The 144,179-nt window shown below is 40.9% G+C and overlaps 4 protein-coding genes across 5 annotated transcripts in view; 1 reads left to right on the forward strand and 3 right to left on the reverse strand.

Moving 5' to 3' along the window:
- Positions 1-5,830: 5,830 nt before the first annotated feature.
- LOC126995427 (protein suppressor of white apricot-like) lies at positions 5,831-39,470 on the reverse strand. The gene is made up of 16 exons (XM_050854959.1): positions 39,252-39,470; positions 37,921-38,087; positions 33,249-33,517; positions 32,801-32,985; positions 28,019-28,575; positions 27,010-27,122; positions 23,641-24,088; positions 18,698-18,931; positions 16,179-16,461; positions 15,922-16,007; positions 14,564-14,648; positions 10,026-10,175; positions 7,919-8,095; positions 7,568-7,648; positions 6,726-6,960; positions 5,831-6,570 (listed from the first exon to the last, which is right to left on the reverse strand). Exons 1-16 carry the CDS (start codon positions 39,434-39,436, stop codon positions 6,520-6,522), a joined length of 3,306 nt encoding a protein of 1,101 aa, XP_050710916.1. The 5' UTR covers positions 39,437-39,470; the 3' UTR covers positions 5,831-6,519.
- A 3,691-nt stretch (positions 39,471-43,161) lies between these two features.
- LOC126995467 (aurora kinase A-like) lies at positions 43,162-74,390 on the forward strand. Of its 2 annotated transcripts, none has more exons than XM_050855040.1 (11): positions 43,162-43,318; positions 49,217-49,354; positions 53,724-53,909; positions 57,054-57,221; positions 65,820-66,534; positions 66,641-66,752; positions 66,979-67,058; positions 67,567-67,723; positions 67,970-68,106; positions 69,006-69,237; positions 72,978-74,390. In XM_050855040.1, the coding sequence occupies exons 2-11, from the start codon at positions 49,240-49,242 to the stop codon at positions 73,092-73,094; spliced, it is 2,019 nt and encodes a 672-aa protein (XP_050710997.1). In that variant the 5' UTR covers positions 43,162-43,318; positions 49,217-49,239; the 3' UTR covers positions 73,095-74,390. The 2 variants fall into 2 exon arrangements, with proteins under 2 accessions (XP_050710997.1, XP_050711005.1); XM_050855048.1 differs by having other exon boundaries at positions 57,057-57,221.
- LOC126995477 (beta-hexosaminidase subunit alpha-like) lies at positions 73,281-103,849 on the reverse strand. Its single transcript, XM_050855060.1, has 13 exons — positions 103,693-103,849; positions 90,585-90,729; positions 90,271-90,358; positions 89,968-90,093; positions 86,490-86,650; positions 86,024-86,179; positions 85,456-85,568; positions 79,769-79,820; positions 79,438-79,587; positions 78,735-78,860; positions 78,413-78,527; positions 77,686-77,797; positions 73,281-76,147 (listed from the first exon to the last, which is right to left on the reverse strand). Exons 1-13 carry the CDS (start codon positions 103,700-103,702, stop codon positions 75,882-75,884), a joined length of 1,620 nt encoding a protein of 539 aa, XP_050711017.1. The 5' UTR covers positions 103,703-103,849; the 3' UTR covers positions 73,281-75,881.
- Positions 103,850-125,042: 21,193 nt separating this feature from the next.
- Positions 125,043-144,179, reverse strand: part of LOC126995491 (putative tricarboxylate transport protein, mitochondrial) — a 19,552-nt gene continuing 415 nt past the window's right edge. The window contains exons 2-6 of the mRNA XM_050855077.1: positions 131,971-132,181; positions 131,351-131,574; positions 127,145-127,288; positions 125,704-125,854; positions 125,043-125,455 (exon numbers count right to left, since the gene is read on the reverse strand). Coding sequence (XP_050711034.1) covers positions 125,347-125,455; positions 125,704-125,854; positions 127,145-127,288; positions 131,351-131,574; positions 131,971-132,181 — 839 coding nt within the window. The 3' untranslated portion in view covers positions 125,043-125,346. The remainder of the gene's footprint in view (positions 125,456-125,703; positions 125,855-127,144; positions 127,289-131,350; positions 131,575-131,970; positions 132,182-144,179) is intronic.

A 144,179-nucleotide genomic window follows, 5' to 3' on the forward strand; every position in this document is an offset into this window, starting at 1 on the left:
GACAGCGACAGAGTCATAGTGACAGACACAGTGACAGACACAGCGACAGAGACACAGCGACAGAGACACAGCGACAGAGTCATAGTGACAGACACAGTGACAGACACAGTGACAGAGACACAGCGACAGAGACAGCGATAGAGTCATAGTGACAGACACAGCGACAGAGACACAGCGACAGAGACACAGGGACAGAGACACAGCGACAGAGACACAGTGACAGAGACACAGTGACAGACACAGTGACAGAGACATAGTGACAGACACAGTGACAGACACAGTGACAGAGACACAGTGACAGAGACACAGTGACAGACACAGTGACAGAGACATAGTGACAGACACAGCGACAGAGACACAGCGACAGAGACACAGTGACAGACACAGTGACAGAGACACAGTGACAGAGACACAGCGACAGAGACACAGCGACAGAGACACAGTGACAGACACAGCGACAGAGACACAGCGACAGAGACACAGTGACAGACACAGCGACAGAGACACAGCGACAGAGACACAGCGACAGAGACACAGTGACAGACACAGTGACAGAGACACAGTGACAGAGACACAATGACAGACACAGTGACAGAGACATAGTGACAGACACAGTGACAGACACAGTGACAGACACAGCGACAGAGACAGCGATAGTCATAGTGACAGACACAGCGACAGAGTCATAGTGACAGACACAGCGACAGAGTCATAGTGACAGACACAGCGACAGAGTCATAGTGACAGACACAGCGACAGAGTCATAGTGACAGACACAGTGACAGAGTCATAGTGACAGACACAGTGACAGAGTCATAGTGACAGACACAGCGACAGAGACACAGTGACAGACACAGTGACAGAGACACAGTGACAGAGACACAATGACAGACACAGTGACAGAGACATAGTGACAGACACAGTGACAGACACAGCGACAGAGACACAATGACAGACACAGTGACAGAGACATAGTGACAGACACAGTGACAGACACAGTGACAGAGACACAATGACAGACACAGTGACAGAGACATAGTGACAGACACAGTGACAGACACAGCGACAGAGACACAGCGACAGAGACACAGCGACAGAGACACAGTGACAGACACAGTGACAGAGACACAGTGACAGAGACACAATGACAGACACAGTGACAGAGACATAGTGACAGACACAGTGACAGACACAGTGACAGACACAGCGACAGAGACAGCGATAGTCATAGTGACAGACACAGCGACAGAGACACAGCGACAGAGACACCGCGACAGAGACACAGCGACAGAGACACAGCGACAGAGACACAGCGACAGAGACACAGTGACAGAGACATAGTGACAGACACAGTGACAGACACAGCGACAGAGACACAGCGACAGAGACACAGCGACAGAGACACAGCGACAGAGACACAGTGACAGAGACACAGTGACAGACACAGTGACAGACACAGCGACAGAGTCATAGTGACAGACACAGTGACAGACACAGCGACAGAGACGCAGCGACAGAGACGCAGTGACAAAGACAGCAACAGACACACAGCAACAGAGACACAGCAATAAATACAACGACAGAGACACAGTGACAGTGACTCAATGAGACAGTGACAGACACAGTTACAGAAACACAGTGACAGAAACACAGTGACAGAAACACAGTGAAAGAGACAAAGCGGGGTGTAATTTGTGCGGCACGACCTCACGACACGGCCGGATGGCCTTCTGTTTGTTTGAAATTCCATCCGGCGCGGCCCGCCGCCTCACAGTGTGTGTCACCTTACGGCGCGGCCTTGAGGCGGGAATATCTCAGAGCGACGCTGACAGCCGTTGTGTACACATTATCTACGCTCCAAGATGTCTGACGTCTGGATAAATAAAGACTTTTGGATCTGTTTTATTGATCTGTACAAGGGCCATCCATGTTTGTGGAACATAAAACATAAATTGTGCTGTTGTCGTCGCTGCAGCGGTGGGGCTCAGAGTGACGGCCGCCGCCTGGTATTCCGAGGTCGCCTCATAGTGTGTATGCTTCATCCGGGCGACGAGGCTCCGCCCACTTTCGGCCGCCGGACAGGCCGCATCGTATAGTGTGTCCGCCTTTATGGCTACTATGTCTGTCGTGTTTACATGTCACTGAGTCTCACCTCAGGATGGTCGGCAGCCTTATTCCAGGACGAAACTTTGCCTCGCTCTCCCTATCTTTCCTCGCAACCCTTGACCTAATAATTTTCTGGTTCTCTTTCCCTCTGATCTTTTGCCTTCCTTTGAAGAGCTATAGCCGAGTGAATAAGTAAAGTCGCGCCCCTCCCACCAACAGTATCAGCAGCATCCATACTTATTGATATATGGACTGTCTCTTAAAGAAACACCCCGGTGAGCAGGGTCGAATTTTGGGTAGCGTGCCACATCCCCTTATAACTTGAGTTGCCATTAACAAACTATGCAGGTAATAGGCCTCAAACGGTGACTACGCCGGAAATAATCGCCGATTTTACACAGTATTTCTAATAATATCCCACGACTATTCATGGGCGCTTATTACCAAAGGCATCAATCTGTCTCTTCAAGCAACTTTTCAATGTTCATGTCTCACAGCCAGCGAACACAAGCAACTTGAAGATGTGAATCTTTGTCCTTCTGCACAGGTATCAACAGTGCCATAATATTAACATGCTGAGGAAGTCCATAACACCATAGGCCAAGTCAATCCACCAATAGACTACTCGACAATATTCTTCCCCATGCTAATTCAAGGTATGTGAAATTTTCCAAGATATCAATGTCCTTCCCATACACATGAACAGACCGCACTGTTTCATCAAGAAAGGCTATAAACACTTGTACCTTGATCTTGACCTAGGAGACCTGTAATCCCAAAGGCTTCCCTCCCTCGAGGAATGCCTCGAGAACCATTATCAGAACCTCCAGTGATCGCAAAAATTACTGCACAATTGGTAAAAACAAGGTTAGTGACCTTGGTAATGGCATCAGATGCTCCACAATGACTGCCTAGTACCCAGTCCATGGAAGTGTTGAAAAGTGATGGGGCAATGACACAACCCTGCCTCACCTGGGTTTTCGGGGAAACTATAGACACAGCACCCCCCTCCAACACACACTTGAAAGCACTCTCGGTCCCAGAATACAGGCCAGTCAATAGACCAATGGTCCTTGCAGATCCCAGAGTGGCTAACGATGCACTGAATCAAACACCTTGGGATAACCCCAATTTTAAGGATAGAATGGGATACTGTTATAAGGTTCTCAAATTTGGTGAACCTAAATACCTTGTTGAGCTAGTAAAACATACACCAGCATGCTCTGGTGTAATTCTACATCATGATGATCCTCTGCATCTTGAGCCAGGCGGTGCCCATCAATTATCTTTTCTTGAGGTAATTTTCTTATATGGCTCCAAGGCTGTACAACAGACTACCACTGTCCATTAGGCAGCTAAATTATGTTGAATACATCGAGGCAACTAAATATAATTCTTTCCTAAGAGAAATCAAGATCTTGAGGGTGGTGTTGTGATGGATGATTAGTTTGGTTTATCACTAGCCAAAGTAGCTTTACACATAGTCTCCAGTAATCAACAATGGTACCCAGTCATCACAAAAGTAATTTACTGCTACTGCAAGAAACTAATTGATGTTTTAAGTTTGCTCTATTGAATCTCTTTGCATTGTGTTCCACCTCATGGCTGGAGGAGGGGGCTGGTCATCCCTATCTGGAAAGGGAATGGCCAAGACTGCATGCCCATCAATTGCTTACGCAGATTCACAACCAGCTGCTGAAGCTGTACAGATCTGACCACTCAAGGTTCACACCTAGGAAGTCAATAACCGACCGTATCCTAACGCTTCAAGTACTGGTGGAGCACTGAAGTGAGTTTTGACAAGATGCTTGTAGTCTGTGTAGATCTCAAGGCATTTCATTCAGTGTATTGCAAGGTACTCTGGGATCTTCTGCGAATTCACAGGATTCCTGTAAGGACCATTGGTAAACATTGTTATACACTGCTCTGCATTGCATTATGTGCCGGACATAAACAACGGAATGAGATATTGATACAACTTTTTGAGAACTTACTGAAGGTTTATTAGTCTCTTGATACACTCCTGCAGGCTTGAGGTAACTGATTCTGCAAGTTTGTGGTGATGGTGCTCGTGTCCCTCCCATGCAGACAACACTTGATAATACTTCACACATTTTCAATCAAGTTAAAATCCAGAGAATTGCTCGGCCAATCATCTATGAAGTCTACCTGGCAGTCTTGAAGCCACTCAATTACAGATTTTGCATGATGACGAGGAGCATCTTCAAACATAAACACATCTGCACAGCACTTTTCAGAACACAAATAATCACAAAATTGCATAAGAGCTCCAACTGTTCATACTGGTTCATCATCTCATTCCTGGGTAGCACAACAAGGTCACCACCAGTGCCAAAATACGAGAAGCTGCTCCACAGCATTAATGTTTCAGGGTGACTAGTGGCGTTGCAAGTGTACTTAGGATCAAGGGGATAACTTTCGGGGCGCCTGTACACACTAAATCCATGCTGTACACTGACAGAAAAGCAAGCCTCATCTGTCCACCATACACGCTGCCACTTTGTCATATCCCACTAAGCATGATTCTTGGCAATATCAACTCTACGCTTCATGTGGATAAGGTTGAGCAGCAACTTCTTCCTTGAGCAGTGGCTACGGAATTTCAAATTGTCATGGATGCGTCGATGCACAGTACTGACACATTGCCAAGAGTTATAAGGTTTTGTTCTTTTAATTCCCGTGCTGTTAGATGAGGATTGACCTCAAATTGTTTTCCACTGTCATCCCTAAACCACTGGATCCAAAGTTGAACTGTTCATTTACTCACACCAACAAAACTTAATATTTCTTTGATGGAGTGCTTGGTCTTATTTATGGCCCCTGTGAAAAAAAGAAAGGAAACACCAAGCGTAGGGGCCAAAAGTACAGCAATGTCAGGAGAGCGCAAAACTTTAAAATCTTTGCTCACTAATTATGCAGAGGCTACTGGTGATAGCTTTGACAGTTGACGCATCTATCACAAGTCACTCTTCACTGCCCAATGTAAGATGATTTCCTTAGAATCAGACGACTGGCGTGGAGGGGCAACATTTACTCACTGACAAATTGTGTGCTGTGACCTCCGTCGCACATAATACAATGCAGAGCAGCGTATTGACTGGCCTGTAATTTCGGACCGAGTGCTGTCAAGTGTTTGGGGACATGTACAGCTTCTTTCCCATGAACACAGGAGTGAAGCACAGCTGTGTCCTTGCTCCATTGCTTTTCAACACCTGTATGGATTGGGTACTAAGAGTTGTGGATCAGAGTCCTTGTGGTACATCTATTGCCAATACCAGGATTACTGACCTTGTTTTTGCCAATGATGCAGTAATTCTTGCAGTCACTGGAAATTCTGGTGATGGCTTAGGACGAGGTGGACACAATGCCGAGTACTCATTGACTGTACAGACATGCCCATGTAGGCTGTAGCACACCAAATCAGAAATGGTCAGACATTTCCCACATGGAAAAATATGCAGCTTTGGACTCCCCTTTCACATGGTGGTTTTAGGCTTAAAATGGATACCACGTTAATCCTGAAAATTGTAGGCCATCTTACTCAGTCGCATCCAGAATTTTATGGTTTTGCAGGCTACACCTCTGTAGCACCAGATACCTCATGTTTATGAATGCCAGTTATTAACTGCTGTATTTTCTGAAAATCATCTTATGTTTAATACCAACAAAAGTAAGTTTTGAATTACAATGGGAAAAAAGAAAGTCACATTCCATACACATATTTCTTTAAGTTATCAGAAAATTCAGACTGGAATATTACAAGAAATACTACCACAGACAGGCCCTCATAATACCATGAATGTCCAATGATTTTTAGGACTCCATACACTCAGATTCCACTTGGCAACACAATAATAATTACTTCTCCACACAGTACAAGCACTTACTTAAGTACAGTCTATCTTTCTGAGCACACAACCATTCTCAAAAGGAATTTCCCCACTAGTTTTAATCATCCATTTGAACAGTTTCCATGACCCTGCAATAAGTATCTTACTGAGCAAACTTCTCTTTCCTTTTGATCCATCATCAAGCACTCACACTAAAGCTTCTCACTCTGCAGTTGAGCATTGTGTGTATAAAATATGTAAGGAACATAACTACTGCTGTGAAAGGTGAATCTATTTAGTACACTTATGCATTGCTTACAAAACCCCAAGTTACAATAAGAAACTGCTAAATTTGTTACCCTAATTATTTGTTTGAATTTGTAAGAGCAACAATGCCTTGCATTGTGTGATGATAAATTTATAGTATATTTGTAAATTTGAATAATGCACTGTATAGTGTGGTAATATGATAAAAAGTTTGAAGGTTACCAAGAAATATCATAAAAATAAAATCTATCACATTGTGAAATCCCATTTAATGAGATGTGATGGATCTTTGCTTTCACAACTTACTCTCCTTGTTTAGCAGAGCATGAACCTTGGCACGCAGACCCTGAAAAGATGAGAAAATATTAAAAATACCTAGAGAACATTAAATTTTTACCAATGGACAACACTTATAACATATGGCCATTGAGTTCATCAATTGTAACTTTGAGAGAATTACTTTGGCATGAAAGTGTTCTCAAAATTATTAAGAATACCTACCATTGCTATTTTTGCCATTGCTGCACTGTTATGAGGGTCAAATGATGGCTTCTTCTCTTCCTTTTTTTCTTCTTTGCTTTCTTCTCCACTCCCAGGTGCCTCAAGAACACTGTCACCATTTCCTGCCTTTTCTTCCACTGTGGAGAGAAGACTGGCTGTCGCTGGACTTCGGGGTATAGGAGGAAGGGGAGGAGGAGGAGAAATACATTCCTCAGCAATTCTTCCAAGGGCTGAGCTGTAACACAAAGTGAGATTGATTACAATGCAGTGGTAATAAATGTAGATGATCTGGAATCTGTACACCAGTCTAATCTCTAGTGTTTATAATTAACACTCTGCTACATACTGAAACTCATTGCTATTTGTTACTTGATTTAGATGATCTCCACAATGACACATTCTTTTAGGCAAGTTTCAATTATGTACATTCTCCACATTATGTGACTGGTTATCTTTAGCACACCTTTGCTTTCATGAACATGAGGGATGAAGGTAGTCAATGCTGGGAAATTGTCAGCTAAAATATCATGCAACAAACCCTCCCAATGCATTAGTTTATTGGTACGTTCCACTTCACCATTAGAGGTAAATGAAGTCTTTAATTATTAATGTAGTTTTCTAATCAATCTTGTTTCCATTTTCTCTACACCTATGGTCAAACCATTTCAAATAGTCTGTTGAGTGAGGGATTGGATTCTGCGGGTTCTTTCCTCCCCTCTGCTCTGCCACACAATCCTAACACATTTTTTCCCTCTCATAGGTTACCTATAGGTAACATAACAGAAGAAGAGATAGGTGTTGGGTTTGACTATAATATTTACTCCCTTGTAGAACGTGCCTACCTTAAGTGAGAGAGGTCTGATGCTCCAACACTGACCACACTGGAAGCTCTTGACCCTCTCTTACTGGGCCCAGGAGACTCTCTGAAACATCAAGGAAAGTTTCCAAAGTGCAAATGGAATGGAATTTCTAACATCCTCTACACACATTGCTACAAAAATACAAGGAGTGCAACTGTTTAATTCACTAGCTAGAACAGTTTTCCTATGCTGTCTAGAGATGGCTTTGATATTTAAGTTTTCCAACCTCACTTCAGATTTCAATGATTACAGTACAGACTGTCACTGCAAATAACACACCTCCAAATGATCCCATGATTATATAAAAATGTAGTTATATATACATATACTTACATCACCTGAACATCATTGTCAGATGGTGATGTTGATCTGGATGAAGAGTATGAATGACTGGATGAGTCCGAGGAAGAGGATGAAACACTGCGTCTGCGCGATTTCTTGCTCTTGCGTTCTCTTGCCTCTCGCTCATGGCGAGAACTATGCTTCCTTCGCTTCTTCTTATGAGATGATCTGGAGAAATGACAGCAATTATTTATTAGGCTCTTGATTAGTTAATGGTTTACATCATATATGGTTCAATGGGAATGTTCATATGGAAGAAGTCACAGTAAATAAAGAGGAGATATATAAAATGATGGGGGAGCTGGAAGAGGGGAAAGCAGTAGGACCAGATGGAGTCTCAGGTTATATATTGAAAGAATGCAGAAATGAGCTGGTTGGACCGGTATATCATCATTTAATCGACGCCTGCTCCTAGGAGCTCCCACCAGGGGATGGCCACAGCAGAAGAGCTTCCAACTTTCTCTATCCAGACATTCCTTCCTTGCCTGCTCAAAGTTTCTCAAAGATCTTTCCCCCCTCTCCCTAACGTACTCTTGCACCCTATCCCTCCATTTCACTGGAGGTCGTCCTCTAGCATTCCCTCCCTCTTATCTCACTCACATACACCCTTCTGGTCATCTTACTCTCCTCCATGATATCATTAAATGCTCAATAACAACTGGTGTACAGTAATCCCTCGCGGATTTTTAAATTGTATCGTATCGCGGATTTTTCGCTATATCGCGGGATTTTGCGGTTTATAGATATTTTTATATATTTATTTCAAATATTTTTGCAGTAAAATAAGCATTTTCTAGCCTAAAAAAATTAAAACTAAAAAAAATTGAATTTAATGTGTTGTTAAAATTATGTTGGTTTAAAAGTGAAGAAAGTGGAAATCCTCTTCTAAACCTCTCAATCCTCCTCTAAATTCCTCTTAATCCTCTCTGATACCTAGGATACCTTTAAACATGAAACTTTCAAAGCTGCCAAGGAGTGCATTGGAGATTGCAGTTGCCTCAAGGGAGACACTGTAGAATATAGGAGTCATGCTGCCAGGGTGGCTGGGGATTTGAACCAATACTCCTCCCACACCATATATCCTCAGGATATCCTAAAACCCATCCTGTCAACCCTGGAACAGCCCTTCTCCAGTTCCATGAAAGCAGCAAACAACTTACCATCTACTTTTAAGTACTTTTCATCTATCATATACAGTACAACAATTTTGTATACACATCCCCTCCCTTCCCTAAAACTCCCTTGTTCATTGCCTACACTCTTAATACTTTCATCATTCTCTCATAAAAAAAAACATATAACTTTCCAGGCACATTGGTTGAGCTTATTCTCCTACAATCATCCCTACTCCACTTTCCTTTGTAGAGTGACACAATGATGGACTTTCCCAGTACTCTGGTGTGACTCACGCTTCTCCCATGCTAGATTGTATATCAACATTAACTCCACAACTACATCATCAATCATATCTCAGAAATTTTGTTGTTATGCAATCAATGCCAGTTTCCTTTACTACTTTTAATTTTTTTTAATGCCTACTTTATCTTACCCCTCTATACCTTCTCAAGTGGATGTGACCACCCTCTATTAATCTTTACTTCTATACTGGTCACTTCTGCTCTCCCTCTCACATCCATTGCAGATTCAAAATGTTTCTTCAATATCTCCTTTACTCCTGCCCTCCTTTTCACAAGTATGCAAGTGCTCCCCTTTATCCTTCAATTGTTACTTTCTTCCCTCCATTTATCCTTTTAACTTTTCCAGAAGAGCTTATTGTTCCTATATTTTGATGAATTTCTCTGTAGCACCTTATGGGTCCTTTTCTCCTCAACTACTCATCTATCCACCATGCACAACATTTTTTTTTTTCCTCCACACACATATCCAACCACTTCCTCAGTTATCCAACACGTGAACTATAAAAATCTCAAAAGCCTCACTCCAGAATTATATTTTTTCTCTTGTTCTTCCTTCAGATTCCTTTTATATACCTGCCTGAGCCACTATCCCGCAATCTGGTCAAGACTCTTCCCACACCATAGATAAATTTTAAATTTTCCCAATACAGTTAGCATAGCAATGAAAGCATATTTCTTACTTGTGAGGTTTGGGTGACCTCGAACGTGACCTGCGCTTCTTGTGCCTGCGGGACCTTGACCTAGACCTCTTTCGTTTCTTGCGTTCCCTTCGGCTACTTGGCGACCGGCTCTCTGAGCGTCCGTGGCGTTGCTTCTTGCGACTTCGAGTTCTGTAATTTAAGGAATAAAAGTATGCTATTTGTCATTACAGTCCTTGTTTTTGTAATAATGAAAGTCCTCATGCAATAGAGCTGGCAATTAGAAAGCTGTAACACAAGTCAGTTTAAAGCGGGTATTATACAGGAGCGATTTTGGTTGAGCAGGCCCTGTAAGGAAGCAAATGCTGCCAGATGGGGTTCTGCTCCACGAACGTGGGGGCTCTGGAGCTTTTTCTGCTTCTAAGGCGTCCTGGCCCACTCACGTTAACCTGCGCGCCTAACTTCTCCCTGATTTGCCAGCTGGTTCTCATGCTCCTCCCACCTCCATGACATCATCTGTCTCACACACTCGCTCTCTCTCCTCTCCTCTCTCTTTACTTTTTTGTACTATGAATTTTTATAGGTAGCTTTATAGATAGTTTATTTATAGTAGTCTCTCTCTCTCTCTCTCTCTCTCTCTCTCTCTCTCTCTCTCTCTCTCTCTCTCTCTCTCTCTCTCTCTCTCTCTCTCTCTCTCTCCTTTTTTTATACTACTTTGAATATTTATAGGTAGGGACTTTGCATACATCTTATTTATTCCTAGTTGGGTTCTGATTAAGTCTTTTGCAATCAAATATTTTCGATACACAGTACTACTCCTGAACACTTTTTACCCATTCACTTCATGCATTCGCTGTCTTTAAAACTGCTTAACATGACATTTAAACCTTAAACCGTATTTGTATCAACTGAGCAAATCTTAAATTCATCTCATTCATCCAGGAGAGGTGAGGAAGGGAGGGAGGAAGGGTGAGGAGAGTATTTATTGCAAATGTATTTTTGTTTTTCGGTATAAAAATAACTATATTAACGCATGAGTGACAGAAATTAATCAACATCTATTTCTACTTGAAAGTTGGTATACGGTCCCTGAAAGTTAAAATCAAGACCATCAAACGTAGTATCCCCATGTGATTAGTTCTATCACGGACCCTCAGCAGCTCCTCAAAAGTTGCCGCCCGAAGGTCTGGGTCCCGAGCAAATTTGTTCCCGTGTAATACCCACTTAAGTAAATGAATTAGGGTTTCATCACACTTTGCTGTGAATACTACTAGCTAAGTTTGACCATTGATGAATTGGAATATCATCCTGTGCCAGTAGCTAACTTGACATCATGGTCAAAGTTGTGGTCTTGAAAACAGGGTGTGTCGACAAACATTATGGCCTATTTCACTTAATAATTTTTTCCATTTTACATGACATCATAAATGCAGTAATTTTTCCATATTAAATAACATCATAAATTAATAAATCTGCTCACTGATGATAATCATAATTTTCATGTAAAAAATTAACACAGATTCTAGTCCCAAGAACCATCACCTACCTTCTGGCTGCCAACTTGAGAGGTGTCCTGATAACTCCTCGAACCTCCTCCTTATCAATTTCTGCAACATTCGCAGTCTTCATTCTAATTTCCATTCTGTGGAACACCATCTCTCCTCCTCTAAACCTCACCTTCTCTTCCTCACCGAAACACAGGTTTCTGAGGCTACTGACAGCAACCTCTACTCTGTTCCCTCCTTCTATCTCTATCCTAAATTTCAATCTAAAGCTGGATGTTGTGCCTACGTGCGCAACGACATCACTTGCTCACGTGCCCACGACCTTGACTCTTCTGAATTTTCCACCATCTGGCTAAGACTTCATTGTCATTCTATTACTAAATACATCTGTGCTGTTTATCTCTCGCCTAACTCTACTAACTGTGTAAAATTCTTTGACTATTTGAACTCTAAAGTGAAGCACATCTTGACTCACTCTCCCTTTGCTGAAATCTCCATCTCAGGAGATTTCAATGTTCACCACCAGCTTTGGCTTTCATCCTCTTTTACTGACCAGCCTGGTGAACAAGCCTACAACTTTGCTCTCCTCAACGACCTAGAGCATTGGTTCAGCACCCTACTCGTATTCCCGACCGTCTTGGAGACAGGCCCAACATTCTAACCTTATTTCTGTATCCTGTCCTATCGCTCCTGTACATCCTCTGGACCCACCGAAGAGGCGATGCTTCTGGCATTTTGCTTCAGCTCGGTGGGACGACCTGAGGATGTACTTTTCCGATTTCCCGTGGAATGATTACTGCTTCCAGGAAAGAGACCCCTCTGTGTGTGCTCAGCGCATCACAGAGGTGATTGTCTCTGGAATGGAGGCATACATTCCACGTACTTTCTCTACTCCTCATGCTAAAAAGCCTTGATTTACTCATGCTTGTTCTCGTGCTATTAAAGATAGAGAGGCAGCTCACAAAAGGTTCCAGAGCCTTCAAACTCCCGCTAACTTTGATCTTTACATTTCAGCCCAGAATCGTGCCAAATCTATTCTCCGACTTACCAAAACTTCTTTCATTAAGAGAAAATGTCAACACCTTGCTTCTTCTAATTCTTCCCGTGACTTCTGGCATCTAGCCAAAAAAATCTCCTCCAATTTCACTTTTTCCTCTTTCCCTCATCTCCTTAACCCTGACGGCAGCACTACCATCTCATTTGTCTCTAAAGCTGAACTCTTTGCTCAAACTTTCTGTAAGAACTTCACCCTGGATGATTCTGGGCATATTCCTCCAACTCATCCCCCCTCTGACTCCTTTATGCCTGTTATTAAGATTCTTCCAAATGATGTTTTCTATGCCCTCTCGGGCCTCAACTCTCAGAAGGCTTATGAAACTGATGGAGTGCCTCCTATTGTCCTTAAAAACTGTGCTTCTGTGCTGACACCCTGCCTGGTCAAACTCTTTCGTCTCTGCCTATCAACATCTATCTTTCCTTCCTACTGGAAGTATGCCTTTGTACAGCCTGTGCCTAAGAAGGGTGACCGTTCCAATCCCTCAAACTACCCCCCTATAGCTTTACTTTCCTGTCTATCTAAAGCTTTTGAATCAATCCTTAACCGGAAGATTCAAAAGCACCTTTCCACTTCTAACCTTCTATCTGATCGCCAGTATGGATTCCGCAAGGGGAGTTCTACTGGCGATCTTCTTGCTCTATTAACTGACTCTTGGTCATCCTCTCTTAGCCGTTTCGGTGAAACTTTCTCTGTTGCGCTAGACATATCGAAAGCTTTCGTCTGGCACCAGTCTTTGCTTTCTAAGCTGCCCTCTTTCAGATTCTATCCCTCTCTCTGTTCCTTCATCTCCAGTTTCCTTTCCAGCCGTTCTATCTCTGCGGTGGTAGACGGTCACTGCTCTTCCCCTAAACCTATCAACAGTGGCGTTTCACAGGGCTCTGTCCTATCACCCACTCTCTTCCTGCTATTCATCAATGATCTTCTTTCCATAACAAACTGTCCTGTCCACTCATACGCCGACGACTCCACTCTGCATTATTCAACTTCTTTCAATAGAAGACCCCCTCAACAGGAAGTACACGACTCCAGACTGGAGGCTGCAGAACGCTTAACCTCAGACCTTGCTATCATTTCCGATTGGGGCAGAAGGAACCTTGTGTCCTTCAATGCCTCAAAAACTCAATTTCTCCACCTATCAACTCGACACAATCTTCCAAACACCTATCCCCTATTCTTCAACAACACTCAGCTGTCACCGTCTTCAACACTAAACATCCTTGGTTTATCCTTAACTCAAAATCTCAACTGGAAACTTCATATCTCCTCTCTCGTTAAATCAGCTTCCTCGAGGTTGGGCGTTCTGTATCGTCTCCGCCAGTTCTTCTCCCCTGCGCAGTTGCTTTCCATATACAAGGGCCTTGTCCGCCCTCGTATGGAGTATGCATCTCGCATGTGGGGAGGCTCCACTCACACAGCTCTTCTGGACAGAGTGGAGTCTAAGGCTCTTCGTCTCATCAGCTCTCCTCCTCATACTGATAGTCTTCAACCTTTTAAATTCCACCGCGACGTTGCCTCTCTTTCTATCTTCTATCGATATTTCCACGCTGACTGCTCTTCTGAACTTGCTAACTGCATGCCTCCCCCCTCCCTCCCTTGAGGAACACGACTTTCTACTCATGCTCATCCCTATACTGTCCAAACCCCTTTTGCAAGAGTTAACCAGCATCTTCACTCTTTCATCCCTCACGCTGGTAAACTCTGGAACAATCTTCCTTCATCTGTATTTCCTCCTGCCTACGACTTGAACTCTTTCAAAAGGAGGGTATCAGGACACCTCTCCTCCCGATATTGACCTTTCTTTCGGCCACCTCTTTTAATTCTTTTTTGGGAGCAGCGAGTAGCGGCCTTTTTTTATTGTTTTCTTTTTTGTGTGCCCTTGAGCTGTCTCCTTTGTTGTAAAAAAAATAAAAATAAAAATAAAAATTGAACCTATTAAAAGGACCATAAATTTATGTTCCTTACTGCTATTTATGACAACTAAAGCCCTCTACTATCTGAAGCAGAATGAGGCAACTCACTTTTCCCGGAGAGGAACTTCTACTGGCCGGGATTTGCTTCTCCTGCTTTCCAGACTTTGGCTCCTGCAGCCATCCTCACTGGTTCCTGTGAACAGACAAGTAAATCAGCCTCACGGAGTCTTTCCCTGTATGTAGAGGATTAAGAAGAGAAATTGAAGCATTTTACATTCATCCCTTCCCATCTCCATTCAAACAGCATTGCACCAACTTTCACTCATTTAAAGTAACAAAACAATGGTAAGTAATTGCTTAAATCTTTACAATCATTCATTCATAACTAAGGTATATTCTCAAAAGACCTTCTTTGGTGTATATTTTAGTGGAATTCCATTAAAACTGACATGGGCTTAATTTGGTTATTTGTCAAAAATTGTAACCCATACAACTTGGTTGGTCTTTTGAGAGACAATACCATTGTAAAGTTTTAAAAGCTCCCATCCATCCTACCATACTTTGTGTATACTTACCTGCACTTACCAAGCCAGCTGAGAGTTTATGTAGACGACCCAAGGTACCTGAGTACTAACATGATAAAAAAGGAAGGTGTGGCAGGAATGGAAGAATGGGTTTGGGAGGGTTGGGGGTCAAATGCATGTTTCACCGCCTTTATAAATCATCACTGTCTGTTCACGTCCTTGGTGTCTTCCTCACATCACTGCCCCTCACTGTCACTGGCCCCTGGCCTCCCCATCACCACACTGTGCTAACACAATCCTCATGGCTCACAATCTAGAATCTTCTTTTACCTCTATTGGCCATCCCAGTATCCACGAAAACCTTTTAAAGTTTGTCATAAAATGAGGCCAAACGAAGATTAAAAACGGTATTACAGCAGGAAAATTCGGCCACACTAGTGACTGGAAGAATAAAAGTAGTTTTCTGTTGACGATCCGTACCTACACCTTCACGGCTGCCCTCGGCGAAATAACAGCAGAGAGCCACTGCAACACATCTGCAACAAGTCAAAAGACCATAGATAACTGCAATATATGTGGGACAACAGTCCCATGATCTGCCTACCTGCAGCAAATGACATTTAAATCTGCATAACATTGCTCCACAACTGTGAGCAGAATTTAGTATTTGACTTTCTTTGCTGCAGATAAACTCTTAAAACTTCAAAATCTCTAGAATCTTAATTGTTGAAATTGTTCATCAGCAAGACAATGAAGAATGTGATGCTGAGAGGAATGAAACCTTCCTGAACCACAAACTGTATCAGTGGGGTAATGAAATCACTGAGGTTCATCGTGCCAAGTTCAAGAAGGTTTTGCTCTCTCTTCTTGCTGAGTATAAATGACCCGAAGGCACACCACAGCGTGAGGGTTGTGTACGACTTCACAAGGCAAGACACATACCCGACACTACTGAAGATTCTTTAGATGCAGGCGGCTTGGTGTGCTCAATGGATTCTGTGTTGGCAGGAGGCTCTGGAATGGAGGTCCTGGAAAAAATTAAAAATTACTCTCCTTAAATGTTCACTATTAGTTTAATGAAATGTAAACAACTAAGCTATCTTCACATATGACTGGCATGTAAACATAATCTGAACATATTTAACTTCTCATCCCATTGTTATACTTGAATATATACGTAATACATTGTGGTGACTTACCAATCATTTTTAGATAGGATGTTTGTAACCGTCTCTGATTTGTTAGACTTGTAGGCTTCAATCATCTCTAGTCCACTTGGTGCTGGTGGTGACTGAGTGGGAGGTGGAGGGGGAGGAGGAGCAGGGGCCTCTTTGGGTGGCATGGGGACTCCTGGACCAGGACTGGCAGAGTGAGACCGAGACCTTGAGGGGGTAGAATGTCGTGTGCTGGCCATGGATGACCGTGGGGACTGTGATGCTGAATTGATGATTTGAACTGCTATCTCAGGTGGAAGCTGCGGACCTGAAGATTAGAGATGCTTGCTTCAATACTGATATGTGAAAACCATATAACTATGACACTTTTTCCCCTAGGTCTAAATAATTAGTCAAAATTCAAGAATTGATGGGAATTTAACCCCATTCAACTGCAAAAAAATTTCTCGAGAGATCCCCCCATAACTCAAAAGTCAACGGAAAATACACTTTGAAACTGAGAAAGTCATAAAAGATGTTTAATATAAAATTTTCTGGCGCACCCTGCTGTGAAATCGGTTTCTTTTTAGGTTGTCGCATTTGGCTGGAATTCCATGATTCCCCCAAAATTCCAACTTTTTACTGGAGCGACGTACAGGAAAATTTATTGAAGAAAAGTTGCTCATTTTATCATGATGGAGTCTGAAAAGTATAGTTATTATATATAATCTTTGACCTGGAAATTTACTGCCTACAGAGCCAAAGTTGTTGTGAAACTCAAAAAATAATTTTGGTAAATTTTTGTATTTTTTTTCATTCTGGAATGAATCTCATTGAATAAAAGTTGTAGAAAATCATCCGTATAACTCAACTGTGAAATCAATTATGGTTTGGACCGACCGTTTGGTTGGAATTCCATGATTCCCCAAAAATTTCAACTTTTTACTGGTGTGACGTACAGGAAAATTTAAAGAAGTTGCTCATTTTATCACGATGGAGTCTGAAAAATATAGTTTATAATCTTTGACCCAGAAATTTACTGCCTACAGAGAGCCAAAGATGCAGTGAAACTCTAGAAATAATTTTGATAAATTTTTGTAGTTTTTTCATTCTGGAATGAATCTCATTGAATAAAAGTTGTAGAAAATCATCCGTATAACTCAACTGTGAAATCAGATTATGATTTGGACTGACCGTTTGGCCAGAATTCCATGATTCCCCAAAAAATTCAAACTTTTTACTGGTGTGACATACAGGAAAATTTATCAAAGTTGCTCATTTTATCACAATGGAGTCAGAAATATATAGTTTATTATCTTTGACCCGCCAAAGTTGCCAAAGTTGCAGAGAAACTCGAAAAATAATTTTTGTAGCTTTTTCATTCTGGAATGAATCTCACTGAATAAAAGTTGTAGAAAATCATCCATATAACTCAACTGTGAAATCAATTATTATTTGGGCTGGAATTCCATGATTCCCAAAGTAATCCAACTTCCACTTCCCACTCCTCTGAACACTCCTGTGAACAAGGTATTGGTTCATTTAGATTCTAGAACATCACATATATAAGTGGAGGTGTCAAGACTACGCTCAGCATGCACACAACAAGCAGAAACTAAAGGAAGACCGCCGAAACAGATCGGCTGAGGGAACATAATCGCTCTGCAGACACCATGATGTGTAGCAGGAACTGTAGGCTATTTTTAGCACGAAGTGGTGGTAAGGGACAAAAGAGGTGCCAGTTAGCCACTTAGCATCGACAGAAACCTAGTTACGCGCAGCCTGCAAATTCCAGAGAGCTTCTCGCTCTCCGGCGCTGGCATCATGCTCGTTGCCCATGTCTGAAAGAACTATACAACGCCAGCGGCATCGTCATTAAGGGGTTAATTAACATATTTGCCAGCGCTGAAGAAGCATCCCATTTTCATCAACCTGACTTTTACCAATTTTACTAAGAAGTTTTGTTGGCTGTTTCCTGACATGTAGTGTATGTCTACCATATACAACTAAGTTAGCACCATCTTCACTGGACTAGTAGAGCCTGGCTGATGACCAAGACCAAGGCTTGGTCTGAGGAGTGTGTGGTTAAACCTCATATTACCATTGGAACATACTGTATGTTTTACCACTTTTACTGCAACTTTTTTTATTAAACATTAACATGACAAACCAAACATCACAATATGAACAAATGACTGGAGTTGGCGACTCCTACACCAAAACAACAACAATGGCTGCCCCACTTGTTGTCACAGGACAATCCCAGGGTGAGTAACATCTGCCAGACCATATCGCAGGCCTTGACAACATCTCACCTGTACACTTGCTATGGACCTAGGTTAGGCCAACAGGTAATGCAACATTCGATGTCAAAGACATGGAAATTTTTTGTCTTACTTTGAGGAAAAAAGCAGATTGCATTAATACTCTCCATTATTTATCCAATTGACATTAATCTAATTCTAAGATAACCCTCTGTGCATCTAATATTTTCAGCAATACCACACAGCATCTCATAACCCCATGAATTCTAGTGCTTGATACTAAAACCACTTTCCTCTTACCATAGACTAGCTGTGTAGAATTTTCCTCCTCCTTGCTTCCCTTTTTAAGTCGGGAGAGGAACATGGCTGCCTTTTTCCTCCGCTCCTGCTGCTTGTGTTCTGAGTGTGCTGTGGAGGCAAGGCTGCCAGATCCATCACCAGCCTGACGACCATTCTCCTTTCCTTGCTCCTCATTAGCCTCTTTGTCCTTACGACTGAGTTCTTCCGAGTCCACGTCTTTATCCATTTCTTGGGCTGCAGAAAAATTGATATGTTTATCCCACAATATCCTGTTCTTTTGTACGAATGTTAAAATGTAAACACTTAAATTATCACTATAGATCTGTACCTGTTGTTGATTATCAGCAGTACTGTTATTCTTGGTTAATAATTCAATGCTCTACAAATAGTGGATGTGTGGGAAACTTGAAAAGGTTTGATGGCCGGTAAACTGATAATCCATTTTTTTTTATTATAAGCTGTAAAATTAAATTAACCAACAGAGCTGCCACAATGATGCTAACAGTTTACTTGTCCAATATATATATATATATATATATATATATATATATATATATATATATATATATATATATATATATATATATATATATATATATATATACAGTACAGCCCCACTTAGTGCGAGAACAATTAGCGCGAGCCACCATCTACCAAGAAAAAAATTAATTAGCGCGAAAGCCTCAGTTAGCGCAAGAAACCACCACGACTGAATTTTGAAAATTGCGCCAAGCCGCCATGATGCGCGGTGGCTTGCTGCCTGCCTCACACCACAACACAGCCCCCCGCCACCACTTCCCACACGGTCCCAGTCTCTCATGCTCTCTAACGTCGTCCTGCCCCCCTGGCCCCCCTCGGAGGCTGCCCGCCTCCTGCTGGGGGCGGTGCACAGCTCGCCGCCCGTGTGGCGCTGCAGCAGCCACTGCCACTGTCCCGGCCCCGCCGCCACCTCCGCCGCCATCCTCGGGGCGTCGCCAAGGGGCGTGAGCTTCACCGTGTCGGCCCCGCGGGGCATCACTATTACCTGCCGAGGCGGGGCAGATGAGGCTCGGCGTCACTATTCATTGAGTGGCCACAGTCACCGTAACATGCTCAATAATAACGAGTGTGATGTCGGCCTGGCCGGGCACGACACCCACACACGACCACACCCTGCCCGCTGAACCTTTGCTGGGGCCGAACTCTTGTCACACCCACTTGCTGCCGCTGCAGACACCTTGGGCCGCAAGAGTCACCATCACGGCTCAATAACTGATGACTGCGTATTTTGAGTACTTATCAAACCCAAAAGTCAGACCCACATGTGCACCAAATAACTTTTTTCATATTGGTTACTTTATTCAATTAGTGCGAATTCAGTTAAAGCGACCGCGTTCATCCACCTAATTCTCACGCTAAATGGGGCTCTACTGTATGTATATACACTCAACCCTCGATTTGCCGGACTAAAAGGGGGGAAGGCTTGTCCGGGAATGGCAAATGTCCGGCAATGGAAAATGTCCGGGGGTCTACCCCCTTGCCGGACTTTACCCTATATATGTCCGGGAAACACAACCCACCCCCGGACTACACCTCGCATAGCTGTCCTATACTGTCCTGTAATATAATGTATTAACTTCTACAACATGCACTTTGGTGGGTTTTTGGGTGGCATCGTTGTGAAGAAGAGGTGTATCCACGACAAGCACGTAAGCACAACACTCGTGTGACGCGGCAGACTTGTGTACAGTCCAGTACTAGACGTGTATGTCCGCTGCCATCAAGTGCCCGATTTGCGAAATTTTTCTGGCGGGGTTTTTTTAAATCGACTTGTCCCGGATTTTTTTTTTTTTTTTACCCCACGGACTCTTGTCCGGCAAATCCGCAAATGGAGGTCCGGCAAATCGAGGTTGAGTATATATATATATATATATATATATATATATATATATATATATATATATATATATATATATATATATATATATCTGGTAGGCAGTGGCAAGTGGTAGCGCATTGACCCACATTCACCGCGTGATGGACGACGGGTTCAATCTCACGCTACCACTCGGATTTTTCAGTCACCGCCGAGGGCTTAAAACTACCCATATGCTGTCCTGAAGACCACCCATCAACCCGGACTCTAGAGGAAGCCGTCCAAGCGAATCAAGAACGAGTTCGGGGCAGCATGAGCCAATGCAAGATGGCGCCACTATAAACACTTCGCCCGCCAGAACGGGCTGGGCCGACCATCAGGCCCCACCTGAAGAAGCCTTGGGCGACCATCAGGCCCCACCAGGAAGATGCCTACTGCGCAACAGGCAGCAAAAAAAAAAAATATATATATATATATATATATATATATATATATATATATATATATATATATATATATATACAGGAAACTCGATTTACGGGAGTATTGTGTCCTTGAAGAGGTCGCGTAAATCAAAAGAGGTAGGTTTCCATCGAAAAATAAATATTCACTTCATTCAGTGGAGAGAGAGAGAGAAAGAGAATATCCATATCACCGAGATATCCACTCAGTCTCAGCCTCACTCATGTGAGGAAGAAATGAGGGACACCATGAGCGACTGGCAAGTATAGGTACCAGTACCGAGCAGTCTGGTACTGCACTGCATCACCGTATGGTTGGTACCATTAGTACTGGCTGGTACCGGTACCTGCCTACCCCAATTGTTGAGTAGCGTGTGGCAGCGTACTGTATTGTTGTTCATGGCGTGCGGGAAGAACTGAGCTCAGCTGTGTAGCAGCGTGCCGTGAGTCCAATTCATGGAGACATCTGGTGGTCACTCCATAAAATATCGCGTATAAGTGAAAAACGTAAATTAAACATCTATTTGGATTTTAGACGTTATTTCAAAAGCGTGTAAACCAAACTCGTAAATCGAAACCTGTATATATATATATATATATATATATATATATATATATATATATATATATATATATATATATATATATATATATATATATATATATATATATATATATATATATATATATATATATATATATATATATATATATATATATATAAAAACATGGCTGGCGAAACAGCTGATCCTGGAGGCAAGACTCGGGACTCCGGCGACCTGCGTGTTGTCGCTGCCGTGACTTCCCGTGTTTAGGGATGCGACCACAGGGGGTCCTCCTGCGCGTATGGTATGTCCAATAGATTTTAAATCTTAGTTAGTATGCTGTTTGTTGGTGTAAATGTATGATATTCTGTGAATTTCATGAAATTTGAGTGACGTTTAGTGGGGACTCAAACAAAGTGTACTTTTCTTTTCTTTTTTTGTTTCACACTTTATTTTTCAGTTAATCGTTTTGAAAAAAATACCATAGAAACTTTGTTTACAAATCTACATTTCCCAGAGAAAAAAAATTATTTTTTGTTTTGTCTTTGAAAAAAAAAATGCATTTTCACGCAATTTTCTCCATTCCCGTTTTTTGTTATTTATTTATTTTTTTTTTTTTATTATTTCTTGAAATTTTATCAATGGGAAAAATTGCCCTTTAGTTGTAGTTTTAACTGATACCTAACAAAAGTCAGTTAGACTTTTTACCGATTTTGTGAAATTTTTTGGAAGTGTAAAAACCACTTTTCAAAATATTGGCTCCTAAAGATTTTTTTCCATTTCATCCATCTTGCCATTTGTAAATATTTGACTGGCATGAAATTTTCACATATGATTGTGTATACCTTGTTGATTTACTGGAGAATGATAAGGCATCTGGTTCCCCTTTATAAAAAAAATATTAATCAATCAAAGGTGAGGGTGTCAGAAGATCAAGGTGTTCCTGCACGGCCGTACTGGGCAATTCTGTCTCTCGAACAGTGTTTGTAGCTGAGAAAGCAACACAGTGATGAAAGTTTTGCTTGTAATCAGGCTCAGGGTTCACACCTCTGTAAAGAATATGTCGTCAGAGCTGCAGTGATGTCTCATGTAGCAATGTAACTGATTCTGCTATTGGTGGTGATGTAGGTGGTGACGAAGCAGGTGGTGGTGGAGAAGGGTGTGATGAGATACTTGGTGGTGTAGGGAGTGGCGAAACAGATGGTGGTGGTGGTGGTGAGCGGGGCAGCATCACGACTCGCTCGCTTGATAAACTTCTACGCTGCTCTCTTGCTTGTTTTCTGAGTCTTGGCAAATCCATCTTGCTCCATAAGTCCTCTTGATGTTGATGACCCTTTTTCTGGTCACACTGCGCTTGTACATCATTTGTAAGGACATTTTTTTGGCCGGAGTGCAGAGAAAAATATTGAGCACCCTCCCTATCGATGTCTGGGTCGGGACTGGCGTCTGAGCGTCTCCTCAAGTGACTCACACTCTCCGGGACGAGAGAGATGACAGATGACAAAATATACAGAGAAAAAAAAATTCTAATGCGAATTTTACGTACATACAAGCATTGAATGATACCACGTGTGTTGACGCGCATGTCCGGCTATGACGCAACAGCGCGGGACCTTTAAATATGGCCTCCAGGGCGGAGTGATTTTAATTTTACGAAGACAAACCTCACCCCCTGGCAATTTAGGCTATCCCGGCCATGCTGAGCGAAAAACACGTACTCATCCGATTTTTCATAAATTCATCAAAAAATACCGTCTCCGCGCCCCTTAATTTCTTGCAAAACTGCAATATTTGGCAGACGGAATCACGCTCCCCCTTGTATCCAGCTCACACTCCCCCTGGGGGGCCATGCCCCCCAGTTTGGGAACCACTGGTCTACCCTATTTCCTGTGTCTAACAGTTTAGGAATATCACTCAAAGTATGAAAAAGAATCATGTATGAAACGGGTTAACCAACCTCAGCAATCAAATAACCACACATCCCAATGTAAGCAAAGCTCCAATTCATGCACATATACATGTCAGTATAAATTTTGTTGACTCAAATGTATTCCTGACTTAAAATATTTAACAAACACTCACCGTATTTGAAGATGTCATACATATCGTCATTATCCCCAGAGCCATCTGTTGACTCTTCCATCTTCTCTACTGCTTTTTCTTTCTCTTTCTCCTTTTCTTTTTCTTCTTTCTCCCTTCGTTCCTTCTCTTCCTTCTCACGTCTCTCCCTCTCCTCCTTTTCCTTTAACTTCCGCTTCCTTCTCCTTTCCTCACGTTCCAGTCTCTTCTTTTCTCTCTCCTCCTCATCCAAATCCTCATCATCTGAGGATGAGGACTCAACGGGGAAAGTAGAGCGACGGTCAATGTTAACATCTTGCTCCCTCGACTTGATTGAAAAACTTATAGTGGAGGTCTGCTTGTTGTTGTTATTATTACTGCTCTTACTACTACTACTGCTGCCTCCTCGCTTCTCCTTCCTCGCGGTGGAACCTCCTTCAATGAGACTACTCAGAGGAGACCCTTTGTCCTGCTGAAAAGTGGCATGACACATCACAAGGTTAACAGTTGCAAGCATAACAGATATCATGTATCCTTAAACACTTAATGGGACTTAGCTGTTCCATAGCTTTGTTTTTGAATTACCGATGTCAATTTTTATCCTTTTACCTTTACATTTTTACATAACTTAAAATAATTTCAAGTATCTTAAGACATACCTACTACTGCCCCCAAAGCAATTGCTTCCTACGGGCTGCCTATGTATATATTGCATCTGACGGCTGATACGACGCATCCCCCAATTTGGGAAAGCATTTGAAAAAAAATATAATAAATGGGTTTAACCCTTTCATTGCGCGTGGTGTGGGAGGCGACGATCCCTCCAGGCGCACAGCATCACAGCTAAAATACAAAAACACCATAAGATTCGGTTATGTATGCATCTCCTGCGAACATACAGGCTCATTCAGGGGTGTTGCCTGTGAACACTTATGTCTGTGCGCGCACGATGGCCAGCCATATTGAGGCAACTGAATAGATTTCTTGATGGGGTGCTGGCAGGGTAGTATTGCCAACTGCAAAATTTACAACTATTTGGTCAAAAAATTCAGTCAGGTGATAGGTGAAGCTATGCAAAAATGCCACTATATTGGACAACAACATCCACCAGTTACTCGCCCGTAGATTTTCCGCGCTAGGCTGATATGATTTTCCAACAAATTTAGTGGAAAACCCACTGAATTGGCAATGCTGTGGGGTGAGAAGAGGCTTGTAAAATAATGTTAGAACACGCTCATACGCGGGAAATTTAAGTGCGATTGGAGGTCGAAGCGAGCGTTTAGCACCACCAGCAAATGACACTACCACTCGCTGCGAGCATTTAGCAGTTTAAGGGTTAAACTACGAATGTCAGGTGACGTTTGTAACCCTAACCGCTAGCAGGTCATTTTCAAAGTTTCAAGTGTATTCAGATCCTTATTAAATCCCAATATTTTACATTTAACCCTTTCTTTGCGCGCACGACGGGACGCGACTATCCCCTCAGGCACAGTCAGGCAGCCCAATGGAGGGTCTCTTTTAACCTCTGTATCTCAAAAACTATTCATCACAACTAAAAACCAAAAACACCATTGGAAGGAGGAAGCCCAGATCTATAGGAGTCGGTTATGTATGCCGATCCTGTGTAATATATATATCGCCACACGTACAGCCACACATTCATATACATATGACGATATATATATTACACCTGCGAATGTACATGCATGTTCAGGGAGTGTTGAATGTGAACACTAACGTCAGTGCGTGAAGGATGATCAGCCATACTGAGGGAACTGCGGACATCTTTCCGTGAGATTCTGGCAAGGTTGTACTGCCAACTACAATATTTACAACTATTTGGTCAAAGAATCAGTCAGGTGATAGGTGAAGCTATGCAAAAATGCCACTATATTGGACAAGAACATCCACCAGTTACTCGTCCGTAGATTTGCCACGCTGGGCTGATATGATTTTCCACCACATTTAGTTAAGAACCCACTCAATTGGCAATACTGTGTTGTGAAAAATAGTGTTGGAACACTCATACGCGGGAGATTTGAGTGCGAGCGTTTAGCAATGAAAGGGTTAAAACCCTTAATATTTGCTGGGAATAACCAGAACTATTCCTTCTTAAAGACTCAAGAGTACTGCTTTGAGACAAAAACAAACATGGTGTAGACAGCGACGTTGTAAGAGGGGTAATAGGTATAAAGTTTTTACATCATATTTTTTGGGTTATTATTCTACATTATAATTCTAGTTCTTGTAATATTTTAGTACATTTTTAAAACCTTAGAAATTGTGAAAATAAATTATATTTATTCTCTATCGTATTTTTAGTTGAAATACTTTGTTGCCATAGTTGGTGTAGAAGCGATCGCCATCTTGTTTACGTTTGCAGAGAGGTTTGGGGTTTAAGCGCCACTGTAGCACTAAAACTTTACTAGCCAGTAACCCAAAGTTGAACCTTGACCTTATAAGATGAAGGGTGATTTTCTGGGACATTTTTTGGGAAAAAAGTGCATCCTATAAGCCGTCAAATACGGTACATAACACTATTTTACTGTACAGTACTTCTGCATTATTAAAAATGTATACAACAACCATCAAAAAGCAAATTATGAAAATGATCTGAAACCTTCTGAGTCCTCATCAAAATGTGAAATATAATAGATGGAACTGCAGGAATATGGTGATTACCCTTGAGCTGCCAAGTGGCTGGCTAGTGCATTGTCTCACCACCACCTCGGCTCTGGGACACAGTCTCACGTGGGAGCTGCGGCCTCCCCCTCCCTTCCTGCCCTTCACATCCATCCCGCTGTCTCTGTTATCTTTCTTTCTTTCTTCCTTCCTTCCTTCCTTATACCTCCTCCCTGCAATGTGTGTATGTGTGTGTGTGTGTGTGTGTGTGTGAGACCGAATCTTATAGATCTTGGCCTCCTCTTTCCAATGGTGTTTTCGTTTTTTTAGCTGTGATGAATAGTTTTAGAGATGCAGAGGTAATAAGAGCGAGCACTAGCGTGGTGGTGCTAAAAGCTCGCTGTGAGCGCCAGTCGCAATCACAGGCAACACCCCCTGAACGTGCCTATACGTTCGCAGGAGAGGCTTACATCACTGAATCTTATAGATCTTGGCCTCCTCTTTCCAATGGTGTTTTTGTTTTTAGCTGTGATGAATAGATTTTTAGATACAGCGGTTAAGAAACCCTCTCCTTCCGCTGGGCTGCCCGAGTGCACCTGGGGGGATAGTCTTGCTGTGAGCTATTAGCAATGAAAGGGTTAAAACCCATGAAGGAGTGGAAAAAAATTTAATAACTGAAATGAAATGTAGATACTCCAAATGAAAAAAAATTGCAAAATGAAAGAGAAGTAGCTTGTTTCTCCTGGCAAAAGGTTCTTATTGCCTGCTTACCTCAACTCCATCTTTAAAAATATCCCCATACACCTCATTGTACAGGCGAATCTTGCACCGGTAGTAAGGGTAGTACTCATGGTCCTTCTTCAGGAAGCTAAATCTTGGATCATCTGTGAAATAATGAAGATCCTTAATGCTCCTCCAAACAAAAATTGGAAACCAAGGGTATTGTGCAAATGTCATCACTTACTTTGTTACCAAAAATATTTCTGCAAATTATTAGTATTATTAATAAAAGACAAAACAGGGAGAGAGGGAGGAACGCAGACACTATAAGCTGCCTGTTCAGCAACCCCTAAACACACCGAGATGCTCAGAAAGAGAAAATAAAAGTGAAAGAAATGAGTGAAGGAGAAAGTGGATGAAAGGATATAGAAAAGTATAGGAATGAATGGACAGAAGGGTAGGGTAATAAATATCTTAACTCTTTCCATCCGTGACACAGACGTCGGCGTCACAATATGGAAAGGGTCAAGAGGAAATGGAAGAGGATTAATCCTCTTCTAAACCTCTCAATCCTCCTCTAAATTCCTCTTCCATTTCCTCTTAACCCCTTCACTCCGGTGATGCCGACGCAAGCGTCCAATGGCGTCGCCGTTAGTCCTCTTCTAAACCTCCTAATCCGTTTCCATTTCCTCTTAATCCTCTTCTAAACCTCTTAAGAGGAAATGAAAGAGGATTAAGAGGAATTTAGAGGAGGATTGAGAAGTTTAGAAGAGGATTAATCCTCTTCAATTTCCTTTTGACCCTTTCCATACTGTGACGCCGATGTCTGCGTCACGGATGGAAAGGGTTAAGAGGTTTAGAAGAGGATTAAGAGGAAATGGAAGAGAATTAAGAGGTTTAGAAGAGGACTAACGGTGACGGCGTCGGACGCCGACGTCGCCGGAGTGAAGGGGTTAAAATACACCCCAAAAAATTCAAAAAGTAGAAACAAAATATGAGCAACATATGAATAACAATGATAAAATACACTATCAAAAGCCACAATCCACAATCTTCTTACCTCTGCTTCGCACCATTGTCTCAAACTCGACCCCATTCTTAATGATGTAGCTGGCCATCTTGTCAATCACCATCTGGACATCTGGTGGAGGCCACTTGATGTTGCTGTACTCACTGGTGCCCTTGTTGGATGACGGAGAGGTTTCCGATCCCTCCTCTGAGTCGTATTCAGAGTCATACTCTTTGGTGCGGTTGAATGAAGGGTAATCCACTAGTTGCTTCACTTTAGGTGGTGTGGATGCCTTGCTCTCCACTTTTCTCTCTATCTTGGGTGTCTCTGAGGCCTCAGCAATGGGTGTGGAGGTGGCAACGACTCCAGGGGATGAGGGTGCCGGGGACTCACGGCTCTCAGCAGCAGCTGTGTTCTTCTGCTGCTCCTTAATCTTATGAATGAGTTTAAAGTAAGCACAATCAGATGAGGGCTTGAGGGCTGATGTAGGTGTTCCTGGTGCAAGGTCAGGCTTAATTCCAGCCGAGAGACTAGGGTGGAGGTACTGGTCACCATTGCCATCATTATCCTTCCTAGACTTGACTTCAAATTCATCAGCTGGAGTGTACCTAAGGAGAAATAACACCTTAATTAACCATACAAATGGGGAGAAAATATTACCAAAACTCAGTATCTTGATTGTTAAAATAAAAGTAGAAATTAGTCAAAACAGAGTATGAAAATCCAACTTCTGTTGTAAGTACAAAAATACAATGAACATCAGACATTCTCCTTATGATATGAGAAACCACTTGCAACACATTTTTTTAAGGTAAAGGAAGCAGCTGAAGGGAAAACAGAAGCCTGCTAAGTGCTGCTCCTGTATAAAGATAACAGGTGGAGTGGCAAAGAGATGGAATCTTAGTCCAAAAGGGCTGTGTGTGTGGAACTCCACACACATGAAATGCATACTCTATCCAAGGGCAGACCAAGATCCTTGTATAAGGATAGCATCTGGGAGAGGAGAAAAGAACTGGTTGAGACAATACAGAATGCCTAACCTCAAGGAAGCTGAATTGGCAAGAGATGAGATATGAAGTTTCCAGTTAGGATTTTGAGTTAAGGATGAACCAAGATTATTTAATGTAGAAGGGGTGTGTTATCAAAGAATAGAGGCGGTGGCTGAATGGTTAGTGTGCGGGCCCCGCATTCACTGCGTGCTGGACAACATGGGATCGAATCCACACGCTATCACCTGGGATTTTTCAGTCACCGCCGAGTGGCCTAAGACTACCCACATGCTGTCCTGAAGACCACCCATCAACCCGGAATCTAGAAGAAACTGTCCAAGTGAATCAAGAATGAGTTCTGGGGGGCAGCATGAGCCAAGAATAAATGGCACCACTATAAAAAAAATTGCCTGTGCCATGACGGGCTTGGGCCGACCATCAGACCCCTGAAGAAAGCCTACCGGTGTTATAGGCGAAGACGTACAAAAAAAAAAGGGAAAAAAAGGAGGATAGATGTTTTGAAGATTGTATCAAGCTGAGGTAAAAAAAAAATTGAGTCTTTGAGACATTAACCCTCTCGTGCACCGAAAGTTTCCAATAAGTTTTTGTTCCACTCACCATACATTTCTCAGGCCCGACCGGCCTTTTTTTTGCCGCCGCGATACTCTACATGCCCGGACATATTTTACCCTCACAGATATATCGTACCCCAATAAATTTGGTATCAATGGCTTCATAAAGACTTATACTAGAACATGAGCAAATAAAAATAGAAGAAAATAAATAATACAAACTCGTTTCAAGTCTCCGTATAGAGTATTGTAGACAATAAATCCTATGTACCAACTCTTCCCTTGCTAGCTAGCTCGAAATTTTGTGGGCCAACTTTTTTAGCCGAATACATGTTTTGAAGCAGAATTTAGTGAGGATTCTTATGTTATCCTCAAAATCCTCATACGCCTAATAGTTGCCAAGTTACACCAAGATTTTTTTTTTTTTTTTTTTTTTTGTGACCGACCCCTCTTCCCTCCTCCTCATCTACGCTCCTTAGAAAGGCTGCCGTGTGTTATCATTAAGAAATTTATCCTAACAATTGACGCTCCCAAATTTAACGCACTTTCACCGAAAACTTAATTTTTAATTATTTTTTAAAACTTTTATGACGCGTTTCGCATCATCGTGCGCCAGGACCTTTTTACCCTTGATGACGCGAAACGCGTCATCATGCACGAGAGGGTTAAAGAACACCAAGTTTGTTCTGCCCCATTCAGAAATTATAACAAGGTTAGAGGTTAAGAATTAGGTGAGATAAACAATACAGGCATACTTAGTGATAAAATGACAACTCTATCTTAGCTGGGTGGAAAATTCTGAATAATAATGTTATAGGCACGAGAGCAACTGATATTGCATACACACGCTGATGCAACATCCAGTTTTGGATTTAAATTTAAGATAGAGTTAGTAGGAGGGAACAGAATAGATACTGTCAGTAGTCCCAGAAACCTGTTTCAATTAGGATGAGAAGTGAGGTTTAGAGGAGAAATGGTGTTCTACAGAATGGAAATTAGAGCAAAGGCAGCAAATGTTGTAGAAGTTAACCCCCATGGCGTCGGAACATTTCCACATTGCGAAGCCCTAGCCTTTCTCAATTTTTTCTTTTTTTCCCATTATGTCAGAAATGCTGAAAAACATAGTGAAAAGTCATGAAAAGAAACAAAAAATGACGTCTGAGTCAATGTGTGGTATATTGTTGTATTTATGTAATGACGCCGACGCTGGGAAGGTGACTCAGCCTGTGTAGTACATGTACGACGCCGACGCTGTGAGGGTTAATGAAGAGAAAGTTGGAGGACCTATCGTGACACCTTTTCGGGCTGTTGCTAGATAAATAGCCCAGCCTGGAGATATTTCTGGTCCCTTTGCCAGATGGGGACTTCCAAGGCGGAGTTATTATTACTTATTATTTTTTTTATAAATTTCGAGAAAATGGTGTCATGTGTATTAACCCTTACGCTGCGATGTCACACATATGTAATGGAAACCCAGTGCTACGTAGGCTGTGGGTGTCGCATATAGATGCTCTGACTTTTGTGGCCTTGGTTTGCACTGGCCACGCGAAATTCTGGGATAAGTGATCTTCCGAGTCACACACAATATATCACAAAAACCTCTCTCTTGATCTCCATAGTTGTGGCTTCACGTGTAGTTTTAGATTCTCCTGCGTCTGATTCGCCGGCCAAAGAGTGGCAGTCTTTGACTTCGTGAGACCACAAAGTAGGTGCTATCAAGCGAGAGCGAGTGATGTCACTGGAGTACAGTGATGATAGCCATTTTGAACAAGTGCCTCACGATATAACGGGGCGTATTGATCCCGATAAAGTGCAACCTTCCTCTAGAGTCTAGAGCATACAAAGAGAAATAAACTGAAGGCACTCATGTTAGTCATGCATCGACAGTGCTTTGCAACAAACGTGGTGAAAAAGAATACAGTCGTCCCTCAAATAGTTCGGTTTCCAATAGTACAGTTTTGGTTTTATACGGATTGTCATGGAAGAATCTTTTTAGGATTTTTAAATTTCCCACTTGTCGTACCAAGTAGCCATGGCATGAGTGGCAACACTGTTCTACCAAAACACCTGCTGAAAGCACCCCAAAGCATTAGAGAAAGGTGTTCATCTTGTAGAAGAATTAAGATTTCAGAGAAGTTATGTTTTGGGATGAGTTATGTTGCGGTAGAGAGAGCATACCACGTGAATGAGAGCAGTGTTCGCTGTATCTATCATAGTGTAAAAGAAATTCTTGTCGCAAGAACTGCCAGTGCTCCAAGAGTGCTGCAAGAATGGAGATAAAGGCCGTCCTTTTACTAAGCCTCATCGTTGCTATGGTAATGGTGTCTCACTCGCAGCAAATTGGCGTACGCTGATCTTCCTGCCAGTGCGTTTGAGAGTGAGTCGGGACGTCTCGGGCGCCCAGACCACCCCTGGCGATGTTTAACATGCATTACAAGCTGTCCTGGCTGACGAACTCCTTACAACAGAAGATGAAAAGGAAGCTCCAGTGGTTATGGTGGTACAGAGGTGAAATGCAATGGAAACACTTATATGTGTTTATTTGGGCCGCCATGTTTGCTGATGACGTCATCACAGCATGAAGTCACTCCACCTCTCAAAGCCGGGAGCCAGTGGACATGCCGAGTTGACAACTCATGCTGCCGCGTCACGCATTTGAGAGCACTCGGGGCGTTCCGAGAGTCCCGATACCCTCTCTCTAATGCAGCCCATAGAGTGTTTTTATGGGGAGCACTAATTTTATACGGATTTTCGCGTCGTACAGGGGTCCTGTGTCCCATACCCCCATACTATTTGAGGGACGACTGTAATTGCAAGTACACAGAGGGAGAGAAAAGAGAGGATGAAGGAAGAGAGGGAGGATAACGAGGAGGGATGGAAGGGAGAGAAGGAATGGACGGAGGGAAGGAAGGAGTTGGGGAGGAAAAGAATGGAAGGGAGACAAGGAACTTGAGATAGGGAAACAAGTGCAGATAGATAGAGCAGCTGGGAAGCTACACCCACCCCACGGACACTGAGGCAGCTGTCAGAACACAGCGTGCTCTCGTGCTGAAAGTTACACCTCTTCCTTACATTGCCACAGATACATCTCAACCTAGAGTTTGGGTTTTGCTTAGATCTTAGTGGCCTATGCCTGTTTTGGCAGGTGCCTACTTGCCTATGCCCTACACTTAAAGGACTATGAAGAAAAAAGTTTGATTTCAGTGCCTATTAGGTACAATAATTGTAAGATCATGCAATAATTTAATTTTGTTACCATGAAGCTCCCTTACCTTCCACTCTTGATCATAGCCACCATGTGCTTGTAATATGCATTTAGTGGATTGTCAAAGGACAGAAAACCAAACATGGGATTGTCTGCCTGCTTTGTTTTAATTATGATCTCCATCTGGCCACCCTGTGCTACGATGAACTTTGAAGTCTTGACGATGATTTTGTTTTGCTTGACAGTTTCAGGCTGGAAAATTCAATACCGACTAAATTAAAGAAAAAACTAATAAATGTTCTATTCCTATTGATGATGATAATAAAATTAAATTCAAAGGATAAAAATTTCAAAGTATTTTTCATCTCTAGAGCATGACTGTTTTTAACATATAGTATGTAATATAGTTTGATCACACCTTGTCTTTGTTTTAATCTACGTAAGTGTACTGAAAATCATGAGCAATTATTAATGTTTTTTTACATATTTTATAAATAAAATTCATGAGCACTTACCACCACCATTCCTTGTGGAACATTGAGCTCAGGGGGAGGGACAAAGGTGTCCTCATCTGCCTCAGGAATGTAACCTTGCTGCTGCTGCTCCTGCTCTTGCTCCTGATCAACTTGCTGCAGGTGTTGATTGTCCAGATACATGGCAGCCTGATCACCACCCAAAGAACTCATGTCCCCCACAATTGACTGCCCATCATAGTTAAAGCCAACCTGACTGTAAGTGTAAGTGTCTGAGCCAAGTTCTGCCATCAGTCGCTTGGACTCCTCATCTGAAACACAGGGGTGGATAATAGTACTAGCACTGTCCTTTACTCAATATTAACTTCCAAGTAACTTTACATTTAAAATAACTTAATAATTTTCAGACCGACGGATGAAGAAAATTAAGTGTAACATTTAGGCTTTAATGTGCACATTCAAGGGTACTAAACACACACCACATGACCTTCCTTTGCTACTGACAGCTGCTTCTAAATGGTTTAGTTAAGAACTACTAAAAATAAGGAAAATATGCAGGTGAAGGATGAGAGACAGACAGAAAGGAACAGATGAAAGATAGCAAGTCAAAAATGAAGGAAGGAGTGGAAATGTTTTATGATTATCATTATTATTAACCCTTTCATTGCTAAACGCTTGCAGCGGGCATTAGGCGTATTTGCTGGTGGTGCTAAACGCTCGCTGCGAGCTCCAACCGCACTCAAATCTCCCGCGTATGAGTGTTTTCCAACACTAATTCTCACAACACAGGATTGCCAATTGAGTGTGTTCTTCACTAAATTTGGTGGAAAATCATATCAGCCCAGCGCGGCAAATCTACGGACGAGTAACTGGTGGATGTTCTTGCCCAATATAGCGGCATTTTTGCATAGCTTCATCTATCACCTGACTGATTCTTTGACCAAGTAGTTGTAAATATTGCAGTTGGCAATACTCCATTGCCAGTCTGAAAAAGAGATGTCAGCAGTTACCTCAATATGGCTGATCATCCCGCACGCACAGACGTAAGTGTTAACATTCAACACTCCCTGAACGTGCACGTACGTTCGCAAGAGAGGCATACATAACCAACTCCTATAGATCTGGACCTCCTCTTTCCAGTGGTGTTTTTGGTTTTTAGCTGTGATGAATAATTTTTGAGATACAGAGGTTAAAATAACCCCCCATTGGGCTCCCTGACTGCGCCTGAGGGGATAGTCGCGTCCAGACTGCACGCAAGGAAAGGGTTAAACAGAGTGCAATAGGTTGAACTGGAAGACTACAAATAATGTAAATTACAGTCTGTATAATATCAACACTTTAGACAGAAATTTAAGGATAAAAGGAATACAGAAGATAGGAAATTAAAATGAGGTCTGACAAACTAAGAGGATGAAGCAACCAGAAATCATTTTTAGAAAATGAAGTGGTTTAAATCCATAAAGAAGAGCAATTCAGACTGAGGACTTATTTTATATATATATATATATATATATATATATATATATATATATATATATATATATCTAGATCTATATATATATATATATATATATATATATATATATATATAACTTACTGTTGCAATAAAGAGGAATTCACTTTTGATTTAATGTGTTAGCATTCTCTGCAATGCATATTTTGAGGCACAGAGTTCCAGGCACAAACAGCTCTTAAGAAAAAAACATTTCTGGAATGGGGATATACATCTAAGGCTGCAGCAAAAACAAATGTAGTGCAATGGAATAACTCTTTGATCTAGAATATGAAAGGAATAAAGAGTGTTAAATTTGAAATCCGTTAAATTGAGGTCCATCAAATTGGGGGTAAAATGAATATGTAATGAACAGCAAAGGACCCAACATCCTCCCCAGAGGTACACTATAATGAACATCAAGCTTTCACCATCCACACTGACACAATGAGTGGGACTTCCCAAAGAGTGACTCATGACAGAAAAAGCAGGACTGTTCACTACTATGCTGCAAGATTTCAGGAAGCGGCCATTATGGTTGTCACAATCAAATGCCACAGAAAAGTCTAACTGAATTAGTTTAGCTTCAGATTCTGAAATTTATCACTTAGTGAAAAGTGCATAAATGGTGCTCAGTTTTTTCTGTAAGCAAACTGGCAAGGTGGAAACTAACTAAAGTCAGTTCCACCAGACCTGGCGAGCCTAAGCCTTCAAGGGTGGACTCGCGGACTTGGCATCATTGCTTGGATGATGGTACTGTGCGCTCACTGGCCAATTCATAACCCCTTCTTTACCGAGCGCCGCCGCGTATGTAAACAATGCGTTCCCCCGACATACCGACCTGACAGCTACACTTTCCCCGGTGTAGGGGGTTGTGTATATTTTATTGTAGTGACAAAACTATTCGCTCCTTACAATCTTTTTTATATACTGTGGGGTTCTCTCTAAAAAAAAAGTCCTCCATGAGTGTTTGTCCACGCACATAATGAGTATTCTACATCCTTTGTAATACACAACCGAAAAGTCAAGTGCAGTCATTGGATGTGATTCATGATGTGCAACTATTCCCGGATGCACATCAACAAAATCCTCTTCTACACTAGGCAGAACTCTAGGGCGAGCATCAGCAAATGGATCTGTCAGCAGCTCGAAACGTGTGGAAGCCCGTGATGAGGATGGCGAGCGAGAACCTCTTGCTGAAAGCGTAGCTTCGCTATCCACCAGGCATGGGGCAATTACTTATGTTATGTAATCGATCACGATTACTTCATATTTTCACGATTACGATTACAATTACAATTAAATTAGGTGTAACTGATTACGATTACATGATGTATCAATCGTGATTACAGGAAGGACTGAAAGGTAAACTTGCAAATTTTATACACATGTACCATACTAAATATTTAATTGGTTGAATTACTACATATATTTAGAGTACATACTTGCTGTACAAGAAACTACTAACTAAAACGTTGCTAATGTAGTCGTAAAAGTAATCACGATTACGACTACATTTTTAATGTATTCGATTACAATTACTTAAAAAAATAAGAAGGTAATTGATTATGATTATGATTACTTGAAAAACTGTAATCGATTGTAATCGATTACGATTACAGATTACAATTACCCCATGTCTGCTATCCACCCCCTCTGCCTCTCCGTCATCACTCATGTCAGCACTGTCAATGTCACTATCTTTCCCTGGGTCATAATCAGTGTCACTGTCATCCACTGATATATCAGACAATGTCTCATCATCGTCTGACATTTCTAAATCATTGTCATGAGGAATGAAATAGTCCGCATGGTAAGACTCTGCAGGCGACACCATGATGGAGAGGAAAATATCCTGGGCACTTCCTCCCATAGACAACCAAAGGCAACTGGCGTGTAAGTATTGCCATGTTTCTTCGGAGATTGTCATGCTATTTGTTTGAAATAATAATAAAGAATAATGATTAGTGTAAAAGAGGTTACGTCACAGATAGGGAGCAAGCCATTTGTGGTAGTGTTATGACGTATTACGTCACACACTCACTGCTTTGTTGGCAAAACACAGAGGAGTTGCCATCACGAAGACCACAAAAACAGTTACGGTACCAGCCTCCCCTGATCCCCAGATTCTGCCATTCATTATGTGGTATATGAGTATATATCACCAGCAGTTCCGGTGTGGCATGGCTGTTTTCATGTGATGTACGCTCGTACATCAAAACTTATATTCAGTAAAGAAGGGGTTAACTTGTTCCAAAGCGCATAAAATTGACTTTGTATTCCTACCAAAACCCTTTTTGAGCAGTAAGGCAACAGATTGCACCAGTAAAAACTAATGCAATAATATCTTTATTGATAAATATGTACCTTTTGAACTATTATAAATAAATCTGGTGACATTCAAAACAAAACTAAGTCAGAACTGCACGTAAACGGACAATATCTAGCAACTGAAGCGACTGTTAAGGCTAGACTTTTTTAATACTTTTTACTACTATATAGTGCTAGGCTACAGTCTACACAATGTCATTCATTAATTAACTCATTTACTGAAAGATTTCTTGGTATATTTTCAGGCCTGGCATAGTCATAATGTGTAGTGATGCTACGTAGCCATAACATATACATTGGTCTAAGGCAAGAACCTTCTCTTTTCTTTCATCGTCCGACCTATCATTAATCTTGAAATACGTTTCTATCATTTGTGGGTAATAAACTAATAAATAGCCATGAGGAAGAGCGATTAAAAGAATTAGCTACATTTATATACCAATAATGTTGATTTTAAGAGGTAACAGCGCAAAAGATACCAGGCTATGTCATGTCAAACGAAATTGCCGCAACTTGTACCTAGTAAACAACAGCCAATGAGTGGCGCAGACACCGTCACTCAAGCAATGATGCCAAGCCCCCAAGTCCACCCCTGAAGGAAAATCTCCGCCAGCTCTCGTGGAACAGACTATAGTCAAGAGATGGGTTAAGTGGAGGTTAGAACATGTAAAGGATAGGAAAGAACTAGTGGGCAACATATGAAAAGTAAAGAATGGATGATAAAGTTAAGGGTAGATGTTGTACATGTGAATGGCAGGGTGCCAAAAAAGAACTGTACAGATAAAGGATAACTGCACCCACAATGCAGAGGTGGAGGAGTGGTGCAAAACAGGTGAAAGATAGCTAAAGGGCAAGGGAGAGGTGTGATGTAAAAGATAAGCATCGTCTTACCCTGGAAAGCCTGGTACTGAAACTCATCCTGGTAGAGTGCGAGATAACGTTCATAGTCACATCTCTCTTCTTCAGCCCGCTCCTCTTCTGTCATGCCCTCCCAGCGGTCTCCTCCACCCCCTGCCTCAGCCTCAGACAGGTCATACAGTGCACCCCGCACATCATACCTGGTTTGGTAGAGAGTGAACAGGTTATTTCAAGTCATATATCTTCCCCCGGTTAAGATTCGTTTTAGGTCTGTGCCACTATCTCATTACCTACCTTATGAAACATCAGTATCTCTTCATATATCTTTTCTACAAACCTTCAACAGTCATGGAAACACTTTGAAAATCCAATTCAAGGACTTTTTTTTTACTCTTGAAAATAGGGGATAACATTTACGAAAGCATGTCGCCTACTCTGGCGACAGCCGCAGCGACACTGCAGCCGGTATTGCGAGAAATACCTCTTTGCTGAAATAAGTCACATATACATGGGGGGGGGGGGTCGAGGGGGGCGCAGCCCCCCCGTCATTAGGTCGTAAAGTTCGGTTGTAGTAGTTTAAACATTCTCCCCGACCCTAAACCCTCTGCGAGCTATTTTACAGCTGCGGCGGCTGCAGCGTCGCCGCGGCCGCCGCCAGAGGAGGCGACACGCTTTCGTAAACATTATCCCCTATTTTCAAGAGTAAAAAAAAGTCCTTGAATTGGATACTCAAAGCATTTCCATGACTGTTGAAGGTTTGTAGAAAAGATATATGAAGAGATAGTGATTTCATATAGATTATGAGATACTGGCAAGGACCTAAAACAAATCTTTACCCTTCCCCCCCTCGGGGAGTATTATTAGTTATAATTAGCAAGGGTTATGAATTTCAAGAAACCATCCTTCCCTTTTCATTTTCCTTTTTCTGGAGCTGCCCTGTGTAGGCCACCCGGCCTCTTGCAGTTTCCCTATGTTCTTAAGTTCTTATATAACAGCTATATTTATAACTAGGTGTTAATGAGAAATATTATTACTGAAAACAGCCAGAGCACCACTAACAATCACTGATGTCTATGCTTAGTGGCAGGAACATGCTTTTCAATGCCGGTCATAATTATTTTTAACAATTAATGCTGGTACTACTGATGACCCCTTCCGGCAGTTTATTCCAGGGGTTCACAACGCTTGGTGAAAAACGTATTCCTTGTGTGGGTAGTACGATGCTATGGACCACGTTACGCACACGGCCCCCTAACCCCCCCAGCCCAGGCATGTCCCCAGGTGTGTGCCAGGGCGCCGCCACAGCCAAGGGACGGGCGGAAGATAAGCCGAAGAGAGCACCAACACCTCGCCTGTTTACCCACCTGTCGACCATGACGTTGCTGTCGCCCATCCAGGGTATTAGGTGCTGCCCCTTTTCCAGGTACAGCGCCTTCTCATTGTCGCGGAACAGTTTGCACGAGTATCCAAACACCAGCAGGTCTTCGGGGCCATTATTCCCTTCTTTTTCCCGCGTTTCCCAAATGTTCCGCCCATACTCGGCCGCCATGGCTGCTGCTGGGGCCTCGCAGTGCTGCCAACCCGCCTCGGTGTTGCGATAAATACTTCCTTGCATAAATAAGTCGCTATGATGTATACCACGCATGCGCACTGGGAATACACAGCAGAGAAACGCTAATTAGTCACCCTATAAAAATAAGAAATAAAAATAGTCTGTCCTCTTGTGGTCTTTGTGATGGTTGACATTGCCCACGACAAAACAACACAACACGTTAACCTGTGGTACGCCTTTCTAAAATCTCCCCTTCATTTGTCATTCGTCTGTTATAACGCCTTCTCTTGATTAAAAGGGTATATCTGATGTTTGTGCCATGTATTAGAGACGAAACAGGGAAAGCAAATGATAGCGGTGAGTGAAACATATTAGAAAATGTAAGCAAGATGAACCTCTATCTGCGAGCTATTTTGCGGCTGCGAGCTAATTCCTACAACAGGGGCCTCCCAGTGGTGCCAACCCTTCTCCTGCTTCTTTTGACTTCCGCTTTGTTTCGCTTCTTCCTCCTTAAATGGTTCTTTTTCGCGCTTAGATACTTCACTACATACACTTGGTTGATTCTTTGCGCACGCTTATATACTTCACCCAGCACTGAGCTCTGTTTTCTATACATTAGCTTTGCTTTCACTGACTTTTGCTTTTCTATTTTCTTTTCCTTTATTTTCTTCACTTTAGCTTTTTGAATTTACCTTTTCTGTCCTTTTGTTTGTTTTCCACTGTTACACTTGTTCTTTTTTTATTTCTATTTCAGGCTACGGAACATCGATCATTATCATCATCAGACAGATTTATTATAAATTAAAGTCCACCGAAAAATGGCTAGTGAGATCCTCATAATCATCATCAGCCAGTCCCCCTAAAAGTTGTTATAGATTGATTGATTGATGGTTTATTGTAATTATACACACCAAAGATTGATTGATTGATATAGTTTATTGTTGCAAGTAAAACATACAACAAAGGAGAAGGGAGGAGCATGCCATCCCAACCCCCAGGCAGTACAAAGTGTGATTATACAACTAAGGATACATGTGTAAGTAGCACCAGGAAACTAAAAAGATACAATATGGTAGGGGACAAGTGCTAAAAAAAAAATAAAGGCCTTGATTTAGTCAAGGGAGCAGACATAAGGGACTGTACATATGATTGATTGATTGATATGGACTACAATATCTAGGGGCAAATGCAGGATACTCACTAAGCACAGCTGAAAGAACATTATTGAATCACCCCACCAGCCCAGGCAGGTCCCAGTGGCCCTGTGGGCGGTAGGCACTAATAGCAGAATATATTGCAGGACATATATATAGTGTTTGAGCGTGTGACCCCCTGGCCTGGCACACAAGCGGTAAGGTACAGGGTCAGCCCCACTGACCTCCCAGTAATATCTATAGCCCAGCCTCAGCCGCATCACCACCAGATCATAGGATGCACTAAGCCTACCATAAGTGTGGGTGCAGATACTTGATACCTGGGCATAGTGAATGTTGGAGGGACTACCATCCTGACACCTCAAGGCAATCTGATTGGTAACGGACTCACTAACAAGGGATCTAAGTCTATTCTTAACATAATTACAGGTGTATTCAACACCTGGATGTACATTGAGATCATCAGAGGCAGCACGAGCAAGTCCAACATGTGAGGGCACCCAGTTGAAGTGTGCAGTAGCACCACAGCGCTCCAGCAGGCTAAGGGCACTAAGGCACTTAGTGACACCAAAGGAAAAGGGAGGAATCATATAATTAACCTGGTAGCCCAACCCCCTGGCAATACTTTCAATACATACATATATAATAGTACTGAGATCTTCATTATCAGTCTTATTCTTCTTGATTGATTAATAGTTTATTGTTGCAGGTATAGTACAAAGGAGAAGGATCCGAGGAATTAACCTGCCATTCCAACCCCCAGGCAATACATATAGTGTGTGTGGCTGTATACATATATACGACGACTATACTCGTATATATAGCACTCGTATATATATATATATATATATATATATATATATATATGTATATATATATATATATATATATATACATATATATATATATACATATATATATATATACATATATATATATATGTATATATATATATATGTATATATATATATATATATATATATACATATATATATATATACATATATATATATATATATATATATATATATATATATATATATATATATATATATATATATATATATATATATATATATACACATATATATATATATACAAATATATATATATAAATATATATATATCTATATATATATATATGTCTATATATATATATATATGAATATAAAAAGGTATAATGGCCCATAATGGGTACGGAAGCAGGCGACGAAAAATCGCCGAATCTGATTCATTTCACGCGCCGCGACGAACAACTTTCCTGACGCCACAAAAATTAATATATCTGCATAAAAATTCATGTCATGAAAATTTTGTCTTTATTGCTACGTTTACAAAAGATCCGATGTAGGTTCTTCTGGATCTCTCCTGTCACTGGATCAAAGGAAATTGATAATCTCTTCGGACTGACGCGTTACGTAATTCCAAAAAAACTCAAATCGCCAGATAATTATTTTTTCTCTTCAACATTTAAGCAGATAGTTTGATGAAATTTCTATGACAGACGCAGCACCAATCCCTGCATACTATGTGAAAAAAGAATTGGCCTAGGTTAAAAACTAGGGTTAGGAAGACAGGAAATGTCATAGTGATCGAACTCTACAACTGCTCCCTTTGGTGCGAATCGCCATAACTCCCTTATTTCTGGGGCTACAGAAATGTTTTTGGTATCAATCGACGGCAAAATGAAAGGGCTATATTGTTTGAAAAGCCCTGTGTGACGTCAACTTTAATGATAAGGGCGCCGCAAAATCAAAAGAGTCCGCAGTCCATTACTTGAGATGTCACTGGCTAGTGTGATGCAGAATTTTCACAGGAAGATGATGGTGGTCTCAGTTTTTCTTAAAAACGAATGTTGGGGTCAGGAAACAGGGTGGGAGTGAGGTGTGTGAAGTCGTCGGTTTTGGATGAACTGGGCACACCCACGGCCCCAGGCCGGCTTCACTTGGAGGGCCTTGGCGAGCAGTCTATTTTTTTAGTATGTAAGTCTGTGGCCATTTCGCCACCTAATCAAAAAAATCTATATAAAAAATATATTTGTTTATTTATAAATATACGGCTTTGTCTAATAAGCTTAGTTTTACACGATTTTTTTTAGTGGTATAAATTAAGTTGATATGTCACCGAAAACCCCAATGCAAGCACCAATCAGCAGCGAGGGTCAGGGAGCACGGCGTGTAATGGACCAATCAAAGACGGGGAGGCGAGGACAGGCGGTTTTGCGAGAAATACCTCCTCGCAGAAATAAGTTGCCCTGCTGTCCACTATATATGCGCACGGCAGGAAAACACATCGATTTGCCTGCTTTTCTAGTTTGTATGTACACCTGTGATCTTTGTGATAGATGATATAGCCCGCAGAACAACAACACACTAGACCAACAGACCAAACGAGCAGGAATTGAGTGAACGTCAACGTGGGCTATTCATTTGTCAAAAAGCCTTCTCCTGATTCAAAGTGTTGCTTGATGTTTGTGCCATGTATTAGAGCTGAAACAGGACAAGTAACCGATGGCAGTGAGTGAATAGAAAAGAGTAAGCAAGTTGAATTTCTCTCTGCGAGGTATTTTGCGGTTGCGAGATGATTCCTACAACAGCGGCCAATCAGCGGCGGGGAGGCGAGAACGGGCAGCCAATCAGGAGGCGCGAGGCAGGCCGGGCAGAGGGATTTAAACACAGCAGGCAGACAGGGGACGTATTCAGTCCTCTTGTTTTTAAGGATTTTTGTGAGTATTTCTATCTTATATTGTAATCTCTCGTTGGTTTTAGAGAATTAAGTAGACCAGCAAGCCACCCGCTGAAGGTATATGCAGTAGTTAGTCTGGTTGTGTTGGAAAATAGGAGAAACAGCAGGCAGGTGAATGGGCAGTGCTCAGTCTTGTGTTTTATAAGGATTTTGTACGTATTTTATCTTTTATTGTAAGTTCTCGATGTTTTTAGAGAATCCAGTAAACCAGCGAGCCATGCGTTGAGGCTATAAACCTAGAATGGAGTGGCACAAGGGTAATTTCCGGGGAATTATTGACTGGGATTTATTATTTGCACATCTGTCAGTTGAGATGTATGTTGAGTTTACTAAGACTATAACCAATGCTACATTAGAACATATACCACATAAATGCCCATTAATTGGGCCACTTCAGTTAGGAGATGGGTCCACAGTTAGCGATCCCAGTGGCATGGCGGAGTGTCTTGCAAGCACTCTTAGCCATATATACACAGCCTCGCCCCCAACCCTTCCTGCAGCCCACATGTCTGATACCCAGTTTTCTTTTATTCCACCGTCTTTGGAAAGAGTCAAGTTGGCTATTGACAATTTGGATAAAGACACTAGTATGGGTCCTGATGGTATCCATTCACTGGTTCTGAAATCTTGTCAAAAACATCTGGCTTACCCTATATACCTTATTTTTACAAAATTGTTAAATACTGAACAAGTGCCCTCAGCATGGAAAAGTTCTAACATAGTCCCTATATTTAAGAAAGGTTTGCACTCGGACCCTTTGAATTACCGTCCTGTGAGTCTGTATGCTGCAAGATGCTTGAAAGAATTATTGTGGAACAAGTTAATCATTACAGCTACTTTATATGCGTGTTATGCACCATACAGGTGCCCTGCACATTATTATCCAGATCCAGATCCAGATTACTTGGAAAATAATTTTGTCTAACTCCCAGTTTGGCTTTAGAGCAGGAAGGAGTGTCAAGGATTAATTACTCTTGACATGATGAAATAAGTCAAAGTGTTGATGCAGGAGGTACAGTTGACCTAATCTTACTTGATTTCACAAAAGCCTTCGACACAGTTTGCCATTTCATTTTGATCACTAAGTTACATCATTTGGGTACGGTATTTCTAGTAACATATTGTCTTGGATCCACAACTTTCTTACCGGGAGGAAAATGTCAGTTGTTGTTGACGGTTATTCTAGTGCCTGCAAAAGTGTGATGAGTGGTGTTCCGCAAGGTTCAGTCCTGGGTCCCGTTCTTTTTCTTATTTACATTAACCATCTGGCCTTATCACTTAGCTGTCAATATAAGATCTTTGCTGACGACTTAAAAATTTATACGAAGGTTCAGAGTAATAATATTCCCTCTACAATCAACTGCATAGCTACTTTTCAGCAAGATATTGATGTACTGAATGGAATGGCAAAATCATGGGGTCTTAACCTTCATCCAGACAAATGTGTGGGTCTAAGATTTGGCAGAGATCTCCCTCCTGCTGGCCTTTATGACCAGTGCTTCATTAGTGATATTCCTATCCCATTCACCACTCTGAGCAGAGATTTAGGGGTAATGATTGATACTAAACTGAAATTTCATGACCATATCCATTTTGTGGCTTCCAAAGCAGGTGGTGTGGCTTCCAATATTTCATGATTTTATGATGGCACTGTACACTACTCATGTTCGTCCTCTACTTGAATTCAGCTCAGTTGTGTGGAACACTGGCTATATTGGTGACATTAAGCTACTAGAGTCAGTCCAGCAAAGGTGGACCAAAAACATAGATGGCCTAGAGAACTTGTCCTATGCAGACAGGCTTTCTGCTCTTGATCTTTTTTCTGTTTGTGGGAGGTTATTGAGAGCTGATTTGATTGAGTGTTGGAAGATCATGCATGGTGTTGCCCCCTTTGACTCGACTAGACTATTCCAGCTTGCTCCAGTTGTGGGTACAAGAGGTCATGTCTTCAAACTTGCTCATATTCGTTGTTCCCTTGAGTGTCGTCGTCGTTTCTTCCCAGTTCGTGTTGTTGGCTCTTGGAATTCTCTTCCCTCTGCAGTTGTTGAGCTGAGAGACCTTGGTGCTTTCAAAGCTGCTCTAAAAGATTTTCTTGGCCACAAGCTTTACAACTATTATCCCTGACCATATGGAATGAATTCCCAATGCACGTTCCAGCCTATGTCTTATTGGATTATGTTCTGTTGTTTGATGAGCTTGGATAGGCTGGCGCATTGGTTGGTGAGACCTTTCGGTTCTTTGCCTGATGGTTTACGCAAGCAGGGCTCGTAGGGAAAGGTCATTCAGGTAAGAAATATGCAGCATTTAGCATGGCGGAATAAGTAAATAGGAGTCAAAACAACTATTTCGTGAGACATAATTAGCCGCGATATACCACGACACCAAAACATTCCAAGCTGCAAATCACCTGTGAGTCGATACAACGAGGAAGGAAGACTAAGGTGTAAAGATCCAAGCCGCGATACAAAGTGTCAGAAGTTTAAATAAAAAGAAGAATCGATCCCAACGAAGAAATGAAGAAAGCCATCAGAGCAGGAATCGTAACTTGACGATTGTGGGAAGAGGGTGGATGAGAATCAGCATCCCTCCACCTGGTTAACACGTATGGTAGAGACATTTTTGATGGGCTTTGATGTGTTGTATGTAGTCCGTCTGTTTCCCGCTACCTAAGGTAACCTCTACCTCCCCACCTCCGGGGGCGAGGCTCCATCCCCTTTGACCCCCACCTACGTTTCAGAAGAAAAAAAATAAAAAAATATTACAGAAACAAGCAATTTGCAACTTGAACAGTACTAAGGAGTACTATCTTCACAAGCTGTTGCTCCTCCAGATGGAGGATTAAATATAAACCCAGTTATATGCAAGGGATATGATTACTGTCTGATTTTCTTTTAGATTGCTTAACAAAATATGTCAAAATATCAGTCTCATCCTTGAAATCTTTTGGGTCCAGCAGTGCTAGACATGCCAGGAGGGTGTTCATTTAAAAAAAAAATGCAATAAGGAAATTTGAAATTGTGAGCTGTCTATATAATTTTAATTTTACCTTCCAAGGAAAAAGGGCACCTCTGTGAGCAAGTGCATTTTTGCCTCGATAAATATAGTCAAACCTCAACATCTGCGGGGGTTAGGTAACAGATACCTGTGGATGTTGAGGATCAGTGGATATCTGCTGATAGATACTTACATACTTATAGTAACCACTAGTGTGATTGCTTCAAGTATGAAGGTATGTTGGGGTGGCAGCAGGATGTGTGGTGAGCCACAAGTCCTTTGGCTATATATATATATATATATATATATATATATATATATATATATATATATATATATATATATATATATATATATATATATACAAATATATATACTTATATATATATATATATATATATATATATATATATATATATATATTACATATACATAAGAACGTAAGGAGTCTGCAAGAGGCCTGTCGGCCTATACAAGGCAGCTCCTGTACATTCAACCCCACCTTACCTCACCATCCATGGCTTTATCTAACCTCTTTTTGAATGTATCTATACGGTATTGGCACCCACAACATGGCTCCCAAGCCTGTTCCATTCGTCTGCCACTCTATTGGTGAACCAATTCTTGCCTATGTCGTTGTTAAATCTGAATTTGTCTAACTTAAAACCATTGCTACGCATCCTACCTGGCTCTTTTACTATCAAAATCTTATTGACATCCCCTTTATTAAAGCCCTTCATCCATTTATAGACTTCGATCAAGTCTCGCAACCTTCGCCTTTCTAGGGAGTGTAGATTTAACTGCTTCAGCCTGTCTTCATAAGGCAAGTTTCTCACCCCCTGAATCATCTTTGTCATCCTCCTCTGTACAGATTCCAACATCTTGATATCCATTCTATATTAGGGGGACCAGAACTGAACTGCATAATCGAGATGAGGTCTAACTAGTGCTAACTAAAGTTTGAGGATGACTTCAGCGCTCCTATTGCTTACGCTCCTTGAGATGAAACCAAGTACTCTGTTTGCCCGATTTTTAACCTGATTGCATTGAGCCCTAGGACAGAGGTCAGCACTCACTAGGACTCCTAAGTCTCTATCACGCCCAGACCTGCTTAGAGGAGTGCCATTTAAGGAGTAATTGTGTGAGGGGCTATTCCTACCTACACTCAGAATGCTACACTTCCCGACATTGAATTCCATCTGCCACTTCCCCGCCCAATCATATAGTCTGTCAAGCTCATCCTGGAGAATGCTACCATCCCTGTCTGATTGGATTACTCTACTGATCTTGGTATCATCACTACTAATTCCTGTGTGCAAGTCATTGATGAAAATAATAAAAAGCAGAGGACCCAGCACCAACCCTTTTGGGACTCCACTCGTAACACTGCCCCATTCAGATTTTTTACCATTGATTTGCACTCTCTGCTTCCTATCACTAAGCCACGCCCTGATCCATTTCAAAACTTTCCCATCTATGCTGTGAGCCTGTAATTTTAGTAATAGCTGGTGATGGGGAACTTTGTCGAACGCTTTACTGAAATCTAGATACAATATGTCATGGTTTTCATCTCGGTCAACTGCCTCGATTACTTTAGTGTAGAAGGACAACAGGTTAGTAAGGCAAGACCTACCCTTTGTGAATCCATGCTGTGAATCATGAATTAAATTATGCTTTGCTAGATGGTCGCAACTGCTCCCGGCTATAATTGACTCCAACATCTTTCCTATAACTGATGTTAAGATATATATATATATTTATATATATATATATATATATATATATATATATATATATATATATATATATATATATATATATTTTTTTTACGTCGCTGCCTGTTGCGCGGTAGGCATCTTCCTGGTGGGGCCGGATTGTCGGCCCAACGCTTCATCCAGGTGGGGCCTGATGGTCGGCCCAGCCTGTTCTGGCGCAGCCGTGTGTTTATAGTGGCGCCATCTTGCATTGGCTCATGCTGCCCCGGAACTCGTTCTTGATTCGCTTGGACGGCTTCCTCTAGAGTCCGGGTTGATGGGTGGTCTTCAGGACAGCATGTGGGTAGTTTTAAGCCACTCGGCGGTGACTGAAAAATCCGATGGTAGCGTGGGGATTCGAACCCGCGTCGTCCATCACGCGGTGAATGTGGGCCCAGTACGCTACCAGTTCGCCACCGCCTATATATCTATATATATATATATATATATATATATATATATATATATATATATATATATATATATATATATATATATATATATATATATATATATATATATATATATATATATATATATATATATATATATATATATATATATATATATATATATATATATATATATATATATATATATATATATATATATATATATATATATATATATATATATATATATATTAGTTACAAATCACCTTTCAGTGTTACTAGTAAATGTGATTGTGATGTTGCTGCTGGGACAACAGTACATTTTTTGATGCTATAAAATGGGAGCAACACCAAAACTGTACCCAATAAGCAAAATGGAATCAATGAAACTAGTAAAGTCAGTATATACTTGTAGAATGCCATTGTCTGCTGCTGTTAAATCTTCAAAGGACTGTTTTAACAAATTGCATCCCAGCCAAACTGAGGAACATGCGACAGGTGTCTCCTGACAACTTTAAGAAAAATTTGGATAATTGGTTGGCTGCAATACCAGACCAACCACCAACACCAGGATACCCCAGCTCCAACCACAACGGACTAACTGATTGGAGCAAAGAAGAAAAGAAGCTGCCTGGTTACAGTGGATCACAGCTCAGCTGTGTCACTATATAACTGACGGAATTCAACTAAGTGTAAGTGTAACTAAGTGTAAGTACATCTTTATTTTAAACATTGCAGGTTGTTGAGGAGGGACTTGAGAAATGGATGAGCAGAAGGGCAAAGAGAACCATCTGCCCCAATCCAGGCTCTTCAGAACTGGACTGCTACATCCTAGGGGTCGTAGATCAGTGGAGCTTGGTAACCAGCCGGAGAAAGGTGTGTTGCTCTAACTTTAGCCAGCCCAAAGTAATCTTTTTTCTGTATCCTGTCCTGTTACTCTTGTAGAGCCTCTGGAACTTTTTAAGAAAGCATTGTTTCTGGTATTGTGCTTCAGCTGGTTGGGAAGACCTTAGAATATTTTTGTTTTCCATGGAATGATTACTGATCCCAGGTTAGAGACCCTTGTGTTTGTGGCCAGTGCTTTACAGAGGTCATTGTCTCTGGGATGGAGATCCACCTTCTGCATACTTTCTTCCATGCTAGAAAGTCCCTTATCCAGTTATATCTGTTCTCATATTATCAAAGATAGAGGGGCAGCTCAATAAAGGTAACCTGAGCCATTCAGCTCCTTACAATTATGCTCTCTATATATCTGACCCAATTCAAGCCTAATTTAATATTAACATAATAAACACTTATCAGTAGAATATGTCAAAGTCTTGCCTCCTCTGATTCTTCCTGAGACTTCTGGCATCTAGCCAGAAATATCTTGAACAGTTTTTCATCTTTCCCTCTCCTTAATCCTGATGGCACTACAGCTGTCATATATGCCTCCAAAGCTTAGCTCTTCACTTTCTCTGAAATTGAGTGGAGCAGCATCCACTATTTGCAACCCAGCAATGGTAACTGCCCCTTTGGATGGTGTACCGTGTACAACTTCTCAAGGTACTCTGCCCAAAAACCTCTCATCATCATCATCATTTCATCGACGCCTGCTCCTAGGAGCTCCCACCAGGGGATGGCCACGGCAGAAGAGCTTCCAACTTTCTCTATCCAGACACTCCCTCCTTGCCTGCTCAAAGTTTCTCAAAGATCTTTCCCCCCTCTCCCTAACGTACTCTTGCACCCTATCCCTCCATTTTACTGGAGGTCGTCCTCTAGCATTCCCTCCCTCTATCTCACTCACATACACCCTTCTGGTCATCTTACTCTCCTCCATTCGCTCCATGTGGCCAAACCACTTTAAGGTCTGTCACTTCACTTCTTCCACCACTCCACACTTCTTCCCTTCACCCCTGTGACACATTCCAAAATGCTCGTACACACTTTCATTACTCATTCCATCCATTCTACTCACACCACAAGCACTCTTCAAATAACTCATTTCCACTGCCTGCACTCTAGACCTCTGACTTTCATTCCAGGCCCACGTTTCACTTGCATAATATTATGTGAGGGTTGGTACTATTACTGTATTTCTCAAATCCCTCTTTACCTCCATGCTCACACTTCTGCCATTCATGATTCGTCCCAAAGACCCTACCACCCTTCTTCCTTGCAATGCCCTTTCTCTTATATCTCCCTCCATACCACCATGCTTACACATAACTGATCCAAGGTACTTAAACTCATTGACCTCCTCCATTTCTTCACCATTCAAAATTATTTTGCATTCTTTTTCACATTCAATTCCCACTCTATATGGGCATACAAAATCTACAACCTCACTTCTACTTCACTCACAAACCATCACTTTACTTTTGTTGACATTTACTTTCAGCTTTCTCCTATTACAGACACTATCAAAAACACTGACCAAATTTTGTAGGTCACTTTCATTTTCTACAATGAGCACTGTGTCATCAGCAAACAGTATCGAATTCAGTACCCACTTCCTTCCCTCATCGAACAGTCTTACTCCAACTTCTCCAACTTTGCCCTTCATTTCTCTAATGACACCATCCATATAAATATTGAATAACCATGGTGACATGACGCACCCTTGTCTTAAGCCCACTTTTATCTCAAAATGTTCACTTGTTTCTCCAGTAATTTTGACACATGCAGATGCATCCTCACAGAAAGACTATTGCACTAAGCAGTTTTCCTCCCACACTATAAATCTTTAAAACATCCCACAATGCAATCCAATCGACTCTGTCATCAGCTTTTTCCAAATCCATGAAGGCAGCGTATAATTTCTTTCCTTTTGCTATTATTTTTTCTACTACCATCCTGAAGGCAAATATCTGATCCACACATCCCCTTCACTTCCTGAAGCCTCCTTGTTCTTCACTGATTTTCTCTTCTGTAAGTCTTTACACCCTCTTTATTATGACTTTTCCATATACCTTTCCGGGTATACTCAGGAGACTTATACCTCTATAGCTCCCACATTCCCCTCTCCTGCCCTTCCCCTTGCAAACTGGGACAATGATGGCTTTCGTCCAGTCTGCTGCCCCCCCCCCCCATGCTACTTCATATATCTTGACCATCCATTTCACGACTTCATCTCCTCCACACTTCAACATTTCTGCTGTGATTCCATCAATTCCTGCTGCCTTTCCATTTTTTTATCTTTTTATTGCCTGATTTACTTCTTCATATGTTATACTTCTTTCTTTATATACTCCTCCTCTACCTCTACTCAAAACTGCTGCTGTTACAGCTGCTGGACGTCCACCCTCAAAATTCATTAAGTTTTTGAAATATTCTCTCCATCTCTCTTTCACAGCTTCCCCGTCTTTCAACATCTTTCCATTCTCATCCATAACTTCATTTATTTTACTTGAGGAGATATTTTCTGCATTTCTTTCGTTTTTTACTTCTTTCCAATATGATTTCCTGATCCCTTTATATTTTTCACTTAGTCTTTTTCCAAAGTCTTCATCAACTCTCTTCTTACTTTCTTTTATTGCTTGTTTTAATTTCATTTTGCATTCTCTATATTTCTTTTTCCTTTCCCTTTTTACTTGTTCAGACACATTTCTTTCTTGAGTTTTCTTAAAAAGTTCCCTTTTCTCTTTTACTATCCTCCTTATCTCTTCTGTCCACCATGAATTTCCTTTTCTTTTTCCATCTCTCACCACTTTCATCCCTAACACTTTTTGTTGTAGTTACCACCCACTTTTCTTTCATCTTTAACTTTGCCAGCACTGCAAAATGGTCAGATCCATCGAACATTCCTCTTACTACCTTTGCATCACGAATTTTTTTTCTAAGCCTTTCATCTACTGCCACATAATCAATCAATCCTTTTTGCTCATTATCTTCTCCCCTCCTCTGCCCATCAATATCTGATCTGACTGCCATTTGCTGTTTGGAAATCACTAACTTAGAGCAGAGCTTCTTTAATGCTTAGTAGGCAGGTCAAAATTCATTTGCAGTGAAATGTATCTTGACATCCTCATTGAAACTTTTGACATTGGTACTTTTCCTTGTCTTTCCTCAGGAGAGCTCTTGTCCTACATGATAAAGCCCTGTATTGGTCCCAGTTCCCAGCACTGCCATCCACTGAGTGTGATATGATATCAAAGGCCTCTACAAGTGCTTGGGGGAGGGGGTTGATGACAAAGATAGATCTTAATGTGGACAAAAAAACAAAGAATTTCATGTAGAGCACGGGTACGAAGTTGGAGTCACTGGAGTTGCCTGCTTTTGATCGGAGTCGGTAAAAATATCTCTGACTCCAACTCCTTTATGTTACGTGTGATGCTGTGTGGCTGGGTGTGGTGTGGTGTGGCTGCATGTTGTGTTTGATGTGGCTGGGTGTCATGTGCAATGTGTGGTGTGGTTTGTGGTGTGACTGGGTTTGATTTGCCCACCACTGTACTGCAGAAGAGGGGAATGGGGGTGGAGTCGGAGTCAAAGCCTTAAAATTTCCCGGAGTTGGAGTCAAATTTTTATATATTTGACTCCACACCCCTGATGTAGAGTGTCAAAGCAAAAGTATCATGTAGGAAAAAAAATCACCAAACACATAATACAAGATAAGGCCAATATATAATGAAGTTTTAAGCCACCAAATATGCTAAAAAGGTTGACTCTGAGGGCTCAGGTACCAATTAATGTTTTATCTATTGTACTAATCTTTTACATTTGGCAAATTCACAATAGATGAGCTTTCTGTGGCACCAGTTAGTCACCAAGTGTAAGACTTTGCCGTATATCTCATGTTCAGAATTTTGTTTGGGTCACTGATAAACACCAAGTCTAGTTTTCAGGGTTCTGTGTAGCTTATTCCTCCAAGATGAGTAAAATCACAAATCAAGATACCTATTTACAAGAGACATTAACCCGGTAGCAGCGGGGATCATGTTTCTTAAGGGTCCCTCTAAGCTAGAAAAATGAGAAAAAAACATCACTCACACAAACCATTTCATAATATATATCAAAGCATTTGTGATCAATTTATGTATCCTCTATTTCGAGGGGTCTGTATCATGGCACAAATTTGGCCCGTCGCTGCTACACAGTAAAGCCACAAATTTGGCCCGTTGGTGCTACCGGATTAATAAACTGTAAAAGACAGTGTGTGTAGGACAGTATTTTATTATTTCTTTTTACTTTAGATCACTTTTTATTTTGCGGCAGGCCAATATGATGATTATGATAATGCTGGTGATAACATTCTTTTCCTTGACAGGTCATAAAGAGAGTGTGAGTAGCACAAAATCTCTTGGGATTTCTCAAGATGGAAAAAATGAAACGTCTAAAGCCAGAGTATGTAGAAGCTCTAGCTTCACAAGTGGCAACCTCCCATCATCCCGCAAACCACTGTACGATGACACTAATCAGACATGGCTCAAGCAGAAGGCAGCACCAGACAAAGGTATTTTAGTAATTTCAGACAAGTGGATTGAATGAAGAATGGTAAACTGGAAATGAAGGAGAAATATTTGTGTTGGGAAATATGAATGAGAAAGGCATGGAGAGTGGGGGTGTGGTTGGGAAGTGTGGTGTTGATGGAGTGAATGAGAATGGGCAATTCCCTGTGGATAAATGTGCTGAGAGGGATCTGTTCCTGTCAAGTGTCTTTTTTCATCACAAGTTAATCCACAGGTATACTTGGGCAAGAGGGAATGAGAGGAGCTTGATATACTATATAGCTGTGGATAATAGGTTGAAGCAAGATGTATTATACTTAAAGGGTGTAAAAGGAATGTTTAATGGTTCTGACCACTTTGCGATATGGCTGAGGGAGAAATGTGAATTATAACAAAATGTGAGGAAGGAACTGGTAAGTGGGAGATGGTGTTATAGAGGTAGGTGCCTAGAAGGAAGGTAAAGGAAATACATCATCGTCATCATCATTTCATCGACGCCTGCTCCTAGGAGCTCCCACCAGGGGATGGCCATGGCAGAAGAGCTTCCAACTTTCTCTATCCAGACACTCCCTCCCTGCCTGCTCAAAGTTTCTCAAAGGTCTAACCCCCTCTCCCTAACATACTCTTGCACCCTATCCCTCCATTTCACTGGAGGTCATCCTCTAGCATTCCCTCCCTCTATCTCACTCACATACACCCTTCTGGTCATCTTACTCTCCTCCATTCGCTCCATGTGGGTCTGTCGCTACACTTCTTCCACCACTCCACACTTCTTCCCTTCACCCTCGTGACACATTCCAAAACATTCATACACACTTTCATTACTCATTCCATCTATTCTACTCACACCACAAGCACTCCTCAAATAACTCATTTCCACTGCCTGCACTCTAGACCTCCGACTTTCATTCTAGGCCCACGTTTCACTTGCATATGTGAGGGTTGGTACTATTAATGTATTTCTCAAATCCCTCTTTACCTCCATGCTCACACTTCTGCCATTCATGATTCATCCCAAAGACCCTACCACCCTTCTTCCTTGCAATGCCCTTTCTCTTTATCTCCCTCCATACCACCATGCTTACACAGAACTGATCCAAGGTACTTAAACTCATTGACCTCCTCCATTTCTTCACCATTCAAAATTATTTTGCATTCTTTTTCACATTCAATTCCCACTCTATATGGGCATACAAAATCTACAACCTCACTTCTACTTCGCTCACAAACCATCACTTTATTTTTGTTGACATTTACTTTCAGCTTTCTCCTATTACAAGCACTATCAAAAACACTGACCAAATTTTGTAGGTCACTTTCATTTTCTGCAATGAGCACCGTGTCATCAGCAAACAGTATCTAATTCAGTACCCACTTCCTTCCCTCATCGAACAGTCTTACTCCAACTTCTCCAACTTTGCCCTTCATTTCTCTAATGACACCATCCATATAAATATTGAATAACCATGGTGACATGACGCACCCTTGTCTTAAGCCCACTTTTATCTCAAAATGTTCACTTGTTTCTCCAGTAATTTTGACACATGCAGATGCATCCTCATAGAAGGACTTTATTGCACTAAGCAGTTTTCCTCCCACACCATAAATCTTTAAAACATCCCACAATGCAATCCAATCAACTCTTTCATAAGCTTTTTCCAAATCCATGAAGGCAGCGTATAATTTCTTTTCTTTTGCTATTATTTTTTTCTACTACCATCCTGAAGGCAAATATCTGATCCTCACATCCCCTTCCCTTCCTGAAGCCTCCTTCCTCCTCACTGATTTTCTCATATTGGTAAAAGCAAAAGTAGGAATAGAGTGCAGTGCTGGAGTAAGTGAGGTATTTAAGATTTTTAGGAGTTCAATGGATGGGGCAATTTAGGAAATAGTTAGATGTAAGGCGTGTGGAAGAGGAATAAAAGGGTGAACAAATGAGATGAAAGGGGCAGTTGAGAAAAAATGGCCTACAAAAAAAATTAGCAAAGAAATGTGCCGAAAGAGGGAGAACAAAAAGCTGCTATACATTGTGTAAGTCATGCTAGTGGGTGTGAAATGTAGCTAGGGTGTGAGCTACTGGCACAAAACACTGCTGTGGGCAGCTTGGGGTGGGCCTCTGCCCAGGACGCACAACATGTCGACACAGACTGGCCACGGTGACGGCATGCTTGACACTTCCTCCCTCTCATGATTGAATGTCAATGATATGAATTATTCTTTACACTGAAATAATGTAGACATCTACTTTACTCACTTACTTTTAGTCCTTCTCAGAACTGGGTGTTTCAGTCGGGGCAACCCCACCCTTACATGTACCCTTCTTACCCTTCACTGTTGTGATGGAAGCACTTGCATGGGTAGAGTGTGGTACAGATAGTGAAGTAACATCATCACTCTCACTACTGCTGTCACTGCTCACAATGTATTCATCACTTATCATTTAATTCAAAATAATCTTTACTTTCTATCCTGTCCCTTCCTCCTAGTGTGTCACTGTTTCTGTGTGTTTTCTTGATAGGTGCTGGGTGTGGGCTCCATGGCTGCCCAGTGAGGACTAATGATCTTATTTCATATCCACAAGGGTCAGATATACGTACTGGCAGACAGCTCGGCAAGTCAAAAAACCCGCAAAATTTGAGCTAAACATTCAAATTAGTGGCGCGCAAGAGTCTGGTGAAATAAACGATGGCCGTCAGTGTGGAGAGTGAATGAGTGAGGGTGTGGGTGTGGGTGGTTTGGTTGTTGAAGAATTGAGTGAGCTGATAGGGTTTGCCAGAACAGGGAAAGTTGGGGACACTTCCGCTGTGGTCATCTTTAGAGAAGTTCCTCTGTGACAAAATGGCATCAAAGATATAGATAGATAAATAGATTTATTGATAATGTCATATTGAAACACCTTATATATAAATCCTCTGAAATCGGTTATGTGAGTGCTAGCAGTTGAATAGTGTTTATATAAGAACATAGGGAAACTGCAAGAGGCCGAGTGACCTACACAGGGCAACTCCAGAATCCCCCCCACTACTCACGATGGGTGAGGTGTAGTTTCAGGGGTTACAGGTAGAGGCTTGATCCTTGTTTACCTTCGGTACGGGCGTACGCTCCAGTACCCTGTCTCTTTACCAACACTTGAAATTTGCTCTTATCAGCAGGTGACAAGCCTCCATCAGAGAGTCTCAAACCAAGAGCCAGGTTGGTGCCCGGCAGCACTGGACAGCCTCCAGCAGTCAGAGCAAAGCTTCTGTCAGAGCCACGCACAGGTGCAGGACCCCCCCGGGATGTGAAGGCAGCCCTGGCAAGAAAGGCCCCTCTGAAAGGTACTTGATCTCTGTCTTTTCTTGTGCTGGAATACTTACCCTCAACCTAGGTGTATGATAAAATAAATTTTAGAGAACAGATTTTATATTTGTGGACAGTGCTCCATGTTAGATTGACTGCATGAAATTCCTTTATATAGATGAAGCAAATGTGTAACCATTTGAGCTGCATGTTGGTACACTCATGTTTGGCAGGGAAAAATTTTCAGTATGTTTATTGTTGAGGTGTCCATGGACAGAAGCGTAAAGTGACAAATGCCTGTTTAGAAGAAGAATGCAATCAAAATTTGTTTGATTTATGCACTTACAGGGGTTGAAATTAGTGTATTCCCATTCACCTAAGGTGGCTTAAGTATCAGAAGGGCAATTATATCCTGGAGATTTACTGATTTCTAATTGCCTGCCAGACAAGAATGTAACACTCCCAGTATCTAAGATATGTAGCACCCTATAATTTGCTTGCAATTGCTATATAATTTTCCTTTTGCCAAGATAAGCAGCATTTTTTTTTCTTTTTTCTATTAATATGTTAAAGGAAGGGTCGACAAATTTACTCATGATGGTAACAACAGAATTCATCCCATGGTTTGTAGCTAATTTATGCAAGGCTCCTTTTGTAGAGAAGTGTGATTTCTGTACTTCCTGAGGGGAAAAAATGCAAATCCCTCTGATCATGACTCAGATAATACAGAAATCAAGGGATCATTTTATTTGAGGATCCAATGAACTTATATTTCAGAAGGGTTTGCTTTGTGTCTCATGAAGGGGTAACTATAGTAAAACATTTTCTATGAACTGAAATTTTCATACCTCTGCATCTCTCCATATTTAACCCTTTCAATATGGTGACGCAGACGTCGGCATCACAGTATGGAAAGTGTTAAGAGGAACTGGAAGAGGATTAATCCTCTTCTAAACCTCTTAACCTTCTCGCGCACCGTAAGTTTCCGATAAGTTTCTGTTCCACTCATCATGCATTTCTCAGGCCCGACCGGCCTTTTTTTGCTGCCGCGATACTCTACGTTCCCGGACGTATTTTACCCTCACAGATATTTTGTACCCCAATAAATTTGGTATCAGTGGCTTCATAAAGACTTGTACTAGAACATGTGCAAATAAAAATAGAGGAAAAAAAAAAATATATATATATATATATATATATATATATATATATAATATATATAATATATATATATATAATATATATAATATATATATATATATATATATATATATATATATATATATATATATATATATATATATATATATATATATATATATATATATATATATATATATATATATATATATATATATATATATATATATATGCATATTATATATATATATATATATATATATATATATATATATATATATATATATATATATATATATATATATATATATATATATATATATATATATATATATATATATATATATACACAATACAAACTTGTTTCAAGTCTCCGTATAGAATATTGTAGACAATAAATCCTAAGTACCAACTCTTCCCCACTCGCTAGCTCTAAATTTTGTTGGCCAACTTTTTTAGCCGAATATATGTTTTGAAGCGGAATTTAGTGAGGATTCTTATGATATCCTCAAAATCCTCATACGCCTATTAGTTCCCAAGTTACGCCGAAAAAATTATATTTTTCCTCTCCCGTCAGGGTAGGCTAACAAATAAAAGTCGCTCAAAGCTCCTCATCTACGCTCCTTAGAAAGGTTGCCATATGTTACCATTAAGAAACTTATCCCAACAAATGACGCTCCCAAATTTGATGCACTTTCACCGAAAACTTAATTTTTAATAAAACTTTTTAAAACTTTTATGACGTGTTCCACGTCATCGTGTGCCAGGACCTTTTACCCTTTGATGACGCTATACACGTTATCGTGCGCGAGAGGTTAATCCTCTTCCATTTCCTCTTAAGAGGTTTAGAAGAGGATTAAGAGGAAATGGAAGAGGATTAAGGGGACCAGCTGGTCAAAATTGGGAAAAAATGAAAAACTGAAAAAAATTATATATGCGTATGGCAATCGACAGTCTGTATGTGGAGTATTTAATCAAAATTTGCCTTATTTTCCTAGTTTTTGCAATAAACCCCTTCCCCCCACTCAACTCGGACCTATCTTGACGGCCCAATTCTCAAAACCTAAGTTTTATACCTTCAGACTTCTACTCCTCCATAACTTTTTAACCAGTGTCAATGAAAATTTACACATAACATGCCTATACCTGCATGATTGATGAAATGGTCGTGTTTATTATATACGTGAAAGGGTTGATTTTTGCCAAATATTTTTCCCTCATTTCAGGGGAGATGGGGTGACTAAAAATATGAAAATTCATATTCCACAAAATAATTATTTTATCTAAGATTTCTCACCATTTCTTTGAAGGTCTAGATGAGATTCTTCTGCCATATTAATTTCATTCATTTACAGCAATTATTATAGGAGGAGTAACCATTTCAAAATTATCATTTTTTCAAAAACATGAAAGGGTTGCAGATTTTTTTTGGGGGGGATAGGAAAGATTTACTATATATGTGCTGGCTGGCGTGATGAAGATAAGATTCAGACCATTTCTGTTCGAGCTGTGTAAATTCAGGTCACCACCATTTGTAAAATATTTATTTCAACATTTCTTGCGGAACCCCTGATGATGGTCAGCGGAACCCTGGTTGGGAATCATTTAGGTTAACCCATAGAATGCAAGTTGCAACTCAGGCTAAGTTCTAACATGTTTCACAGAAGTTTCTGCAACTGTAAGTAGCAGGTAGCGGGCTTTTTTTTATTATTGTTTTCTTTTTTTTGTGTGCCCTTGAGCTGTCTCCTTTGTTGTAAAAAAAAAAAAAAAAAAAATGACATTTCCTTATACCATCATACCCCCAATCTCAGTAGGCCCCTAGGCAATATAGATGATATCATCTGACATCGTACTTCTCCCTTTCTGCAGTCGTGGTGTGGGTAAACTTTACATTTCTGCCCGAAATCGTGCCAAATCTATTCTCCGACTAACCAAAAATTCTTTCATTAATAGAAAATGTCAAAACCTTGCTTTCTCTAACTCTTCCCGTGACTTCTGGCATCTAGCCAAAAACATCTCCTCCAACTTCACTTCTTCATCTTTCCTCCACTCAGTCCTGACGGCAACACTGCCGTCTCATCTATCTCTAAGGCTGAACTCTTCTCTCAAACTTTTTCTAAAAACTCCACTCTGGACGATTCTGGGCATATTCCTCCTACTCATCCCCCCTCTGACTCCATTATGCCTGTTATAAAGATTCTTCAAAATGATGTTTTCTATGCCCTCTCTGGCCTCAATCCTCAGAAGGCTTATGGACCTGATGGAGTGCCTCCTATTGTCCTTAAAAACTGTGCCTCCGTGCTGTCACCCTGCCTGGTCAAACTCTTTCGCCTCTGCCTGTCAACATCTACCTTTCCTTCTTGCTGGAAGTATGCCTTCATACAGCCTGTACCTAAGAAGGGTGACCGCCCAATCCCTCAAACTACCGTCCTATTGCTTTACTTTCTTATCTATCTAAAGCTTTTGAATCAATCTAACCGGAAGATTCAAAAGCACCTTTCCACTTCTGACCTTCTATCTGATAGCCAGTATGGGTTACGCAAGGGGCGTTCTACTGGTGATCTCCTAGCCTTCTTAACTGACTCTTGGTCATCCTTTCTTGGCCGTTTCGGTGAAACTTTTGCTATTGCGCTGGACATATCAAAAGCTTTTGATAGGGTCTGGCACAAATCTTTGCTTTCTAAACTACCCTCCTACGGTTTCTATCCTTCTCTCTGTACCTTTATCTCCAGTTTCCTCTCTGACCGTTCTATTTCTGCCGTGGTAGACGGTCACTGTTCTTCCCCTAAATCTATTAACAGTGGTGTCCCACAGGGTTCTGTCCTATCTCCCACTCTTTTCTGTTGTTCACTGATAATCTTCTTTCCAAAACGAACTGTCCTATCCATTCCTACGATGATTCCACTCTGCATTATTCAACTTCTTTTAATAGAAGACCCACCCTTCAGGAACTTAACGACTCAAGGCTGGAGACTGCAGAACGCTTAGCCTCAGACCTTACTATTATTTCCGATTGGGGCAAGAGGAACCTGGTGTCCTTCAACGCCTCAAAAACACAGTTTCTCCACCTATCCACTCGACACAATCTTCCAAACAACTATCCCCTATTCTTTGACAACACCCAGCTATCACCTTCCTCAACACTAAACATTCTCGGTCTATCCTTAACTCAAAATCTCAACTGGAAACTTCATATCGCATCTCTTACTAAATCAGCTTCCTCGAGGCTGGGCGTTCTGTACCGTCTCCGCCAGTTCTTCTCCCCTGCACAGTTGCTGTCCATATACAGGGGCCTTGTCCGCCTCATGGAGTATGCATCTCGTGGGGGGCTCCACTCACACAGCTCTTCTGGACAGAGTGGAGGCTAAGGCTCTTCGTCTCATCAGCTCTCCTCCTCATACTGATAGTCTTCTACCTCTTAAATTCCGCTGCAATGTTGCCTCTCTTTCTATCTTCTATCGATATTTCCACGCTGACTGCACTTCTGAACTTGCTAACTGCATGCCTCCCCCCCTCCCGCGGCCCCGCTGCACTTGACTTTCTACTCATGCTCATCCCTATACTGTCCAAACCCCTTATGCAAGAGTTAACCAGCATCTTTACTCTTTCATCCCTCGCGCTGGTAAACTCTGGAACACTCTTCCTTCATCTGTATTTCCTCCTGCCTACGACTTAAACTCTTTCAAGAGGAGGGTATCAGGACACCTCTCCTCCCGAAACGGACCTATCTTTCGGCCACCTCTTTGGATTCTTTTTGGGAGCAGTGAGTAGCGGGCTTTTTTTTTTATTAATGTTTGCTTTTTGTGTGCCCTTGAACTGTCTCCTTTGCTGTAAAAAAAAAAAGAAAAAATAGTAAAGTGATACTTCCTTCCTTGATTTATATCCTATTAAAATGTGTATTCTATAATTACATACATAAAAACACTGCTTTTCTATTTATGCATAGCTATACCTGGGGAAACCTGAAAAAGGTATGTTACCCAGTTTCCTGGGATAATGGGTTCTTACCACATGTCCAAGGGCCAATGATATGATTACATTGGGTTACAAAATAAAAAAATTGCAAGTTGTCTTCATTTTTTTTCAACTGATTTAGGATAAATTTGCACTACTGAATCTGAAAATGACACCTGTTTCTTTCGATCAGGTCAGGTTTTTGTGCTAAGTCAATTTCTTAAAAATTCGATCTTATAACTCAGTCGAGTCGCGTATGTCGCGGTTAATTGGTTCTGAGCAACGACTGTGCCATAGGAAACTGCGTCATAGGAATAATTAAACCTATAGAGAAAATACAATTTGGTTCTGGCCCTTGCCATTTTGCCCCACCCACATTTTTTTTAATTTTTTAATTTTAATTTTTATTTTTTTTCCTAGCCCGAGTTCACCAGTAGGCATTATCTGCCTATTGATGTTGTTCAGTCCGACCCCACGCTCACCACCTTATCCACTCGGCCACCGCCAACACCCACTTTTTCACTCGGTTCATATGGGGAAGATACAATTTGTTAGTGGCTAGCCGCCATTTTATCCCACCTGCGCTCACATACGGGGAAAATTCATTGTTTCCCGCCTATCACTGCCCGTGGGTTTCCCAGCAGGCTTGCAAGCCATTGTGCAGCACGTGCGTGGTAAGCGAGCGACTCTTTGCCGTGCAGGGGGCTGCTTTCACAGTAATTTTGTTTGTTTTGATCGTTACCAATGGAGGTGATCACCGCTATAGTATTTCCACATAAACCTGGCCAATGGGATAGTGACGGCTGCGGGGTTAGCCTAGCCCCACACCTTGCCATGCGCACACTCAACATCTCTCGCTTCTTCTGCAGCCACCACTAACTCATAGGCCAGTTTCACGTGGAAAACTATAGCGTCGATCGCCGCCATTGGTAACGATCAAAACAAAGTGACTGTGAAAGCGGCCCCTAGACATGTACTCGTCAGGCTGGGACCCGCCACACCACCACATTCCACCCAATCCCGCCCAACCATTTACTTTCCCCGCCAACCCGAAATCGACAAAAATATTATTTGGCATGCATATAAATGCAATAATTAGTGGTGACCAAGCACTTTCAAAGATTCTCTCTCTCTCTCTCTCTCTCTCTCTCTCTCTCTCACTCGTTAGTTTCTTTATACACCGTGTCTCTGATTTCTTCCCTTTTGGACTGGGCAGTGAGAATAAGTAATGCATTTTGATGCTCATGTTGCATCTGAGGTTTCTGAAAGCAGTCAGCTTATTGGTGACAAGTTCTGCGTAGTTCCTGGCCTTCTTGTTGCCAATAAAGTTCTTCATGACAGGAACAAAAGACTTCCACGCTTCCAGTTCCACTTCGTTCATTGAGTTTTCAAACACTGGATCTCTGATGAGCTAAAGGAGTTGAGGACCGGCAAAGATGCCAGCTTTCAACTTCTCCATGGTCATTCCTGGAAAAGCGTGGCACAAGTAAGTGAAGCAGCCACATTCCTTGTCCAGAGCTTTGGTGAACTGTTTGATCAAGCTGGGCTGGGCGGTGGGAAGAGTATCCTGTCTCTGTCCACCAGAGGGTTGTTTATGACGTTCTCTGCTCTGCAAGCCACCAATTCCTCCCGTACAGGCCAGTCCTTCTTCGTGTAATGCTGAGCATTGTCCCTACTATTCTACATGCACAGAAAGCACGGGTACACTCGGCCCTCAGTTTAACAGATTAAAAGGGAGGAAGGGTGGTCTGTTGCTTGAAAATACTTACATACGATAAATACCGGTATACAATAAAATTACTGTTAAAAAAAAGGTTAATATTTGTTTTAGTACTGTGCCAGTATTTCATTACCTACCTTATGAAACATCACTAGCTCTTCATATATCTTTTCTACAAATGTTCAACAATCATGGAAATGCTTTCAAAATCCAATTCAAGGACTATTTATTGTTGAAAATAGGGTATAATATTCAAGGAAGCGTATAGCCTCCTTTGGCGGCGGTGACGGTGCAGCCGGTGTTGTGAGAAATACCTCCTCACAGAAATAAATACGCATATGGGTAAAATTCTACAAGTGTGTTAGTCTCGCATGGGCAGACGAAACATTTTTCAGCTTTTATTGTGTTATGAAATAATGTTATAATTGTTTCTGTCACAAATCATTAAATGACTGACTTTTCAATGGCTGTTGCACCCGCCGCCGCCGCAGCCACAAAGCAACTCACATAGAGAGGTTCAACATGTATACTGTCCATTCATTTCACTCACCGCTCACACTCGGAAGTGGACACACTAATTGAACAAAACCAGGTAAATTAATGTTTTTCCTGCTGTGTATTCCCCCGTACGCATGCGTGGTGGACAGCAACGCGACTTGTTTTTGCAAGGAAGTATTTCTCGCAACACAGGCCCACTAATTGGACCACACATGCCGCCGCCATGTCCCGTCCCACGCTTCGTATTTCTGCCGCCCCAAACTGCGAGCCATATAAATTTAACCTAACCTACCTAATGGGAGGGGGGAGGGGGGCTTCACCCTCCTCGACCTCTTTAAGGGAAGCAATGCAAGCAGTTTTGATGAAAAATATCTCTTATTGTTATTATTTTAGGGTTTTGACGTTTCTAAAACCGGTGTCACACTGGACAAATCTACCCAGGAACGGACAGAATGTCCGTTGAGATTTTGTGGTCCGTTAAATCCGAAATCCGTTAAATCGGGGTCCGTTAAATCGATGGCCGAGTGTACTTGGTGAACCCGGATTGTTGTCCCAACAAAAAGTTCACCGTCTTCAGGTCAACACAAATCAACCACTCATGGTGATCATAACGAATTTTCTCCAGCACGTACTTCACCGCTTCATACTTCTCCTTCAGTGTAGTCAAGTGAGCGAGGGGTACAGAGGCAAACTGGTTACTGTTGTGCAGCAGAACACATTTCAGCGATCGCTTGCTGCTGTCAGTGAACAGTCTCCAATCTTCGGGTTGGTACTGTGGCATTCCAAGCTTGTGCAGAAGCTGCACAATATCTGTACAGTACACCAAGTCCTTCTCTTCAGAGAAAAAACGGAGGTACTCATGATGTCTGTTGCAGTAGGTGATACGAGCACTGTCAGAGAGGAATTTTCTTTCCTTCAATCTCGATGCCAACAGAGGACTTTGACAGTCAAAAATTGGCGCACGTAAACTCTTCAGAATTCGTTTATTTAAATAAATAAGAAATAATTTTGCCTCATATACTGTAAGTAGAAAATACCTGTATGTGTAAAAAAAAAAAAAAAAAAAAAAAAAAATCATGTGGCAATAGATAAAAAAAAGTTGACCTGATTGAGCAAAACCAATGTGATTTTTGGATTCAGCACATCAAAATTGTCCTAAATCAGCTAAAAAAAACTTAAACGATAAATTTGTTGTTGACCAGTGTTATAATTATAGAAGGTAGGGATGTGCTTCCCATGTGTAATTTATAAGTTCTTGATGTATTTGACACAAATCATTATTGCTACCACTAAACTAATTTTTCCTTATTGATTCTGTTCATAGGCACAAGTTATCCACACCAGAGTGCAAAACCTACTATGGCCTCTATTGGGTTGTCCCTTAAGTCAAAGACTTCTGCTGGCTCATCTCATCAGTCATCAAAGGCGTCTGCTTCCACTGTATCATCCCAACAGTCAAAGGCTTCAGCCACCAGTGAAACATCTGCAAAGTCAAAGGCTTCATCCTCTACTAAGTTATCCATTCAGTCTACGAGTTCTCAGATATCTACTGTAAATAAAGATGCAGTTTCAGTATCTTTGGAAAATAGCAAAGATTCATCTAGTCAATCACAGGTTAAAAATTCAATGGAAGCAAGTTCCATGGTGAATGTTGAAAGTAATCCTGAATCTAGGAACGAAAACCCAGTAACTGTACCTTCATCATCTGTTGTGACTCAAGATAAACCATGTGAAAAGCTGCAAGGCACAAGTGAAGTCAAGGGATGTACAAATACAGATATAGCACGTAACGTTGCAGGAACATCCACAGAAAAGAAATGTGACCAAACTGCAATTTCCAAAGAATCAACTAAGTGTGAAAAACTGCAAGACACAAATGGAGTCAAGGGACATACAAATACAGAATTAACACCTAACATTGCAGAAACATCCACAGAAAAGAAATGTGACCAAACTGCAATTTCCAAAGAATCAGCTAAGTTAGAGGCATTTAGCACTAACAAAAAGGAATCTGGAAATAAAGGAAGTGACAATTCTGGGTATGTCCAAAGTGATATCTAATTTTTTTTTGTTAAGATGTTATAAATCAATCATAAATCCTGCTTTCAGTTGTGCACACACACATTTTTTTGTATCTTTTTACAGGAAATTTTGGCAATTGGATGATTTTGAGATAGGCCGACCACTGGGCAAGGGGAAGTTTGGAAATGTTTATTTGGCAAGAGAAAAGTCATCCCACATGGTGCTTGCTCTGAAGGTAAGTTTATGATATGCATCCATTTTGACATTGTATCCCTCCTACATAGGTGTTAAAGAACTTTGTGAAACAGGAAATCGCTTACCAGGTGAAGTGGGGCACAGAAGGTATCATAGGAAGAATAAGTGGTGTAAGTCTTTCTTTATGTTTACCTATTTCATTGTAATTAATTTGAAAAATTAAAGTTGTTATCTTTGTATTCCTGAAATTACTGTTTGTATTACAGGTTTTGTTCAAGACTGATCTGTTTAAAGCTGGCATCAATCATCAAGTGCAAAGGGAGGTTGAGATTCAGACTCGCTTAAGGTAAGCTTTGACTGGTTGCTTGTAGGATATTACAGAGAAGTGTTGCTGATTTTACATACACCATTACAATGTGTATTTCTAGGCATGAAATGAAAAAGCTAATTCCAAACTGGACTTCTAAAAGAAATCTGACCATACCCCAAAAGAAAGAAAATAGGGAATTGATATGGATTGTTCTAGCAAGGAAATTTATGTTAATTATTACAGTTTGTGAAATACTACTATGTGAGAACTGGAAATGTTCATGTATTCATGGATGCTGGAAGTTGCTGCCCAACAAAATATGCTTCATAAGTCAGTCTCAAATCAACCAAGACCCATAGCCATTACATTCAGGACAATGCTGCTAGAATGATTCACATAGGCCACTGTATATTTATGTGGTTCTTTCAGCTACAAATATGTCTCAAGTTTCAGAGGATGAGATTAACTATCACGGTGATTTATGCTACCACTGTTATTTACACAGTTCATAGCTGGTAAATAATGCTTCTGATATCAATTTCAGACACCCCAATGTCCTCCGCATGTATGGCTACTTCCACTGTGAGAAGCGAGTATACCTCCTCCTTGAGTACGCCCGTCATGGTGAACTGTACAAGGTGTTGCGCTCTCAGCCTGATCAACACTTCACAGAGTACCATTCCGCCAACTATATTGCCCAGGTAATTTGTTATGTTTTGGTTGTTTATAATAATGTGTTCATATCTTTTAAATTCACTCAAGAGGTGGTTGGCCATGGCAAGGGTCTGCACTTGCTTGTGCCAATGATAAGTTTTAGTTCCCTGCTCCCTCCATTTGAGAAATTTGGAGCCATTTTAGAAAAACATAAGAAGTTAGATACACATTGTACTACACTCAAAATCCTATAATAAATTTCATGCACTTTATGTTTAATAAATTTTTTACAGCTGGTGAGTGCACTTCAGTATCTCCATAGCAGAAATGTAATCCATCGTGACCTGAAACCTGAGAACATACTGATTGTAGCAAATGGCCAACTCAAAATTGCAGATTTTGGTTGGTCTGTATGGTCTCCAAATGAAAGGTTAGTCAACTGAAAGATCTTTTTGAGATCTTGGACTTCGTTTTCAGGCATTGCTTAAGGAAATGCTAATTTATTTTTTTCATAAAGGTTCACACATTTGAAGGATTCCTTGATATAACAGCGGCCATATGTTTTTGAGGTTACTCCGGTTATTATTCCAAATGTAAATCTCCAAGCTGCAAAGGAGTGCATTGGAGAGCTCCTGAGGTCAAGGAGTGGTTTTGCCTTTGGGGAGATGAAAATATTGAGAAATGTTGCACTGCTCGGCTTCCTGGAAATTAGAACCATTATGGCTCTGTCAATTAAATCATAGATGTGGCTGTAAATTAAGGCTAAGGGGATCATAAAATATACAAATATTTTTTCAGATTGAGCAAAAAAGGGGTAATACAGGTGGATGGGGGGAAAATTGAAGTCCTGGAACCATCCTGCGTTTAACCCATGCTTTGATGGCTTCACATGACAAAATTTTACTTAGTGAATAGTTTCTCATAAACTTTCCCCATTCTTAAAGCAATCCTGTGTGTAGGTGGCCAAGGGGGTGCCCACTAAGCTTGTGACTGGAGCAAATCAATGAATTATTTGGGATGGGAAGGTGGCTTTCATGGAGACTTGCTTGGGGTAATCCCCTAGGGATGGAATTGTAGGATGGGCGAGGCAATAGTCTTTCTGGCTTATGCCCCTGTTGATTTGATTGACTGATTGTTACTGTGGTAGAATCTAGATGTATAGTCAGTTGAAGTTGAGATTGCAATGATGTACATCTGTTATTAGTATAATCTTACTTCACTGAAAGGTCATTTTCTCCATCCTGTTAAGTTTCTATCCTTATTCCTTCGCATACTATAAGTGATATTTGTATGAGCCTGTCCAATATATTTTCATTTTCTGCTTTTAAGGAGGACTACTTTATGTGGCACCCTGGATTACTTGGCACCCGAGATGATTGAAGGACGCAAGTATGATGAGAAAGTTGACATATGGTCCCTCGGCGTCCTCTGCTATGAATTCGTGTGTGGCAAACCCTCCTTTGAAGCAGCCCAGAGATCCGAAACTTTCAAAAGGATTGCTCGAGTTGACATTCGATTCCCTCAGTTTTTATCAGATGAAGTTGTTGACTTGATTTGCAAGGTAAGGATCTCTATCCCAGACATGGGGTATATTACAGTTTTTATATTAACCCTTAACTCGTAAAGTGTCAGCAAATATAACACCTTGTGATTTCACCAGTGTCGGCCACATCTTGGAATTTTTTCTTGGCAAAACCAGTCTTAAATGATGTGAAAGGAATGGAAATGACAGTCATTGCACCCAGAACTGACTGAGAGTGGTATTATGGCGCACAAGATATTCCACGCTAGAGTTAGCGACTTAGTGAAACCTTATGTACACTCGGCCCTTATTTAACGGATTAAAAGGGGGGAAGGGTGGTCCGTTTCTTGAAAAAGTCTGTTGCTTGAAAATACATACGTTAATACCGGTATACAATTAGTCATCCACGGATATCCGTTCTTTCCAACATGTACCACAGAAAGTGTCAGCTGACTGGGCCGCTGCACAGCAGAAATACCCCCAGACTAATCCGCCCATGTCCGCCCCACGTCCTGCTCCACCAATACTGTTCCCGAGTAATAGCCGCTTTAACCATCACCGCCGAGGTGTCCGGCACACTGGTGACTGGTGTGCTGTGGCGGTGTGTCTTGTGTGTTGTGTTTGGTGTTCATGCCGCGCCACGTGGCCGCGTCTTCTTCTTCTTGTGACCTGTACGGTTTTATTGCTGCACGTTTCCTCCTCCTCTCTTCTGCTTAATCACACTTTTCTTACCGAGAGAGCCTGGATTCAATTCCCGGGCGGGGTGGAAAAAACTGAACTAATTCCAATAGTTAAACTTAGCTTAATTAAGTATAAATCTTCGAAGACATTATCGTTGCCATGTATTGCCATTATACTTCTGTGTATCCTGGTACTTTTTCTTGAATCGTATTGTCCGTTCCACTTAGACATCATGGCGAGTTCAGAAGCACTTGGCCAACAGAGTGTACTGAGTAGTGACTACTGACGGGCTTGTGACTTGCGAGAGCCCGAGAATACCAGAGCCGTACGCATATTGTATACATATCGAAGGCATGGGTTTGGTTGTTTGTCGAGAATAATATTTCATTAAGCAATGCTAACCAAAATTCCATCACTCTGTTTCTTGACTGCCAAATTTAGAAATTTTTAATCCCAAAATGCCAAATTATCGTAGTTCACTGCCAAACACATGCTACACTGCCAAAAATGGCTAAATTTGACAGTGAAAAATGCCAGTTGGCAACCCCGGTGGCGGGACCAGTGTTAACATGGTATAATCTACTGCTCCGAGGGGCAGTAGATTGCACCATGTTAACACATATTATGTCAGCCTCTATACCTGCCTCCCTTCAAGCTCGGAACAATTTTTCTTTGTGTAAGGGTTCAGTAATCTCAAATGAGCAGGAAAACAGGCTCCAAATGATGACACTCACAGTAAGGTTTTATATCAATATGTATTTGGTTTAATTTTTAAAGGTTAGCGGAGTACTAAAACAAACCACGAATGACTGACAGGCTGTATGCCTCTAATCTAACTAGCTACCTGCACAAGGGAGATTTGGGGGGAATACTCATAATGCTTAGCTCTGGTTGCTGGAGGAGGAGAGGCAGGAGCTGGCGTGAGCGTCGGGCTCGGCAGGGGACGTCCATGATGTGATGGGCGGTCCTGGTGATGGGCGGCCGCTTGGTTAGGGGCAGCCATAGTGATCTGGGGCAGTCGCGTGGTGTGGAGAGGCATGCGCCGGTCTCGGTGTAGGGAGCAGCTTGGGGCAGTGTTATGACGGCCACCAGGGCAGCCGATGGGCAGGCTACACCTTCTTACAGGTTCCCATCAGCCCAGCGTGCGGGAGCAGCTTGGGGCAGTGTTTTGGGGGGTCGCTTCCACGAGTGCTCACCCGTGCACTCCAGCGATGGCGTCACGGTGTCTGGGCCCGACCTCTTCCCGCTTCTTGTTGGTTTGTGGTGGTTTTCGGGGGGCTGAGTGGAGAGATGGACACCTCTCTCACTCAATTCCACTTTTACGTCTCTTCTCCTTGCTCTTGTTCGGCCTGCCCAGCCCGCTACCCGTTCCTGATGGTCTGCTCTCTCTCGCATCTCCCAAGCTTCTCTGTCTGCTCTCCATGGTATCTCGCTGCCTTCTCCCGCTCTTCCTTCTTCCGTCTTCCTCCTCGCTTACTCATCAGCTCCCCCCCTCCTTCTTCACGTGACTCCCTCTCTGCATTACAACTAGATAATCTATTGCTAGCTAAGTAATAATCATTCTAGGGTTCGAGACTGGAGATGAGGGATTTCAGAACAGTCTTTCATCCATTCACACCCTCATTCGCGCCAATAATCTCTACTTATCACACACACTCGTTCACCCGTCCACACATCCGCTCACTTGCTCGTTTGTTGTAATATATAATCATTCACTCACTTGCATTCCATACTCATTCACTCGTTACACTTTTGGACCGTTACAAAATCAAATCGATGGCAATCACCGGATACTTCGTGTGAGTGTTGCCATTCAGAGTGCAAATATTTTTCCAATAATATGTATTTGCTTTCCATACGACAAAATGAAAGGCATATCATAACTCATATCGTACAAGGTTTCACTTCCACAACACAACACGCACCAAAAAACATTAGAAATGGGGAGAGTAAGTAATGGAAATTAGATCCTGTTCATATTAGTAGGGTCGAAGTGCCATAAGGCAGCTACCACAAAAATAATGGAGCAGAAACTGCTACAAAATTGAAAACTAATAAAAGTTAAAAAGAATGGCAGGGTTGAGGAGGCAGCATATACGGTGCGTGTAATGTATGAAAGCAGTATATGGAGATGTATTGAGGATGTAATTTATCAGGAAAAGGATGAGAGGAGGGCGACGTACCTCTTACATCTCTGATGCTCAAATGTCTGAGAGCGGCTGATGAATCTCTTACGTCTCTGATGCATCACGGGTTAAATAACAGGATTGTTTTCTTAGAATGTTCTTTGAAAATTGTAAAACAGCTGCTTTTTTTATAGTATCTAAACTTACTGAGCATTAGGGAAATCCATATTACGATACGTCATGTCATAGTCACACTAGAGAGTGTGAGCTGCTGGCACAAAACTACTTTGGGTGACGAGAGGACTGGAAGGGGAACAGCAAATTGCTAATTTCTTCACATTTTCTATTTCTTTCTCTTGTGACTGAATATCAAGAATATGAATTGTTCTTTAGTCTGAAATTATTTGGACAACATATAATTAACTCCCTCACTTTTAGTCCTCTTTGGAGCTGAATGGGGATGGTGGAAGGTTTTGAAGGGATTGTGAGCAGCATTGCCAGATTATTGTAATCAGTGCATTACAATTATATCTTTGTAACCCAAAACTATCACCCCCACAGAAATAGTATTATTCAATCAAACTAATTATCAGAAACTTGATCAATGATATATTTTTTACGCAAGCTGAAACGATAAATTGACGGTCTTGAAACTTTTGATCATGGCCACCTCAAAATTAATTCCATCCTAGGTCATTCCATGCTTATAACAGCATATAACCAGGATGATATATCATCCTGGTTATATGCTGTCCTTTCTTTCCCTACTTTCTTTCACATAATTCTAAAACTGCACTCACTATTTGTAAGGCCTTTCTTTGATTTGCATATCAAATATTGTACATTCTTTTAATTTCTTTCACAAGTTTTGCTTGTGTCCTTCCTGTATCTCACACTTTTTCATCAGCCTTTCATTATTAGAAATATACAGTAGTATGCTTATTAATCATAACTTTCCACTGTTTTTATCAGCTGCTGCGCCGCACTCCCAAGGAGCGCCTACCACTGGCAGCTGTGATGGAGCATCCTTGGATCAAAATGCACTACAACCCTGATGTTCCACCTCCAAACCCATGTGCAAAATCCTAAGTCAGTATATATGTGATTATATGTGGATTAGCTATATTATGGGTAACCTGGAAAGGAGCCCCACCCTTATTAATTTTGTTGCTGATTGGGCAGCAGCCCATGAAGTTGAGCATTAAGTTTTTATGGGAAAATGATTTGTCATTTAGCATCTTAGTATATCTATAAAAATGGAGTAAATAAAAGGCCTTGCATGATACCACCTTTTAATAAATGACACTATAATCTGTTTGAATTAAGTTTGTTTGACTAATTATTTGCCATTCAAAGGTAGTGGATCTATATTGCTTACTGAAATATTTGCATTTCTAGATTATAGCAAGGTGTTATATGTATATATATTTAGTATTTTAATGACCATTCACTTGCATATCACAATTCAGAAGTTTTATTGACATTTAGATTCATCTGTGATAAATACTTAGACCACTTAACACCGGATAATTGTAGTGTTACTCAAATAAAATATCTACATGTAATTTCTAAGTGATTATATTTATGAAAAAAATAAGTTAGGCATTTTTAAAAAGGTTAATTTTTACTAAAGTCTAATAGTTTTGATGTCTTATGCTTTCTAGGATGTTCATAGATGTTGTAGATGTGGCAAGTCTACAGTTCTCCCATTCATATACATCCTATTTTGCAAGATCAGTATCATTCAACCTTCATCATGTATTTCTCAGCTTTAGCAAATACTTAGTCTGTGTTATGCACTTTGTGCATAATATCTGAATGGTGGTTTCCTAGCCTCATTCCCATCTGATTATCTTGTTTTATGTTCCCTTTGACTCCATTCCACACTGGTGTTTGTTATAAAAATGCAAAATACTGGGTTTGCAAAATGGGTGTAAGAACCCCTGGTAGAAGGGTGAGAGATGGTTGAGAAACAGGAGCATATAAAGGCATGGTGTTTATCCTTTAGTCTGTTCAAATTTAGCTTGTAATTTGAGCTGCTGCTTTGGTAAGTTCATCACTCATTGGACAGGGGACTGAGGCACACTGTCTCCTACTCATATGAACCTTTTCACATCAGAGGTGTTTGCAAAAGATGGTAGTTACATATGATTTCATCTGAAGCCATGTGAGAACAGTCACATAGAAGTGTTTTAGCTCCACTGCTTGTAGCACAGTAATTAATCATCCTAGAGGTGAATTTGGTCTCAGTGTAAGGCTTAGTAATTGTACATTATCATATTTTGTAGAAAAAAATACATGCAAAAAATAACTGGAAGTTTGCCAACATGCAAAAGATGTACACTTTATATTAATCTAGTATAAAAAAAGTTCAAGATAAAGTAATTTTTGTTTTAATTCATAACATAACTCAATAAATTTCCTTCCCAATTATATCTAATATAGTATTGTATTTAGACAAATAATATTGTAGGAAAATGAATATAAACTTTAGTTTATGGAATGCCAACACGTCAACTTAGCCCATAGTGATTTTATCTTCTAATGCATACAGCTAAGTTATCAGGGAGTGTAAGAAAGATCAAATTGGCTTCATTTTGAAATTTAGTAAGTGTACTTTATCAAAATTTGTTTGACAGAAAAACGCCTAAAATAAAATGCAGGTAATGATCTTTGCTTTTATCTTTTCTTCTAACTGAACTATTCACGCACACAAAAAACATGACAAGGTTAAGAAGCTGGCCTCTCCACACTAAATGTTTTACTTCTATTCTCAGTAGCTTAATTAGCTAATGTAATGCTTTGTTTCTTCATCAGTGGAGAGTAGAATAATAATTTATTTTGAATGTTAAAAAAAATTGAATACAAAATAAACAGTGTGTGTGTGTGTGTGTGTGTGTGTGTGTGTGTGTGCATGCATGAATGTGTGTGTGCACACGTGTTACTGTCCTTATGATAGGAAGTCACTTGTCTGGCGCAAACATCTTGGTATAAAATGGTTGCTCCCTTTCCACTGTATCTAAAATCTGTTCAGATTTCTCTATTGAATATAACTAATTGTTTCTACAGTATTCTGATATTTCAGTGGATAAATAGCATTGAATTAAAAATGGTGTAATCATTTATATTCACAGTTTTACCTTCAACTCTCATTATCATTGTTTATTATGTCATTAATTTGAGTTTTTAACAAGTCATAATTCACCATCATTCTACTGTCCACTAATGACGAAACCAAGTAAGCATACATCACATGTGTGAGCTACAGAGAATAAAGTTAAACTTGTAGCATGAAGAGGCCAGTTTCTTAGACAAATGGGAGACAGGCTGCATCAAACCACTGTCCAATCAGCAACGAGCTTACCAAAGCAGTGTAAGCTACAAATAAACAGACTATAACTAGTAACACTGACAGAAAGGAACAATGTTGACAGACCCAAGAGTATTTTTTGTGTCACTTCGAGAAGGAGCTTTGTAAACTGATCACAGATGTTGACATTAGACATACACAAAAAAAAAAGGAAAATTTGAAACTTCTAGTGATACAATCAAAGATGATCATGCTGCAGTTTTCAAGTGAGCCACTGACTTATGGCTTTGTATGCAGAAAAAGAAAAAAATGCTATTCCCCCAAACTAAGATAGAAGTTGTTGAATAAGATTGGCAGCATAGGAATAAGCTGAAGTTTGAAAATATAAATTTGTGTTGTGGAGTGGTGGAGCAAGTTAGCAAGTTCAGAAGAGCAGTAAGCAAGGAAAAAGCAAAGAAAGATAGCAAGGAAAGCAACACTGAAGAAGAGTGAGAGGTTGAATTTCATGTATAGAAAGAGACAAGTTGCTTCAGGGTTTTGGCATTGCATGTAAAATCTATCACAGACTATGCAGGATCAGAAACATCAGATGCACAGAAGGATGGCCAAATGGGCTCAGCATCATAGCCTCGGTCAAGGAGTCTACATCGGTGCTCCTCCAGACGAGGAGAGGCTGAGCTGGTGTCATTGGTGTGGTCTTTACTACTCCATAGTTTCTCAGCCACCACAGAGGCACGGGGCCATGTGCGGGGTATGAGGTTAGTCCGGTCCACATATTCTCCCCACATGCATGCCTCTCCTCCAACTACCAACTGTTTCTGAGCATCAGTTCCTGGAAGAAAATGTGGTGTGCTAATACTCATATGTTGAGACAAGTTTTTTTTTTTTTTTTTTTTAATTAGCCATCACTGGGATGAGTCACATGGAAATTTACACAGGAATAACAAATTATAAATGTACACATGAATTGAGGTAAGTCCCACCAAACTATAACTGGGTCTGATTATTTGCTACTATTAGAACAACATTCAACTACACTTTGAAGAGGGTCTAAGAGTGGCCACAAGGAGACAGGAATTCCATCAAAAACTCTCAACACTGCACATTAAATTAATATTTATTGTTGATTAAATTAAGTCAAAAGGGAACACTATGAATGGACAGTAAGTTGTGCTTTTACCTACTGCAGTTTTCCTGCTTATGTAATTTTACATACACCTATCAGCTCCAAGGGGAGCAACTGGTTCATAAGGTTGAAAATTCGACCATCCTAGTAATTTTTGTAATGGAGTTGGCAACATGGCATGGGCTGCTATTAGATGTAAGAAAGCATCATGTGACTTGGTGTGGAGATTTTGAATGATATGCTAATGGGAGGAACATGCCTGTACAGATATTGCTGGCTGCAAGTTTTCTCCATGAAAGAAACTACACAGATACCCATACATGAATGGGCTTAAGGGCAGGGCAACACTTCCATCTCAGAAAACACAGCCATGGAGACAAAAATTCATGGGACACATATAAAAAGAGGTGTGGCTTGGAGAGGAACAAAACTTTCATGTGTCTACTCCAAACATTTCAAGTAATTGCCCTTCCTAGTCACATCCAGACCCACAATACTTTGCTTACAATGACTGGGGAAGAGCATTCACACCCAGAATGAAGAATGTCATGCAAATCAAGACTTAAGTCATTAGTGCAAGTACATATGTGATGGTGTTTTGGTGCAAGTTTATAGTGCCTGGCCGTAGTTATATAAAATATGTATGTATTTTCATATTCTTGAAACGCCCAAATTTTCTCTTTACTATACTTCCACACGACCTCTACGTGTAACAAAACACACGAGAAATTAATCCAGATAAGGAAAGGTTTTGCAAGTGCCAGGGATCGAACCCACGACCAGCGAGACGGAAGAGCTACTCCTTAACCGGTTAGCCAAAGAGGTACCCCGCTCACAGAGTGAGTTAGGGAAAGCTCGCCCATCAGGCGGGTCTTGGCATCACATTCTTATTATGTTGTTAATTTAATGTTTTGCACAAGATAATGAATACAGTACTAAAACTATTAGTTACTTTTTGGATTGAAGTATTCTTTACAGAATACAATAAATACAATACTGCTGACTGGCTAAGAAACATACTGAGTCCAAGTCTCGTGTGGAGTTGTTGGGCACCCCTATTCTTGGCTTTAACTTCAACATTAATTAAATGATTTTGTATTGCAAGCTCTCAAAAGTCATCGTTTTCTGTTCACTAATGTGTTACATTTTATTTGAGCTAGCTCTATTTAAAATAAAAAATTTGTCGAAAGTGGTTACTCCCCATAAGATCGTCTTCCTTTGGAATAAAACAATAAAGTACTTACCATCAAAATCTTGCGGATCACACTCATAATATTTGTACCAGTCCACACCATAGCTGATGTAGTTGAGGTACCAGCAAGATGACAGAATTGTGTTGTAACCTGCTTCAGTTACCTGAAGTGTAAAAACAAATAGTCTTTGGTTATAATTATGAAAGAAAAACTCACAAAATATTAGACATTAAACAAAATATAAAAAAATTGCCATGAGGGTCCTGCTTCCATAACATCATAGGTGTCACACCCAAATAATAGATAGTTGCAGTCAATTTTTTTTTGTTGCTCTGGCACAATAAACCTGTCACATTTGGGCTGTGCTATGTTTGGTATTTATGGATGTGTGTGTTACTAGTACATTGACTGTTTGCGTTGTGTAAGTATGTATGTGGGTCAATGTCAATGATGACATTTCCAAAGCCTGATGAAACTACTTATCTCATGAAGTTTTGGGATTTCAAAGCTATACACCCTCAAGTTGCCTCTTATGACAAGCGGTGGAAGTCAGACATATTCATCGTCTCCATGTCTCGGGGAAATAAGTGTAGCTGATAATTTTACAGACCCTTTCAATGGGTAGTATTTTTTTCTCTCACACCACAGGTCACCTAATCTGGACCCTAGAGTCTCTGTTGTCTGAATATCTATGTAAATATCCCTCTGAAATATGGACTTAGCATATTTTTAGCACTAGAAAAAAAATGAGAATGATGATAGCCTTAGTCCAAATTACCTTCTTAAGTTCCTCCTTGAAAATCAGAGGTGCATTTCCATTTTTCCAAATATGCACCAGTGTATCCTCAGCAATTTCCACTCCATTGTCAAATACTTCTTGCCACACCAGGTACCTGATAACATAAAAAAGTCATGCAAAGGGAATATATTATCCTTTAGATAATATTTTATGATCTGTTGTATTTTTGTTATTTTGATAAGTTTTGAGTCCTTTGGAAAAAAAAAAAAAAAGGCTAATTTTTGTTTATTTGTCATGAGAGCAAAGATGAGTCAAATGAAGGTGCTAGTATAGACATACATAAGGAAACTCAGTTCCTTACCCATTTTTAGTTGGAAGATTACTGACGATATCAATTAGTTTGGTAATGTAAATTTCTTCTAATTTAGCATAGTCTCCAGTGATGTTTTGCTGAGCCATAAATTCTGTGATGTTTGGATTGCTTTTCCTGAAAAGTATATCAAGGATAAGGAAAAACTGAAACAGGCTTGATTAGAAAGTTTCAGAATATCTGCAGCTATACCTGTCTGAACTTTTTCATTATTCTAATATATGTCCACCTAGTGTTTACTTATATATTTATATGGTACTTTATTATGTTTTACTGAAAAAATTGTCAAAGCATAATTCCTTAATTAACTACCTTTCCTGACATGCATGGCACACCTTATACTTTATTTACAAATTTATGTACAAACACCTACATTCACCCTCACTGCTCACCCTCACTCCCTCACTGCCACATTGCACAAGACTGTATTCCATAGCCATGTAAATTAGCTTTTATGGCTATACATCTCTGCTCTATTCCAGCTCCCATGTGCTGTCTTAATTTTTTTGTGCAAGAATCAACTACAATCACTGGTGAACTCTGGCACAGCTTTGCTTGGGTACGCAAGAGAATATAAACTCTGGTTATTTTGGATGAGGCCTTGCCCCGATTACTCTTAAGTTACGGAGGATTTACTGTATTTTTATTTGTACAATTAGTACTTGCAAAAATTACAAGAGGAATATAAACTTACCAGCAGTCAAAACTGACTTCATCTCCTCCAAGATGGATATAATGGTCAGGAAAGCGACTTGTAACTTCCGTGAAGAGATTTTTTAGAAAATCATAGTTTGCATTGTTGGAGGGGTCTATGGGGCCAAAAGTTCCATCAGGAGTGCTGTCTCTATAAATTCAACATTGTCAATGAACCATAGATTAGGATACATATTGGTAGAATTTCAGACGTTGAATATAACATTGATAAAAAATGTAACCAATACTGCAAGAAAAAAATACTAATATTATTGTCAGAGTATCTATGAGAAACAGCATGTAAAAGGCAGCAAACTAATAATACCACATACTTGTAGCATGTTGTAAGCAGACCAGGCTGGGAACCCCAAGACTGTGTGTGACCTGACGAGTAATTATAAAATATGGACAAAAAATCCTGCATAGATAGGAAAAGTATGGAGTATGCACAAGGTATATCCTATGTTTAAAGAGTCAAAAAATATATATCTGAATATATACAAACGTAATTTTGTGATGTGAGAAGATATTTTTTTCAAATTTCGTTCTCTGTCAAAATCGTATCAAACTTCAAATTCTCACAGCAATGCATTGATGAAGCAAATAAAATAAGCAGAATGCTGGGCTTCATTAACAGAAGCTTCTCGTTCAATACACAATATGTACAATAGTTATAGTGAAACCAAATTGTCGAGTCCGTTTGGGCGGAGGCTCTCGCGGGTCCATTTCTCCCCTATGCTCTGCCACACAGTCCCAACACCTATCTCTTCCCTTCATATGTAAGGTAAAGGTAACATATGATAGGAAAAAATAGGTGTTGGGACTATGTGGAAGCAGAGGGAGAAAATGACTCAAGCTAGCCACCAAACGGACCCCACTTAATTGGAATATGTAATAGTTTTGGTCTCCTCTCCATGGTTAGGACATCGCTAAATTATAAGTTGTTCAATGTAGGGCAACAAATATAATCTCTTCCTTGTGCAACAATACTTACAACAAAAGTCTCTCATCTCTTAATCTGTTCCCTGTTGAGAAAGAACACCTACAAGGCAAAATGACTGAATGCTTCAAAATACTCAATGGTTTTACGAATGCAGACAAATCCAAATTGTTTACGACTGATGACACGTTCTGTGTAGTATGACGGATTCATTTTATGGGTATTTTTCGACGAATATATTTGAAATTTCATGATAGCGTTTTTTTCGCTCACCGTGGCCTCGATACCCTAAATTGCCACTTGGTGAAGTTTGTTTTTGGAAAATTAAATCCCCTCCCCCCTGGAAGTCATTTTTAAATGTCCCGTGCTGCTGCGTCACAGCAAGACTCGCGCGCAAACACATGCGGTATCATTCAATGCTTGTATTTACATCAAACTTGCATTAGAATAATTTTTTCTTCTTAAATTTTGTCATGTGTCATCCCTCTCCCGCGTCGCTCTCAGCAGGGGAGCGTGAGTCACTCACGACACAGCACCAGACTCTCCAGTCATCAACGAAGGAAGGTGGGTCCTTCTGACACCCTCACCTGCGAGTGAGTAATACTTTCTTAGAAAGGGTGACCAGATGCCTTATCATTCTGAGGTAAGTCAACAAGGTATAAAGTCATATGTGAGAATTTCATACCAATCAGATAAATACAAATGGCAAGACAGGGAGAAATGTAACAAAAATCTTTAGGAGTCGATATCTCGAAAAGTATCTTTTTAACCTTCAAATAATTTCACAAAATCGGTAAAATGTCTGAATGACTTTTGTTAGGTATCATTTTAAACTAAAACTAAAGGGCGATTTTTGGTTGGAAATGGATTTTCAAAAATGTCAAAAGAAAACGGGACACAGAGTGGAGAAAATAATAAGTGACAAAAAATTGTAATTTTTTTTCTTCGAAGACAAAACAAAAAATAAAAAATTCACTTCCAACAAAATGTAGATAGGTAAACAAAGTTTCTATGGTATTTTTTTCAAAGCGAGTAACTGAAAAATAAAGCCTGTGAAACAAAAAAATGAAAAACACACTTTGTTTGAGTCTCTCCTAAACTTCACCCGATTTTGATGAAATTCGCAGAATATAATTTCTTTACGTCAACAAACAACATACTACAATTTCAAAGCTATTGGACGTACCATATGCGCAGGAGGAGCCCCATAGGCGCGCCACTTAAAGTAAGCTCGACAGGCACTTTTTTCAACTTAGTCTTTGGTAGATTAGAAATTCAAGGTGTGTGGCATGGTTATCTATGTAAATTCTCTCTCTCTCTCTCTCTCTCTCTCTCTCTCTCTCTCTCTCTCTCTCTCTCTCTCTCTCCAAATTGATTTAGACAAATATTAACCCATAAAGTGTCAGAGATGTAAGAGTTACGTCGCCCTCTTCCCATCCTTTTCTCTCTCTCTCTCTCTCTCTCTCTCTCTCTCTCTCTTACACACACACACACACACACACACACACACACACACACACACACAAATGTGTTAAAGAATTATAAAAACAATGGGCTGAACATCTGGAAAGAGAAAAATTAATAAATGAGAGCCAGTTTGGATTTAGGCAAGGAAAGTTGTGTGTCACAAATCTGATTTGTTTTCACCAGAGGTGGGCAAGTGCGGTACTTAGTGCGGTAGTACTGCATCACAAAAATAGTAACGCACTACCGCAAACTTTCTGAAAATACGCACTACTGCGGACCGCACTAAAAAATCCTGCGGTACTTTTTGCGGTACTTAGAAGGCTATCGAAGACATTTGCAACGCGGCATGCTCAGAGATATTTTTTTTTTTTTTTTGACAGTGAATTGGACTCAATCAGTCAATCGGTATCAGTCATCAGAATCAGTGATTCAATCATTCTGACTTCTCAGTTATTGTTTAAAATTAAATACTAAATGACTGTATGTACATGGCAGTGTACAACAGTACAAGCAAGCACTAACATGATCGCCGCTCAATCTCATGTCCCGTACAAATTTTTCTTTGATGCATAGCTTAGAGTCCAGTGCTGTCCAAACTGGGGACACACACACACACACACACACACACACACACACTAAAGAAACTTCCCATGTTCTATGAAGGAAAAGAGATTATGAAGGAGTACCTAAATATAATATAATATAATATAATATAAATATAACAGAATATAATTGAGTTTCATCAGCCATGGGGGGTACGTAACAGTAGGAGAAGGTAATAAAGGGTACAATAGGCGAAAAAGTTTGGACAGCATTGGCCTTAGACCATAGTACTATATCTGTTTTTTAACTTCATTGTAATTTCTCTATATTATCATTCTCTCTCTCTCTCTCTCTCTCTCTCTCTCTCTCTCTCTCTCTCTCTCTCTCTCTCTCTCTCTCTTCAATGTAGCCAAGATCAATATTGTTTGATTATAATAATAATAATAATAATAATAATAATAATAGTTTATCATTATTATTATTATTATTATTATTATTATTATTATTATTATTATTATTATTATTGTAATTATCTCCTCGTTGAAATTTCCATGTGGTTTCTTCGCTGAGACCTGAGACGCCAGTGCTTAGTGCTTTCCCACTGTCGAGGTCTCACTATTACCAGTTGCATTTGATGTGTTTTGTCTTAATATGTTGGACAGTTTGAATAGTGTTTCCCTGTTCCCGTCATGACTTTCCTATATTAGTAATCTTTCGTTTTCGCTCAAACGCCGGAGAATTCTGCCTTCCCTTCCTACCCTCCTCCCCCATATCCTCCCTACCATTCCTCCCTGGCTAGTGCTACTGCAGCTGTCGCACCACCCTTCCTTCCTTCCTTTCTTCCTTCCCACCCCCCACTTCCTCCTCTCTCACATGACGCTGATCTCCTCCCCCTTCCCTGTCCCCTCCCTCCTCCCTCGGAAAGTTGCATTCCCTTCCCTCCCCCTCCTCCCCTTCCTGTCCTCTACTCCCCTGTCCCCCCCTTCTTCCTCCCTTAACTCCCTCTCTCCCTCCCCCAGTCCTCCTCTATTTTTTTGTATCTCACAAGTTATTAGTTAGTCAATGGCTAGCCAGGATAGGCACTGAAGTACCGCACAGTGTACCACACTGGGAAAGAAAAAAAATGGGACCGCACTACTGCAACCACACTACTCTGGAAAAAGTACCGCACTACTGCAACCGCACTACTAATTTTTCAGTACCGTGCCCACCTCTGGTTTTTACTCGAGAATAATAGATATAGTACAAGAAAGAGATGGATGCATGGATTTTATATACTTAGACCTGAAATTTTTTTTGGATTAAGTGCCGCATAACAGACTATTGTGGAAATTAGAGTATAGAGGAGGACTGAGAGGCAGTATGAAAAATTGGATGAGGGAGTATTTGGTAGGAAGAGAAATGAGAACAGTGGTGAGGGATGAAAAATCGAAATGGAGAGAAGTGATAAGAGGAGTGCTGCACTCGCTCCAATAACGTTCTTGATTTATATCAATGACACGCCAGAAAGAGTAAAAAGCTACATGAGCTTGTTTGCGTATGATGCAAAACTGCAAAGAAGGATAAGGATGGAGGAAGATTGTATGGGGTTGCAGGAGGATCTGGATGTAATATGTGAGTGGAGCAACAAATGGGAAATGGAATTCAGTGCAAACAAATGTCACATACTGAGGATGGGAAAAGGTAAAAATTGACACCCGAAACAATATAAAATGGGTGAAAGAGACATAAATGTGGTTAAGGAAGAGAAAGACCTGGGAGCGACAATTCAGGATTCTTTGACGACAGAAAACACAAACAGGATATTTGGTGATACATCCAGACTATTGCAAAATGTTAGATTTGCATTCCACTAATGGATATAGATATGATGACAAAGATAATAAAGGCAATGATCAGACCAAAGTTAGAATATGCAGCAGTGGTATGGTCCCCACACACACAAAAAAAGAATGTAAAGAAATTGGAAAGGATTCAGAGAATTGCAACAAAAATGGTACCTGAACTCTCAGATCTGCCATATGAAGAAAGATTGGAACGCATGAACCTGCCAACTTTGGAACAGAGGAGAGAAAGGGGAGACTTGATAATGTTGTTTAAGTTGATGAGTGGTATGGATAAGGTAGATAGAAAGGACTTGATGTAGAGAGAGCAAAGGAGAGGATTGAGAGGACACAACAAGAAGCTGAGAAAGGGAACATGTTTGAGAGACAAAAAGAAATACAGCTTTCCTCATAGAAGTGTGAATTTGTGGAACAGTTTGGAGGAGGATGTGGTGGAGGCGAAGAGTGTCCACCAAATGAAAGAAAGATTGGATAAAAGTAGACAAGGAGACAGGACTATCTGAGCCTAGCTCAGGCCCTGTATGCTACAAATAGGTATATACACACACACACACACACACACACACATTCTCCACTCATACAGCTGCAGGAAAGGAAAAAAACAATTATGCAAAAGCAATCACACGGGAAAGGGCTTTTTTCGTGACTAATTTCTCGAGTCTAAAATATGACGTTGTTTTCCTCTCAACACAGTGACGATGTTATGCATGTCCCCAACTCATTGCTTGAAGTGTGAGAAAAAGAGGAAGCTAAAAAACTATATATATATTATATATAAATATATATATATATATATATATATATATATATATATATATATATATATATATATATATATATATATATATATATATATATATATATATATATATATATATATATATATATATATATATATATATATATATATATATATATATATATATATATATATATATATATATACACACACACACATAAGGTTTCGCTAAGCCGCTAACTTTAGCACGGAATATCTTGTGTGCCATAATACCACTTCCAGTCAGTTCTGGGCGCAATGACTGTCATTTCCATTCCTTTCACATCATTTAAGACTGGTTTCACCAAAAAAAAAAAAAAAAAAAAAAAAAAAAAAAAAAAAAAAAAAAAACCAAGATGTGGCTGGCACTGGCAAAATCACAAGGTTTTATATTTGCCGACGCTTTACGGGTTAAGTAACAAGTAATACACTAACATAATCACATACCTGGAGTGTCAAACTCAGGCAGGACACGGATGCCTCTCATTTTTCCGTACTGCACAATATTACTGATATTGCCCTCAGTGTATATGTGGCTTGAACTGAAGGCTCCTTGTTCACTGTTGGAAGAAATTAAGATTTTGTCAATTTATTACTAGTCATTAATTAGTATCATTAATTAATGATGTCATATTTTCATGCACATGGATGGGTAACCTGGAGGCATTTTTGCTTTATTTATTTTTGCCCTTGAGCTGCTTCCTTTAGTGTAAAAAATACTAAATTAAATTGCAGACTAAGATATCAAAATCTCAGGGAATGAACCCACAAGCAAACATAAAGAGCACAGCTGTACCCATCAGTCCTATAATATGATCGGAGCTCAAGTGACTTCCAATACCTTTATGTTTGTTGGATTACTATATCATCCAACCCTGCCTAACTAGAAGATTTGGATGATGGTGATGGTGATACTAACGTTTAAGCCTTTTCAAATATACATTACTGAGTAGAATATAGTTAGTGCCAAGTAATACAAAACATGATAGCAGTGAGATGATTTAGCCATATATACCTGAGGTTAGGATATGCAGAGCTCACATATGGAAAACTTGGATCATCCACAATATGCCAGTGGAAAACATTGAACTTATTCATGGCCATGAGGTCCAGGGTCTGCTGAATCTTTGTGAGAGGAAGGTAATGTCGTGAAGTGTCCAGCATCAGGCCTCTGTGGAGTACATCTTCTGCATCAACACAGTGCACCACATCTTTGGTCATTGATAGGTGGTGACAACACATTGGCTTGTATAACTTATATTTGTCTAATTTAGTAGCTCGAATGGCCATTTTAAAGTTATGCAAATGGAGAAAAGATTACTTGAAACCAGTTTCAAAAAGTTCAAAAATTTAAGCTGCATTATTCATCTGTTTATTTAGCTGAATACAATATGCATGTAACTTTTTAATGCAGGATATTTACTCTACTTGAAAAATAAATTAGTTGTTATTAAATTCCCTACAGTGGCAATCATCCTCACCTGAAGCTGAACCTGGGAAAGTCTCTGATTTGTGTAGACTTGACATTGTATGCACCAGAGTTTGGCACAAGCAACTGAGAGAAGGTCTCCAAACCCCTTAGAATGCCCCACACACTCATTGCAATGAGGGAACCTTCCCCTGGAGCATCTGGGCTGTCAATCTGCCATGTCATAAGTACACAAATAAAGGTGAGTTGGGAATAGAAAATATTTCTATAGAGAATAGATAAGGCCATAAAAACACCATCAGGCAAATAAAAAATAAAATAAGTTGAGGAAAACAACAAGATGAAAATATGGTGAGCTCTTTGTTCTTGTGCTATCAAAGATAGAGAGTTAACTCACAACTGGCACCTGACCAATTTATATTTCTCCCCAAAATTGCACCAAATTTATTCCTTGACTTTACCATAAATCATAATTCATCAATTATCATCTTAAATCAATACTAGTTCACTGTAGGATAAAGGCTTTTTCCAGCATTCACCACTGTCTGATGTCAGTGCTCTACATAATTGCATCTCCACTTGGTTGTTTATTTGCCTTTTCTTCTACAATTTCTGAGGTGCCACTCCACTGATTTTGAACTGTATGTTAAGACTGGCAGGATTCATTGACTGTACACTTCTCTCTTCAAGGAGGGTGGCAGGTTGCTATTCATGATATTATGTACTATACTGAAATTGCTCCATGCCATTCCTATTCTTTCTGTTTTTATTTAAGACTAGGTCTGCACTGATTGCTTTCCCTAGATATGTGTATGTCTCTAAAGTACCTCAGGTGATTCTATTGTCCATTCACTAAGTTGGATCCTCCCCAGCATTGTCTGGATCCCTAACTGCTGGTATTTTTTTATTGGCAGGTGGGGTGTCTGATGTCTTTGTTGCCCAACACAATCATATAGGTTCTGAAAATATTATTATTTCTTTACTTAGCTCATTTGTTACACAAGATAGCTAAGCTCTGTTGACATCTTTGGATTAAGCAGTGATGCCCAGGTATCGAGTCTCTGCACCCACACTGATGGTAGACGCAGTGCATCCTATGATCTTGTGGCGATGCGTCTGTGGCTAGGCTATAGATATTACTGGGAGGTCAGTGGGGCTGCCCCTGTAAGGCCACAAGGTCACACGCCCTTATATTAGTGCCTTCCGCCTACAGGACCACTGGGACCTGCCTGAGCTGGTGAGCTGCTTCTTTGCCAATGATGTTCTTTCATATATATATATATATATATATATATATATATATATATATATATATATATATATATATATATATATATATATATATATATATATATATATATATATATATATATATATATATATATATATATATATATATATATATATATATATATATATACCTTTTGCCTTTGGTGCGAATTGCCATAACTCCCTTATTTCTGGGGCTACAGAAAAGTTTTTGGTATTAATCGAAGGCAAAATGAAAGGGCTATATTTTTTTTTTTAAATTACTGACCGGGCTCGAAAACCGACTCGAAAGGGTAAAAAATCTAATAAATTCGAAAAAAACGATACTGAAAAAAACCCAACTGTTTTTGAGTTCCCAATCTTGAAACCCGCTCATTTTTTGAGAATTTCAAAAAACTTATCAAGCAAATGATTTAGCCCTGCCAATGTGCTTTCCAATATGGTTCATGTCGAGAGCGATTTTGACGAACTCCAGACACTTTGCCGTTTTCGTCTAGGGTGGCCTTGCTATTGCCTCTAGAAGGCTGTAATTTGGCATGTATCCTCTCTTGGCAATGTAGTTTGACCAACTCGAAGGATTTTTTGATAGTTCGATTCCAAGTTTGTCGTCGAGCCGTTACAAAATAGCCTGTTTTTCGGCCCTTTTGCCGCGATTTGTTCATGTCCTAGTTTTTTGCTTATAACTTTTTTTTTATTTAATGCTTTCCGATTTTTTTCTGATTATTAATCTATATTAAAAGAGCTTTCATTTGCCACCAAGCACTCCTTAATAGCTTTAGTAGTTTTCGCTCGAGCTCGACCAAAAGTCGCGACGAACATTTGCGGAATCGGACTCATTTCACGCGCCGCGACGAAAAACCTTCCTGACGCCACAAAAAATTAATATATCTGCATAAAAAATCATATATGAACACTTCAATATGCTGACTATCTAGTATTAAAACCATTTTAATATATCTATATAGGGAGTTACTATTTTTATATAATCATTTCACTATATAAATCAACCTATATTAAGCGCCTTATTATACATGTTCTTATTTTTTATTTTTTTTTATTTTAGTATTCAGCCATACTTCTTACTGAAGCTAGGAAGGCGTGCTTTGTGGCAAATGAAAGCTCTTTTAATACAGATTAATGATCAGAAAAAAATATGAAAGCATTAAATAAATAAAAAAAAGTTATAAGCAAAAAACTAGGACGTGTCCACATCGCGGCTAAAGGGCCGAAAAACAGGCTATTTTGTGACGGCTCGACGACGAACTTGGAATCGAGCTATCAAAAAATCCTTCGAGTTGATCAAACTACATTGCCAAGAGGGGATACATGCCAAATTACAGCCTTCTAGAGGCAATTGCAAGGCCACACTAGACGAAAACGTCAAAGTGTCTGGAGTTCGTCAAAATCGCTCACGACAGGGTTTACGTTTCGAGCTCTAGCGACGAAACTACTGGGAGTAGGGAAATGTTATGCACCATATTGGAAAGCACATTGGCAGGGCTAAATCATTTGTTAAATAATTTTTTTGAAATTATAAAAAAATGAGCGGTTTCAAGGATGGGAACTCAAAAATAGTTTTTTTCAGAGTCGTTTTTTGCGAATTTATTCGATTTTTGACCCTTTAGAGTCGGTTTTCAAGCCCAGTCGCTAATTAAAAAAATATAACCGTCGATTGATACCAAAAACTTTTCTGTAGCCCCAGAAATAAGGGACTTTGGCGATTCGCACCAAAGGGGTTGATTTTCCAAAATTCGCGGCTTAAATGACAAGGCTGGGGCAGGTGTCCGTTCCATAGTAAAGGGTTCATTGACCTCTTCAATGTGTGAAAGCAAGCTTGTGGCTGTTGTCTGTGGTTTGTCATCTTCAGAAAATAGTTGTGAATAATTAATATATTTAGGTTGACGCTTGGGGAGAAAGAGGGGAGCCTGAGGAGGTGAGTGTTGGTGGTTGTAATCATGACGCGGTGCAGAGGGGAGATAACAGACTCTCTCTCTCTCTCTCTCTCTCTCTCTCTGTATCTACCTATCAATCAATCTAGATGGATAGATGGGTGAACAGAACAGATGGATACATCGATTGACATATGAACAGAGAGAGAGAGAGAGAGAGAGAGAGAGAGAGAGAGAGAGAGAGTTTACTATCATATTTTGATACTTCCTACTTAAATCTCATCAGTAAGTTTAAGATTTGAATTATTAAGGCATAGTCATATAATGAAGTCAAGAGACAGATGGGTGTTTTAATTGGTGGTCAACACTCGCCTTGATTTCGTATTGCTCGTCCATGCCTTGGTATGGCTGCTCCTCACAGGCGGCCAGCAGGTTCACGTTCAAGACGTCCAAGTAAGCACTGAAGTTGCCATCCTTAGTCCACGGGTGCTGGGTCCTCTTCAGGGTGCAGGCCATGAAAACATGCCATTAGGTATGAGTGTGTCATATTCAGAGGTTACAAAATAAGCTGCTTTGATTTTTATTCCTAAAATATGTAGTAAAAATGCTTAGTTTTATCGTGACATGAATATTCTTCTTTCAGATAAAATAAATTATGGTGGATTCTGCAAGTACCTTAGAAGTCGTGGAGGGGAACATTATGTTCATGTACCTCTGCAGCGCCTCCGTCAGAATCTCGCACGTGTGTCCAACCACGGTGAACCTGAAACACCACCATACTCAACCATTCTGCAGTAAGTTAAAATTAGCTTGCACTAAGCTGTAAGCAACCAATGGCCGACTCCTATATTGACCCATTAAAACCACATATTTATTATTTAGATAAAAAGAAAATAATGAAAATCAAATAAACCTTAATTTTCTATGTGAGAAATATTGCACGATGAATGCAGTATAAATTTCTATTTACGAATGTGCACGTCACTTACGAGAAAGTTTCTGGCCTGACAATAACGTAGGTTTCTTGGGAGACGACGGACTGCGGGCGCGGCCACACCTCGCCCACGGTGGGGGTGACCTTGGGGATGCCGGCCCACGCCCCGCCCGCCACCGCCACCACCACCATCAACAACGCTGTTGAGGATAAACAAGGTAAAGTGAGTGCATGATTGTAAAAATAGCTCATTATAGAGAACATGGACGGGACTGCTGCCGTGGCGGTCTTTGCAGTTATATCATAGGCCTCCCTTAAAGGACGGTCCTAGCAATTAACAGCCGGGACCAAGGCGGTAAAGTTATAAGGAATTACCTTAGTCAGTATGAGTATAGCTGGGCACGATAACAGAAAACCTTATTCCCGATACCCGATAACTGATAATGGAAAACCTTAACGGTGATAACCGATATTCGTTGACTGGAGACACAAATATCGGCGATAACCGATAACCGATACCCGATATAAATCCACAATTCCAATAAAAACTAGCGAGAAGTCCGATAGGCGAAAACGATACTATATTGATATTTCAAATAAAAAACATAGATGATTTCAAATTTTCATTATCTGTATTTTAGAAAACTTACAAAACGTGAAAACCACACGTTGACACGTACATATGGACGGTAACCGTAATACTAGAAACACATGAACCGGTATTGTGTTATTTGGTGACCCCACCGTCAAAAGCTGACGCTTTTACTTACAAACACTGGTCTCGTGAACTGCGCATGCCACGCGCCACGCCGCCATGTCTCTGTTTGCGCTCTTTACAACGGAATAAAAAATAAAAATAAAATAGGTAGTGAATAATCATTTTTTGGGCAAAGTTAAATGATTTTTCTCTTTGATATAGTGATTTTCGAGTCTAACATAGAAAAATAACCTAGTGTTTTAATGTTGATTATCTAAGTATGAAATCTCTTCACCGAAGATATTTCATACCCCGAAGTTTTTACGTACAACACCGGGTGCCAGGGCCACGCATGCGCAGTAGAGAGGAGACAACATTTTTTTTTCTGAGAGGCGGAGAAAAGTGATGTTTTATGCCCTCTCTGGTTTCAACTCTCGGAAGGCTTATGGACCAGATGGAGTGCCTCCTATTGTCCTTAAAAACTGTGCTTCCGTGCTGACACCCTGCCTGGTCAAACTCTTTTGTCTCTGCCTATCATCATTTACCTTTCCTTCCTGCTGGAAGTATGCCTTTGTAAAGCCTGTGCCTAAGAAGGGTGACCGTTCCAATCCCTCAAACTACCGCCCTATAGCTTTACTTTCCTGTCTATCTAAAGCTTTTGAATGAATCCTTAACCGGAAGATTCAAAAGCACCTTTCCACTTCTAACCTTCTATCTGATCGCCAGTATGGGTTCTGCAAGGGGCGTTCTACTGGTGATCTTCTTGCTCTCTTAACTGACTCTTGGTCATCCTCTCTTAGCCGTTTCGGTGAAACTTTCTCTGTTGCGCTAGACATATCGAAAGCCTTCGATAGAGTCTGGCACAAGTCTTTGCTTTCTAAACTGCCCTCTTTCGGATTCTATCCCTCCCTCTGTTCCTTTATCTCCAGTTTCCTTCCCGGCCGTTCTCTCTCTGCGGTGGTAGACGGTCACTGTTCTTCCCCTAAACCTATCAACAGTGGTGTTCCACAGGGCTCTGTCCTATCACCCACTCTCTTCCTGTTATTCATCAATGATCTTCTTTCCATAACAAACTGTCCTGTCCACTCATACGCCGACGACTCCACTCTGCATTATTCAACTTCTTTCAATAGAAGGCCATCCCAACAGGAAGTACACGACTCCAGACTGGAGGCTGCAGAAAGCTTAACCTCAGACCTTGCTATCATTTCCGGTTGGGGTAGGAAGAACCTTGTGTCCTTCAATGCCTCAAAAACTTAATTTCTCCACCTATCAACTCGACACAATCTTCCAGACACCTATCCCCTATTCTTCGACAATGCTCAGCTGTCACCTTCTTCAACACTAAATATCCTCGGTCTATCCTTAACTCAAAATTTCAACTGGAAACCACATCTCCTCTCTCGCTAAATCAGCTTCCTCGAGGTTGTGCGTTCTGTATCGTCTCCGCCAGTTCTTCTCCCCCGCGCAGTTGCTATCCATATACATGGTCCTTGTCCGCCCTCGTATGGAGTATGCATTTCACGTGTGTGTGTGTGTGTGTGGGTGGGGGGGGGGGGGGGGCTCCACTCACGCAGCTCTTCTGGACAGAGTAGAGTCTAACGGCCGTAGTATTAATCTTCCCCATTCCCTTTCTGTTCCCATCCCCATACGCGGGTCTGGGGTAAGTGTAAACCGCCCCATCCCCTCCCCGTCCTCGGCGGGCCAGACAAGACCAACCCGCAGGTCATAATAATGTTGGTAGCACTTTCAAACCGATAGTTACAGAAAACGAGATAAATAATGCATTTTTCACACACCATTGTATTCATATACATTATTTATCATAAAACAAAACAATAGCGTTGTTGATCTACATGTAAATAACAGGTAACGCGGGTAAGTTAATTTATGAGACAGGTTGGTATCCAGGACTGGTCACACACACCTGGCCAGCCATGGGGCAGCCACATAGGGGTTGCCAGGTCGTGTCATTGGTGGCATTTTTGTCTTAAATCAAGGAAAAGGGATGGGATGGGAACGGGTATGGGGGAGATTAATACTACGGCCGTAAGGCTCTTCGTCTCATCAGCTCTCCTCCTACTGATAGTTTTCTACCTCTTGAATTCCGTCGCGATGTTGCCTCTCTATCTTCTATCGCTATTTTCACGCTGACTGGTCTTCTGAACTTGCTAACTGCATGCCTCCCACCCTCCCGCGGCCCCGCTGCACACGACTTTCTACTCATGCAGTCATGCTCATCCCTATACTGTCCAAACCCCTTATGCAAGAGTTAACCAGCATCTTCACTCTTTCATCCCTCACCCTGGTAAACTCTGGAACAATCTTCCTTCATCTGTATTTCCCCCTGCCTACGACTTGAACTCTTTCAAGAGGAGGGTATCAGGATACCTCTCCTCCCGAAATTGACCTCTCTCTCGGCCACCTCTTTTGATTCTCTTTTGTAGGAGCAGCGAGTAGCGGGCTTTTTTTTATTATTGTTTCCTTTTTTTGTGTCCTTGAGCTGCCTCCTTTGTTGTAAAAAAAACCCACTCATGTGTGTGTGTGAGAGAGAGAGAGAGAGAGAGAGAGAGAGAGAGAGAGAGAGAGAGAGGCATGAGACTCGTGAACTACACACGCACACACACACGTCATGGAGGTGGGCGGAGCTTGATAGCCAGCCGGTGAATCAGCGAGGAGGGCGGCGCGGGGCTAGAAAACCGGGCCTACCTTTTAATTTAATTATGCTGCCGGCATACGGACTTGTTTTTCTTTCTTATGAATTTGTATCCACAAGCCTATCGCGCAACGCGGAGGCTCAGCATTCGGAGGCTTAGCTGGCTTGCTCACTGGAAACTATACTAAAGGCGGTGGCGTAGGTGGTAGCGTACTGGGCTCACATTCACCGCGTGATGGACGACGCGGGTTCGAATCCCCACACCCACTCATTTTTTTCAGTCCGCCGAGTGGCTTAAAAAACCCACATGCTGTCCTGAAGACCACCCATCAAAAAAAAAAAAAAAAACTATGTCGTTCAAGCTAGCATGCCAACCAATGCCGACCACGTGGTAGGGAAGGCACTGGCATGGCGGTCACTACGCATCGTGCCATCGTACATGGACACGGCGTGTCGTATGTGGTTACGCGACAATGGTAGAGGCCAAAACGTTTTCAGCATGGTAAAAGAGTAAAATAAATAAATAAGTAATAATATAATATGGTCATCATATCTCGATGGAGGAGAGCGGTGAGGGCTGATTGCCATCACATGGGAAAAGTGAGGGCTGGTTGCCATCACTTGGGAAAAATGCGTCCAGCCACCCCTTGCAGCGGTGCAAAGGTAAGGGAACATGCACAGGTGTCCAGTGCATCGTTACTGACTTATCAAGTTTAACTCGTACAGTACCGGCCAATTTAAATATTTTTGGCTTACCCAGTACCGGCTAATTTTTAATTTTTTTGGGGGGGGGCTTGAAAATGTTCCATGTGATGGGAAAAGTGGAAAAAATAAGAAAAAAAACAAGTCATAGACCTACTTTTCACAGGAGAACTCCATGAAGTGTTACCAAAGGTGTGGCTGGAAATGGCCCCTGTACGTGATCGATGGTTTATGGAGGATTTGACAAGTGATAGAGGCCAGGTAGCCCATTTTTTGTTGCACACAGGTGTAGAATACTCCAGAGAGCACCATTTCATGGGGTATAAGTGTTGGATTTTCAGAATTTTCAGGACAGTAGAATCTCGTGTTACAAAGGCGGCTCAATATAGCCAGTATATCCTCATCTGGCACGAACCAGAGTCTGAGAGTGCTCCCACGTCTTCTTCAGATGAGGAAACCTCAAACTCACTGTCTATCACCATATGGCAAAAGGAATGGACTGCGGCGACAATGTTTACACTTGGTCTTGATCTTGATCTTGATGTCACAGGTCGCTTGTGATTCCTCCCCAGCATGACTAATGTTGCCAATGCTGGAAACGCACTCGCGCAGTGTTGCCATTGTCTGCAGCATTCTCTGTAGCAAAAATAAACCCGCTACATCGACTGTAACAGTGTTTAGCAAACCCGACGTGTATACGCGTCGCTAGTATTTTCTGCAAGCAAAGTTGCTGACGCGTATACGCGTCGCTAGTACGGTACGGGTCAAGCCACACATACACTGCCGAATTTTGGCCACGAACTTGTCGCCGAATCAGTTCGTGAAAAAAATCGGCGACCGGTTCACCGACATGACCAAAATTCTTACAGTTCGTAACCATTCGGCGACATGTCGGCGAATGCTCAAGACAATTCGGGGACAATTCGGAGACATGTCGCCGACTATTCGGCGTCCATGTCGCCGAGTTCAAAATCTGAAATTTTGACGGTTTTTTTGTCGCGGAATAATTGGCGACAAGTCTCCGAATTGTCTTCGTATGTCCCCGAAGTATCGGCGACATGTCGGGGACAATTCTCCGACAGTGCCAAGATTTGTGACAGCTGATCATCTGATGCCCATGTGGCATATAAAAGCACGGGAATCCGGGGTGCAACACACTTTTTCACCAGCAGCTGAAGAGCCCACCTCGTCTCTCGCAACTTGTTCCAGGGGAATGGCGAGAGGGCGATCAAATCGTCCCACTCGACCCTCTGCGGAACCCAAGAGCTATGGTAGACCCCAAGAATATCCGCACCTACCTTATGGACTGCTATAACACCCGGGGAGTAGTGGCCTGGCAGGACAGAATTGTGGGCGAGTAAATACCGTGTGTGATAATGGGGTAATATATATGATAGTATGTGTAATAAAATATATAAATGCGACTTGTTTTTGTTTTGCCCTCCTACAAATATTTTAGAATGAATGAATGTTTACGTAATATTAATAATCAAACCAGTAACTGAAAGAAGAAATAAATTTAAATAACTAAAAAATAAAACAAAGGTTAAATATATAATGGCAGACTAATGATATTAATAAATAATATATATATATATATATATATATATATATATATATATATATATATATATATATATATATATATATATATATATAGTAAATAAATTATGAAATAAACGAAAATGTTAGTTTCATACCTATTTTATAAATTCATGATTCTTCTTGTTTTTTTCATATTTTCTTGTTTACTCTTTATTACTACAGTATTATTTTATTCAGTTTATATATATATATATATATATATATATATATATATATATATATATATATATATATATATATATATATATTTATATATAATATATATATATATATATATATATATATATATATATATATATATATATAGAGAGAGAGAGAGAGAGAGAGAGAGAGAGAGAGAGAGAGAGAGAGAGAGAGAGAGAGAGAGAGAGAGAGAGAGAGAGAGAGAGAGAGAGAGAGAGAGAGAGAGAGAGAGAGAGAGAGAGAGAGAGAGAGAGAGAGAGAGAGAGAGAGAGAGAGAGAGAGAGAGAGAGAGAGAGAGAGAGAGAGTGTCATGATTAATTCGCCGAATGTTAAATAATATTCGGCGACGTAATCTGATCCATTCGGCGACATGTCGCCGAATAGTCGGCGACATGTCGGCGACAAATTCGCCAACACAATTAAAATTTCAACGGTCAAAATTCGGCGACAATTCGCCGAACACCGCGAATTGTACGCCGAATTGTCTGGGACATGTCAGCGACATTTCGGCGACAATTCGGCGTCCATTTTGCATTCGTGCACATTCGGCGAACGGCCGCGAATTTTTCATGCAACATGAAACTTTCGCGGCGGTCATGACTAACTGTTAAAAGTCATGCGATGGACGCAGACATGTCCCCGAACGGCCAAGAACAGGCAAGAAAAATGCCGAACTTGTCCACGACACTGGATGACTTGCATATTCGCGCACATTCGTGAACCAAAATTCGGCAGTGTATTTGGGGCTTTAGTGTGTCAAGAAAATACGATGAAGAAATAGGGAAGTGCTTCATTATTTTTGTTATATTACGGTGTTATTATGCAGATATCATTATTAATGTTATTATTATTATTAGATATTATTATTATTATTATTATTATTATTATTATTATTATTATTATTATTATTATTATCAATATTATTATCATCAATATTATTATCATCATTATCATTATTATTACTACTGTTTTTGTTTTTTTCAGTGATTTTTAGTTTGGTTTAGTTTAGTGTTCTACAAGTCAGTGTTATGAGACTTTTGTTATTTACTTTAATTGCTAGTGATATGTGGAAATGAATATCTTCGAAAATGATAGCTATCTATCCATGCTGCATCATTGTATGCTATCATTATACTTTTGATCCTCTTAAATTGGAGCTTTCGTGGCCAGTAATTTGCAAGATGACATTACTAGGATGGTAGGTATTTTCAATAGGATATGAAGATGAATTAATTGAAACCCTACAGCCTCACAATTAGTAGATCTAGATTTCATTTTCCTAATCACCCTGATGTCATATTAGATAATACAATGGTTAAAGCATTCTTCTTTTTTAAAATTATTATGTGTGGCTCTAGGTGATAAACAAGCTTTAGAGTCCCACCCGCGTTCAGTGGCTTTATCAGTTTCACAGAAAATTGTCCTTTTCCGTAATATAAAAATATCTTCTCTTATTTTAGTGTTGTATTGAAAAAAACTTTTATTCTATTTTGTTGCCACATTTTAAGCAATGCTTTCCAGTATTTAAATCTATTGCAGACTCATTTAAAGCTCTTGGATCGGGCGTGCATTTAATCATGTCAAATTTGTACATTCTAATGTAGACATTGATTTTGAACATCACCGCTTTGTAAATACTCCTGCATTACTGATTACGATATTTAATAATAATGGTTATCCATTACATTCAAAGCTTCCATCAGTTTTCAGCAAATTCGTTTTTATTTTTTATTTATTTATTATTATTTTTTTTTTACAGCTAAGAAGACAGTTCAAGGGCGTAAAGAAAAAGAAAGAAAAAAAAAAAAAAGCCCGCTACTTACTGCTCCTGAATAGAGGTCAAAGGAGTGTCCAAAAAGAGAGGTTAATTTCGGGAGGAGAGGTGTCCTGATACCCTCCTCTTGAAAGAGTTCAAGTCGTAGGCAGGAGGAAATACAGATGTTCACCAGTGTAAGGGATGAAATAATGAAGATGCTGGTTAACTCTTGCATAAGGGGTTTGGACAGTATAGGGATGAGCATGAGTAGCAAGTCGTGTGCAGCGGGGCCGCGGGAAGAGGGGAGGCATGCAGTTAGCAAGTTCAGAAGAGCAGTCAGCATGAAAATATCGATAGAAGATAGAAAGAGAGGCAACATCGCGACGGAATTTGAGAGGTAGAAGACTATCAGTATGAGGAGGACAGCTGATGAGACGAAGAACCTTTGACTCCACTCTGTCAAAGAGAGCTGTGTGAGTGGACCCCCCCCCCCCCCCACACACACACATGAGATGCATACTCCATACGAGGGCGGACAAGGCCCCTGTAAATGGATAGCAACTGTGCGGGGAAGAAGAACTGGCGGAGACGGTACAGAACGCCCAGCCTCGAGGAAGCTGATTTAGTAAGAGATGAGATATGAAGTTTCCAGTTGAGATTTTGAGTTAAGGATAGACCGAGGATGTTTAGTGTTGAAGAAGGTGATAGCTGAGTGTTGTCAAAGAATAGGGGATAGTTGTTTGGAAGATTGTGTCGAGTGGATCGGTGAAGAAACTGTGTTTTTGAGGCGTTGAAGGACACAAGGTTCCTCTTGCCCCAATCGGAAATAATAGTAAGGTCTGAGGCTAAGCGTTCTGTTGCCTCCAGCCTTGAATCGTTAAGTTCCTGTAAGGTGGGTCTTCTATTAAAAGAAGTTGAGTAATGCAGAGTGGAGTCATCGGCGTAGGAATGGATAGGACACTTCGTTTTGGAAAGATCATCAATGAACAACAGAAAGAGAGTGGGAGATAGGACAGAACCCTGTGGGACACCACTGTTAATAGGTTTAGGGGAAGAACAGTGACCGTCTACCACAGCAGAAATAAAACGGCCAGAAAGGAAACTGGAGATAAAGGTACAGAGAGAAGGATAGAAACCGTAGGAGGGTAGTTTGGAAAGCAAAGATTTGTGCCAGACCCTATCAAAAGCTTTTGATATGTCCAGCGCAATAGCAAAGGTTTCACCGAAACGGCTAAGAGAGGATGACCAAGAGTCAGTTAGGAAGGCAAGGAGATCACCAGTAGAACGCCCCTTGCGGAACCCATACTGGCGATCAGATAGAAGGTCAGAAGTGGAAAGGTGCTTTTGAATCTTCCGGTTAAGGATTGATTCAAAAGCTTTAGATAGACAAGAAAGTAAAGCTATAGGACGGTAGTTTGAGGAATTGGAACGGTCACCCTTCTTAGGCACAGGCTGTATGAAGGCATACTTCCAGCAGGAAGGAAAGGTAGATGTTGACAGGCAGAGGCGAAATAATTTGACCAGACAGGGTGACAGCACGGAGGCACAGTTTTTAAGGACAATAGGAGGCACTCCATCAGGTCCATAAGCCTTCTGAGGATTGAGGCCAGAGAGGGCATAGAAAACATCATTTTGAAGAATCTTTATAACAGGCATAAAAAGAGTCAGAGGGGGGATGAGTAGACGGAATATGCCCAGAGTTTTTAGAAAAAGTTTGAGAGAAGAGTTCAGCATTAGATATAGATGAGACGGCAGTGTTGCCGTCAGGACTGAGGAGTGGAGGGAAAGATGAAGAAGTGAAGTTGGAGGAGATATTTTTGGCTAGATGCCAGAAGTCACGGGAAGAGTTAGAGAAAGCAAGGTTTTGGCATTTTCTATTAATGAAAGAGTTTTTGGTTAGTCGGAGAATAGATTTGGCACGATTCCGGGGAGAAATGTAAAGTTCATAGTTAGCATTAGTTCGAAGGCTCTGGTACCTTTTGTGAGCTGCCTCTCTATCATTGACAGCACGAGAACAAGCGTGATTAAACCAAGGCTTTTTAGCGTGAGGAGTAGAGAAAGTACGTGGAATGTATGCCTCCATTCCAGAGACAATCACCTCTGTGATGCGCTGAGCACACACAGAGGGGTCTCTATCCTGGAAGCAATAATCATTCCACGGGAAATCGGAAAAGTACATCCTCAGGTCGTCCCACCAAGCTGAAGCAAAATGCCAGAAGCATCGCCTCTTCGGTGGGTCCAGAGGGTGTACAGGAGCGATAGGACAGGATACAGAAATAAGATTGTGATCGGAGGAGCCCAACGGAGAGTACAGTTTGACAGAATAAGCAGAAGGGTTTGAGGTAAGGAAGAGGTCTAGAATGTTGGGCCGGGAATACATGTAGGGTGCTGGACCAACTGCTGTAGATCGTTGAGGATAGCAAAGTTGTAGGCTTGTTCACCAGGCTGGTCAGTGAAAGAGGATGAAAGCCAAAGCTGGTGGTGAACATTGAAATCTCCTAGGATGGAGATTTCAGCGAAGGGAGAGTGGGTCAAGATGTGCTCCACTTTAGAGTTCAAGTAGTCAAAGAATTTTACATAGTTAGTAGAGTTAGGTGAGAGATAAACAGCACAGATGTATTTAGTAATAGAATGACAATGAAGTCTTAGCCAGATGGTGGAAAAATTCTGAAGAGTCAAGGTTGTGGGCACGGGAGCAAGTGATGTCGTTGCGCACGTAGGCGCAACATCCAGTTTTGGATTGAAATTTAGGATAGAGATAGTAGGAGGGAACAGAGTAAAGATTGCTGTCAGTAGCCTCAGAAACCTGCGTTTCGGTGAGGAAGAGAAGGTGAGGTTTAGAGGAAGAGAGATGGTGTTCCACAGAATGAAAATTAGAACGAAGACCGCGAATGTTGCAGAAATTGAGAAGAAAAAGGTTCGAGGAGTTATCAAGACACCTCTCGGGTCGGCAGCCAGAAGGGGAGTCCTCCCTGGGGGAATTTGTGGTCCCCCCCCCAGGCGGGGACTCCGAGGCAAGGTGAAGGTGCGCCATTTTGAAATTTGAATTTTGGAAAAAGGTGTATATGTTGTGTGAATGTAGTGTGGTGTGGATAGAGAGAGGATCTGTCTTTAGAGAGCATGCTGAACTACTCTCCGGCGTTTGTGAGACAATAGGAAACGGTTAGTGAGGACATGGGAAGGGTCTTTGGAGGGCTTCAGCTCCCTTCTCATCTCCCATATATGCCTCACCGGGAGTGGCTTGCGCCCGTTCGGTTGGTGTCTTCCTAAAGTTTGCCTTAAATCCAAATGATATGGCTTTACAGTTAATTTTCTAGGAGATTTATTCCATATATAATTTGATTATTGAACTCTGAAATGAAATAAATTAATAAAGCTGTGATCAAAAGTCTCCTTTCGATTATATCCTGACATCAGACAAAAATATTCAGTGGTTAATATTTTACGTACAATAATTAAAGCAGCTTCAGTAATGTTAATTTAACATTCTACACGTACACACTGTATCAATGAATGAAGTTTTAACGCAAAAATCTGACAGACTACCGTTAACATGCTGATAATAACCGATGATAACCGTGCTGAATACAACAACAGCTTCCTTTCTTCCACCACTCCCATGCGCTGGAGACCAGTTAGTCTAGATTAGGTTGACTATGCAAACGAACCCCTTTTGATAATTTTTAGTGTATTTGCACAGTCTAGTTCTTGTAAATATCTCCCCACAAGTTCAACGTCTGCGTTAAAACGTTCATTCATGCTCGGTAAGTGTGGAAAACTGCCAATACGACCGCTGATTACTAATTATACTCATAAGTTTGAAATATACCTACATATCCAGTGTGTTAAGTATAGTTAAGCAGTCTCCGTTCATCTGCCCTATATAGGCCCTGTTGGTGACCAGTCAGCGCGTCTCGTCCACTCGATCAGTTTCACACACACACACATACACTCCCCCCCTCCCCCCCCCCCCGTTTCCCCAAACGTCTCACCCAAGTATTACTAATAATTATGTAGTCGCGTTCTTGTTACCCTTGTGTGGCAGCCATAGGCTCGACAAGGGAAGTTTGTTAGGGTGTAAGGTTATTCTCAGTAGTAACTTTATATTTTTGAAATTTCACAAAGCCGACCCATAGGCTCTAGAACAAACAATTATATCTTATCTTTGTAACAAATGTCTCGGTAAAATTCCCCTTGTAATTATATTATTCTGTTTATCACTGTTCCTCATTTAATCTTAAGGTTACGAGTTGATCAGCCGGACGACATACAAGGAAATCCGTACCTTCACGTCTCCCTCCCTCTTCTGTGTCTACGCCACCCCCTCAAGTGTTCCCGTCTTTCATCCGGCGTAGTTGAGTGTAGTCAGTCAGTCTTATTTTCTCCCCTTTGAGCAGGGGGTTCCGACCCTCATCGTGGGGTGGTGGCAGCCTACCTTATATAGTCGTTCGCATTCAATTACGCGGGAGTTTATTCGTCTTTAATTTGTTCTATGCTCAATAAGCCAGTAAGCTAACGTTACATGCAATCTCTAATTCAGTTAAGATTTAGTCATAGTAAAAAAGAGTTTAAGAGCGCGCCACCCTCAGATCCCGGGGCACTGCACTCCTACTACTACTGCTGCTGCTGCAGCTACTACTACTGTTACGTACTACACACCTTATAGAGTGTGAAAATTTACGCTATTTTATTACCAATAATAAAAAAAAAAAAATCAGATAATCAACGTTTATTTCTTGTCAAGGAGAACAGTCATTCGTTACAATAATATTTCTATAAGTTGATTTATGTATCTTTTTGCTATTAAGATTTCTTCCTTCCATTTTCCCCAATAATGAAACCATTTAACCTCGTCACAGAATTAATACGTACGTTAACAGCAGGGCCCCTCCCCCACTACCACCACCTAACGCCATCCAATAATTAATCAACATATTTGGGAGTGCAACAAAAGTTTAATACGGAAGATTCTTCTGCATGTGTGAGGCTCGTGATTATGCTTCTCGCTTCTGCCCCTCGCTCGGGATAAGCTGCTTGATTAGAGCGGTTGCCGGTTTCGTTTATTCTTGATAAAAAAGAAAACAGGAAATTTATGGATATTCTGTCGGTGCACTGTATCCCCAAGATAAGTACAAACGTTCAAGGGGCAGCTGACGAAGAGCGGGAGTGTCTGGCTGCACTCGGCACACTCTGGAAGATCAACATGTTTGCCGAGTTCCTTTAGTTAGTTTAGTAATATCTAGCCTTGAAAATTAACCACTTTTAGTCCAATCTTGTTAAACTGTTGCCCGTCATCGAGTTCTCAAATATAGCTACTCTTCGACTCAAGTCATTCTCCAAAATTCAAAGCGGCAAAACACGAAACTGCATTGTAGGGAAAGGTATAGCATTTATTTCAAGGTAACCGCCACCTGCCCCAGCAACAACAACAACAAACCATCGGCCGCGTCGTGGAGTGTGGCAGCTCCGAGTGGTGTGGAGGCTCACTGGCCTTAAATGCGCACTTCAAACATACTAAGTCACTCAAGCTGTATCGGTCAGAAAGGGCGAAGCGCAGAACTCACCTGGATGCATGTTGAAAGCCGTACGTTCTGCCAAGGAACTGACAGACGGAGTATTTAAGCCTGCCGATTGGGACTGGCAGGCTGGGAGCAGAGGGATGGGAGGCACGGAGGAGGTAGGCACAGGACAGGTTGCCAACAAGGTCCAGACTGCCACTGCCTTGAATGATAAACCGATCGATAACGAGACATATCAGTATTTAGATTATAGTAACGTGCTACATGGTGTCTGTAAATGTACCTATGTTCTTGTTGTTGTTGTTGTGGTTGTGGTTATGGTTGTTGTCATGCTGATAATGTTGCTTTTTTGTTACCATTGTTTGATTTCACTGTTATATGCTGTCATTATTATTATTATTTTATTATTATTATTATTATTATTATTATTATTATTATTATTATTGTTATTTATATATATATAAGTATTATTATTATTATTATTATTATTATTATTATTATTATTATTATTATTATTATTATTGATAATATTGTTGCTTTACTCTATTACTACCTCTACAACAACATCAGTAGCAGCAGCAACTAAAAAAACATCAACATCATCATCATCAACAACAACAACAACAACAGCAACAACAACAACAACAACCAACCACCACCAACAACAACAATAACACCAACACCCAACCAACCACGACTGACATCAACACCACCAACAAAAACACCACCACCACCACCAACAACAACAACAGCAAGTTACTACTACTACTACTGCTACTATTACTACTACTACTACTACTACTACTATTTTTACTACTACTGTTACTACTGCTACCACTGCCACCACCACTACTACTACTACTACTACTACTACTACTACTACTACTACTACTACTACTACTACTACTACTACTACTACTATTTTTTTCTACTACTACTACTACTACTACTGCTACTACTACTACTATACTACTACTACATAAAAGATACCTCCACCCATGTATATTTTCCCGACACATAATCATGGAGGAGCCCCAATTCTGTTCGCTAATGACTATATGGCATCCAACCATATCGCTAATACTACTTAGCAATAAATCTATACTTAACACCTTGTCATCTGTTGCGTCTAGATATCCCTTTCCTTCCCTAGTCAAGTCACTCCCGACCCACCCTAATGTCACTCTCCACCACTGTGGCCTCATAGTCTATATTGGAGATGTTGGTGGCTTTTGGGCCAGAGTGTCTGGTGCCCCCGAGACATAGGATGGCGGACCTGAGCTGGGAGAATGAGAGGCGACACCTCATCTAGGCGACAACGTGGCTCCTTGGCTGATGCTTCTTTTCTGAGATGTTATGCGAGTCATGCGTAGGAGCATGTCTTCTCTTGCTCGATCCTTTGGTGGGCGGCTTTCAGGGGCAGCTCACGGTAACAGGTAACCATCGGGTTGAATCTGCGGATGTCCATGAATGCCCTCTGTCCGCTCACCCAGAATCCGCGGGGACTTACATCAACCTGTGCCTCATGTGAAGTAGTGGCCGTCCTGTATCTAAGGCAGGGGTTCCCAACCTTTTTGTCCCTCTGTACCCTTTGGGCATTTTTATAGGTTCCCGTGTACCCCTAAAAATTTAGGATAAAAAAAAAAAACGATGAAATTGTAATATTTTTATATTATTTTCTAATGAAATATGTATGTACAGACTGATGATATAATTTATATAACAGATTTGCTTACTAAAATTAGGAAATTGAAAAAAAAAAAAAAAAACCATGACATTGTGAATGCAGATTACAACACCATGTATTGTACAGTAGTGGTTATTCTCTCGGACCCAATGTACCCCCTGAAAAGTGCAAATGACCACTGGGGGGTACATGTACCCCAGGTTGGGAACCCCTGATCTAAGGTGTTCGCCGTCCAGGGTCGCAACTTGGTGTAAACATGGCCTAAGTATTCACCTGTGGAAATATGTTCATGCAAATGTGATTGGTATCCAATTTTTTGTGAAAAATGAATGTGCGATCATGGGTGTCGGAGCGCTGCTGGAGGACGGCTTGGCGACGAGGAAAAGCTGCCGAACTTTATGTAATTTCTGATTTACTAGGGTGAATTTTGCGTTTTCTTTTTATATTTTGATTCTCAAAGCGTTAATTTACCCATACATGTCAACAGAACGATCTTACAACATATAATAGCGAAGAAATCCGAGGCATATAGATGCCCAGGCTCAATTCTGCCCGAGGCTCAATTTTGCCAATGACAGGGGCCTATATTTTTCCTTCCCCTGTCGTTATTAATGAAGCCCCGAGGCCCCCGACCAGTGTTGCCAATTTTTTTTTTTTTAAAGTAAAGGAGACAGTTCAAGGGCACCTTTCATAAGGGGTTTGGACAGTATAGGGATGATCATGAGTAGCAAGTCGTGTGCTGCGGGGCCGCGGGAAGAGGAAAGGCATGCAGTTAGCAACTTCAGAAGAGCAGTCGGCATGAAAATGTCGACAGAAGATAGAAAGAGAGGCAACATGGCGGCGGAATTTAAGAGGTAGAAGACTTTCAGTACGAGGAGGAGAGCTGATGAGACGAAGAGCCTTACGGCCGTAGTATTAATCTCCCCCATTCCCGTTCCCATCCCATCCCTTTTCCTTGGCTGTGACCCGCAGTTTTAAGCGTCCCCGGGTGGTTGGGGTTGATTAACACTACCTGGAGAGAGAGCGGATGGGGTCGAAAAAGTGTTGACTCCGCGGGGTGCGAGGCAGAACATCTTTAGGTTCCCCTTCGTATATTTCATGAATAAATAGTGTTATATTTGTTATTATAGAAGAAAATATATTGAAAAGTATCAGAATATTTCTGACTGATATTGTATCGCAAACTTTGCTGAAGTTAATATATTTCTTTTAGTTTGTAAAGACTCTTGTGTTTCCATTTGATTGTAAACATACAGCTATTTCTAAAGATTTCTTTATAATTGCCCCAAAAAAGGCAAAAGACGGCAGATAGATGACTAAATATGGCATTATAGTAATACTTAACATATACCATAAAAAAGAGCATTTCTTGGTGACCACCTCGATTTAAGACAAAAATGCCACCAATGACACGACCTGGCAACCCCGGTGTGGCTGGCCAGGTGTGTGTGACCAGTCATGGATACCAACCTGTCTCATAATTTAACTTACCCGCGTTACCTGTTATTTACATGTAGATCAACAACGCTATTGTTTTGTTTTATGATATATAATATATATGAATACAATGGTGTGTGAAAAATGCATTATTTATCTCGTTTTCTGTAATTATTGGTTTGAAAGTGCTGCCAACATTATTATGACCTGCGGGTTGGTCTTGTCTGGCCCGCCGGGGACGGGGAGGGGATGGGGCGGTTTACACATACCCCAGACCCGCGTATGGGGATGGGGACGGAAAGGGAATGGGGAAGATTAATACTACGGCCGTTAGACTCCGCTCTGTCAAGGAGAGCTGTGTGAGTGGAGCCCCCCCACACACATGAGATGCATACTCCATACGAGGGGGGACAAGGCCCCTGTAAATGGATAGCAACTGTGCGGGTGAAAAGATATTCACCCAATTACTATAGTCTGTTTGGAGCATGAAGTCGGTTTAAGGTGTGGCAGATTCCAGAATTCCCATGAGTGCAGCGCTGCCAGTTCGACCGCCAATTATCAGATTAGCACTCTCTCCCGGCCTACCCACCCACAACCCACCTGTTTATCTCTCTCTCTTTCCCTCTCTCTCCCTCTCGACCCGGGGGAGGGACCTAGGGGGACACACCGACCACCACCACCACCACCACTGCCAACACCACAACGTGGCACATGGGAAAAAATCGCTGCCACATGTCATAGAATTTATACAAATCCCTGTTATAATCCTAAACATCGACACTCATTGTACTATGTAGCTTCCTTTACTATATACAGAATATATAAAATATCACTTTAAAATAGCACATGGATGGGAAACAAAAGAGAGAGACGCATGTACGAAGGTTGATTTGGCAGGATGGCTAGAGGTAAACGACGATACCAGCTCCACCCTGAACCGACTTCGTGCTCTGAACAGACTATAGCATCCACCTCATTACCCTCTGATTGGCTTTTGGCAAACATTAATCCTTTATTCAAGACAGGTAACCGGACTGACCCAGCCAATTATCGCCCCATCTCACTAACATCGATTCCATGTAAAATTTTCGAACACATAATACACATACACATAATGAATCACCTTGACGCAAACAACATCCTTACTGACTCACAACACGGCTTTCGACCTAAACGCTCATGTGAATCGCAACTCATTACTACATATCACGACATTACGAGGCTACTTGACCGACGTGACATTAAACAAGTTGACACTATTGTTTTAGATTTTGCCAAGGCCTTCGACAAAGTCCCGCACAAAAGATTGACATTAAAATTGAAATACTACGGTATTTCAGGACCTAGTCTTCACTGGATCACTGCATTTCTTACTAATAGGACTCAACGTGTTCTTCTTGACGGATCTTCATCTGACACTGTCCCTGTTTCTTCAGGTGTCCCACAAGGCACCGTTCTAGGCCCCCTTCTTTTCCTCCTGTACATTAACGATCTTCCACTGTCAACGCCTAATTCTTCCACTAGACTATTTGCCGACGATAGTTTACTGTTCAGAGCAGTAAAGACTACTGACGACTGCAGACTACTACAAAACGATTAGGACGCCCTCGAGCGGTGGGAGCGCACCTGGCAGATGCACTTCCGACCAAACAAATGCAAACTATTAAGATTCACCAGAGCGCACAACCCCATCCATCACACTTACACTCTCCACAATTCAGATTTAGAATCAGTTCACACACACAAGTACCTTGGTATCCATCTCTCAACTAACTTGAAATTCAACACTCACATAGACCACATCAGTGCCACAGCCAACCGAACACTGGGGTTCCTGAGGAGGAATTTACATAACTGCACACCTGACATTAAATACATAGCTTATAACACTTGTGAGACCAACACTCGAATACTGCTCCATGGTGTGGGATCCTTACACACACACACACAGAAACATTGATAGGCTAGAAGAAATCAAGATATGTGTATTGTACAGGCGTAAATACTGCCTTAAAACACATAATTAGCGTTGTAATCCCTCAATTAGATGGGTTTTTTTTACGAATGAATGCACGTTACTTGCATATTTATCCTTGAAATAAAAATATACTCGCTTATGTAGCCTATATTCTGAACATTTTTGTATGTTACCTTCATAGTTTTCCGTCGCTAACGCCAATTTATCAGCGTGCCTCGCTATCACAAGATTGGGTATTATTCTAATGTTTGCCCATACTCACCCCTCGCAACCAAAATTGGCTAGGGGGCCATTGTCATCATGCCTCACTGGTGCAGCCAAGCAATGGGTGTGGGCGTGGGAAGCTGTGACTGCTGAGGTCAATCGCGTGAGTGGCTTCGTGAGTAGTGTGGAGGAGGTCAGAGCAAAATTCTACGACGTTAAACTCCACAGCAAGAATATTGGAGACTTGAGACGGGAGGTGACTGTCACAGATGAGAACATTATTCCCTCTGCACTGTCTACAGTGTTTTAACAAGCTGGGAAGTCATATGGGTGGACAGTTCCACAGATTTACATACTATAGACTGCGGCCTGCAAGTGAAGCTAGCCTGAGGCCGTGCACGGGTGTGCCTAGTTCATCCCAAACCGACGACTTCACACACCTCACTCCTACCCCGTTTCCTGACCCCAACATTTATTTTTGAGAAAAATGGAGACCACCATCATCTTCCTGAGAAAATTCTGCATCACACTAGCATAAAATTGTAACAAAAATGTGTAAATTCACATACGAAAATCAGAGTTAAATGAATAGGGAGTACACATTTTCTTGCATTTTTTTCTCTTCAACTCCTTCGTACTCAGCTGGTTTTCGTCACATCGCTTTTATAAACCCAGATCCTAAATCTGCATGCTTTTCTGCTTCTGATGGTGTAGGGCACGTCACGAGGTAAAAATATACATATAGGCTCAAAATCATAGCTGGGCACGATAACAGAAAACCTTATTCCCGATAACCGATAACTGATAATGGAAAACCTTATCGGTGATAACCGATATTCGTTAACTGGAAACACAAATATGGGCGATAACCGATAACCGATACTCGATATAAATCCACAATTCCGATACTAGCTAGCGATAAGTCCGATAGGCGAAAACGGTACTATATTGATATTTCAAATAAAAAAAATAGATAAATTCAAATTTTCATTATCTGTATTTTAGAAAACTTACAAAACCTGAAAACCACACGTTGATACGTACCTATGGATGGTAGTAATAGAAAAGCCTGAACCAGTGTTGTGTTATTTGGCGTCCCCACCGTCAAAAGGTGGCGCTTTTGTTTACAAACACTGGTCTCTCGTGAACTGCGCATGCTCAGACTAGCAAGCATAGACCTGTACATTCTCACAAAGCTTTTTAACCATAATTAAGAGTTGCTGGAACGCTGAATCAGACATACAGTACCACTACCACCATCACCACTATTTCTAGAACGACACTCTGTACGAGTTGTATTTATATGTACAGAGTGTCGTTCTAGAAACAGCGAGGATGGTGGTACTGTTTGTCTGATTCAGCCTTCCAGCAACTCTTAATGTGTTAAAAAGCTTTGTGAGACTGTACAGGGCTACGCTTACTGGTCTGAACATGCGCAGTTCACGAGAGACCAGTGTTTGTAAACAAAAGCGCCAGCTTTTGACGATGGGACACCAAATAACACAACACCGGGTGCCTTCAATACCATGGCATGCTCACAAACGAATATGGAATATCAAATTTGAGGCAGTGAATAATCATTTTTGGGGCAAAGTTAAATGATTTTTCTCTTTGATATATTGATTTTTGAGTCTAACATAAAAAATAACCTAGTGTTTTAATGTTGATGATCTAAGTATGAAATCTCTTCACCGAAGATATTTCATACCCCGAAGTTTTTTCATACAACACCGGGCGCCCGGGCCACGCATGCGCAGTAGGGAGGAGACAACGTTTTTTTTCTGAGAGGCGGAAAAAAGTAGCGATTATCGCTAGTTTGGTTACAAAAGTAACGAAGATACCGATATATATTTAAATAAGTAGCGGATGGCCGATAACCCGATTTTGTTATCAGCGATAAAGTATCGCGATAACTTATCGCGATAACGCCCAGCTATGCTCAAAATCGCCTCCGAACATGAGCCGCGGCAGTGTCTATCCACTTACCACGCCTGCGGTAACTCAGTTACGGGTGCTCGGAGCCGCGGTAACTTTTGACCTTACCACGGGTCCGGTAAGTGGTTGATGAATGCAGATTTACCGGGTGGGCGGAGATACCGCGAAACTTACCAGACAGAGGTCCGGTAAATGGTATGATGAATCCCGCCCTTGCAAGACTGTCTCACTCCTGTGACGTCATGTCCTCTCCTTGTATTCTTCCTCCAAGAGCAGCAGTGTGAACACCTTCCCGTGCTCTGATTGGAGGGACATTGGAATGTATCGTGTGGAGGCAGCGGCGTGCCAGCCGTAGGAATGTTGAGTGGCAAAATTTTCAACAGTACCTTCCACCACCGATTGTGTAATACTGACAGCATGACACCATGCCGGACTTGTTTGACTTATTCTTTATTTCATTAAGAAAATATCTGACAAGAGGCCGCACTAATGCATTCCTATTAACCACGGGATTGAGTGTTAGAGGTTATGTCGATGAATGCTCTTAGTTTGCCATCAATAATCATTATAACGACATGAATAATGTACAGCACTCAGATTTTTTCATGTAAACATGATATAGTGGCCATTACAACTCTGATAATTTGCTAATTTGGTACAGAAAAATGTCGATTAAGCCTCGCTGGACCCCATAACGCCGCAGCGCTTGGCTCTGGCAGCGAATCCGGCAGGGCCACCAGATGGCAGCTCAGTTCAGCATAGCACCCCATTGATAAGAAAGAGGTTCGAGGAGTTATCAAGACACTTCCATCTCAGGTCGGCAGCCAGAAGGGGAGTTCTCCCTGGGGAAATTTGTGTTCCCCCCCACCCCTAGCGCGAAATGCGTTAGTTCTAGTGCAATGGCATCACAAACAGCGCGTAAATTTCGTATTTTGCGCATAGCGCATTTTTTTGTGCATTTTTGTTCAATTTGGTGCACGTTCGAGCGCATTTCTGGGAATCCATGGTTATAGGTAAGGTGTGTGTGTGGAGGTCGATCAGGACAGAAGGTCGCACCCAGTCTCCAAGGCCTACTATAATTATATAAGGATTAGAGAGCGAGGGAAAGGGAGCGGTGCATACCGTCACACCCTCCTTACCTTACCGCCCCATAGAAACAGTCAGTCCCCCCTCCGCACACACACACACATTCACTGCGATGGATTCATCAAAAGTTCCGGAAAGGCAGTTGCGGATTTACATTGAGGACAATGAGGCTGCAGCCTCCCTAGGCCCCGCGGGCATTTAGGGGGCCCCCGATGACTAGGAAATAAATCAGTAAATAGTAAATAAATAAAGATAGAATAATTTCGGAACTAATTTCGGAAATACACCAATTTATATAGAAACAGAGAGAGAGAGAGAGAGAGAGAGAGAGAGAGAGAGAGAGAGAGAGAGAGAGAGAGAGAGAGTTAAGCTACGGTTACACTAGTCAACGAAATGGTTGGATTCCAACGATTCGCTTGAATTTCGTCCAAGGTTGGAGGATTTTGTTTGGAATCCAAGCGTAGGGTTGGAGGAAAGATATCTCGCCCAGTAGCGTTGTACTCCTTCCCTTGGATCTCATCCAAGGGAAGAAAACTGAAGATCTAAGTTATACAGTATTCATATTTATGACATATTTGAAAAGAAAGTATACAGCTTATTCAGTCATAAGAGATGAAGTATTTATTAGTATAAAAATATCTTGAAATAGGAATAAAATTTTATAGAATGTATGCAGTGGCAATAGGCAGACATTCGTTTGACTACCATTGCGGTGTAAACATTTCCTCTCCCTACGCGTCATAACTTCAACTGTTCTCGCCGTGATGGAGTGGAAAACTGAAGTTATTCACGATCTCCTGAAGAAAGTTCGACCCCAAGAGGTGCTTTGGAATGTTATTAGCAGAGCTGGGCGCGTTACTGGATATCGGGTAGTCCGGTACCGCTCCTCCGCACCTCGAAACACATATAGTCCGTACCTGTACTTCCGCGCCTAAAATTTTTTCACTCGTTCCGGTACCGCACCTCCGCACCTCCGGTACCGTACCCAAAACTATTAAAGCGCATACTGCAGCAGCATTATTATTATCATTATTATTATTATTATTATTATTATTATTATTATTATTATTATTACCATTATTTTTGTTATCATTATTGTCATTTTAACGCATAGAATCTCCACCACCTGAAGTAAAGTAACTACTTTTACACTCATCATAATTATCATACCTCAGTACACATGCAACACAGAAAATTCCGGTTAATATCATAAGATATGTTGCTGATTCAGTTTATGTATCCAAGTTCATTATAATTTACGACGGACGACAAACGGTATATTTGAACAACATGCCCTGCAGCAGACCGCGTAAACGACCGAAGTATTACTGCAGAGCGCGGAAGTGCCCAGCTCTGGAACTTATTAGGCTTACCACCCTCTCCCTTCCCTCCGTCCCTCCCCTCCTTCTCTTCCCCCCTCTCTCTCTCTCTCTCTCTCTCTCTCTCTCTCTCTCCGCCACCCTTACGGCAAGGTTGGACTCATCTAACCACTCGTCCAAAGATAGAACTGGATGGACAGCTGTTTAAGGTTGGATCGTTGACTAGTGTAACCGTAGCTTAAGGAGTTGGAGCGAGGTTGGAGAAAGAAGGCAAGCCGGTGATCTGTGGAGATGTGGCATCAGTGGGGGAATTCCGGTGCCCCACCCTAATGTCCATTTCTCGCTGCGCTGAGTATAGTACCCCCTCTGGTTCATGAGCAGAGCCCCATCTGTCAGCATTTTGCTTACGGACGGGGCCTGCTCAAACAAAATTGTTCCCGTGAAATACCGCCTTTACTGAGTGCCTATACTGAGAGAGTGGCTGATTGTAATAGCCGCGCTACTGCCACGTCACCCCATCAGTCTCCTCAGAGGAGCTCGCTACCCCTCTCCACCCCCCCCCCCCCTCTCTCTCTCTCTCTCTCTCTCTCTTATTTACGTTATTATATATAATAAATTATCTTTTGCTTGGCTGTGCAGGATGCGAGAGTGAGACCTACGTGAGTCTTCCGTGGTGGCGGAAGGGTGAATGGTGCGTCCTGGCGCCTGTTGCCAAGGTCCCTCAGGCGGCAACGTCGCATGAGCCACGTTGCCAAGTGAAATGGAAGGTTTACTGAGTCGTTGTCATTCCCTCAAATCCCAAGCCATTCATAACACCATGCAGTCGTATTATGAATATATATATATATATATATATATATATATATATATATATATATATATATATATATATATATATATATATATATATATATATATATATATATATATATATATATATATATATATATATATATATATATATATATATATATATTCCATAAATAGATAACGTACAGACTAACAGTGAGACAGATCGCCATGCGCAGGTCATCTAGATGTGTAAGCAATTGGGCGGTCATCCGGGCCAAGCCACAGGTCTCAAGTTAGAGGCGATAGACTATACAGATACCAGAAAAAAAGTTTCGTTTTTAAAATCGGAGGACGATGTTTACCGAAAATTTATAGAAAGATTTTGGAGGTTAAGAAGGTCGCGGAAGAGGTTATGAAGGTCATGGACGAGGTCTCATTGGCTGGGGAGGTGATGGAGGTCGAGGAGGTTATACGGGTTAAAAAGTGTTGAAAATGTTGTAGTAGCTAGAGGTCGAAGAGGAGACTGTGGGGGTTTAAAAAAGTTGTGAGGGTTAAGAAGACATGGTTGTCAGGAAGAAGTTTGTAGAGGCAGAGAAGAAGCTGCAGTGGTTGAGGAGGAGGTTGTGAAGGCTATAAGGGCCGAGTCACACATACGCGGTTCAGCGATACGGTTCATTGCGGATAGCTATCCGCAATGAAACGTATATCCTTCCACCATAATCCGCCACTATCCGTACCAACCGCACGGAACCGTGGAGGGGTTGCGGTTGGTTTGAAATGTTAAAAAATACCGCAGCTTGCCGCCACGGCTGAGCATCCGCAATCGAAACGCTGTGGCGCCGCAAGAGATACGCAATAAATCCGTATTGTGCGCAATCGATCCGTATTGAACGTAGTCGATCCGTATTGAACGTATTTGATCCGCAATGATCCACAATGAACCGCAACTAATTTTAAGCTGCGCGGTCACACACACGCGGTTCAGCGATACGTTCATCGCGGATAGCTATATCCGCAATGAAACGTAAAGCCATCCGCCATAATCCGCCACTATCCGTAAGTCCGCACGGAACCGCCAAAAATCAATCCGCAATGAACCGTATCGCTGAACCGCGTATGTGTGATCCCAGCCTAAGGAGGAGGTTCTAGAATCTAGAGGCTGTGAGGCTGAGGTTGGGGAGGTCAAAGATGAGGTTGTGGAGGTCAATGAGAAGGTTGAAGGTGTTGAGGCAGAGGTTGTGGAGGTCAAAGAAGTGATTGTGTGGCTGCGGAGGTTGTGGAGTTCGAGGATGGAGGAGTCTGTATGTTGTTGTCAAGGAGAAAGGCGGTGGTTGAGGAGGAGGATGGGAAAGAGGTTGTGGTGGTTGACAAGAAGGGTATGGAGACAACGAGCCTGGAACGGATGGAGGAGTTGCAATCGATTGTTCATGTGAGGAAAAAAAAGTCAAATTCATTAATATCTGCTGATGCCATGGAAGGAGTTTCAGTGAACTGTTAGATTATTATGGACAGCGAGTGAGTTGTAATATTGCAAATTATTATATGTGAATAACTTTGAAGATATACGTATAGTCACTTGAATTTTTGGTGACTATTTAGTGGCAATGGACCGTATTGGCTATACAGGCAGCGCCACATGTGGCCACTCAACTCTAAGCTGTCCTTTCCATAGAGTTCAAGTTATAGACTAGAGTGCGTCTGAGGCTGTCTCCGGGATACACGGCCATGGTGCCGCCATCACTCCAAGCCGACGATGGCACACATTTCACTCCTACCCGATTTCAGTTTTTCTCCATGTCATATAGTAGAGTCAGGAAATCGGGTAGGAGTAAATTGTGTGCAGTCGTGGCTTGGAGCGGTGGCGGTACCAAGGCCCTATCCTGGAGGCAGCCTCAGACGCACTCTAGTACAGAACTTCAATTCTATGGAAATACTGCTTTGACATTTCACCGACTGGCCACGTGTGGCGCTGCCTGTATAGCCAGTACGGTTCATTTTATGATTTGACGGTATAATTATTACAACAAACATTGCTAATGCTGGTTCAACATTACTACAAGTTACTATAGCTACCAAGGATAAAGAAAGAATACGCATCCGTTTTCCTTGGTTGCTTCTATGCTAATTTCTTATTAGAGATTGTAGCCAAACTTAAGCACATTTTTAGCAGAGAAAAAGAATCCAACAGAGATATGCGTAGTAAGAGCGACTTAACTGGGAGGAGTCAAGACCAGTGTTAAATCCTACTTATTACACAATATTTTTTGTTTGTTTGTTTGTTACTGATCTGCCACTGATGTAAAGTCACCACCACTTTCCTTGTCAGAATAAGCAAAGTTCTGTCTTGTTTTCACACTGTAACAGGTTAATCATCATGGAGGTCTGACAGCCTGACAATTTGACCATCTGTGAATTCCCATGGGTATTGTTGCATTATAGCATTATCAGTGTAGCCCAAAGTTGAGTCACTCACAAAAATTAAGGCTATTTTTTGTGTGTACCATTCAAGTGTCCTTAACAGATTTATACAAGTTATGCTCTTTAAATAGTTGAAAGACTACATTTTACTTTAAGTGAATATAAATTATTTGTATTTTTTTTGTAAACTCATAAACTTGTAAGTTTGTAAGCCATCAAGAAGGGTAAATGGTTTATCTGCAAATTTGCATATACATATATTAATTTTCAACACTTACTACGGATTTCAGAAGCCATGTTATATTGTTTTTCGGTTATAATCGGTTATAATACTAAGTGTCGCATAAGGCTATTAATTTGGCAGAGCATGTGTACTGCAGCTGACATTGCATGATGGGCGAACCTCCTCCCATAACTCACTCAGCGAGTGGAGTAGCCCTACCTCTTTGGACCAAGGCAAGTGTAGAGAGGTATCGTCACTCTCATAGAACGTGAAGAACCAAATTTTGAAATGAGCTTTATTATTAGGACCTCTCGGATGGTTTTTATGTTATAAACTACTACAATAAAATAAAATAAGATGTGGATTTTTTGTTATATACCCTATGAAGCAATTGTCGGTGAATAAAAAATATATATAGAAATGTTCACGGCATCTCATCCTGGACGATGATTGGCTGGCATCTCGATAAGCTCCGCCCCTTCCTCGAGCCTAATTAAGCCCCGCCCCATCCTCGTTGTCTGCCCAAACCGACGGCTTCACACACCTCACTCCCACCCTGTTTCCTGACCTCAACATTAATTTTTACGAAAAACTGAGACCACCATCATCTTCCTGAAAATTCATTTTCTTGCACTTATTTCCCTTCAACTCCTTAGTACTCAGCTGGTTTTCGTCGCATCACTTTTATAAGCACAGATCCTAAATCTGGATGCTTTTCTGCATAAGCCACGCCGTGACGGTGTTCATTCGCTTCGGCATTTGTTTACTCAAGTCAGACTCGCCGCTCACCTCACTTGAGCGGCGAGTCTGACTTGAGGAAACAAAAGCTGAGGCGAAAGAACACCTTCACGGCGTGGCTTATGTTCGGAGGTGATTTTGACCCTCTGTATATTTTTACCTCGGGACGTACCCTACACCATCAGAAGCAGAAAAGCATGCAGATTTAGGATCTGTGCTTATAAAAATGATGCGACGAAAACCAGCTGAGTACTAAGGAGTTGAAGGGAAATAAGTGCAAGAAAATATTTATTCCCTACTTCATTTAACTCTGATTTTCGTATGTGTAATTTTACATTATTGTTACAATTTTATGCTAGTGTGATGCAGAATCTTCTCAGGAAGATGATGGTGGTCTCAGGTTTTCGTAAAAATTAATGTTGGGGTCAGGAAACAGGGTGAGAGTGAGGTGTGTGAAATCGTCGGTTTGGGCAGACAACGAGGATGAGGCGGGGCCAAGGGTGAAGGCTATAGGAGTTGCCAACGAGTGATTTCCTCCCGCCTGTATGACGATACCTTCTCTATACTTGCCTTGACTCAGGAGACTGCGGCCCGCGGCACATTCGCCCCTCAATGGTCACACACACCACACACAGACGCAAACCTTAAAACCTTACCAGCAAAGGGTAAATACACTTTTTTTTTCTACCAGCAGGTACCATGTTTGGACATTTGTCTCCAAACGACAGCCAGTATTATTTTTTCCCGAAATGGAAAAGAGGAACCGAGTTAAGTCAAAACAGTACATGTCTCCGAGTCGCCGCTGGATAGCCAATACGGTCCATTTGCAGGCTTTTTTTTAATTTTTTTTTTCCCTTAAGCTGTTTCCTTCACTGAAAAAAAAAAAAAACTCTAGTCCTCTGGCACCTCACCCTGTTCCCATGCTAGGTTACATATCCATAATATCCATTCCACAACTACACCTCTATACTTCAGCATTTCTGTTGTTATGCCATCAGGTCCAGGGGCCTTTCCTTCTTTTAACTTCTTCACTGCCTCCTCTATCTCACCCCTCTCCACATCTCCCTGTGAATTTGGCCGCCCTACACTGATATTCATTCCTACACTAGTCACTTCTGCTCTCACTCCCACACTCATTCATTTCAGATTCAAAGTGCTGCTTCCATACCTCCCGTATCTCCTCATTCCCTCTCACAAGTAACCCATCTCTCCTCTTTATGCTACAAATTTCACTCTTTCCTCCCCTAATTTCTCTTTTAACTTCTTTCCAGAAAAGTTTTTTGTTCTGGTATTTTGCTGATATTTTTCTACCAAAATCCTCATCCACTCTCTTTACTTTCCCTAATTAGCCACTTTACCAACATCTTATTCTCCCTCTACTTTCTCTCCTATCTCTCTCTTGCCTCGTCCACATTTTTCTGTAGGTTTTTCTTGTAGTTTTTTCTTTTCCCCTCAACTGCCTCTTTTATTCCATCCATCCACCACACACTTCCTTTCTTTCTTTTTTCACACAACCTATACCTGACTACTTCCTCAGTTGCCCTGACCACTGAGCTCTTAAACACCTCAAACACCTCATTCACTCCTGCAGTGTTCTATTCCTGCTTTTGCTCTTCCAAGTACAGTACTTCTTCCACTTTCCTACTATAAATCTCCCTGTGGCTACTGTCATGCAATCTCTTAGTTGCTAGTTCCTTCCTACCCTTTTCTTTCTCCCCATTTCTCTTTCATCCTAATGTTGGCTACTACCACAAAGTGATCAGCTCCATTAAACATTCCTCACAACTTTTGCATCTACTACATCCTGCCTCAACCTCATATCTAAAGCTAAACAATCTATTACTACAACTACTACTACTACCACTACTACTATTACTACTAGTACTACTAGTATTAATGCTACCACTACATACTACTTCTACTAAACCACTATTTTTAATTTATATAAAATTGGCATGCTAAAAAGTCTAAAAAACAGTGTAAGTGGTTGTAGGTTAGATCCTCAGTCAGTAATAATTTTAGTTGTTTTGCCTAACATTTTCATTATAATAAATGTAAAAATAACTGTCCTACTATATTATGCCTGGCCTCAGAACACTCAGTCTGTGTCACAGCTTTATACTGAATTCTTTAAGGTCAATAATGTACACTATATACCTTTCAAAAGTTTATTTTCAACACCTTCATACATACATATATAATATAGTATATACTATCTTTCATATATATCTAAGTGCAGTTGGAAAATGTGTAACAAAAAATATATATACAAAATTCTATAAAATTTACCTCAAGAAGAAATATAATGTGTCTGTGGAAGAGCACATCCAGAGCACCTCCCCACCTGGCCCCTGCACCCCAGACACCCTAGCAGCAGGAGGCACTAAGCAGTGTGTACTAACATTAAAGTCATGAGGAACTCCCGTGCCTGAGAAGTGCACCAGCTCAGGTCTGGTCTTGGCTGGTGCAAAAGCTTGAAACAGCTTCAAACCAAGTGACATTTTCAGCTGTATATTTTCTACTTTGGTCAAGGGGAAATCATCAAACTGTCAACTTTAAAGCCTCTAGACTCTTCATTCTCAAGTTTGTGCACCCAGGTTTGGGTCAAAAGTCACAAGGGTTTGAGCTATGAGGCAAGACAATGCTGTTATGTCACAGTGCAGCTGGTAAACACAACCATTCACTGGCTGATATCAATGGCTGAGAAATTATAAAATATGAAGAGAGTAATCCAGCAAAATCCATTATGCATATACCCTGTTCCATTAAGCATTTTCTTTATCAAAATAAAGACTATTTTCCCCTTCCATTCAGAGAAAAAAAATGATGCCAGAGTGTTTGTGCAGTGTTACAGACTTCATGCATGTTAAGTTTTATGCTAAACAAAGAAGCTTATTTTTTTTTAAAGTACTTAAAATACTAGAAGTGCTCCTGAAGTGTTCATTTTATCATAATAAAAAAGTAGAAAAGTAACTATATGGATACTTAATGCTTGAAAAAAAAATCATGGTCAACATCTTTTCATATGAAAATAAAAAGATAACTCTCAAAATATAAAAATAACTTTGAGCCTCAAAATTAGAAAACTTTTGTGCATAGGTGCAAATCTAACACTTGACACAATCTAATGTACAAAACCAGGGCCATGACTGCCATGGGCACTGCTATTTGGTAAAGTGGATATGTTTCTTTTCTCCAACATTGATTCACCTCATTCTGGAATTCATACAATTACAATAAGAACTATTACTTATTTAAATCAAACCCTATTGAGGCCAAAACTAATTATCACCTTGATTTTCCAAGTCACTTTTCAGTATTTTCAGCATGAATCATCTTTCTATGGAATTATCAAGGACCCATAATTACTTCCATACCCTTCAAAATATTCCATACAAAAAATAATTAATAGGAGTAAATGTCTACTGATAATGTTTCATGCCTTTGGTATAAGTATTTATGGTCAGGGGTAGGTGGTGATAATTATATTATACAAACTAATGTTATTTCATCCCACTATCTCATGCAGAAGAAGGCTACTGTGCTTTTTCTCCATTAAAATATTAAAATTTCTGGCAAATACATAGTTCTTATTCCAACCCGCCTCTTTGGGGGCAAGCCATCCCAACTAAGACTTAATAGGGAGGGTTGTCTGATAGGAAGGATATCCAAGGCAGTAAAACTACCACTCCAACAAAAATTGTAACAATAGAAGTCATCAAGTATCTTGAAAAGGGAACAACTGATGTAAAAATGGAAATTTTGATGATGACCAACACTTCCTATTTCCTCTCATTTTTAGGTGCAATTGGTTTCAACTGGGAGTGAAATTTTATTGTTTCTGCTGTGCTTTACTCTTACTGAATTGATAGTTTCAGTTTTACTATTATCACAATTAAAATTTCCAGATTAAATATATAACTTTTCTCTAATTTTGTAAATGAATATGGATAATTCTGCAGCTGATGTTGTTCTGCTTTCTCCTAAAATCTTTATGGTCTCACTCCAGCAGCATAATTTCAAATTGTATTTTCTTTGGTTTCTGTTTTCCATACATTCCTTGCTTCACACAATCATAATTGGTAAGTGCATATTAAGCATCTGAACTTTTTCCTTTCTTTGTAATATGAATACCTTAATATGTTATCATTCAAATAAACTGTTCAAGGAATATTTTGGGAGGGTCTGGTTTCAACTTTTGTGGATTTTTAAAATCATAGGGTTGTAATTTAAATAAGAAAACCAGCCTATTCAAACCAAAGAATGAACAGGTTAACAAAATTGTCCAACATCAGTGCCAATAACCTCAGTACATACACACACAAGCTATCATGGGAGAAAATACAGCATATTTGTCATGTTCATCAGTGTTCCAAGAAAAGCATAACTCATGACCCCTATGGTAGATAAAATAGTGTAATAATCTATAGGGAAAATATAGTTTCATGGAATCTATTATGAAAAATATTTCTGCTGTCAAAGTAGAATGTATTTTATACTTATCCATTAATATACCTTTGTGGTTTTATTGCCAAAAAAAGTTCTTTAGTTAGTCTCTAACTAGAAGCCAAATGATTAACTTTTATTTTATGTATGTTATGTTAGCTCTCAGTGAAATTTCATAATCGCTGACCCTGTGTGCCAGAGTTGCCAAGTATGTCAGTGACATACAGACAGCAATTACCTACTTGAAAATAAAAGCTAGAAAAAGATAGGATAGTTATGATCACAGTAGGTTCTCTTGACAGCAATGATTTATGCTGAGAAGACAGCACGAGTTGGTGTTTGTGGTTAGTTAGATAGTTAGTACATGAATCAGGAGCATCAGCCCAGCAATACTGACAGTCCCACCAGCCTTTCCCTTGAATCAGGTCTGTCCCAACTCTACTCTGATGAGATGATTAATCACTAACTGTTATGTGACTACAGCACATACGATAAAAGCGACTGTTTTCAGCCAACCTTGGCAATGCAGTCTTACTGAAATGATTTTTTTCTAATAGTGAATCAATAGCATCACTTTTCTCATACATGAACTTTGGCTACAAGATCTTGGACTTGCTTCATATTTTCTGAAAAATCTTACTACAACAGATGCAATTAAATAATTGCCAGCTTCTCTCAAAATCACATCACATCTTAAAACAAATGTTTGACATGGAAAATAGACCTGTTCTGTAGTGGTGGTATTATTATTATTTTTTTTTTTAACGTCTTTGCCTGTAGCGCCAGTATGCTTTCTTCAGGGGCCTGGTGGTCGGCCCCAGCCAGTCATGGTGTAGGCAATTATTTTATAGTGGTGCCATTTATGCTTGGCTCATTTGATATTGAATAGTTTTACATAAAGTATGTATAGAATTTGAAGGGTAAACCAAAGTGATAAACAACTGGTGTGTGCTGCTTCAGATGTGTTTTCTTGCAACACTAGACCTCAATAAGAAAATAAATTCTGGTTGTCAAGCTCAAAATATTAGTTGGTGATTTTACCCTAGAAAAAAAATCCTAATTGTTGGCTTTCACTTGGAGCGCTACCATCCCTGTTTGCCTCCTACAAAATTATGTACTTGATTCAAGAATTTATACTCAAAAAGTCAAGCATTTTTGTGATAGTGACAGTTTGTCTGACTTGTCTGGGATTGTGAAATGCTTTATGTGTAAATCAGTTGTACAAGGATGTAAGATATCAGACGAGTGACTGCAGTATATCTGCAAATAAAGTAGTTAATTTTTTTAGTATATTTAAGTTGTCAATTTACAAAATAAATAACTAATATTTAAGTATATTAATATGATTGATTTAAAATCTGTACTTGAACAAAGAAATTTCTTAACACTGAATCAAGCAAGCAGTTCTACCAGAACAACATGACTATAATGATAAAACTGATAAAACAGGTCTAATGTCTTATGTGTATTATCCAGATATATCAACAATAAGCCAACAGTAAGGTGGAATGACTCATGACATTCTGATATGTGTGTGATATGGTGCATCCTCATGGACAGCAACACCTATGAAGCACCATACATATACCTATATATACTTATGGTAAATGGAAGGAATCTGTATGCATCAGATAAATGCCATATTGGCAATACCTTCAACCCCCATCTACTTCAAGCCTCTGCATCAAGGTACCACTACATACTTCACAACACGATTAAACCTTCTCATGTACAATACAACAGTTTCCTGACTACCATTCATAACATCACCACATATTACGTGAGGTGCAGAGAATTAAGAGTGCAGTTAACAACATAAACTGTCAACATTAGGTTCCAACAACTGGTGTCATACATGCAAATTATTAATTATACTGAAAGTATACTGCAGTAGTAATTCACACTAGACTTCATGGACTTTACTGTGGTTCGATGTTGCTCTTGTTGAGCCGAGATATCAGTAGCAAGCGCAAAGCGAATGAAATACACTGCCTACATGAAAAACTGTAAACAGTATTATAATGGCTGCTGCATAAAAAAAAAAAAAAATAATAATAATAATAATAATAATAATCATGCTCTTCACCCCAAAAAGTTCAACTCCTTGCCATTACTAAATGCTTCTCTTCCTCAACCAACAATTATCAGTTATTACCAAAGACTGGTGAGCTGGTGAGGTAAATAAATTAGAAGTTATAAAATAGGCTGGAATATGTTAAATACTTAATGAAGAAATGGTCCCATGGTAAAGTGCATCTGAATAAAACAGTAATAGTAACTGTTTAATTCTTTAGGAATATGTGCAATATATGACCAACAGAGTTAAATAATGTAGTTGAATGGAAGAAACATGTGTAAAATAGTTTTATAAACGCCTGAGCATCATCATGGAATGTACTGTATAAGGAATGTTTACCTCGATAAGTTCAAATGAAATTGATAACCTCACAATTATTAATGGACATTAATAAGACTAATCTTTGTGTTAATTCTTAGTTATGCAAAATTAATTAATCATCCTTAACTTAGAATAAGAGAGAAATCTTTTATGCCAACTTTGCATGATAAACTTTTCTTAATATTAATGTTTAGTTTGGGGTCTTGTTTTCAAAATGATAGTGTTATTTTTTTTCCAAAGCAGTCAAGCTTTGAAACTTGGGGTTCCATTCTCAAAACATCAAGATAACATGGATATAATAACGGATTTTGGCAAAACACTGCCATAGTGTGAACAGTGAAGAGCTTGACCATGCTTTCCTCACAACCTGTGGCTACCTGTAAGTCACAAGCATACCTGTCAAGCTACTGTGGTGTCTTGCCATAAGATTTTGCGTAAGAGACCATAAGTTTGTGCATAAAAAACGTAAGACTTAACAGGTATGGTTCCGACGGACTCAAGCAGGGTGCACGAGGTACCTCCTCCTCCCCACACACACACACACACACTAACCGTAACAGTAACCGTTACTCAGCACGCTCACATGAATTTAAATATGGCGTGTATGATATATTTCAAATTGTTTAAAACAAACATATATATATATATATATATATATATATATATATATATATATATATATATATATATATATATATATATATATATATATATATATATATATATATAAAAACATCAGATTTTCAACTTACGCCGTAAGACTTGAAAATCACCGAAATTACGTAAGACTTACGCAAAAAACATAAGACTTGACAGATATACACAAGTATGAATAAAATTCTGACCGTAAGTTTCAGATTATAGTAAGTTTAGAAAATCAAAATGTTAAACATTTTCCAGTGGTTACTGAACTTAAACAAAAATATTGCAGGATGTCATTCACAAATGCAAAATTGTGTGCGAGACATTTAACCATGGTTGGACGTAAACAGTGTCACTTGTTACCTTGCCTGCTGCAGTGTGCCTGACATGCCACTTCTACTTCCACACACGATTGAACAGTTCCATAAAACTGTCATATATCATGAAGGTGATGGCCACATCTAGACACACACGGCTCAGCCTGGGCACTGTCCCCTTGTAAAACCTGAAACAAAAATATTTTTTTTAGTGCTAGGGATATACTTTTGTATAGTTTCTCAAAAATTGATTTAAACTATTAGTCCTATGATTTAACATTTTAAATGGCATTCAGAGGGAGTGGGAAGTACATAAAGACCTGTGGTGTTGAAGAATGAGTATTAATAGTTGCTATGTACTGTATCCATTTTTTGTTGAAACAGTTGTTTGTGGTGCCCTTATTTCAAAGAAATTAAAGATCTGAATCAGACTTACGCTCGTGGTCCTTCATTCTTCCAAATCTTTTGGAAACAGTCTAAAGTATTCTTGTACTTGCTGGCCTCCAGGCCCTGCATTCTAGTCTTCACAACATCAATAGGAGTGTTTCCAAAGACTGAAACAGCTCCAGCTAACCCACCAAACATGCCTGGGGATCATAATTCAAACTTAAAATTATATTCTGGCATATGGCAGACAATGTCTTGTCTTGGTTATATGTACTATACATTTCCTACACAGACAAACTTGAGCAGCTTGAGTATATTTGTCTACCAGAGTGAAGCAAATAAATTTTCACCCTCAGCAATGAACCCTATACTATGGAACGGACACTTGCCCCAGCCTAGTCGTTAAGCCGCGAATTTTGGAAAATCAACCGCTTTTATGCGAATCGCCATGACTCCCTTATTTCTGGGGCTACAGAAAAGTTTTTGGTATCAATCGATGGCAAAATGAAAGGGCTATATTTTTAATTAGCGACCAAGCTCAAAAACCGACTCAAAAGGGTAAAAAATCAAGTAAATTTGCTAAAAACGACTGAAAAAAAACTATGTTTGAGTTCCCAACCTTAAAACCCGCTCATTTTTTGAGAATTTCAAAAAACTTATTTAACCAATCGTTTAGCTCTGCCAATGTGCTTTCCAATATGGTGCATAGCATTTCCCTACTCCCAGTAGTTTCGTCGCTAGAGCTCGAAACGTAAACCCTGTCGAGAGCGATTTTGACGAACTCCAGACACTTTGGCGTTTTCGTTTAGTGTGGCCTTGCTATTGCTTCTAGAAGGGTGTACTTTGGCAAATAGCCCCTCTTGGCAATGCAGTTTGACCAACTCGAAGGATTTTTTGATAGCTCAATTCCAAGTTCGTCGCTGAGCCGTCACAAAATAGCCCGTTTTTCGGCCCTTTTGCCGCGATTTGGACACATCCTAGTTTTTTGCTTATAACTTTTTTATTTATTTAATGCTTTCCAATTTTTTTCTGATTATTAATCTGTATTAAAAGAGCTTTCATTTTTCACCAAACACGCCTTCCTAGCTTCAGTAGTTTTCGCTCGAGCTCGACCAGAATTCGTGACGAACATTCGCTGAATCTGACTCATTTCACGCGCCACGACGAAAAACCTTCCTGATGCCACAAAAATTAATATATCTGTATAAAAAATCATATATGAGCACTTCAATATGTTGACTATTTTGTATTAAAACTATTTTAAGATATCTATATAAAAAACTACTATTTTTATATAATCATTTCACAATATAAATCAACCTATCCTTGAGATGTCACTGCCCTCAGAAACATAAACATTGCATATAGACTTCAAAGTTATTATACTGCAGATTGTTTTTACAGTGTAAGACAAGAAAAGGAGTACAAATTTTCACATTTAGACAAAATTAATGTTGGTAATTAGAATAAATATAATTTATATGCCTTACCAACAACTAATTTGGGTACAGGTTTAGTTGGGTCTCCACCTCGATACTTGTCTTTGCATGTCTCCATGACATAAAAGCGCATGGCTTGGTTGCTGCCCTGTTTCATGATGGTGGCTGTCACTCCCTGATAGGTTCCTCGGATGCCTGGGTGCAAATATACAGCTTGGTCAATAGTGTTCCTGTTGTTTCATCTGATGTTCATAAAAAAAATAATAATAAAATAAAACGAAAAGGAAACAGTATAGGAATCAAACATTTTTCAAATTTGTGCAGGATGATGAACCATAGTAGACAGTAAAGGTTCTCATACAGATCCCTGATGCACACTCACATTAACAGAAAACTCCTTGCTCAGTTTGCCATTCATCCCCCCCTCCCTATTTGGCTGCACATTCATACATTTTCATAACTTCTTCAACAAGGTGGTGGGAACAGCACTCACGAGTTGGCATATAGAACACACTAACCTTATTCACTCCTACCTCATGACACTCTCCCAAGCCTTTGCGAGACCAGCAACATTTCGTTCTCCATCTACCACACCTTGCTATCTTTCCTTCATGCTGCAGGTTTCCCTAATTTAGCCCACCTCCCCTGCCATCTCTCCTGTACTCAAAATGTTCTAGCAGAATCACCACACTTTCCTTATACAAATATCTTTTTTCTCTCAACAAAATCACATCCTCTGTTTGATCTAACCATCCTATTAGAAACTGGAGTCTTTTTTCTTCCTTTTCATATCACCTTATCAATCAGCAACAGATTATTTTCCTACCCTCACTACCTGCTCCTTCTTACCTCCATATTTAGCTCTATCTTTTCTTTTCCATTCACTGGGCTTTCCTCACCTTGCTTTATACCGCCATCAGACCATAGTGCCATAGTGTTATTGAGGGCACTTCCACTTCACAAAGCACATGAAAAATTGATCAATTTAAGAGGATAAATCTTTTCTCAATAATACACTTGGGTACTGAATACAGGCCCCCAAATAGGAAGGCAAACACTTTAGCATCTAGCCAAAAAGCATTCTGTGGTCAAGTCTTTGTAGTCTCCACAGTATTTTGGGCCATTACATAGAGGCCCTTCATTTCTCTATACAAGGGGTTTCCACTCAGTGGGTTGTGACCCATAGGGATTTGCTAGGGGGGGTTGTGAAAGCTTGGGAAAACTGGGTAGTCTAGGACAGAGAACAACTTGAACAGCTACTGAATTTTAGCCATTGTTAACATAATTTTGTCATATCCATCATGATATATTAGGCGTCTAGTTTTGAGCTACAGGCCTTCAAAGTCGAACATAGCAAAAACATAATGAAAAACACACATAGCAATATCACCATACATCAATAGAAAGTTTTCAGCTAGACAAATTCGATGGAATCAATGTTTGTGTGAAATTGTGTTAATTATTAACATGTAATGTTTTTTTAATTTTTTATTAATGTATATTTATTATCCGATTTAATCCAAACTCGGGAAATTAAAAGAACATGATGTAACTAATGCTGGGATCACACATCTGCAATTTTGCCTCTGCGACTAACTGCGATACCGAAAATGTTGGAGTCTCAGCTCGGTCGCCACCCGAGGAGCGCGATTTGTTGCGACAAGAAAGATCTCGCAAGCCATTACGACGTGTGCTCAATTTCCGCTCGCTTAGTCGTAGACCTTTGCAATCATTGCAGGCAAAGTGAGGAATGATTAAGTGCATATCGCAGCTTACTGCAATTATCACAAACTCATACAGGGATTCATTGTGAGCACATCGTGAGCACCTGCGACGTATGCATGAGTATTACAATGAATAAAGAATGCAGCTCGACTGATGCTCGACTGGCTCTCTTTTCCAGTTCGACTTCGCAACGATGTACTGCAATTAACCGTGACCACCTGCTGGGTGTCCCCACAGGGATATAAATGAGGGGGGGAGTCCACCTGCCTGTACACTAACCAATCTACCCCTGCAGTAGCAACGCCAACACCATGAGCTTCATTGACTTTATCGACAGTGACATTGCAAAGAATCCTCAGCTAGTGGCAGCTATAGTGACCTGAAAGATTGCACACAATAACCCTCCAATATTTTGTATAGCTGATACAGAAACGCAAGAAAAGGAAGGCCCGAAGTACTTGGGTACGTGGATACCTGACATGACGAGCCACCAAAGGCCACTATCAAAACTTGATGCGTGAGCTGGCTGACGAGGACCCTCTGCTCTACCAGAACTACATCCGCATCACTGAGACCATGTTTAACGAGATAGTGGAGCGTGTTCGACCCTACATTGAAAAGAAGACAACATTCATGAAGAAGCCCTTGGACCCTGGCTAAGGTGTTGCTAAAATCCTAAGATTCTTCGCGACGGGGAATTCCTACAAGAGCCTTGGTTATGCATTCCGTGTGGCACCCAGCGCCATCTCCCTTGTTGTTCCTGAGACGTGCTGAGCCATAGTTGCTGCGTTTTGAGATGAATTCCTGCAAATGCCAGACTCAGTGGAGGGTTGGAAGGAGATTGCCAATAGGTTCCAAGAACACTGGAATTTCCCTCACACCCTGGGTACAGTTGACAGGAAACACATATGCATCAGGAATCCAGAGTCCAGTGGTTCACACTACAATAATTACAAGAAGTTCTTTTCGGTGGTCCTGCTGACTGTCGTGGATGCAGACTATATAAATTTATGTTCGTGGACGTGGGAGCTGTTGGCTTGGAGTCTGATGCCGGCAGGGGCAACGGCCTCTTCCTCTTTCCACATGCCGCCTGGCCCTCTGATGATAATTCTTTTTCTTCGTCGGCGTCCTCCACCTCACTTTCTGCTTGGACAGGCCACTCTGGATCGGATTAATTTTGTTCCTGTAAAACAGGTGCTGGTGGGGGTGGAGCTGGCAGTGCCTGTAAAACTTCCTGTGGATTCCCGATTACTTCCACAGAATGGTAGGTGGCCAATATCTCCACAGCAGGCTGGTCGTCAGGTGTTGAGGGTGTGTTTGTTGATGCTGACGATGAGGGTGGTGGTTTGGGGTTTGGTGGATTGGTAGGTGTGGGGGCTGGTGGAGAGACTTTGGTCTTCTTGGTCTTTATGGGGAGTTTGCTGTCCTTCCTCTCCTTCAGCATGATGCAGAAGGGGTCCTGAAGGGGACAAGACGTTGTGTGGCACACTGTGGGCGGGAGCGGTGGTTGGCAGAGCAAGAGGCAGTCGTCACCAGAGCACAGCAGTGTGGAAACTAAACGAGGGAGCATCGCTCGCCCAGTTTATTTATAGCGATACCTCGTTGCCACATCTCGCGATGAGAATGTTGCTTCATTCACCAATGATTTGTCGCAGGGCACTGCAGTCATTGCAATGATATCATTGCCGAGTTGCAGTGTGCGATATAGGACTCTGGAGTCAGCTTGCGATCTGTTTTGAACATTCCCAAAAAAATCGCAGCAGTGGCCACATTGCACGATCACCCGCGATACATGGCAACACCACAACACTTCAGAAAGACTCTCTGCTATTCCTGTTATGATTGTTGCAGCGAGAGCGTAGTAGATTGCGATTTCACCATTTTTTTCACATTTTCAGTATCGCAATAAGTCGCAGAGGCAAAATCGCAGATGTGTAATCCCAGCATAACAGCCAGTTTAAATTTCCATATTTAGATGTTTTGTGAGTTTTACTAGTGCTCTGCGGCCTTAGAGCACTGATACAGCCGACTTAATACACTCTGCAGATAGGCAAAAACACGCTACCCTCACCACCATTCTACTGAACTATAGAGACCAATTTCCCATTTTCACATTCACAGAGGGTTGCACAGTGCTTCCCTCTAGCGGAAACCGGCGAAAACTCAAAATCCGCCACGTTGGCGTGTTTGCCCCTCGAGCTCTAGACACTTCATATCTAATGTTGATTATTCCATTCTCAAATGAAAGTCTGTAAACTGAAACAGCTGATGGTAAAGGAGTTGCAAAAATCTCAGGGATTTGAAAAAGGGGTTGTGAGGACATTAAAGTCAGGAACCACTCCTCTCTACATACAAATCAGCTCAATTATTATCTGTCTCACTATGAACTTTAGTCCTAGGCCTATTGGTCATGAAATGAGTGAGGAAACTATTAATGAGCCTACTTGATAATACAATAAATTTTAAGTTTTTTAGTTCCTGAAAGATAAAGTAAATTTTAGTTAGGCAGAATTCTCTCCCACGCTCACTTACCCTGTTCTCTTAGAATACAACCAATGCCATGAAAAAAACCCTTGAACTTTGGCTTTGCTGAACGCTGGTCATTGATGAACTTTACTTTGATTGTTTCCATGGGGGTGACTGCAAACACAGCCTCACACACCCCTGCACCCAAGCCACACAAAAGCCTCTTCCCAGGAGACAGGTTACCCCTTTCATCTACACTGTGCTTTTTCAGCTGTTCAAAGGCACCAAATCTGAAATTCAAAAGTGCTGTTGATTAATGTCTACAAATGTAGCAAATCATCTACCATTAAATGTTATGAATAATATTAATTGAATAAAAATATAAAGCAGTGAAAGCCATGGCACAAGTAAATAATCTAAAAATACTTTTACTGTAGCAAACTACTAATTGAGTTTATAATTTTACTAAAAGAGTAAGAAAATATGCTACACCAGTGACACCAGTAAATTTTGATAAAGCAAATCAGCTGACAGCATACTTTTTTTTATTTTTTTAGACCAGAGAAATGTTACCTCACAACTTCATTTCCTACACATTCTTTATTGTAATTGGATTTAGTTTATGTAAAGCAAAGTCTTGTGAAATTATCCATATTTTACCTTATAAACCTCAGGCTGACACCCACCTGCAGGCTGACTTGGGTATAGAGCCATACAACAGGACGGAGAGACCTCGGTAGAGGCCAAAGAACCCATGGCTTTTGACAGTCTTCTTGACACAGTCCACGATACCATTGTACCTCTTCGCTCCGCCACTTTTTTCATCCAACTGTAGTTGTGTCTTGACATACTCAGTGGGGAAGGTGATGCAGATCTCAATGCCTCCAGTTATGCCACCTGGAGAAGCAAAAAGGATGTTTAATAGTTGCTATAATGATTACAAAAATAATTTTCTAAAGACACAACCCCATCACTGTTAATGGAAAAGAGATTGTTCCATAGTCATGACAGTTTCCCTAACACATTCCTCTGGCATTAACTATTGCTGAGTCCTATAAATTTATGTGCATGCAAGAGACATATTCAGCTAAAGTATGAGACTCATAGTATGCCACAGTGCTATTCTACATAAACTGAAATATTAATATACGAGCCAAAACTGGAGTTATTCTTATATTTTTATTCCGTAACCGTGGCTAAACACATCAATCAGTGTATGTTTATCCTGGTCCCACAAACTGATAAATGCTTATCGTGATACCAGTTATATACATGAATGGTTACAGAAAGAAGTGAAACATTGTATTCCAAGTACGTAGTACATATTGCCCACTGTATTGGCCAGTTCAGCAGTTATTACTGGAGAGAGGCCAGACCACCTCAATGGGATGAAAGAAACTGGAACCCACTTTGAGTATTCATGGCCAGTCTGACCACCTCCCAAACACGGTGCTCCTTGGAAACACTCACGGTAAGCTCTCAAAGCACGAGAAAGGGGGGGGGAGGAGCACGTGGTCAGTCACTTATGTAATTCATTCAGTTCTTTTCATTCATTTGCCATCATTCAGTCATATTTTATCGGATTTATTCAGTTTGAGGCACATATTCACCTGGGAATGTTTTTAATTAAGTGTATTTGATTACGTGTCAATTTGTGTTTTTTGGTATTTATTTAGTTTTACATCCGTCGCACTGCAGTTTGACTTTTTTCTAACATCGTAGTATTAATTTTTCTTTATAACCATCTCTCGCAATAATGGCTAAATGGAGAAGGCAAACGGGGGGAGGAGAGGGAGGTAAGTGGGAGACAGGGGAGTAGAGGACGGGAAGGGGAGGAGGGAAGGGAGTGGGGAGAAGGCGATGGGGCAGAAAAGGACAGAGAGGGGAAGGGAAAGATATCTGTGTGGGGCATGTCTTTTTTTTTTTTCGTGGTCAATACTGCAACTTTCCGTGGGAGGAGGGAGGGGACAGGGAAGGGGGAAGAGGAGAGATCAGCGTCATGTGAGAGAGGAGGAAGTAGGGGGTTGGGAAGGAAGGGTGGTGCGACCTTGAATAACAGCTGAAGTAGACAGGGAGGAAAGATAGGGAGGATATGGGGTAGTGAAGGGGAAGGGGAGGGGAGGATGGGGAGAAATTCTTCGGCGTTTGAGCGAAAACGAAAGATTACTAATATAGGAAAGTCATGACAGGAATAGTGTAAAACATTATTCAAACTGTCAAACTTAAGACAAAACATATCAACTGGTAATAGCGAGACACCGACCGTGGGAAAGCTGGCATCTCAGGCCTCAGCGAAGCAACCACGTGGAAATTTGAATCGAGGAGATGATGATGACAATAATAATAATAATAATAATAATAATAATAATAAATTATTTTGATCATTATTATTATTATTATTATTATAATCAAACAATATCGATCTTGGCTACATTGAAGATAGATAGATAAATAGATAGATAGATAGATAGATAGATAGATAGAGAGAGAGAGAGAGAGAGAGAGAGAGAGAGAGAGAGAGAGAGAGAGAGAGAGAGAGAGAGAGAGAGAGAGAGAGAGAGAGAGAGAATGATAAAATAGAGAAGTTACAATGAAGTTAAAAAACAGATATAGTATGTTATGCATCAAAGAAAACTTTGTACGGGACATGAGCGGCGATCATGTTAGTGCTTGTACAGTCATCGTCAGAGGCTGTCACGGCGCGCCGCCTTGGGTTGAGTGACGAACAGATTTTCTGAGTTATTCGCATTTGGTATTGAGGATATGTTATCAGGTCTGGTACTGGTGATGCAGCCCAACAAAACAACAAACCCAACACTAGCTTGGTGTGTGTGTGTGTGTGTGTGTAATTCACTTCTTGGTCTGCTGCGGGTCTCTCTCGACACCCAGCCGTTACCTACCCTATGGAAGAGCACAGAGCTCAAAGTACCGATCTTTGGGAAGGACTCGAGACCACTCACACACAACACACCGCGACAAGAACGTCACAACTCCTTGCCTTACGTCGCGTACCTACTCACTGCTAGGTGAACAGGGGCTACACGTGAAAGATAAACCCAACTTATCTTCACCCGGCCGGGAAATCGAACCCCGGTCCTTCTGGTTGTGAGGCAGAACCTCTATCCACTGAGCTACCGGGCCGTGTCTCTGTGTGTGTGTGTGCCGTAGCTGCAACAATATTTTTTTTTATCACTATATGCATATTCTAATTGCATAGGGTCACATTGAAAGGAGATCCCTAGCACAACAGAGGGAGGAAACTTGAAGAATGTTGGGTAGGTGGAAGGGGTGTGGGGGGATAACGGATAGGCGCGGATGCATCAACTCAGACGAGGGGCTTATAACTCTTCGCGATAGCTAACTAGTGTTATTTCGCTTTGTGGAAACTAGTGAGGTTTAATCCTTTAACACACATGATGTCTACCGTATGTCTTAAGATTGAGATATCTGATAGACGACGAAAAATTTATTGCTCTCCTCGAACCGGGCGATGATAATGCAGACTACAGCTTCTTCATCTGTCCCTGTTGATAGCGAAGCCCAACGGAAAGTGAAAGTCCACAAGTGGCAAGAATGTAGCTGCCAGACGGCCTCAGCAGGATCCAGTCTTGGGTTGCCACCAGCAACAGCGGGTTAACACGCAGGTTGAAGTGGGTCAGCATGCAACATTATTTTCTTGAGCAAAATATACCCCTGTCTGTCCCGACCTACTTGTAGCATGTTCTCATTACCTACGATAAAAATATGCATCTAAATATGTGTATCATCCGTCTCTTGAGAGCACTGGTGTATCAAGCTTATATATCAAGGTGACCAGGAAATATACTGATCCGGCTTTTTTGCAGAACATGGCCAGCCAGTCAGTGAGAAGGCGGCGGCCTTACTGGTGGTTAGTGTCGTGCACAGTTATGATTTCCCCTACCCCGTGTTTGGAATACTTTCCATTGTTTACCATGAGGACGCTAATTGGTGTCGTGCAACTATATGTCAATTTTGTAAGTTCCATTCTAACCGTATCACAACATCGACTTTAAGACAAGTTAATAATCTTAGGATAATTCCTATTGCTGATAAACCCTGGCGTACCTACAGAGTTGTGAGTTCAGGAAATATCCAGTTATACTTTAATTTTGATTGAACGACTCATCAATGCACATAATTATGTCATCATACCAAGAAACATTTATTTTATAAACATTTCTATTAACAGGTATAATCATTAGCTTCTTTTTCCAAGCAATATTTTTTCTTGGGAGAAATATGAATTTCTCGAACCTCCGTGATAGAGCGGTTAGCATTCCTAACTACGAATCTGCGAGCCTGAGTTTGAATCCCTGCCTGAGCAGTCGGCGAACACCCAGCTGTTCCTCCTCCCTTTCGGAGTGGTAGATATATGGGTACCTGAGGAAACCTGGGGAAGGTAAACTGTAGTAATCCGAATTTGCACTTGCCTGTGTCCCGGGGTAATGGGTTTTTAAGGGCCAATGGGATAAGCAGCGAGGCCATGCGCAGCTAGATCATACCTCCAACTATTGCTTTTTCTTCCTCCCACTCACGTCGTTGCACTTCAACCCCCTCCCCAACCACCTTTCCTTTATTTCAGTCCTCCCTCGCCATAAAAAAAAAGAAAAAAAAAAGACCTGAAAAAAACTCATGGCAAAAACTTTTACCAGCAACGTACGAAGAAAAAACATGGCCCTCCTCCCCTTCTCTTCCTCTCCTTTTCTTCCCATTCCATTCAACGTAGACGGGCTCAGACAGACAAGTATCGAGACAGACACGGAAAGACGAGTTAGGGAGAGTATCGTTGTGAGTAAACACAGACAAGGCGACGGCGGCAACACAGTCTGGGAAGAGAGAGGGAGGGAAGAGGAGGGAAGGAATGGGATAGGTTAATGGGAACAGAAGAGATGGACGGGGGCGGACGTGGGCAGGAGGGAAGGGGGTAGATGCCAGAGAGGGGGGAAGGCTAGGGGTAGGGGTCGATGGGAGCGTAGGAGCTGGACAAGGGTAGGGGGGAGGGACGGGGGCAAGTGGCGCCACCTCACCTCATGCTCGCGTTATCCTCTCGTCTCCTTATCCGACTCCCATCCCCATCACCCGCTATCACCCCAACCCCCTCCTCCGCCACACCGCCCCTCCCCTACCATCACCATCCCTTCCCCCCATCCACACCCAACCCTCCAAAGCCATCACTCTCCCGCCCAGACAGTTGACAGTCGCCCGGTATTAAAAGTTATCCATCAGTGTGTGGTGACGGCAGGCTTAATTAACGATAGAGCTCCTTACGAAACACCTGCCTGCCTAATTAACATGCCACTAACGTCCTTAATGACAGTGGTGCCGCCTAACGGGAGGCGAATGTGATGCATCATGAGGGTTTTGAATTTATATGAAAACTTGCTTTTATTATTTAACAAAGCCAGTGAAAGCACCGAACGGAACGAAATAAAATTGAGGGCAACGAAAAAAATAAATAATAATATTCATGAGAAGTTTACTAGGGAATGAAGTTTATAAGCCGTCATTCACACACACACACACACATATCCGCCACCCGAAGCCCAGATATTACCAGCTCAACAGGATAAAAGCTCAGTACTCCGTGTGTTTTATATATATATATATATATATATATATATATATATATATATATATATATATATATATATATATATATATATATATATATATATATATTCTAAAACGACCTGCAATACGGCATCAGTAGATTCCTTACTGTCACTGGACGTTCGAAATTTCACTGTCAGCATAATATATTATATCCATCCTTCACCGATCTGCGATAACCTTCACTCACCCTTGTCCCGATCGCTAGACCTTTCTTTGAACTTGAGGAAATATATAGACTGGAGGGGTTTAACTACTATTTCCCTCATAGATCAATTGTATACTTATAAGAAGTGCTGTACTCTTCAATCAGTAGTATACTTAAGGGTTTTTATTAATATACGTAGATTCTAAAGAGGTTGAGTCTGGTGTAGATGTTACTTGATCGTTGGCTTGTTCCTGATGATAAACGATAATTATTACTTGGGGGCATGGAAACGTCCTTTCAGATGCGTGGCGTATGACCAGAGCCCTACAGGTGACTTTCCAAAGGTAAAAATGGCACCACAACCAGAACCACTCGATAGTGTATACAAGGAGGATACTTTATTGGAGGAGAAGTTTGTCAAGATGTATAAGATGTCGATCTGGGAGAATAGCAGTTGATGAGGATTGACCAGAAAGGACGAAAAGCTGGAGGAGTTAAATAAAAACAAGAGGAAGATATCGAGAAATAAGAGCAGCTGGAGCTGTGGAAGATAAGTTGACGTGGACTTAAAGGGAACCGTGTTAGAGAAGGAAGAGAACTTACTAAGCGACACAAAGGTATAAACATACCACAAAAAAAAAAAAACATTTTATCAAGACCACAACGTACCGTATGACCCACGTGACGGCCAATCACACATTCTTGGTGAGTCAGCCTTTGAAACCCCCAAACAAAACATCCACCCGACTTACAACACAAACAAAAAATGTATGAACGTTTATGTTTACGTAGTCATGTGTGCAACAAGACAATTATATATATATATATATATATATATATATATATATATATATATATATATATATATATATATATATATATATATATATATACATACATATAAAGGACTAGTAACTAACATTAACGGCAAGTGGTTTGAGGAGAGAGAGAGAGAGAGAGAGAGAGAGAGAGAGAGAGAGAGAGAGAGAGAGAGAGAGAGAGAGAGATTTACATAGAAAATCAGACCACACAGACCTCATGGTCCAGACTAGATGGTCTGTCCTTAAACCTAAGTGATTTTACATTAATCAGAAGGCTCCTAAACGTTGCATTTCTACTCTAGTTGATATTAAGTTGAAGGAAGTGACGGTCGAGCTTATTTTTGAAGGAGTCAATCGTGTTACACTGGACCACTGATGGTGGAAGCTTATTCCATTCTCGCACTACAACGTTGGTGAAGAAAAATTTGGTGGTCTGAATTTACTTGTCTACATTTGAGTTTTACGTCATTGTTCCTCGTGCGCAAAGTGTCATCGATCATAAACAATGTTGATCTGTCTACATTCGTGAAACCATTAAGTATTTTAAAACATTCGATCAGTTTTCCTCGGAGGCGACGTTTCTCAAGAGAGAACATGTTAAGGGTAGAAAGCCTTTCTTCGTAGGATTTGTTGCGCAAGGAAGGGATCATTTTCGTTGCCCGACGCTGAACACCTAATTTAGCAATATCCTTTGTATGGTGGGGAGACCAAAACTGAACCGCATATTCCAAGTGGGGTCTGACTAAACAATTGTAGAGCGGGAGTATTACATGATACATCTTTATTCTTGAATAAGTTACTTTTAATGAAGCCCAACATTCTGTTCGCTCTATTTGCTGCATCGATGCATTGCTGTGAGAATTTGAGGTTTGACGCGATTTTGATCCCCAAGTCCTTGACGCATTGAACGCTTTTGAGTTTAACGCCGTGCATTTCGTAATCGAACTTCTTATTCCTCGTTCCAACTTGAAGAGAGAGAGAGAGAGAGAGAGAGAGAGAGAGAGAGAGAGAGAGTTTTGATGGTGGCTTCTAATATGGTTATGGTTACTTTGTTTTGGTTTTAAATTCGACCCCAACGACTGCAACACTAAGAAGAAAAAACGACCGCCACTTCCTTTACTTTAATATTCGCTGAAGTTGAAATGCAGTCTTGGTGGTATTTGATTTTATGTAATTTCACTCAGGTTTAAAGAATAAACCACCTAGTCTGAACTATTAGTTCTGTGTGGTCTGAATATCTACGTAAATCTATGTACAGTATCTCTCTCTCTCTCTCTCTCTCTCTCTCTCTCTCTCTCTCTCTCTCATGCTCCTAATTTTGCCCACTCTTATCAATGAACTTGGTGAGGACAACTGATATCTTTCTTCATTCCTGGACAAGTGTAGCTCCTTTTAAATTAACTTGTCATGGTTTCTTCCAAGATACGCCCATCACTTAGATAGCATTGTGGCCAAATATTTATTTTTTGGGTGTGCGTATGTGATTGTAAACGGGGTAGCCAATGGTGACGAGACTTGACGAAGGTTCGTCATAATTATTTTGGCCCTATTACTGCGTAGTCCATCCAGCATCTCTGTCCTTGCACCAGGACTCGTCCATAAACCCTGATAATAATCTCCACCAGATGTTAGGTTAGTTAAAGCTTGTTTGGCTGGGGTCATGCATTTGCTCTCGCTTTCTCTAGAGACTCTGGCTGTTTTCCTTGAATGTGTTTGTCTTAAAGCACAACAGGATTACTGATAATGATGATAATCATTATACAGATGAATGATGATGATGAATGTAGTGGTGGCAGTCACTATATTTACCAGTAAACAGAGAGAGAGAGAGAGAGAGAGAGAGAGAGAGAGAGAGAGAGAGAGAGAGAGAGAGAGAGAGAGAGAGAGAGAGAGAGAGACACACACACACACACACACACACACACACACACACACACACACACACACGGGTGAGTGAGTGACTGACATTCACCAGTTAAAGGAAGAACAGCGGCTCTGATGCAGAAGCAACGGATGTGGATGGACCATGGAGGTAGGGATGGACAGGTAGGTGGATGGAAGGTTAGCTCAGGTGTGGAGCGGCGAAAGGTGGGGGGAGGGGCGGATGCGATGGAAGTGGAAAACGCTGTAAGCCGATTTTACCTGTGTGTGTGTGTATGTGTGTGTGTGTGTTGGGCGGGGGGGTTACGGTGTGGTGAGGATATGTTCATGTTTTTTTTTATGTTGTCTGTGTCTATTTACCGTTACATAAGGTTACATAAAAGAACGGTAACACAAAAAAATGACCACCCCTACGACTCTGAAGATTGTCTCTCATCATCAACACCACTACAGTCACCACCAACTACCACTACCATCACCACAACAGTTAGGTCGCCACTACTACCGCCGCCGCCGCCCCCCACGATTCTTTCAGGCAGACAGACGTCCAGCCAGCCAGCCAATCAGGGAGACAAATTGAGAAGCCAAGGGGTGGGACAAGAGGCAAGGGCTGGGCGTGGGATCAACCAGGAACAATGAGAGTGAATCTGGAACGCAGCCCACTGAAGACAAATCACTAATTGACCTAGAAAGCAGAATGAAAAAAATAAAAAATCACTCAAAACATCAAATCAAAACACACACAAAACTAGTATATTCAAATTATCGAACAATATTTTTGTCTAGAGATATAATTATTCACCGTCCTAATAAAAATAAAATTAATTTTCATTGTTATACGCGATGGCAGAGAATAAAACAAAACGCATCGTGGTTAAAATTAATGTCCTCTGAGAATGCGTGATTACAATGCTTAAATTTGTGTATATTCAGGAAGCGGTGAATAATTTTAACGATGCTGAATATGGCACTACTACAACATATCACGTACCCCCAAATAACGCAAGCAATATGTAGTGGGTCTGCATGTGCGACTAAACTGAGATTCATCATGACCCCTATTTATTTACACAACCTCCTCCTCCCTTCTCGCATCTCTTTCGTCATAACGAGGTCACAGAGGCCCCTTACCCAACGTAACCCAAGTACAAGTTATTGCTGCCTCAACTTGATTTTTCTTCCTTTCAGGCAAGATGTAATGTTCACGGGGGTGCGTACACTGAAGGCGAGGGAGAAGCAGAACAGTGACGGTAAGATGACAGGCAGCTTTTTCATTTGCCTACTTATGTTGTTATAAATTCCTGTTGTAGGTGGTATATAAACTAATATAATACAAAGCAGTGTGTGTGTGTGTGTGTGTGTGTGTGTGTGTGTGTGTAGTAGTAGTAGTAGTAGTATACTGTATTAATGAACCTATGTGTAAAACTGTCATTCATTTTGTTGTACATACGCACATACAACACCAATGTGATATATACAGGGAGACTCTTTGAGCACACACACACACACAGGGGTCAGTCACTTCCTCAGTCAGTCAGTCAGTCTGCATTAACCCTAGCAACAAGAGCTAAAGTGAGGAAGGGAAAGGACAGGCGTCGCATGAGATAGGGAGGAAGTGGAGAGAGAAGGAAGGCTATCACTAAGGGGGGAGTTTTATCACATTCCCATATCACCTCACCTTATCCTCACTACACCTCTTCCTCCCATCACTATCATGACCAGCTTCGGATTTCTCGTATACTCTTTCTCGTTCATCTTTCATCCTCTACCTCATCCCTTTCATCATGGTTTCCAATTTCCATCATGATCTTCACTCAGACCATCATCATATCCTCATTACCTCTCAATGTATACTCTCCACCAAAAAACGCCCTTTATCACCACCATTTTCCATCATCACTTTTCATCATCTCCACCCTCTATAACACCATTTCCCAACCTGGGGGAAATTTTATGATTCCAGGGGGGAAATTTAACCTGAAGGAAATATAAATTACTAGCAATTAGTCAGCGGAAACGGGGCGTCAGAGCTATTGATTGACTGATTTGTGTTATTACAAGTAAGTAAAATATAGTGTTTGGCTACTATTTATTTCTTATATTATTTGTGTTATTAAGCGCGTAAATTTCGTGTTTTGGCTACTTTTTTCCTCGTCCATGTGAAGGGGGAAATCCGGGTGGTTGAAGTTGATGAGGGGGGAAACGACAGAAAAAAAGGTTGGAAACCACTGCTCTATAACGACCATGAAGCTGGTTGGTTGACTGAAGCAGCTTCGTCGTTTTGGCCAACGGTGTAGTCTCATCTGGTGCTTCTCTCTGGGCTATAAACGTTCTGCTCCTTTATTTCCCTACCTCGATCCATACTTTCTCTCTCTCTCTCTCTCTCTCTCTAAGAGACACATTTCCCTAAACCTTGACCTTTCTCCCATAGTGTGTCAATGCATCCACTTGTTTACTTCTCAAATGACTGGTCAACCTTGCAATGCATAAAACTCTCTCTCTCTCTCTCTCTCTCTCTCTCTCTCTCTCTCTCTCTCTCTCTCACACACACACACAGAGAGAGAGAGAGAGAGAGAGAGAGAGAGAGAGAGAGAGAGAGAGAGAGAGAGAATCATGGTGAATTGCACAATATAATCAAGTTGAGGAATTTACATTTTAAGGGTAGCCTAATCGTTCAATAAATCCTTTTGACGCACACATGGTAAATGATGAGCTCTACCTTTTCCGATATATATATATATATATATATATATATATATATATATATATATATATATATATATATATATATATATATATATATATATATATATATATATATATAAGATATGGTAATACTTTATAAGAATTCCACCTCCCCCTTCGCCACTCCAGCCTCCCCTACCCCCCCCAAGACAAGCCTGGGGAACTGTGGGGAACCGTTTTTTTTTTTTTTTGGGGGGGGGAAGCCAAAATCACTGAAAAATGGGCCTCCAAAATTTCCCAAGAAAAATCCCTAAACGAAGGAAAATTACATAGTCTCCAAAGTAAGGAAAGTACTAACTTTACAACCTAACAGCCCCCCTCGCCCCCCTGCTAACCAAGGGGGGCTGCGCCCCCCTCTGGACACCCCCACATGTATGATGCGCTGGAAACTTTTTTTTTTTTTTTGATGGGGAGCATATTTAAACTACTCCAACCGACCTTTAAACGAGGGGGCTTCGCCCCCCTCGACCCCCCTCCTAACAATGGGGGGCTATGCCCCCCCTGAACCCCCCATGTAAGGAATTTTTCTTAATTTAGGGATTTTTCTAGAGAAATTTTGGAAGCGGGCGGGGGGGGGGGGGGGGGCCGGAGGGGCGCAGCCCCCCTTGGTTAAGAGGGGGGTCGTAAAGTTCGGTTGAAGTAGTTTAAATATGCTCCCCACCGAAAAAAAAAAAAAAAAGATTTTCCGGCGCATCATACATGTTGGGGGGGTCCAAGGGGGGTTGCGCCCCCTTGGTTAGCAGGGGGGCGAGGGGGGCTGTTAGTTATAAAGTTGGGACTTTCCTTACTTTCAAGACAAGGAAATTTTCCTTCATTTAGGGATTTTTCTAGGGAAATTTTGGAAGCCCATTTTTCAGTAATTTTGGCTTCCCCCCCCAAACCCCGGTTCCCCACAGTTCCCCAGGCTTGTCTTAAGGGGTAGGGGGGGCTAGAGTGGCGAAGGGGGAGGCGGACTTCTTATAAAGTATTACCTAAGAGATATATGTATATGGGGGAGGCGGTGGCCGAGTGGTTACAAATCATTCGAGCATGGTCAGACTATACTGTTTGATATACAAATTGTTCATTCGTGTGCTTGTATGGTAGATTATCGATGCAAATTGATATGTTTGCAGTTAATATAAGAGGACTTGAGTTTTTTTGTATGCTTAAACATTCAAATATATCACTGAAAATATAAAGTTGACCTTCACGCAATCACGAACCACAATGCGCAAGTGCCACATCCATGTTCATGAGTGGCCAGACGGAATGAAACGGACTATAGTAGTAGTAGTAGTTGTAGTAGGTTACAGTAGTAACAGTAGTTATAGTAGTGGTTACAGAAGTAGTAGTTATAGTTTTAGTGGTACGTATAGTTTTAGTAGTAGTTATAGTTTTAGTAGTAGTAGTAGTAGTAGTAATAGTAGTAATAATAATAGTGTTAGTAGTAGTAGTGTTAGTAGAAGTAGTAGTGGTAGTGGTAGTAGTAGTAGTAGTAGTAGTAGTAGTAGTAGTAGTAGTAGAACCGGCTAATAATTTTGTTTTGTATGCGTAGATTATTGTAAAGATTTTAATTACGATAACTTACCAAAGCATCCATTCGTCGAGATGATAGCACACACACACACACACACACACACACCGGTGAAAAGTGAAGAGGTGTAAAGTTCAACACACACTCTCAACA

This window comes from Eriocheir sinensis, chromosome 1 (assembly GCF_024679095.1).
Source record: "Eriocheir sinensis breed Jianghai 21 chromosome 1, ASM2467909v1, whole genome shotgun sequence".
In the NCBI taxonomy this organism is placed as follows: Eukaryota; Metazoa; Arthropoda; class Malacostraca; order Decapoda; family Varunidae; genus Eriocheir; species Eriocheir sinensis.

Excerpts from the sequence above, each read along its gene's own strand:
- LOC126995427 (XM_050854959.1), bottom strand. The coding sequence starts at position 39,436 with ATGGCGGCCGAGTATGGGCGGAACATTTGGGAAACGCGGGAAAAAGAA. Across the intron at positions 14,649-15,921 it reads AGAATCTTCAGTAGTGTCGG|GAACCAGTGAGGATGGCTGC; the intron begins GTATGTGTCTTG and ends GTCTGTTCACAG. Across the intron at positions 6,571-6,725 it reads CAATGGCAAAAATAGCAATG|GGTCTGCGTGCCAAGGTTCA; the intron begins GTAGGTATTCTT and ends TCATCTTTTCAG.
- LOC126995467 (XM_050855040.1), top strand. The coding sequence starts at position 49,240 with ATGGATGAGCAGAAGGGCAAAGAGAACCATCTGCCCCAATCCAGGCTC. Across the intron at positions 66,535-66,640 it reads AAAGGAAGTGACAATTCTGG|GAAATTTTGGCAATTGGATG; the intron begins GTATGTCCAAAG and ends ATCTTTTTACAG. Across the intron at positions 69,238-72,977 it reads TTGTTGACTTGATTTGCAAG|CTGCTGCGCCGCACTCCCAA; the intron begins GTAAGGATCTCT and ends TGTTTTTATCAG.
- LOC126995477 (XM_050855060.1), bottom strand. Across the intron at positions 86,180-86,489 it reads TTTCCCAGGTTCAGCTTCAG|AGGCCTGATGCTGGACACTT; the intron begins GTGAGGATGATT and ends TGTACTCCACAG. Across the intron at positions 85,569-86,023 it reads TCTGCATATCCTAACCTCAG|TGAACAAGGAGCCTTCAGTT; the intron begins GTATATATGGCT and ends TTCTTCCAACAG.